Genomic DNA, 144,179 nt, shown 5'->3' with positions numbered 1-144,179 from the left:
TCCTCCCACCTAATATAACTATCCTAAGTGATCTTCACGGTCCTCGACATCAGAAGAACAAACTTGGTTGAGCCTCTGACTTTTTTTTTTTTTTTCAGAAGAACAAACTTGGGAGAGGAGCACCAACTAGACAAGACTCTATCTGACGGGTGGATCAGGAAGTGCCGTGACCGTGGGCGGGGTGGGCTCTCCATAGGGTTAGCCCAAGTCCTTGCTCCTGAAGGTCAGCAGGGCAAAACGCAAATAGGCAAATGCGAAATTTTACTAAATCTATACAGAAAGCTTTGCTCATGCCACGTACTAATACTCCTCAAAAACTGTCAAAAAAGCAAGGGTGAAGTCTCTTTTTTTTTTTTTTAAAGATTTTATTTATTAATTTGACAGAGAGAAATCACAAGTAGATGGAGAGGCAGGCAGAGAGAGAGAGAGAAGCAGGCTCCCTGCTGAGCAGAGAGCCCGATGCGGGACTCGATCCCAGGACCTTGAGATCACGACCCGAGCCGAAGGCAGCGGCTTAACCCACTGAGCCACCCAGGCGCCCAAGGGTGAAGTCTCTTTTTAAAGGCCGCGTTTGATCGTGATCATTTGAATGTCTTTCGCATCTGTCCTACACGGTTGAGGATTCTTGTCTGCCTGTGGCACCCACCACACCTGCTTTTTGACCACCTGGGAGGAGGAACAGCAAAGAGATGGCGAATGACGGTAACTCAGGTAGGTGGCAGTGGGCAGCCTGGTGGAGGGACCAGAGTGGGGGCTGGTATGTTCTCCATATGGCCCACTACGACAAGGCAAGGGTTCGTCTTTATGGCAGTACCTACGTCCTCTTCTTTTTTTTTTTTTTAAGATTTTATTTATTTGTCAGAGAGAGAGAGGGAGAGAGAGTGAGCACAGGCAGACAGAATGGCAGGCAGAGGCAGAGGGAGAAGCAGGCTCCCTGCCGAGCAAGGAGCCCAATGTGGGACTCGATCCCAGGACGCTGGGATCATGACCTGAGCCGAAGGCAGCTGCTTAACCAACTGAGCCACCCAGGCGTCCCCCCTACGTCCTCTTCTTAAGACCTCACACCACACTGAGACTGTCAAAGAAGCTCCTCATGTCCTCTAGAACCTTCACCATCTCACAAGAATGGAGGTAGCATGGTCTACTACAAATATATTTCAGGAAAACCAGGTATCTTCTTTCCTTTCATTCTCATGAAACCTCTAGGAGTAAATGGAGGCATGAAGTGGCTCTGGATCTCACTGCTAGTAATGGCTGGGGTCAGAATTTGAACCCAGCCCTGACTTGTTGGTGTGCTTCTCACTACCTCTGGCTTCTCTGTGGCATTCACGTGAGGGCAGCTGCCAGGCACTGAGAGGGTGAAGAGCTGAGGATATAAAAGGGAGCCATGTATGGTCATTTGCCCTGTTTATTTTTCCTGAAAACCTCCTCCTCCCCTTCCTCCTCCTCCTCCTCAAAAAAAAAAAAAAAAAAAATTGTGTTGGCATGTTTAAAAAAGATAAAATACAATTGAAGATGAGCTATTCACAAGGCTTTCCAGCTGTATCTTCAACAAAATAAAAAAGTTTAAATGTGATTATGAGATCCTCACAGTGAATAATTCCCTGCAACCATCCATCGAACTTTTCGTGTACTTCTCGATCTAGAACTCCCACGACTGCCTTCTTCTTATTTTTTTTTCAATGCATCATTGCCAGAAGCATCTAATCATTAGTCTCAAGAAATCAAATATTTTATGCTATCCTATTTAAAAAAAAAAATGTTTCTGGCTTCGTCACTGATCCAGGGGCTGGGGGAAGGGTAATGACTAGACCAATTTATATTTTCTGGAGCACTTACAGCCTACAACCAAAAATGCATCCTGGCAGGAAATGCTTTAATTATTAAGATCAGCATATTGTTTGCCTTGCAGCCAGGCTCTGAGAAAAGCCTTCCCTTAGAGTCAGAGTATGACCGGGGAAGGGATTCTGCTTAAGCAGCAATCCGCCAAGCATTATCTTTCAAAATATTTACAGATTAATGGAGAGAGAGGTCACAGTTTCTGTGATATCAACACCCCAACGTATTTTTGGTTAGCTTGTTTCACGGAGAGAAGACAGAAAGATTGCAGATATCAGTGATCAGTGTGGGAGGCCCCCCAAAAGACAGGTGACTGGTTTGCTGACTGAACAGAACAGGGGCACAGTGGAGAAGAACAGAAAGGAGGGCTTCGGATTACCACATAGGATGCTCTTTGCATGGCCCGAACTTGCTTCCTCGTGTCGTCATCAAGTTGGGTGCTCTCCAGAGCTATGGGAGATCCAAGGAAGGGATAAGGAATATAAAAAGCTATTCATAGGAGAGCTGCTGTCTTCAAAAGGAAGGATTGCGTAGGATAAAACAATGTCTTTTAAAACCCTAGCACGTTGATAGGAGAGGTGCGGTCCTCTATTTAGGGTGGCCACTTTTCAGTTCCTTAGTTTTAACATAACTGTACCTGATGCTTCCTGCAAGTGGCCCTGAAGACTTTAAAAGCACATTTTAGGGCCACCTGGATGGCTCAGTCCCTTAAACGTCTGCCTTTGGCTCAGGTCTTGATCCCAGGGTCCTAGGATGGAGGTCCGTGTAGGGCCTTTGTAATTGGGCTTTGTAATGGAGCAGAGAGCCTGCTTCTCCCTCTCCCTCTCCCATCCTCCCCTCTCCGCTCTGCCTATGTGTGCTCTCTCTGTCAAATAAATAAATAAAATCTTAAAAAAATAAAAATAAAAGCGGGTTTTATATGGCCAAAGGTGGGGGAGGGGAGCATTGTGCTGGGGCCTCAGGTTTCAGTTTAAGAGCTTCATCTTCATCTTTAGTTGAAGTAGTAACTATAGGCTAGCTAACTGAACATAATAAAAGAAAAGAAAAGAAAATATTGCATGATAAAAAAAAAAAAAAAGCCGAATCACAGAAAAGCCTGATGGGATCAAAATAAAATGATCTTCATGCAACTTTGACTTAATCCCATGACAAGCTGCACCACTTGTTATGTGTGATAAATTAATATTTTAATACATTCTGGAACTGTCTAGCCTTATTTTATTGCACTATTATAATTACTTGTTATTTCTTATTGCATTGTACTTCTGTATGTGCGTGTGCTTTAAAAGCTTCAGCTTCTTAAAACCAAGCATTTGAAAAAAATACCAAATACTTTTACCCTACTTTGAATGTCTCCATTAAAAGAAAACTAGACCTGGACCTTCAAAGAAGGGAAACGACTCCAGCCTTTTTTAATTTCCCAGAGGTCATATCTAAAGCCAAGTGTCTCTGTGCCAACTAACACTCAGGGAAAGACTTTGATAAGTACAATTAAAAAAAAAAAAAAAAAAAAAAGACTGGGTGCCTGGATGGCTCAGTCGTTAAGTGTCTGCCTTTGGCTCAGGTCATGATCCCAGGTTCCTGGGATCCAGTCCCATATCAACCTCCCTGCTCTGTGGGGAATCCTGATTTGCCCTCTCCCACTCCTGCTGCTTATGTTCCCTCTCTCACTGTCTCTCTCTCTGTCAAATAAATAAATAAAATCTTAAAAAAAAAAAAAAAGTCTTCCCGTTTATTTCCATTTGGAAGGTTGGAAGGAAATCGAAATGCTTACTATGAAGCAGAAAGTAGTCACAGTGAGGCATAGCTCCTGGGGCAGAAGGCACGCATGTGAATTAGGGTGCTCCTGAGTTTGTTTTAATACAAAGCCCACATGGCCCTGATGCGAGGGGTAGGGTTTTAAATTTTGCAGGACAGGAAAAGATTTTCAGGTGTTTTGTCCAGACATTGGGTCTGGGAGTCTGCAAACATGTCCCTCCCTCCTCCAGATGGCTGGGACACATGGACCCTCGAAAACATGAACACGAATCTGCTTCTGTCAATACTTATGAGGCCAAGTGCGACAATATGGCCTTTAGAAAGATCAAGACACATTGTCTCAAAAGAATTCCTCTGTATTTCGAGATCCTCTGGGATGATGAAAATGCAGCAAATAGTTTAACTACTCTTCCTGGAATGGTTTGCAAAACTAAGAGATATGAGGAGGTTACTTAAGTGTATGTGGCAAAATTATATTTGGCAAGACTTTCTCCTTCTTTCTTTCTTTCTGGGTCTTCTTCCTGAAAATTTTTTGGGGGGGTCCTTCTTATAATTATGGGATACTTAATGGACACACAAGCTTCTTTATATTATTGATGGCTTATTCTTAGCTTGGCCCCAATCGTCATAAACTGGCAAGCCCTAAGAGATGCCGTCAGCAGCGTAGAATTCCATGTGTGTTAAAAAGTGCAACAATTTAGAACAAAAACAATCAGCACATTTATAATGAACAATGATTAATTTTAAAGGAGAACTATACCAAGCATAATAATTTTATGGCAAAACTAAATTGCACATAGTATCTTTCATATTCTTAAGCTGGTTCTTTTTGAATTCTAGAGTATTAAAATCAACCATTGACCTTATTATTTCTTTTTTTAAGCCTCTGTCCCCCTCTACTTTAAATGACTACACAATTTTCTCTGTCTAAAAGTAGATGAAGTCCCTTTCTCATGAATGCTACTTTTTCCTCCCTGTGCCTTTGGTTCTTTTTGTTGGCAAGGAGTTTCAGCTTCTAGTGATCTTGTAAAAACTTGGCACCCTCAGGCAGTGGGGACAAACACATGTCTAAGTCTCCCTTTTAGGTTTGAGGCCTCCACAGGACCCGCAGGGGGCCGTCTCCGATTTGTCCCTCACCGCAGCCACATTCCAGTGGATGCCAAGTAAACATTTGTTGACCAAAGTGTCCAAACGCAAGCCATTCTTGTGAGTAAGCTTGTTATTTATTAAGCGCCCGCAGTGGGTCAGAGAGTCAATGAATTTCAGAGCTGGAAGGGATTTTAACGATGACCTGGTCCAACCCCTTCATTTTATAAACAAGGAAAGAGATCCAGAGAGAAGGGCTGTGCCCAAGGTCAAACACCTAGTACTCTGCAGAGCTGGAAATGAAACTCCCGGCCAAGGCTCCTTCTGCTTTCCATAGTCCCCTTATGCCTCATCTGACCTGATCCCTGCCTGCTAAAGATTTGTAGTTGAATGAATACCACATTTTTGAAGTTTAAGATATCTGCATAATGAGAATCATGGAATTGGGATCTACTTTTGGATTTAGGGGGAAACTGCTGAGAAGATAAAAACAGTAGAAAAATGAGCACCCCTAACAGATATTCTAAAAGTTGATTTGGCTTTATTGTTCCACCTTGTCCCCAAAAAGACGTTAAGAAGTTTTAAAAGGGACATACGATATCACAAAATAAGACAAGTAAGGACGATACTATAAAACAAGTAAGAGAAATGACAGAAAAGAAATAAAAGTTAGTAAAGTAAGTCAGGAACTAGGGTGAGATGAGGGTACAAAGTACAAGAGATAAGAAACTCACTACAAGGAGGCTACAGATTTGCTAAGCCTCCTCAGGAGAAGCCGGAACTGTTACAAGATTCATAATTCCCAGATAAAAAACAAACCCAGCCCTGGAAAAGCACAACTCTCCTTACTAATGAGGCCAGAGAGAAGGTCCTTGCGTGTGTCCTCAGATATCCTACAGTACGTCAGGCTAAACCGGAATTGGAATGACAGCCCTTCTGAGCTGTTGGTGACCAGCCAGTCAACTCCCTCCCCAAGAACCACCAGAACAGAGACTTCTCAAGGTCACTGCCTGGCATGGAGTCCACTGAATTTGGAGAAGGAAGAAAGGATCCTGAGAATTTCCCTTCCATAGTATTTTTCCTTCCTTCCCTTCCTCGGGAGAAAGACAAGAGGCATCTGGGTATAAACACAGGTGCCCTTTTACTTGAGGAATCCATTTTCCTCCTCTTTGAGTGTCCAGACGCTCCCTGAAGTTGGCTCCCCTCCCCTTCCGTCTCAAAGACTCCCTGAGGGAGTTCTCTGAGGCCCCAGAAGGGATGGCCTAGGAGATGGAAGGAAGAACCTGGGGCCAGCTTCTAAAATAGCTCTTTATCCTGAATGGCTGGAAGGATTGGTTATAAATACAGAAATTGCTGCTCTGGGTAGAAGGCAGAGGACCATTTAGAGCTCTAAATATCCAGTATATAATGGAAGGAGGCAGAATTACTTGGGGTGGGGGAGGTAGGGGAGAGGGGAGTTAACTAAAGGGACAATGGCTCCCCATTGACCATTCCCCCTTAGTGAAAACACCAAAGATGACACCTGGGTTCAAAGGCTGAGAGTAAAGCTGTATTTAGATTGCTTTGCTGTAGAGGCAGAAGGAAATCTATGTCATTCATAAAATGCTGATTTGTATTTTAGTTTTTTATTTCTCATTTTGTTTTCCAGTCTACCTAGGAAACTGCTATTGAGAACAATAAGTGAAACCTGAATCAGCTCAGATGTTGAGGATGAGATCCCAGCATGCAGGGGAAAAGGAATACATACGCAGATGGAACAAACTTTTTTTTTTTTTTTCAGTTTTAAACGTCTTTTTGATCTTGATTACCATAGTATTACATAATCATTGTGAAAAATGTAGGAAGTAAACTTTAGAGGAATAGAGACTAAAATCCACTATCACCTCATCCATGTTAAGGATCTGGTAAATTTCCTACATTTTCATTCTTATGCCTTATTTGTATACCTAATTGTGATTCTATTAGGGAATTAACTTGAAAATCAATTTCAAGCTGCAAGACAGTTCTTGGATTTGCTTCTTGTCATCATTCTCTAAGTCTGGAAGTTTGGATTTCCTTGGCAATATGTCTCTAAGTTAGGACTATAATGTTAAGATCTTGATTTATAGCAAATCTCTCAGAACTTAACTATCTAAGTGAGCAAGTCCTCTTCAAGGTGTCTTGGGAGTTGGTGACAGGCTATCACCACACATTTATTTTAATGCTGCTGACTTAGCTCACAACGTTTCTGGAATTTCTCCTGTGGAATTACTTTCTGAGTCCATGGCATTTTCTTTTGAACATTATCAGATTGATAAGTTCTCCCACTTCGAGGGTGAGTTTGATATTTAGAAACTGCCAAAAATTATCAGAGGTTGGATCTGATGAATAAGGTACATGATCTCACAAGCTGGGCAGTATTGTGTTTGGTTAAAAACATGTTGGGCGCTTGGCTCATTCAGTTGGAGGATTACGTTATTCTTGATTTTGGGATTGTGAGTTTGAGCCCCATGTTGAATATAGAAATTACTTAAATAAATAAATAAACGTAAAAATGTATTGAGTCCCAAATGTAATGAAACATTTTCTAATGTGGTGAAAAGGTTTTGAAGTGGAAGTATTTTAGGAGAAGGGAGATTTACCCTCTCTCTATGAATCTTAATGAATTCTATAATGTGGAGGGGAAAATTATCTCTGTAGGACCAGTTCATTCTGGGTTTTCTGACTTGTAATTACACTTTTGGTGGCCAACACCTATTTGTTTTACAAAACTCCATAATTCCATTCTCAGTTTCTAGCAAAGCAAAAAGTATTCCTTATTCAAACATATAGAGTCACCACGGCAAACTGTTCTTACCCAATTAATGAGCTAAAACTACACTTACCATTACTATTATCTTGAGATATAGGCTCCATGCTTTAATTATCCTATTACTCACTTAATAATGTTCTTTCTGTTCATTTCAGCCTGAACATTCTTTCTCTGGTTTCTACATCAATCTGGTAACATAAACGGGGAAATTAGATGGCCCTGTTTGTCAGTTCCGATTGTTAATATTTCTGAAGGTTATCCTGTGTAGCTTTCTGAATTCTCAAGCTTATATAATATTTTAAGTACAAAGTATAATTCTACCCAGTGTTCTTTTATCATGTTTTTTTTCTATTTGACAGCAAAAGATTGCAAATGTTTTTATAATTCAAGGATTTTAGTAAACATCTTGAAGAAGAGCCAACAATATTTCTCTTTATACTTTTTACCCTTTCAAATACTTGTTTATTCCTGAGAAGCTGAGATATAGAAATGGTGAAACCGGGGTTGGGGCTGGTGAATAGATCTATACATATTTAAAAAAAATTTTTTTTTCTGTCTTCGTTGATATTCACTAGTTTTCTTATTCCTTGAAGACTAATCTCTTCTCTTCCACCTAAAAATGCCTTTTCCCTTTTGGTTTGGTCAATTCTGTAAAAGGAAAAAAAAGTATTTTCTGTGTATTAGGCAACCATTTGACTAAAAAAAGGATGTGGGTGTATCTATGCATACATATCGCTTGTATGTGCATAGACTATTCCTGGAAATAAAAGAAAGACATGGTGACATCAGTTGTCTCCAGGAAGAGAAATAGGGCCACAATGGGTGAGGAGGGAGGGAAACTTGACCACTCATCTTTTTTGAATCTTTTGAATTTTTGGACTATGAAGAATGCCTTTACTAATTGAAAAAAAAACAAAAAACAAAAACAAAAAAACCAAAACCGACAGTTTAAAAAAAGTAGAAAAATCAAGGACAAGGGAAAAAAAATACTTTCTGTTGGGCTGAGACTGGAACTTAGAGTGAAGATTTAAAGAAAATTGTTCTCTTTCTTGCTAACTCCATCTACATGTTCAGTCCTTCTTTCACTCTGGCCAACAGCTCTTAGCTCCTATTGACTGGGTAAGAGCTTAGAACTCACAGGGAGCAACAGCATTCAGGGTCCTCAAGCTGTCCCTCAATTCTGCAGTACACAGCCTGAGCAGAGTGCCAGTGTTCCTCCACAGAAAAGAAGCCACCTCCTCTGGTTTTCTCATCATAGCCTTAGCCTGGACACATCATAAGTAAATATCTTTTAATCAATGTGTTCAAAACTATGTCCTTTTTGAAGAACTCTAGGAGTGTTTTTGTCCTTTGCCATTCATTAAGTACCCATGTTTTTCTCACCTCTGAGCATTCTAGCATGTAGCCTCTCTTTGTCTAGCTAATTCTTAGTAACATTTAAGTCTTTCTTTCTTTCAATATTTTATTTATTTATTTTAGAGAGAGAGAGAGAGAGCACACAAGCCAGGGTTGGTCTTGGAGAGGTAGAGGGAGAAACAGACTCCCTGCTGAGCAAGAAGCCTGATGCGGGGCTTGATCCTAGGATCCTGGGATCATGACCTGAGCCAAAGGCAGAGGCCCAACCAACTGAGCTGCCCAGGCACCCTTAAGGCCTTATTTCTTGAGCTCAATGAGACCTAGTGGCTGATTAGTACAGGCTACCTCCTTCTTAAGTAGAAGGTGATTGCCTTTGACCTCCCTGCTTGCATTTCCTCTGCCACCTACTTCCACAGCCCAATTTAGAACTCTCTGCTTTTGCTCCTTGATGTCTGACACAGCAAATACCTATACAATAAATACATGAATAAATGAATGAATGAAAATCGAGTACGCTTGCCCTAACTTTACCTCCTAGCCACTGTATCAGAGGATCTCTGTCTCTCTTGTGTTTCAGAGGTGGGGGAGGATTTTCCCAAGCCTTAGCAGTACAGTCCATATATGCTTGATCTCCATAAACTGAGTGTCCATCCAATTGAAGAATGCTGGCATCCTCTTGCCCCATGATGGGTAGACACTATCTAAATTGAGTTTTCAGTCGGGAACTTATGTGAAAAATAAAAATCTCAAGTCCCACCTCTCAGAAATGTTATTTCTTGTCCAGTACCATTGGGCTTATCTCTGTCTTTTGGGCTTATTTTCAATTGTTTGTTTATGAATAGCTATAACAGAGGCAAAGCTTTAGGTAAACAGTAATCTTTGAGAGCTAAACCATAAAAAAACTTATTGTTCTATGAAAAGTTGACTTACATAACATGCATATACTATAAAGTTGGAAGGACTGATGACAAAAATGATCCAAAAAGTTTTTGAAACATTGAAAAAAGTTGAAACTAAAAAAGATGAAGTTTGACAAGATTAAATTAAAGCTCTGCATTTAGGTTAAAAAAAATCAATGCACAAGCAGAGGGTGGGAAAAAGCAGGCTTGGAAACTGCTCATATGGAGAAAGTCAATTATAACTGACTTAAATGTTCAGCCAATGGTATGATGATGTTACTTTAAAGATTAATGCATTGAGATTCCCTTAAAGACACTGAGGGTTGGACTCAGGAACTAGAAGCCCTTTTTGCTCACTCAAATCAGTCTGCTATATCAAGGCACCACCTTCTCAGAATATCTACAGACCAGAGCACATGTGTAATAGTGATTTTCAAACTGTGGGTTGCCACCTATAAGTGAGTATCAAATCCACTTAGTGGACAGCAGCCAGCCTTTCAAAAAGTAAAAAGAACACAATAGATTACTGTTTTCTGGAACTTTGGCTTCACTTATGTCATGTATATAAGTCCTGATGATATATAAATTGGATTTCTTTCTGTGGGGCGTAGTCAACAGAGTTCCAGAAACACTGATGGAAGGAAAGATGTCCAGATGGTGTGAGGGATGGACACCTGGTTATTTAAGAAACAGTTGCAACAATCAGGAATGTTTAGCTTGAAAGGGAGAAGACTACAGGATGACATAAAAGCTGTCTTCCAATTGCGGAAGGTCTGTCATGAAGAGGAGAGAATGGCTTTGTTCTCTGCTATTTCAGGAGACAGGGGTTCAAGGGAGGGAGTTTTGAGATCATTACCCAGATAAACTATCTGACAATCAGAGCTGTCTATCAATGGAACTGCAAAATAACACATTCTGAAAATGCTTAAGCCTGAGACAGGGGACCATCTGTCACCGTTACTGTGGCGGAGAATCTTACATTGGGAGAGAGGTTGAATCAGACATCTCTGAATGTCCCCTTCAACTCAAAGATTTGACCATTCTATTTTCTCTTGTGGGTGTGTCTGAATTTCACAGGTTATGTGCTTTTGATCAGGTGATTGATTGAGCCGATACTTGAAACCAATACTTATATGCTTATCATATTCTGTGTCACATCATTTAAGTTTTAGTCATGACATAGCTATTATTTTACAGATGACATTCCTAAGGTCACTTGGATACTTGGGGCGAAGTGAGAAGGGACCGAGGCCTCCTGAATTCTAGGCTTTCCACTTACCTGTGGTGGCCTCTCCCCCCTGAATATCAGCACCGAAGCTGTTTGGGTTGTGACTCTGCGGGCTTCCCACCTCAGGATCTCTTCTCATCTCGCTTGTAAGAGAACGTTCAGTTTTTACCTGGCCTTGACTACCTGCTGTAAACACCATTGTCTTCCAAGCTCCCTTGCAGCTAGATATGGTTAACTGAACTCAGTTATGTCCAAGGAATATGCATGGAAGGCAGTTTCTGGAAAAGTTGCCAAAAAGACAGCTGCTATGTGCCCTTGGCTCCTCAATCTCTTCCTTCTTCCCCTCCTCCTTCCCACTGTGGGGGATCTCAAACGGCCATCTTGAACTGGGAGGCAGAACCCAGGTCTCAAGGATGACAGAGCCTGGGTCCCTATAACCATGTAATTGCCATATTTTGCTATAATTGCCATAATTACCTTGAGTGGTTCTTTTATAGGATGAAAGAGAAGGAAACTTCTGTCTTCTTTAAGCCAATGTTATTTGTTTGTTATATGCAGTTGAAGCCAATCTCAAGTGATAAGCAGTGTCTTTCTTTCAGATGTGCACATTGGGTGTCCCGCCTTTATTTGCTATAAACCTGGCAGGTTACCAGATCTTCTGAAGTCAGAACTTGGGCATCTTAACATCTTTCACAATAGATGAACACCTAAAAATGGGCCAGTTTTGGTCTAGGTATTCCCAGGGTTAAAATGGGGGTACATTTCCAAGCAAGTTGCTCTTTTAGTATTTTAGAGTATACTTAATGTATTTAGTAAATAATTAGTATATTTAATATATTATATATTAATATTCGCATATTTAGTATAGTATACTTAGTATATTAAATGCTTCCTTCCTTAGTAGCCCCAGTAAATGAGACATCCAAAGCTTCCTGACTCAGGCATTCAGAGAATTGGACCCACCCATCGCCCTTCTCCCCTTCAGACAATTTTTGCAATAACAATAGTCCCCTCCCTCTTTTTCTAGTCTCGATTCATCCTTGCAACCATACTCGACCTTGGTTTATCATCCTTTTCTCACCACTTAACTGCTATAAAATGGGACTTTAGGTGACTTGGATTCTGGGCAGGGCCCAGATTTTAAAGAACACAGGAAACTTGCACAACCCTTTCCATTCTCTCAGGAAAAGGGGAATTTGAGATGCTCCTTTCATGGTCATGCAAACAGCAAGATTCTGTCAGAGTCCTTGTGCAAAGAACAGAGAATGATGTGTGGGACCCGAAGATGGAACTTTTCCATTTCTACTGCTATTGTCTCTTTTCAGATTTACAGCAACAAGTTGAATCTGCTGGATCTTCCCGTCAATTCTATTCTATTCTGTTGATTCTATTCTATTGTAACTTTCTCTCATAACTTGGATTGACTGTGATGTTTGCAGATAATAGTAGACTTCTTGATTCCTGCCTCAGAGCTCTACCCATAGTGGTATTCAGTAGTCCCTTTGTACTTTGGAATAAATTTGATATACTAGAAGTAGATGTCTCACACACACGTCCTTCATAAGTGTATACCGTTAGAACTGAGAAAAAGTAATAGAAAGGCATGTCATTGTTTTGGGGCTATGATTCGCCTAGCAGCCAGAGTTCTGATGATGCCATGAATCTGAAGGATTTATGGCATTATAGAGCCTTGATCTAAAATCTGAGGTCCTGCCAAGATTTCTTTAAAAAGCACATTTTCCTTAAGAGTAAAAAAAAAAAACAAAAAAAAAAACCCCACATATTTAAATGATATTCTATGCATATACCATAGGAGAAAAAGAATTATAATCTGCTGAATAGCATAGCTAAAAATGTTTGTTCCAAAGACAATCCAGAGTCTCTATAAGAAAGTTCCAAATTGGACTAAGAGTAGAATAAACATGGCTTTTGCAAAAAGCATCTGGCGTGGTCCAACAGAGCCAATGGTCCAACGGAATCAACAGTGCTGCTCGAAGCAATCTCCGTAGCCACCTCGCACTTCTATTTTCTCTGATACCTCAACAATATATTTAAAAATCATGTTTAGAAGACTCATTCATAGTGAGGCATTAAAGAAATATTAGACCTCTAGAATTGACTTTGTAACACATACTGTCATCCTTACCCTCTTCTCTCTTCCCCAAACTCCCCCTTTAAAGAGAACTACCAGGCTATCATGCTCATAAGAAAAAGAAAGGGAGAAACCCACTAAAGCAGAGGCACTTTACTTTTCAGATCAAATCCTTTTGAAGGATTTTTCTTTCTTCTTCTTTTTTAAAAGATTTTTATTTATTTATTTGCCAGAGAAAGTGAGAGAGAAAGAGAGAACACAAGCAGGGGTAGTGGCAGGCAGAGGAAGGAAGCAGACTCCCCACTGAGCAAGGAGCCCAATGAGGGGCTTGATCCCGGGACCCTAAGATCATGACCTGAGCTGAAGACAGACGCTTAACCAACTGAGCCACCCAAGGATTTTTCTTTTTTTGGTGAATACCTTTAACAGGAGAGAGAGATGAGAAATCCACAATAACTAAACATCCATAAAAGATGAAGTGTGTCCCGCGGTTAGGACAGGAATCCTTTGGCTCCTCTTTGGCATCCCCTTGCCACTTTGGGCCACTCAGGTTTCATACTGGCTCAGCTCCGCCAACTCTAAAGGAGAAAGTGATACCTGCTTCTCAAAGACAGAAGTGCATTATTGTCTTGATTTAAAGGAAGTCCCTCCTCACTGCCACAAATGTGAGAATGAGAATCATTTCGAGCCTGAACAGCTCAGTTATTTTTTTTTTAAGATTTTATTTATTTATTTGGCAGACAGAGATCATAAGTAGGCAGAGAGGCAGGCAGAGAGAGAGAGAGGGAGAAGCAGGCATCCCGCTGAGCAGAGAGCCCGATGTGGGGCTTGATCCCAGGACTCTGGGATCGTGACCTGAGCCGAAGGCAGAGGTTTAACCCACTGAGCCACCCAGGGACCCCAACAGCTCAGTTATTTTAATACAACAAAATCCTGGGGCGCCTGGGTGGCTCAGTGGGTTAAGCCACTGCCTTCGGCTCAGGTCATGATCTCAGGGTCCTGGGATCGAGTCCCACATCGGGCTCTCTGCTCAGCAGGGGGCCTGCTTCCTCCTCTCTCTCTCTGCCTGCCTCTCTGCCTACTTGTGATTTCTCTCTGTCAAATAAATAAAATCTTCAAAAAAAAAAATACAACAAAATCCTAATGGAACAGAATACACTGATGCTCACGGAAATAAAGTTTACTTCTGTTTAGTCTGCATGAAATCATCACAAGGCCCAAATCTCGTTGAAATCGGATGCCTCTGAAATTCCTCAGCTTGAAAAACTTCCCTTCCAGGAGTGTGCTGACAGAGCGACATTTCTCTCCTGCCCCTACAGAAGCCTCCATTACTCATTCTTAGCCTTGTCCCTCCCCAGGTGACTCCACCCAACACGATCACCAAGTAAGGCAATCCTGCCAAGTGAGTTTTCCTTCTATTTACTGGAATTACTTAGTGAACAGGAGGATTTTTAAAGGAATAGACAGTTCTCTTTCCTTTTTGACACTCTTGATTCATCAGCCAGGGAGAGGTTTGGAAGCCTATAGAATAGTGTTCTCAAACTTGTTGCACAGCAAAATTGCTCAGGGAAATTAAAAAAATACTGATGACTGATTGATGGGGCTGGGCATTGGGATTTGTTAAGGTTCCTCAGGTGCTTCTAATGTGTGTGTATTTTGCGCTGGGGGAGTTGTTGAGAACCACTACTAGCTCTTAAAATTTGTGCTCCTTTCCTGCGAGAAGCCACAGTCGATCGTAAAATTAGCTGTCACTAAATTGAGCACTCCCCAGGCCAAGCACTCTGGTAAGTGCTTCACAAGTGTGATGTCATTGTATCCTCCCCACAACCGTGTGTCAGGCCCTAGTGATAATCTTCACCATCAGTCTAATGTAGCAAATATTTATTGAACACCTCTGTTGTTCTAGGCACCACTGTGAAAACATAGATGAGTAAGACATGGTTCGTGTCCTTGAAAAGTTAATGATAACAGAGATTCATGACAACCATAATATCACCCAGAATACTTTTCATGAGAGAGGTCAAATTACCAACAAGGTTCAGAGGAGGGCGTGCATACTACAGAATGGGGGGACCAAGAAAGGTGATACCACAGGTTCAGTGGAGCCTTCTCCTTCTGGTCTCTGAGAACTGATAGGGAGATGTTCAGAAATTTTGTGAGTCAGTTGAAGTCAAGGTGGTCGCTTGAAATTGGCCTTGGTGGGAGTATTGACACTACGAAAACTGGCAAAACGCTACAAATCCAGGCTCTTTCTGTTCACAGAGCTGGTTGTTTAGTATTTACTGGCACACCACTGATGGATCTTAAAAGGTGTGTAGGATTTCGTCCTGAAGAGGGGGGCCGGTGGCAGGTAGAAAGAAGAGTGTGACTGAAGACAAAGAATTGGGAGAGAATTCGAGCTTGCTCAAGTAAGAAAGAATAGTCTAGTTTGCTTGGAGTAAGAGACATATGGGAGATTCATTGGAATTACAGCTGAAAAGCTGAGGGAGGACTGTATCTATCAAGTCTAAAGCTCCCGTAACTCTAATAGACTCTAATAGAGTCTGACACATATAGTAGGTGCTTAGAAAAAGTGAACACCTTTTTCTCCCCTTTTCTTTCTCAAAGAAAGTTCAAACTTTTGACATCTAAGGCCTTCTGGAAAAACCTTATGTGGGAGGTATTTTTTTTAAATGATGAGACGAAAAATTAAATGATGAGATGAAGAAACTGGGCAAGACCCACAATTAATCACTGAGTCTTCAGGCAGCAGAGTGAGGTGGATAATCACGCTGAGATGGTGACTGGGAAGAGGGAAGTACCATCTGCAGAAATGGGGAGTAGAGAATGAGGGGAGACCTGGCAGCGAAAGTGGAATTTGGGAGAGAAGTAGGGGCCAGAGGTATGGTTGGAAGATCACTACCCAGGGCAAACAGGAGCCTCTCTTGGTAAAGAGAGGAAAAGCCTTGGTAAAGCCTCTCTTGGTAAACAGGAGCCTCTCTTCCATTTCTTTCTCTCTTTCCTTCTGTTATTTATTTATTTTAGATAGAGAGAGCGAGCAAGCATGTGTGTAGGAGTATGAGTGGGGGGAGGGGCAGAGAGACACTCCGCAAGCTGACTCCCTGCTAAGTGTGGAGCCTGAAGCGGGGCTTGATCTCACAACCCTGAGATTACGACCTGAGCTGAGATCAAGAGTTGAACACTTAATCGACTAAGTCACCCCAGATGCCTCCCTGCCAACTTCTTAGGATTTATTGGGTATGGAGGGCCCCTGGTTTCTCTCATTCTCATTTCTTTCATGGAGACTGAGAGGCCCTTCACTTTAATCTGTAGCAATATTAGAGATCATAGATCAACAGTAGCCCCCCAAAAGTACTAAGGATTCTGGGGACTGCACATAATGTCCCCAGGGGTTTAGGCTCTGGAAGCTAGGATGCTTCTTCAAAGTATCAAACCATACCAGGCTCTTGAGTTTTCAGACATGACTTCAGTTGGCTTCAGGGTGGAAAAACTCTGAACCAAGTGTTTCTGCCTCTCAAAACCAGGAGAACCTGACCTTTAGCTCAGACAATGTGGCAGATTTCTTGAATCTGTCCCAATTGGGCCTGACCAGCTGATGAGGGCTATCTGAAAGGAGAAAAAAACGTGTCCTTCACCTCAGTGTAACTGGTCCATGGTGGACAGTCCACCCCAGCAGAACTCCATTAGTTGAACTTAAGGAATGGGTTTGAGGGTCAGAGTAGACTTTTTTAGAAGTAGCTAATCTGTTCACATCTCAGCACTGGTGGAAGGCCCAACCTGAGGATTCTCCTGCTACACCTTTTTTCCCCCAATTTTTAAAAAAATATTTATTTATTTATTGGAGAGAGAGAGAGAGAAAGGGAGAGAGCATGAGAGGGGTAAGGGTCAGAGGGAGAAGCAGACTCCCCTGCTGAGCAGGGAGCCCGATGTGGGACTCGATCCCTGGACGCCAGGATCATGACCTGAGCCAAAGGCAGATGCTCAACCAACTGAGCCACCCAGGTGCCCCCCCCAATTGTTTTAAAGTAGACTCCACACCCAACATGGGGCTCGAACTCACAACCCCAAGATCAAGAGTTGCATGCTCTACTGACTGAGCCAGATGCTCCTTCCCATGCTGCACCTTGAACAAACTCCTGAAGTACAAAGACTCTCCAGGTGTGGAGAGCCCTGCCTCCTTCTAAAACCGTGCACACTGTGAGAAACATCTTTTAATCCTAGATTGCCTTAAAAATTTCTGGGTACAGATTGTTCCAATTAAATTCTTAAATGTCAAAAGTTTCTTAAAATAAAACTCCTTAAAATAAACTAAATCAGCCGTTCTGGATTCCAGCCAACATAAATCAAAGTACCTAACCAGATGGGGATTCTGTAAACTAAAGGTAATAACTGTTGTTCATAGCTCAGGACCTGCTGAAAAGAGCAAAAGCCATGGGATAGGTCATTTTTTTCTTTTCCACTTGTTTTTCAAAACATGGGGTTACATCCTAATAAACAAATGAATCGTGCTTCCTGTAGCACTTGTTCACAGAAACCCCAAAACATGCCTGTGACATTCTGGAAAAAGCTGTAGTCCAGTGAGCAAAACAAGTGAACATATTGAGAATGAGAGAGAAATCCAGCATCTGCTCGTCTAACCTGGGGAGGAGCATGTGGGATCTGTCACTCCAGTCGCCGCCAGCCTGAACGAGGGCTGCAGCCAGATGCACCCTGACCGGAGCCAGCAAGCATGGTCCCGCTCACCACGCCACCGACACCTAGCAGGGTGCTTGCCACCAACAAGACGCAGCTGTGCTAGAAATGGTTTCTTGCACAACCACTGACCATACCACAAACAGAAACCCTGCACCAAACCCCAAGGGCTTGTCCTGAGAGCAAAACACAACTGTTGGAAAGAAGTGCTTTCTAATAACCTAAGGAAAGTGATGCCATCACATGTCTTGCTACCCCAGTGGGTGGGGATACTGTGAGCTGTTAGAGCGAAGTGGGGTGGGAAATGACCCAGGCCAAGGTTGGACACAGACAAGAACAGAGGCAAGTGTCCAAGCCTGGGCTGTGGAACTGCCAGCACCACAGGGCATTGCGCAAGGTCAGTGTGGAAGCAACAGCCGGAGTTGCCAAGTGGGGACTGGGGTACTTGGTTGGCGGACAGAAAGGGTAAAGAGGCCAACCAGGGAACAGCGGGACCCCTCTTCTTTCTTTGCCTGGGTTACCCACTGGGTGTCCTTTGGGCCTGGGCTCAGACCTCATTTTCTCAAGGCAGTTCCCCGGGCAGGGTCAAGTACCCTCATTCACTCTCCGATCACCCTGTGAGTCTCCTACAGAGCACTCATAATTGAAATGATTTATTAATGATTAATTATGCAGTCCTCCCTGTTAGAAAACTCGACAAGGTGGGCCTGGGTTACATCTGTCTTCTTTACGGCTGCATCTCCAATATCCAGCGCGGTGAGTGGCCCATTGTCAGCCCTCTGGACATCATTTTGGGAGGAAGAAAAGATTAATAAAGGGCACACAGGAGAACAGAGGGCTGGAGGGAGGTACACACAGAACCTGGACCCCTTGAGGATCTCTTTTCTGAAAGCTGTGGGCAGACTCGCCAGCGTGCGTGGGCGTGGCTGACCCAGGCCAGTAGCTGACCCCTGTGGTCCACAGTCAAGGGCAGATGGTTGAGAAACCTGAAACGTGAATCTCTCTGTTTTATTTCTTGGTGTTTCATCCCTTGACGAGGTTTTTCTTTCTCCAGTGTTCTGAGATGAAAACATGTTGTAACTTGAACTATAGATCCTTCTCAAGGGTGACGGTATGTTGAAAGAATGTAGTTAAAATGCTCGTTAGGGATCATCTACGGTTGTGAGGAACAGACTCCCTCACTCCTTGAATTTACCCAACAAGATTTTACCAAAACAGAATGAGACTCTGGGAAAAAAAATTATAATAATAAGCATTTATTATACCATTCAGACAAAATCTAATAAAAGATACCTAAAGGATAAAGGCAAAGAAACAGCTTTAAGAAGGCTGCATGTGACAGGCAGAGATGTTTAACAATAGCTTTGATACCCATAGAATTATTGTCGTTGGCTATCAGATCAGTGGCAGATGGAAATCCCAGAGTGGAAAGGTGACTAGGACAATGGATTTGGGACTATTAGCCACCGGGGCAGGGGGTTGGGGAGGAATCAGGGCTCCTTAAACTTTAATGTTCTCATAATTTACCAGGTTGAGTAGGTCTGGGGTGGGAGGCTGGATTCTGTTTTTTTTTTTTTAACCCTCTCCCAAGCAATGTCCCTGCAGGTGGGTTTTGGACCACACCTTGAGCAGCAAGGCTGTAAGTGGATGTGTTGCTGGTGAGAAAAAAAACACGGGGGAAAACAGTGAACTCCTCGAGCAGAGACACCATCTCTGGGGATTGTGCCTTTCCTTGTAGCCTCTTGTGCACATCAAGCTCATGTCTTTCTGTTCTACTTAGATTCTTCGGGCTGCAAGAAATAAAAGGTCACTCAACCTCGTCTGAGGGCTGAGGTTGGTGGTGAAGAAACAGCAAAGCAGTGAGGATGATGGAGACTTCTGGAACACAGGATCTGTGGACCAGCCAGGCCTTGAAGAGATGGGAACCCGATATCGTGAGGAATCCGGGGCAGCTGGAAGAACCTCAGGGGCAAGGATTTGTGGAATTCATCACTCTCTTGCTATTCCTCAAAGGGCTTTCCTCTATCTCACAGCTTTGCTCCCCTGTGTTTCCTCTTGACTTCTGTTTGTTCACAGCCTCCCCAGTACTGCCTCTGACCCACACAGCTCTTGTCAGCTTTCTTTCAGTATTTCTTCCGCTGAGGGCCCCTCTCGTTCCTCCTTCAGGCTCCTGGAGCAAAGACAGGACTCGATGACCTCGTGTCAGGCAGAACTGGTGGCTTGGTTTCTCTTCCCTGGGGTCAGGTGTGCCCCAGGGAGAGGACAGAGATGGAGATGGCCAGGAGTTCTGCCATGGCTGCTGGGGGCACCTGCATGTGTTCCAGGAAGGGTGTGTGTGTGTGTGTGTGCGCGCTGGGTGTGCGGAGAGCATGGTATTTGCCTCCTCCAGGAAACCCAGGGCTGGATTTCCAGATTTTGTGGTCCCTGGAGAGTTCCTTGCTCATGGTTGCTCTCTGAGGCAAAAAATATCTTTCTTCAGAAAAGCATTAGGAGACTTGCTATTTGGAAAGTTCTGGTCTGCTCTCCTGAAAGTGGGGGAGGGGTTGTTCATTTTGCAGTCTTTAAAGAGTTGATGGTTTTCTGAAGCCTTCTTTGAGGCTAAACCCCAGATCCTTTCCCACCCCTCTTATCTGTGGGCTATGTTTGGCTTGGGGTCAGTAGGTCAACTGCTCCTCATGATGGGTTACAGGATACGCACCCAGGCATATGCCTACAAGCATCTTCTAGCCAGTCCTTCTATGAGTAGTTATTGATCCCTCAAGGTGCCAGACACTAAAGTCAGGGCTAGGGATTCAGCAGTGAACAAAAAAGAACATCTCTGTCCTTATAGAGCTTATGTTGTGGTGGGGAGGCAATGGATGAATACCACAAAAACATAAATTCTACATTATGTTAAAAGGTGATGTGTACTTTGGGGGGAAAGTTACCACAGAGTTTAGGGGTTAGGGAGTACTGGTGAGTGGGAAAGATGGGTTGAGATTTTTAGTAGTGTTGGGAGGAAAGGTGTCATTAAGACGATGACATCTGAGCCAAGCCTAGGAGAAGATGAGGGAAGTCTTGAGGATTTTGCAATATCCCTCAGGACAAGACGCTAGAGGCACCTTGGAGTCTTGTGAAACCAATCCTAAAAACACAGGGAATAAACAACAGAGGAGTTAAGAGCATGACACGTTGGGAATATTCCATGGCCGTGCACCAAGAAGGGTCCAACGCAAATATTTTAAGGGTAGTGGCAGTGAGAAGATTTGAGAAAGAAGGGTCACAGCAATAATACATGAAATAGAGGCAAAATTGAGGTTTACTTCAGTGTATTATTCTTTCCACTTTTTTGGCAGTTTTGGAAAATTCAAAATGGTTGCAAAGGGTCTCAGCTGACACAATGGTATTGTGGTGTCAGAGGAGAATGGCCTTACTATTAGGAGGTGAAGAATTTAGGGGTAATATGTCACGATGTCTGCAACTTTCTATCAAATGGTACTTAAAAATATCTTACAGAGACAGAGATAAGCAAATATGGCCCCATGTTGCCAATTTCGAATGGAGCTAAAGAATGTACTATAATGTGCCATTCTTGCAACCTTTCTATAGATTTGAAAATTTTCAAATAGAAGGTTAGATTTCACTCTTAGGTATTTACTCAAGAGAAATGAAAATATAGGACTATACATAGATTTGTAGGTAAATGTTTATAGCAACATTATTCATTATAGTTCTGAACTGGAACCATTCCAAATGTCCATGGATTGTTAAGGGTTAAACAAATTTGTGGCACATCTATGCTGTAGAATACAACTCAGCAACAAAGAAGAAACTACTAGTAGATATGCTATTGGGAGGACCAACCTCAGAAACATTATGTTATGGGAAGGAAGCTAGAAGCCAATGTCTACATAATAGGTAATTTCAATTATGTGGACCATTCAGAAAGGGAAAGGGGAATACAGATCAGAGGTTGCTTAGGGCTGAGTTGAAAATGAGGATTGATTGCAAACGAGTATGAGCGAACTTTCTGAGGTGATGGAAATGTTCTAAAACTGGTTTGTGGTGAAGACTGTGCAACTCTATACATTTACTAAAAATTCTCACATTGAAAGCTGATAGTGGGTAAATTTCGTGGCATGTAAGTTATGCCTTTATAAAGGTGTTGAAAACAAAGTTGAGAAAAACCTCAAAGTTCCTTTCTCTACCTGGGAATCTGATGGTCAGACTTTATTCATTCAAGAGATTATTATTATTATTTTTTTAATCCTACTATGTGCCAGATGCTGTGTGCTAAACCCTGGGAGTACGGTATTGAGGTCTGGTAAGTTTTATGAGCTATTTGTTGGGCCTGTTTTCTATGAGATGTGCCTGGACATAGAGGTATGGACTACATTGCTGCTTGCTTTGTCTGAGTCCCACCAAAAGCAAAGCCTGAGATGAATGTGAGTAATTTATTTGGCAGGTATAGTGGGTAAAATGGCGGCCTCAAAATAATATGTTGAGGGGTGCCTGGGTGGCTCAGTGGGTTAAAGCCTCTGCCTTCAGCTCAGGTCATGATCCCAGGGTTCTGGGATCGAGCCCCGCATCGGGCTCTCTGCTCAGCAGGGAGCCTGCTTCCTCCTCTCTCTGTCTGCCTCTCTGCCTACTTGTGATCTCTATCTGTCAAATAAATAAAATCTTTAAAAAAAAATAATATGTTGGCATCCTAGGCCTCACAACCTGTGCGTGTGACATTTGGAAAAAGAATTTGCAGATTTGATTAACTTAAAGATCTCAAGATGTAAAATCGTCCTGGATTACTTGGATGAGTCTTAATCCAATGACCAATGTCCTTGAAAGAGATAGAAGAGGAGAAGACATGGACAGAGGAGGAGAAAGCCACCTGGAGACAGGGACAGAGATCGGAGGGATGCAGCCAGATGCCAAGGAACACCTGAAGCTGCTAGAAGCTGGAAGAAGCAAAGGAGGGTTCTTCTAAAACTTCAGAGGGAGAGCAGCTACCACCCTGACTGTGGACCTGTGGTCTAGAACAGGGAGACGTGAATTTCTGTCATTTTAAGCCCCTGAGTATGTTGTGATTTGTTCTGTCAGCCTAGTAAATGAATCCAGCAGGTGACTGTAGGTGAGGGAGTTAGGAGGTGAGACACAGTAGGGAGCCAATCCAGCCAAGGGAACAGGGAACATCTCTGCCCTGGGGACCCTTCTGGGGAAGAAGGGGTAAGAAGGCTTGGGCATCCACCAGCCCACTCCTTGCTGGTTAAAGGTAGCTCAGTTTTATTATTTTTTTAAAAAAAGATTTTATTTATTTATTTGACAGTGACACAGCGAGAGAGGGAGTATAAGCAGGGAGAGCTGAGCAGGGAAAGAGAGGAAACAGACTTTCCACTGAGCAGGGAGCCTAATGCGGGGATCGATCCAGGGACCCTGAGCTGAAGGCAGATGCTTAACGACTGAGCCATCCAGGCGCCCCTAGTAACTCAGTATTATTAATATCACTTATTACTAGTTAATGGAAGGTTCTCATGTTCCCATACATTTGTCTCAAGTGTGAGCTCTACAATCCTACACTCAATCAACCATCTCCTTGCACACATGCCAGAAATGATGCCAGATGTTACGTGGGGAGCCCGGAGCCCCTGACTTCAGCCTTGGTGGCATCCAGCTCAGGGTAGAGACACAGCGGGTGAACCGCTGGGGTTCTTGCTCCCCCCCCCACCCCCGTCTGTCCCTCCTCCTGCCTCCTGGTCCCAGTTGTAGTCACTGCCAAGCAGTGCTTCCCGCAGCTTTCGTTTTTGCCTGCCTGTTCTTTGTTGCTCCCAGACAGCAATGTTCTTTTTTTTTTCCATTTCTTTTCTTCTCATTTCTCTCGGTGGAAGCCTGCAGTGCTTTCAGCCAAGACTGGGTGGGGAGCTCTCAGGGCCTGTCTGTATCATTTGATAAAGATCCCAGCATCAGACTCAGTATTTCAGATCTAGCTTCGCTGATCGGTGGCCTGGTCACACCCCCCTTCCCACGGGAGGATTCCCGGGGACCATTTAGTACAGAATACATACGCATATCTGAATGAAAAACAAAAATGCATCTGGTCATATTAAAACTCAGCTCCCCCTTCCAGGGTTGGGGAAGCTCCAGGAAATGGCATGTCTTTGCTAGTGGGTTCTCACCCAAGCCTCCCGGGTATGATCCCGGAGGTGCCCTTCCTCTCTGCTTGGCTGTCTACCTCACCTATGAGTTGAAACCAGAATGGAAGAGCACCAAGAGGACTAAGGTACTTCAGTTACTAGCCATCTTTGGCTTGAATCCTCCTGGCACCCTCTGCCAAGCCGAAATAGCATCTGCACTGATGGCTTTATCTTAGCTGGAAGAAGTGATTTTTTTCAAACGCTCTAATAATAATAGCTCCTCTCCACTGAGTGTTTGCCACACGCTACGCTCTGTGATAATTGTTTCTCTGTCAATGTTAATCCTCACAACACCCTCCTAAAGTCATTCCTTTATCATCCTCACTTCACAGGTGAGGAAACTGAGACGCGGGGAGTTCAAGCCGGTGTCTGGAGCTGCGTGGGGGGAGGAGCTAAAATTCGAGCCGAGGGCTGCCTGACTTCAGGACACGTGTGTCGAACCTTCCAGGTGTGTGGCCTTAGATCACAAAACCCCTCGTCTTTTGATCCTTTTCACAGAGAGTTAAATGGAGACATTGAGAAAGCAACTGCTTCTGAAAGTGTCCTTAGAAAACCCTGGTGTCGGGAACCAGGACCATCAGAGTGAGTGGAAATAAAGCAAGGGGATGCTGGCCAGCGGGAGAGTGGGCTTTTGCTGTTTAGGAAGACAGTATTGCCTTTAAATGGAGATTTGTTGCAACGGGCACTGGAAGGAGAGAGTGAACGTTTTGGACCATGGAGATGGAGGGGGATCGAGGCCTGAGTGCTAGAAGGAGTATTCAGGGTAGCAAATGAGAATAAAGCTTGAAGCATAGGAGCCTGGTATTCTTGGGGGCGTGAAAAGAGATGGGCAGACTGATGGCCTTCAAGGCCCCATGACATGGGATCCCTGGTGCACGTGTTGTCAATGAAATAGTGAAACTGACCCCTTATCTGGTCAGATGGGAAGGCTTCCACTGTGAGAATTCTGGCCCAGCAAGTTTTCTGCCTGAAGTGTGGCCTGGCCTCCTGTCTCTCCTGGATGTCTGGCTTTTATCAATAGGAACAGAGGAGAAAAATAAATTGGGTATATGGATAACATTTAAGTGACTCTGAAAAGTTTTGTGGCAACATGGACCTGTTTCAAGAATTATTTTTAACTGCAGACATTTGGTCCCAGCGGGAAATAAAACTTAAAAGGACAGTTATAATTAGGTCACATTTTGAGAAACTTATTACATTTTGCTGTATGTCCCAGGAGTAGTGTATCTTAAATGATTTTAGTATTTAGATTCAATCATGGTTCAGAATTCCATTTTTCTATGTGAAAATGGGAAGCATTCAAGAGAAACTATGATAGCAGTATTAGATGAAAGCAAAGGCTGGAATACATTTAATGTGGGAGAGAAGAGAGAGAAGTATCATATAATTTGTCTCCTTACTCCCCTCTCTGTCGTTCCTCCCTGCCTGCATCCTAAAATAGTGTCTACGGAGGGAGCCTGGATCATTCCATCTGTATTCCCCATTCAATGCCCCTTTATTTCTGCTCAGGGTGAAACTGTGACCAAAGATGACCCTGTCATTTCTCAAGTTCAGTACAGTGAAGCAATTTAGTGGAAGAAAGGCTGGTATCTCATCGGAAGCAAGAAAATAAACATCCACTGTGGCTGTAATAATGTTTCTATAATCTCTGTACAGGTTTCAGAACAAGGGCCCATGGGAGACTGTTTATAGGACCCTTGGGAGCGAGGCTGGTGGGAAAGAGGAAGAAAAGTTGAAGGTGGGGTAAGGACATGACAGTGGCAAAAATAGGGGTCATACTGCCCTTCTGTGAAAAATGTCCCAAGAGAGAAACTACTACAGTGGAGACTGGCAGCACTCAAGGGCTCTTTGCTCTGTGTTCTATAGACAAATGATGAGGTCTAACCCATCTCTTTTCTCCCAAATCATTCCATGCACCTGTGAAATTTAAAAAAGGAACACTAAAATTTATCTAGCAGTGAACTAAAATGGGCCAGAGATGTTTTCTTCTGCTGGCAAATATGTAATATATTCTTACAGCTAAGTATCCACCCACAGAAAAGATTTTACTAGATTCTCCTTAGCCCTTTTTAATATAAAAGGGTTCATAAAATCTCTATTCTTTAGCCATTGTTTGGGATTAAGTCATGATTTGCCTTGGATGAGGGGGCGTGTGGCTATTTACCAGGTTAAATAGGTAGGATTGTGCAGAGCAATCAGAGCTACAGGCACCAAGACTCCTTGCATTTGTTTAGGAAAAAATGGCACAGTGGGTCCTCTCCCTGACTGAGGAAAGTGTGAAGAGTCAGCAGCCTTGGTAACCAGCTATAGGAGGGTAAGTGGCCGCCATTTGTGATGCAATGGCCATGGTGACAGATAGCTCATACGGGGTGTCCTCTCATCTTGGTAGATCAACATGTCTGTTGCTCCCTGCCTCATCTGCCCTCCAGCTTGTACCTATTCTTCTATATAGAAGTCAGAAAGTGTATTTTGCTGCCACAGAATCTTCCATGTCCAATAGTCCCACTGACCTAGTGTCCAGTTCACTCCAGCCCACTCTTTTCTGTGCCATTCTAAGTGAGAGTCTTTCCCCTCTAGATTTTCGTATCTGACAGATTGTCCTGTGATCTGGTAGACTATTCTGTTATTCATTAGTGATGGATGTGTAACAACCTCCGGAGTATACACCACTGGAGTATACACCACCGGAGTATACACCTTAACCCAGGCATCATTAACTCCAGGGCTTAAAGGAGCCAAGCAAGTAATATTAGCAGGGAGGGTTCAGTAGGGACCAACTGAACTGTAGAAAAGATGCCATCTCATAATATGGGGATATAGGTCCAGTGTTGCCAGAATTTCCAATTTTTTTAAGGGAGAGTTTGGGAATCTGAATTTTTATATGATCTTCTAATATTCAAATGTTGGGTAATCAATTCAAAATGAAATAACTCTTGTAGTCTAAATAAACAGAACAAGCACGTGCATGCGTGCATGCACACACACACACACACACACACGTTCTAGACTCCATGGTAGAAAATATCTTGGCACACCAAATTGTCAGTGGTTACCTTTGGGAACAGGAATGGGAATATATGGGGACTTCTACATTTTTCTCAGTATACTTTTATAGTGTTTGGAATTTTGACAATGAGAACACATTTATATATTGCTTATGCAGTTATTTAAAAAAGTCAACAGTCTGAAAAAACACATGAGAGACTAGATTTAGGAGTTGGAAGACTCCAACATTTGAGAATGACTAGAGACTTATGTTTAACATGGCAGATTGATTGCATGAAAGACAGAAACCAAATGAGAAAAAGGAAACCAAATGAGAGAAAAATGAGAAGGAAGTAGGAAAAAAGTTGGGAAGCAGAAATAATCAAAAGCATTGTCAAATTATGAAAAAGACTAGGATCCTATAAAAATCAGGGAAGAAGAAAGAGCATCTAGAAATTAAAAGTGCAATGATGAGGGGCACCTGGTGGTTCAGTTGGTTGAGTGTCTGATTCTTGGTTTTGGTTTAGGTCATGATTTCAGGGTCATGAGATCAAGCCCTGTGCCAGGCTCCATACCAAGTATGAAGCCTGCCTAAGATTCTCTCTCTCCTTCTCTCTCTGCCCCTCTGCTGGTTTGTATGCTCAGTCTCTCTCAAAAATAAAAAATAAAAAAAAATAAATAAAAGTTCAGTGATGGAATAACATGCAATAGAAAGCTTAGTAGATGAAATTAATGAACTCTCATAGAAATAAAATGGAAGACACAGATTTGGAAAGTAAGAGAGAAATAATACAAAATAGAGAGTATTGATTCAAGAGTCCCAAATTCAACTTACAGCTTATTCAGAAAGAGACAACAGGGAAAACTGAGGAAAGAAAATCACCAAAGAAATAATTCAAGAAATACCATGGAGTGCCCAAACACAAAAAAATAATTGTAAAATAAAACCTCACATCGAGGCATATTATCAAGAAATTTCAGGACACCAGGAATTAAGATTCCAGAGAGGTTTCCTGAGAGAAGAAATAAACCACAGCAAAGGACTAGAAACAGCATGACATCAGACTTCTTAACAGCAACAGTGGATGCTGGAAGGAAATGGAACATTTGGAAAAAGTATTTCTGAACTGATGTATAAAGCTAAACTAATGCCAAATGTGAAGGTATAATGAAAACATTTTCAGGCATACAGGACATCAGATTTTTTCTATGTACTCTTTCTTAAGGATCTACTAGAGAATTTAACTAAAATAAGTGACCAAATCTAGGAGACTTGGGATCCAGACGCCATGATGAACGGATCCAACATACAAGATAAAGTGAGCAAAGGAAAGTCTCAGGGTGATAGTAAAGACAGGTCATAAGATGGCTGCTCTGCAGCAGGACTAGAGGGAAACAAGTGAATACAGCAAAAGAATGAAGGGGAAAATTCTAGGGAAAAAAAGGAATTGATAAAGGATCTCAGATTTATGACACATGGAATATTTGGGGGATATATTGTTGATAAATACACTAAAAATGGTCAAATGAAAATGAAATGGTCAAATGAAAAACAAGGCAGTTATTAACTGAAAAAAATTAAAATGGCCAAGAAAGGGGTGCCCAGGTGTCTCAGTCGATTGGGCAGCTGACTCTATTTCAGCTTAGGTCATGATCTTAGCGTCCTGGGATCAAGCCTTGTTGGGCTCCATGCTCAGCAAGGATTCTGAGGATTCTCTCTCTCCCTCTCCCTCTGCCCCTTCCCCTTACTCATGCTCTTTCTCAAATGAATAAATCTTTCAAAAATAAAATGTTCAAGAAAGGAATTTTAATGATTCTATACCTATGTCTCAACTGTAAGCAATAATTGCATAGTCATAATACTCAAATATTAATTATGAATTTAATAAAAAATTGTAATATACTATTTGGGAAAAATGAAGGTGAATACTGACTATCTCTGTGTGTGCATAAGGGGTGGAAGATATAATAGAGCTAAATACTTCCCTTCTCTAGTAGAAAATCAGTAGATTATGCTTAAATTAAAAATGGAGAAATAATATAAACACCTTAAAAGAGACATACACAGGTAAATATCTGAAAAATCAATTAAATGATTTTAAAGCTTCTGGTAATTGAGAATTGGGGATGGGGTTAGGGTGGAGCATGGGATAGATTTTTTTTAAGTAAACTTTTGATTTTTTTTTGACACTAGTCACTGAGGATGTTTCTAATGTTCTACTAATACCAACAAGACTGAAGTGAATACCTTTATACGTATGTTATTTCATTTGTGTGCACATAAGCTGTGGGATAACTTTCCAGAGGTCAGAGGGCAAATACATTTGTACTATTGATAAATGTTGCCTAATTGCTCTCCAAAGGGTTTGTAGCATCTTATTCTCCCACCAAAATTTTGTGAAAGTGGTTATTTTCCCACAATGTTGCCAAACTTTTGCGTTTTTCTTTCAATTTAATGTCTGCCAGTCTGTTCTCATTATGAGTAAGGTTAAGAATCTTTTAAATGTTCCAGAGTAATTTAGAATTCTTTTTTTATGAATGCTCTAATTATGTTCTTTGCCCACATTCCAATTTTTTTTTTTTTTTGTATCTTTTTCTTCTTGATTTCTAGGAGTTCTTTACCTTTTTGGGAAATTAATCCTTTGCATTGCAATTTTATTTTTCAGTTTGTCATTTGTCTTTGCTATTATTTTCTGCTAAGTTTCTGACTGATATGTAGTCATATTTAGAAATATTTTCTTTGATAGATTCTGGGTAATGAGTCATAATTAGCAGGGTCCTCTGCGTGGAAAGATTACAAAGTAATTTAACTATGTTCTCTCCTAGTCAAAGTTTAAGGTTTTCTTTTTATTTTTTAGATTCTTTGATCCATTTAGAATTTATCCTATATATTGATCCAGCTTCATCTTTTCCAGATGGCTACCCAGTTGTTCCAACTCTATTCACCATTTGACTCTCACATTTAAATACATATATTACCCTGATTAAAAAAAAAAAGTAATCAAAAAAAGAGAAGGCAGGGGGCAGAGAAGTCCTCCTGATGGGCTGAACTGAAAAGGGAAAGGGAGGAAGTGGGAAGGTCACATCCTCTTTCCTGGCCTCTGTGTCCCCACACTGTCATTTGGATGGCCATCTATACAGTGATGTCCCACCCTGTGACTGTTTTTTTCAGAGGCGATACTTGACTGCAATGAGGGGCTCATTGCCGGGAGGCTGGCCAAGTCAGACTCTGGAAGGATGAGTTGGATTTCAGACCCTGGGAGGGATGATAGCAGAGCCACTCCAGGAAATTCCCTGTGACAGGATGACTCAGCTATAACTGCCTTCCTGCATGAAGACATTTAGGGTTCCAATCCCTGGGAGAGAGAATCTGGTGGACCCAATTTGGTCACTTGTCCATCTCTGTACATGTCCTGGGGTTAGCTGCTCACCATCACCAAGTGTGTGGGGGTGGGATGGGGCAGCAACTCCAAAGGACACCAAACTGAGCCCCCACAGTGGCTGTCCACAACATTTGTAAAAATAGTAACAAAAATAGCAGCTATTTGAAGACTACTTTGAAGACTGCTTGTAGAGGCTGGGAACCATGTTAGGTATTTTCTCACTTATCTCTCACTTGCTGTGTGAGGTTGACAGGTGAGTGTAACCGGGCTAAGGGACTTCCCTGACACAGTAAGTGACATCACCAGGACACAAACTTAGGTATATCCACCCCCACCCAGCCCCTGACTTTTAACCCTTCAGGGACTGCCCTCTGAGTAAGAATAAATGTTCTCTTTGGTATAAGTCAACCTCTGCACCCTATGCCCCTGTCAGCCTCCAAGGGGTTTGGACATGGTTACAGATGATTGTTCTGACACCCAGGGTCTCCTTCATGTTCTCCTCAGTTATCCTGGTGCCTGTTGCCTGCTCTCATGGTAAGTGCCCTGTGTCTACAGCTTCTCTAGGGGCAGAGCTTTCTCATTCATTCTTTCCTTACAACCATCTTTGGGCAAGGTCATCTGGGTGGGACAGATGACCCTGTCAGGGAACCATCTCTTGCTACATGTGCATGTCTCCCTCAGACCCTGAAGCCCTGTCTGGGCTCTCTTGTGCATCTCACCCTCTCTCTTCCCTTTGGATATGGTCCCTCTTCATGGAGATTAAGGGGCAGCCCATGTTCCAGTGGAAAAATCATCACACTCTTTAGATCACAACTGCCCCTTGAGGATTCACATGTCTCTGTGAAAATACCCCCCACCCTTCTGCCAGCCCTGGGGCTCCTCTAGCCAGTCTGGATGGCTAAATTAGAACTGGGCACCCCCATAGAATCCTCTGGCACCCAGTCTACACACTGCTTCCTCTCTGGCTCCACCAGGCCAAGGCACCCTGTTGGCAAGGGTGAGAGATTCTACACAGCCAGTAGTGTGCTGACCTCCTTTTGGCCACATGTAAGCGTGGAATGTCTTCCTCTTCCTGCTTTCTCCCTCCAGGATTCTGAAAACTTCAAAGTTCTGCCATTCCCTGGGCTGGGCGGCTTTCACTGGGTGTGGTCTTCACCTTACCTTCTGTTGTAGAAACACCACAATCCATCAAGCACTAAAAGTACACATTCAGCATAGCAAAGGTACTATTCCTCTGAATGGGATCTCTTCAGGACTGAGTGGCACACCTGTCTTTCCCCCTTGGGCTCAGTGTCATCTGTAGCTTATCTCAGGATGGCATAGATGCTTCCCCTGAACAATATGGAGGTCACCTGCAGCTGGGGACGGCCACAAGAACACCTTCTCCTAAGTGACCTAGGGTAAGGAAATGCTGGCAGTTTTCATGGGCTGCAGAGAAACCCTTCTCCCAATCCTTGTAGCCATGAGGGAACATGGTGATAACTGCCAGGATTCACATGGCTTCTGTCATCATATGGTGGACAATGAGGCCAGGCACAACATGGTCCCGTTCTCTATCCAAATCCCTGCCTGCCCCACTCTCTCTTCATAGTGAAGACAAGCCTGATGACTCTATTCAGACTATACTCTGACTCTGGGATTCTGGAGCACTCTTCCCCTATCCTTTTTTTGCCAGACTCTTGAAATTGGCAACACACTACATAATGTCCTTGTTATGCCGGTTGTTTCTTTTTTTTTCTCTCTCTCTTCCACTAGAATTTAATTTGACAAGGGCAGGCAGGGACGTTGGTCTGTTTTGTCCTGGATGCATTCTTATCTTCTAGAACAGTGTGGGCATATAGTAGGTACTCAATAAACACTTGTCAAATGAATGAATGATTTACTCTGTCTGTGGCAGCTTTAAAATGTGTTCTGAGTATCTGCCCATTTCTAAGGTTGGGGAACATACTGCATCTCACTGCTTGCTTCAAAAGTTGAGCTAATTCCCTCCCCAACTGAGAGACTGACTCCTTTCCAGTGAATAAGATGTGACTTCTAAGGCTGAGTCACAGGAAGGACAGCATTCCCCTCGCTCTCTCATGGGTCACTCATGCTGGGGAAGGTCAGTGGCCTTGGTGTGAGGACATTCAAATAGGCTGAGGGGTCCAGGTGGGGAGAAAATGAGGCCTCCATCTTAGAAGAAGGCTCTCCAGGAGACGGCAGCCGCCTGCCAACATCGTGGCTCTAACCTCAGGAGAGACCCTCTCCCTCCCAGTCAGAACTGCCCAGCTAAGTAAGTCACAGCTGAATTCCTGACCCACAGATATTGTGAGGATAATAAATATTTACTATTGTGTTATCCCCTATGGCTTGGGGATAATTTCCTATGGAGCAATAGAGAACTAACACAATTTCAAGGTCACCTAGTATATTCGAAATATGACTTGCTTTATAAAAACCCCATCCAGTGAACCATGAGAGACTATGGACTCTGAAAAACAATCTGAGGGGTTTAAAGTGGCAGGGGGGGGTGGGAGGTTGGGGTACCAGGTGGTGGGTATTCTAGAAGGCACGGCTTGCATGGAGCACTGGGTGTGGTGAAAAAATAATGAATACTGTTTTTCTGAAAATAAATAAATTGGAAAAAAAAAAAAAAAACACCCATCCAGCCCCAACTTGATAAGTAAGCAACGCTGGATAAGGTGAGGAACGCTGATACCTAAATGGAGGTTGTGGAGGTTTGATGGTGAGGCAACAGGCCTGGGGACATAAAATATATATATATAAAAAACTGTCCGATGGTCTCCAATCTGGCTCTTATCCTGGGAAAATCATTTCAAGGCAGCGAGTCCCCTGGAGAAGCAAGTGTTGGCCAGGAAGCTGGTACAAAACCTGGAGCCCTAACCCTGTGGCGTGTGCTGGGGGAAAACACTTGCGGGCTGATTGCAGAGCCCATGGTCCTGTCATTGGTATTTGCGGTGTCAGGATGGGGAAGTGCAGGGTGGGGGGATGGGGGTGAGGAAGTGGGCCTGGGTGTGGGGGTGGGAAGGTTCCCAGGGGTTCCCAATCTGGACTGCACAAAGGCTGCCTCTGTTGTTGCTGCCTTTCCGAAACTTCAGAGTGATCTTAAATTATATCCCCGAGTGGTGGGACAACCAGCATAGTCCACCACTGAAGATTCTCATTAGCCCCGCAGGATACACATGATAGAAAAGAACCACTCAGAGAGCTGCCTGGTCCCAAATTCTCACTGGCTCAGCCAGAGCCACCTGCCAGCACTCCATAGCACATGTCTTTTTAGTCTCCCAATGGTGCCAGATGAGAGGCTCTGGGGGATTCCTGCCTCCCGCCCTTTTGCCACCAGGGACCGACCACTAGCTGTGGCCTGATGACTTGATCTGACAGAGGAGTTTGGTCCCCTGGAGCCCACTGTGGCCCAAAGGGGCAGATCCAGCTGGGCTGGGTGGCCAATCAAATCATACAGGAAAGTTGGCCCTTACAAGAATGATTGACTTTTGGCAGAATTACTGGAAGTTCTTCTTTGGCTGAAATTCTCTCATCTGGGAGTTTCACCAGATTATGGGGGAAAAGATTGAGAGGGCTTTAGTCACTGACTGTTCAGACTACTCCTTCAATCAGTCTTATTTAACAGATGGGAGGAAAAACCCACGAAGGGTGGGTGTCTCTGAATGTTGCAATAGGGATGTCAGACTTTCTTGGAGACCTTGCTTGCTACTGGTAATGATAATGGAAGTAGATAATGTCTATTGAACATTCACTATCTGCCCAGTGCTATGGTATACACTTTACTTTCCTACTGGAGACTCATGACTCCCCTCTCATGTAGGTACTATTTTTACCTTCATTGAACCGATGAAGAAACTGAGGTTCAGTACAGTACTTTGCTCAAGATTACATGGATCTCAGGTCTGCTTATTAATGAATCTATGTCCCTAAGTAGCATGTGGTCACTGTCCTGAGCATTGATATTTTCTGAGTATCTGCCCATTTCTAAGGTTGGGGAACATACTGCATCTCAAATCTGTCATATCCAGACAATGTCCGACATCAAGGAAGGAGAAGACTGAAAAATCAAAAAGTAGGCCCAGATCTGAGCCCACACTGCAATGGATGTTCATAGTGATTACCCTGGCTTATAGCAAAAAAGTTAAATCATGTCCTTTGCCTTAAAAAGTAGAGAGGGGAATGGTATGTTTTTGAGTGTTTTTCTTCCAAATGATTAATATTTTGGGAAAAGTATTGGTTCTCAAATGGGAAACTCTAGTTATCTGGAGTATGCAAAAGACTGCATTCTCAATACTAATGGTTAAATGAGATCTCTTTGTATTAATAAGACTGATGTACTTTGAGATGATATAATTTTCTCATTTTGCAAGATTCCATAGGTGGGCCAAGAGAAGAAGAAACAATTCTGGTGTGCTATCATTGGCTCCTCCCCCCTCTACTTAGAACTCATCACACTTCTCCAGGCTTAGTTCTCTGGTTTACATAAATAGATATATCGGTATTTTTACATTGGAGAAACGATTGAGGAGAGTCTGTCTTGACACTACAGCTATGCACTGATTATAATAATGATGTTCCCATACTCCAAAAACAAATGATTCAATTAAAAAAATAGGCAGAAGACATGAACAGACATTTCTTCAAGGAAGACATCCAGATAGCCAACAGATACATGAAGATTCTCAACATCACTCATCATCAGGGAAATGCAAATCAAAACTACAATGAGATATCACCTCATACCTATTAGAATGGCTAAAATCAACAATGCAGGAAACAATAAGTGTGGGTGAGGAAGTAGAGAAAATGGAAACCCTCTTGTATTGTTGGTGGGAATGCAAACTGGTGGGATGCCATTGGGGGAAACAATAGGGAGCCTCCTCAAAAAGTTAAAAAAGAGAACAACCCCATGATCCAGCTATCACATCACTGGGTATATACCCAAAGAATACCAAAACATGAATTCAAAAGGATACATGTACCCCCTATGTTTATAGCAGCATTATCTACAATAGCCAAGATATGGAAGAAACCTAAGTGTCCACTGATGAGTGGACAAAGAAGATGTGTATGTATGTGTGTATGTATGTGTATATATATATATATATGAATTCGTATCTATATGAATATATATGAATATATATGAATATATATATGAATATATATGTATATATACATATATTCATATACATATGAATTCATATATCCTTTTGAATATATATATATATATATAATTATTTAATTCAGTCATAAAAAAAATGAAATCTTGCCATTTGCAACAACATGGATGGAGCCAGAGAATATAATGCTAAGTGAAATAAGTCAGCCAGAGAAAAACAAATACCATATGATTCCACTCGTAGAATTTAGGAAACCAAACTAATGAACGAAGGGGGAAAAAAAGATAGAGAGGCAAACCAAGAAACAGACTTAACCACAGAGAACAAACTGATGGTTACCAGTGGGGAAGTGGGTGGGGGGGATGGGTGAAATAGTTGGTGGGGATTAAGGAATGCCCTTGTTGTGATGAGCACCAGGTAATGCATGGAATTGTTGAATCACTATATTGTACACCTGAACCTAACATAACACTATACGTTAACTAACTGGAATTAAAATAAAAACTTAAGAAATAATGTTTGCACTAATAACAGTAACCATTTATGGAGTGTCTGCTCTGGGTCAAGGCACTGTGATAGGCACTTCCATATGTTAGTTCCTTTGATCCTCTCAATTACTCCACTGGGGTAAGTACTATTATATTCGTTATATAGATAAGAAAACTGAAGTGCAGTGAGCTCAAGTTACTTGCTTAAGATTACAAAAAGAGTAAGTAGTTAAGGTACAGATTTGCACACCAATCTTTTTCCCAAGGTCCCTGTCTTTTTTAGACAATCTCATTGCTTTAGGTCATGATAGGCAAGAAAGAGTACCCTGGACAGCTGGGGACTTTATATGTAGAGAGAGAACTGAGAACAACATCTATAAATATAACGTCAGATTGATTAAACACACACACTTACATATACACATGATCTCAGGGTGCGAACCATCCTTTAAAATAGTCATCCTGGAAGACTATTACTTCTTTCAACACCATCTAAAATGCATGCAATTCCTCTTTGAAAATTGTACTCACAACTAGCTTACATTCCCCTCTAGTCCTGGTTTCTTTCAGTTACAACCAGTTTTTACCAAATGGTGGTGTTTCCAGCCTTGATCACATACCTTGGTCACCAGATTACTTACGAATGACTTCAATTGTTTCCAAATCATCAAACCTACTCATGGAAGAAGATTTGAGGCCAGAGAGAATTTTTCATAAAATCTGCAGTAAGCTCTAGGGATAATTTAAAAATATCATGAGCCATGGGCAGCATGGTTGAAAAAAACTACTATTTGGAAATGTAAGCTCTGATTTATTTGTTAAAGTAATAAATAAAGGCATATTATTTGCAGTCACCCAGCTTATTACACTAAACCTTTCTGGGCTCTGCCTTCTTTCCTTATACTTTGCTGGCTCCTTGTGAATTTCTCTGTTGAGATGGAATTTGGAAGTGCACCAATGAGACTACATCTCACTTGGTACAACCATAATTGCAAAGGACAGGATTTCATGATAACCTAGTGCTTTGATTCTCCTGTGAAGGTAAAGCTTCCTTCAACATTTATGGGATCACTTTTCACCCAAGGGACTCTTCATGGGTTTCTGATTTGAATCTAGGAAAATTGGCATGGGGGATGGGTGAGAGAAACATGGGCTTAAAGGAGAAGTGCTGTTACGGGTTTAAGTTTTTCTTAGATTAGGTCAACATAAAAGCATAATGGGAAGGGAAGAGGTAAAAGTGGCCAAGAGAACAGATGGTGTGATAAATGTTTGAGGTATTCTCTTTTGTTCTCCTTTAGGTTCCCCCATCCTGTGTTTCAATTATATCTGGGTGGTATAAGGCTAGCATGTTGGGAAGTTAGTTGTCCTTGCTGTGCCCCCTGTTTCAACCAAGGCTAAGCCCTGATTGTGTCACTCACTGTCCATGGTAGTTTGCACTATCCCTCACATGTGGAATGGAGCCAAGAAACATCTAGTACCATGGCTCTGAAACAACTCAAGTTGGTCTTAATTTGATGCCACTGAAAGAAAGGATTATTCAACTGGTTATTGGGATAAAGTATCAATGTAATTATTAAGGAACATTTACTGAGATACCAATAAGCACATAAAATTTTACCACTTGTGAGGCATTAAGAAACCATTAATGTACCATATATTCTGAATTTCTAAACTAGAGGTCCTCAGACTTCAACACAACTAATCACCTGGAGAACTTACCCAAAATGCACATAACCATTCTTTGAAATTCAGGTGCTAGATGGGTCTGAGCATCTGTCTTTTAAAAAAATATATTTATTTATTTATTCATTCATTCACTTATTTTTTATTATTTATTTATAATATTATTTATTCATTCATTCACTTACTTATTTTTAGAGAGAGCACATGCATGAGCAGTGGGGAGGGGGAGAGAGAGAGAGAGAGAGAAGCAGACTCCCCACTGAGCACAGAGCCAATGTGGGGCTCGATCTTACAACCCTGAAATCATGACCTGAGCCCAAATCATGACGCTTAGCCAACTGAGTCACCCATATACCCCGAACACCTGCATTTTTAAGGATTTTGTGGTTGACCATTCTTCATACACAGGACTGAGAACCAGTGTCTTTGTGGAATACTGGGAGTCCATGGAGAAAACTCAAGAACTCTGAAAAAGACATGATAATTTAAAAAACATGAGAATGGAATAACCTAGGGGGAGAACTAACATTTGTTGGGAGGATGAAGTGCACTAAGCACATCACATGCTGTATCAGTCAAAATGCCATAAGGAAAACAGAAATTATGACAGCTACCTTAACCAGAGAATATTTAATAGATTGAATGGATTTCAAATGTGTTAGAAACATCCAAAAGAAACCAGTGAGGTTAGTAAATACAGGGAAGCAACTTAAGGCTGGGGGTAGCAAAGGAAAGAGGAATAACCAGAACTTGGGAATGCAGAGGAAGAGCCACCATCTTGGTTGCTGGGCTGCTGTAGGACCATCATGTACCTCGCACTGAGACTGCTAAGAGGGCCCTGTGTGGCTGGTGATGGGGCCTCTAGAAAGTGACAGGACACTGGTGTAGGGTCAAAAATTGACACAGTTGTAGCCATCTGGAGGAAGGTGCAAAGAAGAAGAAAGTCCCTTCCTCTCTCTTTCAGCCTCCCAATCTCCCAGTTGTACCTTCCACTTGCAGACCCTAACTGGAAGTCAGCTAGCAAGGGAATCTGGGAAATCTGATTTCCAGACTTCAAGCCCGCAGCATTACAAATCAAAGTATAAGTGGAGTCCATGGAACTGGAGGTAATCAACAAGCACACATTAATCAATTCACTTACTACTCTACAAAACTATAAATAAATAGAAGAACCAAAGTTCAAACCAGGGTCTAATACTTGGATCCTTGCTCTTATTGTAAGGTTTTTAAATGTTTAAAAAATTTTTTAAAATGTATTAATTATTTGAGAGAGAGTGAATGAGAGAGAGAAGGAGAGAGAGTATGAGTAGCAGAGAGGGCCAGAGGGAGAAGCAGACTCCTTACCAAGCAGGGAGCCCGAAGTAGGGCTCAATCCAGGAACTCCGGGATCATGACCTGAGCCTAAGGCAGATGCTCAAACAACTGAGCCACCCAGGCACCCCAGTAAGTTTTAACTCAGTTTAAATTTATACTTTGCCCTTGACTTTTTTTTTCATCTTAGCATTTACTTAGTAGTGGCTGTGTGTTGGGTGCTGTGCTAAATGCTTAGGCTATGATTATTCTATTTATTTACTTATTTTAAAAACAGTTATTTATTTATTTTAAAGAGAGATAAAACATGAGCAAGGAAAGGGAAAGAGGAAGGGGAAAAGGAAGAGAATTTTTTTTTTTTAAAGATTTTATTTATTTATTTGACAGAAAGAGATCACAAGTAGGCAGAGAGGCAGGCAGAGAGAGAAAGGAGGAAGCAGGCTCCCTGCTGAGCAGAGAGCCTGATGTGGGACTCGATCCCGGGAACTCGAGATCATGACCTGAGCCGAAGGCAGAGGCTTAACCCACTGAGCCACCCAGGTGCCCCAGGAAGAGAATTTTTAATCAGACTCCCTACTGAACAGTGACACACTCCACCCAGCCCCAGAATCATGACCAGAGCTGAAGGCAGACGCTTAACCAACTGAGCTACCGAGGTGCCTTGGGATTAAACTTTTTAGATATGTGTCTATCTGTAAATATGTATTTATTTATATAAAATTATGGGTATATGTATATATATATAATTATACATATATGTAATTTTATATATGTATATATAAAATTATGCAGACCACTTAGGTGAAAAAATACCATAATTAAAGGAAAATAAAAATATTGTCCCAAATTGTTCAGGATATCATTCTAACTAAATTCAATTCAGTTCAGAGCATAACTATTAAATGTATATGTGTGCTCAGCACTGAGCTAAAGATCATGGAGGATATAAGAAAAATATACGATAGGGACTCTGTTCTCAAGAAATGTACTGTTTAGTTCTAAAATTTAGCCTTAGCTACATGGAACATGATGTATAATGAAAACATAAAGGTCAAGGAATACCTTGGAAAGTCATTAAGGGCTGGGATTGTTGGGAAGGTTGTTAGGAAGGAAGAGACGAGGTCGGAGGAGACATTGAAGGCAATATGGGTGTGGAGAAGTGGATGGAACCTTCCACATTAGGAAAGAGCATGAATAAAGGGTCATAGGTAGGGCATGAACCCTTGTTGAATGACAGTAAAGGGACCGGGATATGAGTGGAAGAAGGAACACTAGTTAGACAGTGGAGCTGAGTCCTAATTGTTCTTCTCAGTATTCATTCTCCTTTTTTTCTAGTGATGGAAGGTTAAGCTGGGCACATGGCCAGCCTTCTTTGTAGCAAGGTGTGACAGAGCAACAAGACTCTGGCTAAGAGGATATTGACAGTAGTGATGTGTGAAATTTCCAGGTCATGTTCCTAAAAGGAAATGGCTTTGTCCTCCATGGCTCCTATTTTCTCTTTTCTGCAGGCTGGAGTGTGGATGTGCTGTTGTGCCATTTTGGACAGTGCAGATAAGGACAGCATCCTGAAGCTCGCATATATAATCTAGAAAGAGTCCAAACTCCCAATGTGACAAACTGCCATCCCAACCCTGGAATGTCTACAGTGATTGAATGAGATGGAGGATTCCAACTGAGAGGCCCAGGGGAGTCTTTTGCTTTCGGAGCATCCACAGTGCTGGCTAGGGCATCTGGTGTGTGTTCATCTGATGTAGCAGGAGTTCCTCCAAATGTAACCTTACCTTGTCTGCACATTTGCGCAATGGCTACCAGGAGTATCTTTTGGGAAGACTTTTTAAAGAACTGGTACATCAGCGAGAGGAGTGATTTTCTCTCCATATGTTCAACAGGGACGCCCAACGTTCTGGCCAACCGTGTTCTGAAGGAATATGGGGTTCGCTGTTAATCCAGAAAGCTGCTGTAAGAACTTACAGTTGGTGTGGGGGAGGTATTAAAAAACACTAATATTTCTGGAATGGAAGCTTTAATTGAATGCAAAAAAACCGGATATCATAACCAAGAACAAGTTGCTTTTGAAATACATCTTGTGCAGACAATAAGACCTGCATTTTTAGTTGGCTCTTTTCAAAAGAATCCCCAGTCAGGATTCTCTCATGTTGGAAGGTTGTCATTTAAAAAAAAAAAAAAAAAAAAATCGAGGTGAAATTCACAAAACAAAAAACTAACCATTTTAAGACAAATAATTCAATGGCATCTGTACATTCGCTCCGTTGTGCAGCTATCTGGTTGCAACATATTTGCATCATCCCAAAGGAAACTAGGTACCTGGTAAGCAGTTACTCTTCATTCTCCCTTCTTTTCACCCCTGGCAGCCACCAGTCTGCTTTTTCTCTCTGTGGAAAGACCTGTTCTAGATGTTTTACATACATGGGGCCATATAGTACATGAGCTGTGATGTCTGGCTTCTTTGATTTACCATGTTTTCGAGTTTCATCCAAGTTGTAGTACGGGCCAGGGCTTCATTCATTTTCATGGCTGAATCATACTCTGTTAAATGTATGGACCATAATTTGTTTACTCATTCGTCTGCTGATGGTCATTTGAGTTGTTCCCCACTTTGCCTACAGAGAACAGTGCTGCTATGAACGTAGTACTGACTCGCATACCATTTTAACGAATTCTAACGAATTGACATTTCAATGAATTTTTTTTTTTTTAGATTTTATTTATTTGTCAGAGAAAGAGGACAGGCAGGGGGACTGGCAGAGAGAGAAGGAGAAGCAGGCTTTCCACTGAGCAGGGAGCCCCATGAGGGACTCAATCCCAGGACCCTGGAATCATGACCTGAGCAGAAGGTGGTTGCTTAGCAGACTGAGCCACCCAGGTGCCCCCCATTTTAATGAATTTAAAACTCAGGACTCAGGTAGGGAGGAATTGGGAGCATCTGAAAGTCCAAGTTCTCATTCTTCTTTGGCATGTCAGTGCAACAGGCTGCAGGGAACGGGCTGCCCCGCCACCCTAGGTGGGTGCAAATGGGCCCCAGAGGAGCGCAGTGGTTCTAGGTGTGAAGGCGTCTGTGGGAGTCACGGACCCTAACATCCCTCTTCACTGTTACCACTTGAAAGTCCAGGCAGGCACACTGTTGAGTCAGACTGAAGGGCCCGTTTCCCCTCCCCATCGCATGCTATCTGCCACATTGTTCTCTTGGTTGCCATTTGTCCTCACGTGTTCTGAAAGATGCCTTCCTGGCCCGATCAGAGAAACAGAACTTTCCAGGTTAGACCAGAAGGGGTCCCAGGCCTCCTGATGAGAGACAGAGGATGACTAAGCAAAGGGACCAGCTCCGTAAACATATTAATAGCTGCTATTTACAAAGGGTTGAACATCTGATCCATCCAACAGCCCTTGGAGGAAGGCACTGGCGTCCGCATTTCAGAGAGGAGGAAATGAAAGCTCATGCAGGTATAACTGAGGCTGATGCAAATGCAGGTGCATCTCAGAGAGGCTGTGGGTCTGGTTCCAGACCCCTGCAGTAAAGCAAAGCTCACAATAAGGAGTCCAATGAAAGTTTCGGTTTCCCAGGGCACATCAAAGCTGTGTTTACACTACGCTGTAAGTTCTAGTAAGTGTGCACTGGAATTAGGTCCAAAACACAATGCTCATACCTTAATTAAATGCTTAATTGAAAAATGCTTTATTGTTCAAAGATGCTAACCACTTCTGAGCTTCTAGCAAGCTGTCATTGCTTGGATAGCAAGCTGTCCACAGAATTTCTTCTCTCTCTCACTTCCCTCTCACCGTGGTCTCCCTCCAGGACCTGCAGAGTCTAGCCCAGAGAAAAGCTAGCTTTTAGCATGGACCTGGAGAGCTCATGTACATCCCCATAACACATGTAACAATGAGAAAGAAGTTTGAAATCCTGTTACGACTTATCAAAATGTGACCTGGCGCCAAAAGTGAACAAACGCGGTTGAGAAACAGCACAGATGCCTTTGCTCAATGCGGGGCTGCCACCTGACCTTCGCTTTGTGACCAATGCAGTCTCTGTGAATTATAATAAAATGAGGTATGTTCGAAGTAAATACTCTCCTGGGTTTACTCAGCTAGGAAACAGTGAGGTCAGGGATCGGATTCAGGCAGGGTGACTCCCTGCTTGGACTTTTCAACCCAACTCCCACAAGGGACTTATGGCTAGGCAGGCCAGGGAAGGAAAGGTGTTGACTGGAAATGGGTTCTGGGGTACCAGTTGAATGGTTCTGGCAGGGGACCAGGATAATCAAGATGATCTCATCTCTGGATCCTCAATTTATATATACCCCAGAAGACCCCCTTCCACATAAGGTCATATTCTCAGGTTCCAGGGATTAGGGCACGGGTGTATCTTTTCTGGGGCACCATTCAACCTACTACCCAGAGCCTGAAGCCCCAGCAGAGAGAGAGAAACTCCTGGTTCCAGGGTGGCTGAACTTCTTCCTCTCACATCCTCTCACGTGCTATGCTGTCACATAGCACAACGCTGCTGGGTCCCAGAATTCTCCCTTGCAACCACAGGTAGACTGGAGGCCTGAGAGGTTATCACAGGGCACCCCAGGAATTAAGAAAAGGAAGTCCAAATTTTCTGGCATGCTCGCTGGGTCCTCACAAGAGTCTGAACTGAACAAAGTTCAAAGTCTGGCTGAACAAAGCCATGATAAGCTGTCTTGGCTCATTTTCGGAGCTCAGTAGAAATTCCTTGGAGGAAATCCTGGAGGTAGGACCAGTAGCAAAGCTACTTTAGGGAACAGGGGGTGGCAGGGAGAGAGGTGGACAGGGGATTAATAAGGCTGGGCTTGGTTTTCCCCAACCTCCTTCTGTTTGGTCATGCTGAAGCCATATTTTCCTTTCTCTTCTCCCAGCACCGCCTTGTTCTTTAGCAGAGTCTCCAACTCCTGGACCACTGACCCCATTGGCTCCTAAGATCCAGGCTATGGTCCTAGGAACATGTGATGGTTTTTATGTGTCAGCTTCTGCCAAGGTAACCAGGTATTTGGCCTAACATTGTAGATGTGTCCATGGGATGTTCTTAGGTGAACTTTATACTTACATCAGTGGACTTTTGAATAAAGCAGATTGCTCTTCATATGGGGGTGGGCCTCATGCAGTCAGATGGAGGCCTGAAGAGAACAAAAGGTTGACCTCCCCTGAGCAAGAATACATTCTGTGGCAGATGGCCTTTGGACTGGAACCACAACATTGACTCACCCCTATGTCTCCAGCCTGCTGGCCCATCCTACAGATTCTGGACTTGCCAAGTATCCATAATGATGTGAGCTAATTTTTTAAAATAAATCTCTTTCCCTACATGTGCAGATTTTACTGGTTCTGTTTCTCTAGAGAGTCCTGACTCATACAGAGTGGCCTCCACTGTCCCAGGATAGACAGCAGTCTTCTCAAGGGTGGGGGCAGAGTCTTTTCTATGCCCTTGCTCAGCCTCATGCTCCTTCCCTCTCCCTGTGGTTTCCCTCCAGGACCTGCAGAGTCTAGCCCAGAGAAAAGCTAGCTTTTAGCATGGACCTGGAGAGCTCATGTTGGGTCTGTAGTATGGCCCTCTTTGTTTTAAACTGCTGATTATAAGTTTACCCCAGCCAGGGCCATCCCATCCACCAGCTCAGGATGGTTCATGGAGAGGAAACATTTGAGTATGAAAAACATCAGGCATGGAATGATGGTCCCGGCCCAGCTAGAGGCCCAGAGGGGGCTACCAGGCTGAGTTTAACTGAGAAGGGCAGTCCCCATGCAAGAGAATAGAGACTATGACCCAGGTGGCAGCTAACCAAGTTCTCCTTGGCCAGTTAATGAGTTAAATAAAATCTTTGACTGGTGATCATTTAAGATCTGTATGAGAATCATGATTTTTACCTTTCTTGTTTAGAAAACTGTCTTTAACAGAAGTCTAAACTCTTTCAATTTGCCTCCAAATGAGATGACATCATACCAAATCTATTAACATGTATTAATATTATATTATGGAGTTTTAATATATCCACAGAATGGGACTAAAACCTACAAACAAGTAGGAACATTTTCAAAATTGCCTACCCTCCTTTCCTTTTTATTGTGCATGGGTTTATTGATGTTATGCTAAATTTAAAAATCAAATTAAGAAGATCAGCATACTCTTGATATAAGAGAGGAAAATAACATCGTGTCATCTTGTCAGAAAATATGGTATGTTTTCCTATTTGTTGGGGTGTTCTGCTGTGTCCTCTTGGAATATCTTATTGAGATATAGTTGACATATAGCATTATATTAGTTTCAGGTGTACAACATAATGATTCAATATTTGCATACATTGCACAACGATCACCACAGTAAGTCTAGTTAAAATCTATCACTGCACAGAGTTACAGACTTTTTTTTCTTATGACGAGAACATTTAAGTTTTGCTCTCCTTCCCTATGACCCTGCAATTGCACTCCTGGGTATTTACCCCAAAGACACAGATGTCGTGAAAAGAAGGGCCATCTGTACCCCAATGTTTATAGCAGCAATGGCCACGGTCGCCAAACTATGGAAAGAACCAAGATGCCCTTCAACGGATGAATGGATAAGGAAGATGTGGTCCATATACACTATGGAGTATTATGCCTCCATCAGAAAGGATGAATACCTAACTTTTGTAGCAACATGGACGGGACTGGAAGAGATTATGCTGAGTGAAATAAGTCAAGCAGAGAGAGTCAATTATCATATGGTTTCACTTATTTGTGGAGCATAACAAATAGCATGAAGGACAAGGGGCGTTAGAGAGGAGAAGGGAATTTGGGTAAATTGGAAGGGGAGGTGAACCATGAGAGACTATGGACTCTGAAAAACAGTCTGAGGGGTTTGAAGTGGCAGGGGGGTGGGAGGTTGGGGTACCAGGTGGTGGGTATTATAGAGGGCACGGCTTGCATGGAGCACTGGGTGTGGTGAAAAAATAATGAATACTGTTTTTCTGAAAATAAATAAATTGAAAAAAAAAAGAAAATTAGTATTAAAAACAAAAAAGATTTGCTCTCTTTGCAACTTTTAATAGCCAAGGCAGCGTTATTAACTAGAGTCGCCATGCTGGATGGATCCCTCTCTTTTTCTTCAAGATGGAATACTTAGAAGGACTAACCATATGCATCATACACTTGCCTTTTCCCCTTCATTCAGTCTACCTCAATAGTTCTCAACCTTGATGTTCGTAAGAACTGTCCAAAAAGTTGTTCTTAGGACTGTGAATACTGTTTATGAGAGCAATTTAAAGGGCTTATTATATTTTAAGAAACACCTACGGTAATCATAACAGTATGTAGATTTTTGTCCATGAATGAATCTGAAGCTACCAGACCATCTCCTTCTCCCCATAAAATATGACCACCCCATAACTGCATTCAGTGTCAAGGGATCTGGGCTTAAGATCTCTCAGTAGCTTTTATTTTGTATTGTATGTCCCTAGGAAGGCAGGTCTCAGGCGACTAAGGCTTTAGCTTTTAAATATTTTATTTATTTATTTGACAGAGAGAGAGAAATCACAAGTAGGCAGAGAGGCAGGCAGAGAGAGAGGGGGAAGCAGGCTCCCTGCTGAGCAGAGAGCCTGATGCAGGGCTCGATCCCAGGACCCTGAGATCATGACCTGAGCCGAACGCAGAGGCTTAACCCACTAAGCCACCCAGGTACCCCAGGCTTTAGCTTTTAAAAAAATTATTTTTGAGGTAAATTTCACGTATCATAAATTTTTAATACAGTTCAATGACATTTAGTACATTCACAACGTGGTGCCAATACGACCTCTATAAAGTTCCCAAATATGTCCATCCCCCCAGAAGGAACCCTGTACCCATTAGCAGCCACTCTCCATGGCCCTCTCCTTCCAGTCCCTGGCTACCACCAACCTACTTCCTGTCTCCCTGCATTTACCTGTTTTGTGTGGTACATATAAATGGAATTCTACCACACAACTCAGCAATTCCACTCCTAGAAATATACCCAAAACAACTGAAAACAGTGCTCAAACCGGTATGTGTACACAAATGCTAGTCTTCCCTGGGCATTCGCTGCCAGTTTCCTCGTGGTTCTGCAGGGAAACATCTCTTCATCTGAGCAAAAGCGTAAGTGAGAACAGGAGCCACAGAGAGACAAAAGCTGTATCCATTTACCCCCACTGGGGCTCTGCTTCCCAGGCACGACAAGCCATTATGATGGGTGACTGCTACCCACCAGGGTTCTGGACAATAAATCAAACAGTTCCAGAGAAGAGAGGCTTGGTGGACAGGGTCAGGTAGTTCACGAAATTCCCAGGAAGCAGGGAGTTCCCCCCATGGAAGCTACAGAAATGAGAATAATCCAGAGTCCCTTCCTCTTAGAGATGAGTGTTGCCTGGGAGCCTTGTTATATAGGTGAGCTGGATTTCCAGCCTACGGGGAAAATGTGCAGGCAAGCCTGCCTCAGGGTAAGGCGCCGTCCTTGTGGTCATCACGGTCATTGCCAACTAGGTGCCTGGAGCTGGCAGACACACTGGTAAAGCCGGCCTGTTTCTAAATCTGTTCCCTCCTCCTGAATTGTGGTGCATTTTTATTCTAGCCCCTTAGGGACTCAGGGGCTTGATCGCTGCTCGTTTGCCAAGGAAGAAACTGATGCTGTGGCCTTTTCCAGCATTTTCTTCCCTGTGCTCAGTTCTGGCAATTATTATAAAGTACACTAATTATCCTTACAATGGCCTGGAGATTAAAGCTTAATTTGATCTGTTATTTCTGTGGCTTTGCCTAATAGTATTTGTACCTGTACCAGCCCCACTAGGCTGTGAAGCCAACACCTGCTTAAATCACTAGAGGATGCCGTTTGTGTTCTCATCGTGGCTCCTGGTCTGGCCAGAGGCAGTCTTCCTAACATTTTAATGGGTCACCAGGGTTTTCTATGGGGATATCTGTCTCTGTAACAGGCAAAATAGGATTCTCTTAAGAGGAAGGCTGGCCTGCAGAAAACAAATGGTCAGGTTTGACTTCTAACATGCAGTGGTTGAATAGATGGTACCCTTTGCTGATGGCAAGTGTCCTTAGGTGAGGTCCCGCAGTGCTTGGGGAGGAAAGGAGATGGATCTGGGTTCAAATCATAGCTCTGCCACTGTTCCATGTGTCCTTGACCTCCCTGAGCCTCAATGTGCCCAACTGTGAAGTGGGGTGACAGAACTAGAGTTGTTGTATAATCGAATAAAATGATTTCAGGAAGTACGGGACAAATAATCAGTGCGCACGCATAACAGCGTTGCCTTAGCACTGTGAGCTCCCTCTAATCGGAGTGGACCAAAAATAATCAGACCTGTGGGGACCTTTTCCTCCTACAAGCTGTGGCTTGCATGATGTTAGATACAATAGAGCTCTCCTGACTTCAACATGGCGGAGGTCTGGGGCTCTCACCAGCAAAACTGGCCCCTCCGGCCATCCAGATATGTGTCTTACTTAATCATTTTGGAGCTTAGCTAAGTTAAGGCAGCATGTTTAAGTCCACAATTTCTGGGGGGTGTGGGGTGGGGAACAAGGTCCAGAGAAGCCAGTAGAAGGGTAGAGTAGGATAGAAGGGTGGGTAAAGAACAATCTGGTTTTTCTGTACGACATTCAAAGCTCTTTTTTTTTTTTTTTAAAGAGGTGGGGGTCAGAGGGAGAGGGAGAGAGAGAGACTTTTAAGCAGGCTCAATCCCCAGTGTGGAGCCCAGCACAGGGCTCAATCTCACAACCATGAGATCATGACCTGAGCCAAAAACAAGAGTCAGCTATTAAACCAACTGAGCCCCCCAAACGCCCCCCCAAGCTCTTTTGGTTCTATGAGTTAATCTAGGTACTTTTCTGTATATTGGACATTCCACAGATGTTAACTGAGCACCTGTTCTGTGACTGGCTGATATTCCAGTCCCTGCTCACACCTGTTCCTACCTCCTTTCTGTCTGCTCTTTGAAAGGTCATTATTAAGTACTACAGTGTTTTCTCCCAAAGATGGGGCAAGGGTATGTGAGCTAGCTGGAGGATGGTGTGACAAAGAGGGCGTCTGAGAGCAGGAAGGCAGACAGATTCAGAAAGGAGATGGGGTAGTAGAGAGGGCTGGCAACTGTTTAACAGTTCACCTGTGGCCACGGGGCACCCCCCCCCCGCCCCCGCCAAGCCCCTTGGGCTAAAAATCAGCCCTGAGGTAGCACTGCCTTTCAGACAAAGGTGATGGGGTGTAGCTGAACACTTTGGTTAGAACTTCCCATGGGATTTGAAAATTTCATGCTTGGTTGTATGTGTGCCTGTGTGTGTGTGTGTGTGTGCACGTGTGTGTATGAATATTTCTTCATTCTATGATAGAAGAAATACTCCCATTTACCCATGCACATTCAGGCTTCCTTTCTGCCAACACCACCTCGGTCAGACTCAGGAGACTGGGGAGGCATGACCCTGCCAAGAAGAGCACTGTGGAGACTGTGGGAGTGGAAGGAAAGGACCCATTGAGAAAAAGGGGAGTCAGTGCCTTCCCACTGGGCTTGCTGATTGTTGCAGCTTTGGTGCGGGAGGGAGTAAGAGGGGGGCGGTGGAGATGTGTGCAACCTGTTCTGCCATGGCCAGCTGAAGCCATGCCTGCCCTATTCCTCTCTTCTCTCATGTCAGCATCCCTCTCCATGAGTTTCCCAACAGCCCAAGACAAACTCCAAGTACCAGCAGTGCCCTCATATTCCCATTTTCCCAGTGAGACAAGTGTTGCTGATACCTTCTGGGTAATTTGTTTAATTAAAGCTCAAGACATATGTTGGTTCTTGGTATATGTGGAGAGATGGAAAGAAAATGAGAGGTCAAGTAAATCAATTACCGATGGCCAGATCTGCAAGATCTGTTTTTCACATTGCTGATGAGCCAAAGAAAGGAGCAAGATGGAGAGGTATGGCTAGGGTTTAGTTCTGTTCAGGTGCACACATGCAACCCAAAAGCTAGGAATTAATTATGGCATGCAATGTTAAGAAAAATGTATTTAGGTATCTTTTCATATGTTGGATCTCTGCTTGATTAAAATGACAGTTTAATTCACACTGCATTTGTTGTTTTTGCCACTTAAGAAGACCAGGTATCCAAGTGCACCAGCCCCTAGAAAACAGGCTTCCTAGACTCTGAAAGCCAGTCCTGCTGTGATGATGGTTAATTTTATACCATCAACCATCTGAAAGAAAAGGATTGGGGATCTAGTTGAATACAGTATTGAGTATTGTGATATGTTTAATATTCTTCAACTGTGTCTTCACACATACAAGGGAAATCACTGTGCGATACAAAACAATATGCCCTGTGTGATCCTTTCCCCTGCCCCCAGGAAAACCTGGAATCCACCTGTCTTTAAATTTCTGTATATCCAGTAAATCCACCTGATAGGTTTTCTTTTTTAATTTCAAGATTTGACTTTTTAAATGAATATAATCTAGTTGTAGGACTATACTGTATTTATAAATACACGTTTTAAAGGCTTCATCATTTCCTCATTAAACGTATATTGAGCATTCGCTATATGCAGGTCTTGGTACTGCCATTGGCGCAGGAGATGCAAAGTTACTTCACTCTGGGTGACTCACATCTCCTCTTCATTAGCCAGTCTACCTCCTGGTAACATCCTGCACCCTGATATTCAATCACAGATACCTGGTGGAAAACCACTTTGTGGTTTCATGTACCAACCCATCAACCTCATGAAAACATACCATCTCCTCCTCTCTGATGGGTCCAGCAAAGCTAAGGTGTGCTCCTTATCGACTGGCCCAGCGTGGGTCACGTGACCACACCTGAACCAGGCCCTATGGTTGAGGGTGGCGGGCTCTGATTGGACAGCCTGGTTAAATGGAGAGGAGGTCAGTTCCTCCCAACCCCATGGCTTCCCAAAAGGGTACTTTCCCCAAAACAAGATGGGTAGGGTGGGCCAGAAAACAAGCCAATGGCTATGATAACAGCTGAAACTTCCCTCATAACTGGCAGAGCTGGATTATTTAATGGCGTTCTCAACATCCCCACTTGGGTGTCTCACATACACTTCTAAGTTACCCCACTGAAAACTCTTCAGTAGCACACATGCTGGAGGACTCACCATCCGTCCACATAGATTTACACCTTTCCTGATGTACCTCATCTTCGTGAAGCATATCACAGCCTAACCAACCACCCAAACTGGGATTTGGCCACTAGACTTCCAGGCCTAATGGCCAACCTGTCATGGATTCTAAAATATTTCTTTCTTTTTTTTTAAGGATTTTTTCTAAAGATTTTATTTATTTATTTGATAGACAGAGATCGCAAGTGGGCAGAGAAGCAGGCAGAGACAGAGGAGGAAGCAGGCTCCCCGCTGAGCAGAGAGCCCGATGTGGGGCTCGATCCCAGGACCCTGGGATCATGACCTGAGCCGAAGGCAGAGGCTTTAACCCACTGAGCCACCCAGGTGCCCCTCTAAAATATTTATCTCTGTCCTTCTTCTCTAGCTCTCCTGACATTTCTTTGGTTTAGATCATCATCACCTTACCCAGATGCTCTCCTAACTGGCTTTTTCCTCTCTAGCCTTGCTCTTCTCCAGTCCAGTTTCATCCTTCCAATACTAAAATATGACCCTATCGCACACCTATTTAAATCCCTCAATGACTATCCCATGCCTTCAGGATCAAATGCAGACTTTTAAAGTCCGGCATATAGAGCTCTATCTTTTACACAAAACCTCCTCATCTGGCTTGGGGACCATTCCTTTGGGTTACAGCCCCATGCCACACTGATAACACTGGAACATCTGTTTGCTTGTCTGCCTCTCTCCCCGAGTCGGAGCTCTTTAAGAGCCAGGATATTGTAATTTGGCTCACTCAACACTCATTGCAAACCCGTCATAGCCTATTTTCCTGTTTGAGTTGGAAAGCATTTACAGGACTCCCTGGCAGCTGGGATCTAGGAAGGTAATAGAAGGTCCATTGAGTAGGTATACCTGTATGAGTCTTTAAATAGAAGCAAAGAATAGAGTGGATCTTCTGGCAAACTTGGTGCTGATATCTGATTCTTTGGGGGCAGGTACAGTTGAGTTTCTAGGATCCAACCGCAAGCACAAGGTGGCTGTGGTCTATGGTGTCTCCCCTAGAACATGGCCTTGGTGTAATTGGTCTTAATCTGCACAGTTCCAGGCTGCATTCCTGCTGCCGGTATAGACATTAAGCCTAGCCCTGGCCCTTCCCATGATTCTGCCAGCTACTCAACAAATAAATAAAACAAACCCCTTTCGGTTTAAACTAGTTCGAGGAGATGCTTTTGTTGACAATTAATCACCCTGATTAATAGAGTTAGTATCTCATGCCTCTTTGGGTCTGGATTGTCCAGCCCTGTGCCTGACCCATGAGAAATACCATGTGCCTGTTATTGAATGAAGGAGATAGAATGGATAATCATCTCTGTTCCTAGAGTGCTCACCATATGATAGAAGAGCATACATGAACACAAATATTTCAAGACAACGGGTTATAAGAGAGTTACAAAAGTTAAAAGAATGCTAAGATGGGAGCAATGGGACCATCTCAAGGAAGGTAATATTTGAGATGTGCCTTAAGAATGAGTAGCAAGTCACTCATTAGACAAGGAGACAAAAGTTAGGATTTCTGGCACTTTCTAGACACCAGATACCAAATTATGTCACATATACGCATTATCTCATGTATTCCTCATTGATGCTTTCAGTCTCATTTTACAGGCTGACTAACCCAAGGTCAGAGGGTTGCAAGGGGCAAAACTCAAATTCCAATTGAGCTCCCTCTGACTAATATGCTAAAGAGTGTAATTTTATCCTCCGATTAATAAGAACCAGTGAAGGTGGGACAATAATAGGAGGATACGGTATTACAAAAGGACGGAAGAAGGGGAGCTTGACTAGTTAGGAGCCCAAAGGAGAGATAAAAGCCGCCAGTCAGGAGTAGTGAGAATGGAGAGGACTGACTATACCTGAGAAGTATTTTTAGAAGCTCCGGAGACACACTTGGAGACCACCGCCATGTTGCAGAAAGAGGAGACCACAGGAGTTAAGGGTGAACTGAGACCTGGGCTCAGGCAGCTGGGTGCTTGGCGGCACCGTTTGTGAAAACAGAGAAAACAGGTGAAGGAGTTGGTTGGGGGGGATTAATTCATGATTTTGGTTTAAGCTATATTAATATATGATTCCTGCAGGACAACAGCTTGGAGATCATCAAGATATCCATTCATCCAAATCTGTCATGCCCATGACTCTGGAGTCAGCCTAATGCCGGGGGTGTCTTGGCAGCTCTACAAGCATGACTGGAATCTGGCTCAGCGTTAGGCCGAGGGAGCACAGAGCCTTGAGTCGCTGCATATTTAAACTGACGTGTCAGGCAATGGAGCTCCAGAGAAGAAAGGTTCTGCCTGAGGAAGGCAAACACGCGCCCCACTCAGTAATTCAGCACAGAGCCGGTCTTGGCTGCTGAGTTACCATCACAAGGAGCGTTTTTAAAGTCAAACCCGATTTCTGTGCTAAGTCATGCCTGAGCAAGTTGGAGAGTTGCCAGAAGACAAGAGAAGACTCCAGGCCTCTTTATAAACAGGCCCCGGGAGATCTGGGTACTGCGTGATAAAGCTGTCAGTCTGGTCTCAGCAGCACAGGCCTGGGACTTATTTGCATATGTCACTGCCTCCAGCACAGCCGAGCCCACAGGCTCCTGACTCCAAATCCTGTGGACAAATAAAGCTGTCCAGGATGACCTCTTATTATCAAATTCCGGCTCTATTATGCCGGGGGGCCTGGCCACCCATCCCTTATCCCTTCGCTGCTCCGGACCAACTCACAGCCCCACTGATGGCATGGAACTCTTCTAAGGGAGGAGCATCCCAGAGGATAGCACAGGCACAGCACTTTGTGAGGTCGGGGAGTGGAGCAGAACTGCTGAAGGGCTGCTGACATCCTGCCACCAGCAGCCAACTTCCAAACTCTGGAAGGACAGGTCCATTCAGCTTTCGCAGCATGTTGCTCCCAGCCATAGGGGACAAGCTCTGGGTAGAGGCTCCTGTCTCTTTGCTTCTCTCAGGCTCTGCTTCCATGCCTCCTTGAAGCCCCGTGGCACCCATACTTGGGGATCAATTATGAAGCAGGTGACTGTGAGGAACCCTTCATCTGGCACGTGCACTCCCACCCAAGGTACCATGTTGATGCTTGATTGGTTAGTTGTCCAGTTAGGATTGGATTCAGGGGGTCATCCCTTTTTATTTTGATTTGGGCACTGGGTAGGTTGCTCCCGTCAGGAGGGATCTGGCATGGGTGCTCCAGGGTACTGTCTTAGCCTGCCCAGCCTCTGTCCCCAAGGACCAAAGGCATCCATAATCCAATGGGTCTGTAACCTACTAGCAGAGCCAGAAGCTGGTGGAAACTAGAAATAACAACAACAACAAAAAAAAATGTGTCCTTTCCTACAGGCTGGCTCATCCCTGAGCCAGGGTGCCAGGCTTGGTAGACAGGACACAGGCTGGATCTCAGCCCCCCCCCACACACACACTCCTTATGCCAGGTTCTCTGGGCTGGCCATTAGCTGCACAGCTCTGGTGGATGCTGTGAGAGGCCAATCAGCAAATTGTGCCTTAGAAATTCTGAATTCCCATCCCCATAATGTAATTCAAAATACAATTTAAAAGAAAAACAATGCCAACTCTTAAAACACAACTTATATAAGTGTTGGAATTATAATGACTTGACTTGGGATATTTTGATGGCAAAATTTTTGTTCACTGAAGCTGAATCTTTTTTAGTTTTGTAGTAAGTACCTGCTGGACTGCGTCTCTGAGCTCATGTTTAGGGAGCCCGCTGGACAGTCCAGCCCTGAGCCTGGGGCTGGGGTTCTCCTCCTCATTCCTCTCATCTCTCAGGCTCTGCTCCATCCCTCTGATCCTTTCATCCTGTATAAAGAGAAAGCTCAGACCTTGGCTAACAATGCTCACACGTGGCTTCTACATCCCCCCTTAAATTAAAATTAAATTAAAATTGTCTCTCCATCCCAGGAGAGACAATTTTGACTGTACTCTTATATTTTGACTCCTAACCTTTCCCATCTGTGTCTGAACCCCAATTCCAGTCTTGTCAATTGGGCCTCCTCACGCTATTATCACTGGATCCATGATAATCCATCTCATTTTGGGGATCAGGACAATGGAGCAGTTCAGGAAGTCTGGCTTCCTTCCTGCCCTTTTGGTGGTTTGAAACTAAGTCCATAAGTGACTTCCGGAGGTGGAGCTTAATTCTCCCACCCCCCTCCACCCTGCCCCCGACCTAGAACATGGGCTGAGCTTAGTAAGTTGCTTCTTATAGTCAGGATGTAGTTTCCTCCTTTCTCTTTCTCTGGGATTATTTACTCTGCGGGAAGCTGGCCGCCATGCTGTGAGGACAGCATGGACTACCCCATGGAGAGGATGGCATGGTAAGGAACTAAGGCCTCCTGCCAACAACGCAGTAGATAGTTTAGCGTCTACTTCTGCATGTTTTGACAAGGCAGTCATACTTCATGTCCTTTCCAAGTTCTTTGTCCTTTGTCCTTGGGTCCCTTCTGGAAGCACAGCCCGGTGAACAGATGTGCCCAGGCCTGGTGCCCCATCAGGCCCTTATGTCTTGCTCAGGTCTGCTCTCCATACCTGTTTTAGAGATGCTTCCTCACTCAGCTGTACCCTCCCCTGGGCCTCACATTGCTCTGCTTTCTACAGGGTCTCCCACTCACCCCCACTTCCTGACTTGCACTGCTTTATCATTGTTTGCAGTGTTTATCAGCCTGGGTCTCCCCTTAGTTCACTAGGCTCTGGAGGGAGAGTCTCACAGTTTCTGGTTGTCAATCTTCTCCGTCCCCACTTGCTCTTTCTAATGAGAAGGTGCCACAGGCCTTGAGAAGGTTAAAAGGAATTTACCAGGAGGACAAAGGGGAAATTTCATTCCAGGAAGAGGAAAAAGCCAATACAAAGGCCCCAAGGAAGAAAACCAAGTGAAAGTGGGATAGCTAGACACCTGGTGTGACCCAAGTTGGGTGGGGGAGGGCATGGGGAGTGGGAATGGAAGGCTTTGCCTTGTCAAGAATTTTATGGGAAATCATCAAATCATCTTGGAGCAAGAGAGTTATTGATTAGCTCTGTGTTTCTATTCACTGTTCCTCATATTACAAAGGGCTAGTGTCCTTGATAAATAAAGAACTTGAAATTAATAAGAAAGTTGTTTTTAAAAATTAATAAACTCACTTTTAAAAATAGCCAATAACTTCTGAGAAGGTGCAAAAGATATGATTAGATAGTTCACAGAAAAGGAAATACAAATGACCTTTTAACATGTAGAAGATGCTTGACCTCACTCATAGTAAGAGAAATGCAAATTAATTCTCTACTTAGATCCCACTTTCATGCATTATGCAGGCAAAAATCCCAGACACATTCTGTTAGCAATTTCAGCCACCACTGGTAGAAGGGTAAATGAGCACAGCTTGGTGGAGGGCGATTTGCCAATATATATCCAATAGTAACTGCTTAGACTAATTCTAGGATTTGACCATAGAGATATACTGTATACATGTGAAATAATGTGTATTTAGGATTATTAATTATGGGATTGTTATAATGGTGAAGCATAGGAAGCGGCTAAGTGCCCATCAGTAGGGGACCATTCCACAGATGGTGATGGTAGGCTTTGTACAATGGGATATCATGCAACAGTGAAAGAGAATGAGACGTGCTCATGACAGAGAAGGACTCCAAGATATCCAAGACAGTTATAAGAAATATAAGAAAAAGGTAGACCAGGGCATATGGCTGGTGCCTTTTGTGTATGACAAGGGGAAGGAGAAATGAGCCTATATATTTGCTTTCTCTTTTGTAAACGCCTAAAAGAATTTGGGTGAGGTACAAAATGATTGTCCAAGTAGAAGTGAGAGAGGTTTGGGAACCAGGCAGATAGGAGGTAGGTGTGAGGAGAAAACTTCTCACTGAAAAACCTTTCTATATTTTTTGAATTCTGAATCATGTGAATATGTACCCTATTCAAAATGTTATAGTTAAAAGATATTAGTTTCCTATTTCCATAGTCTTTCAGAATACTGGTGTAGCCTGGCTGTCAGAAGGATCCAGCACCTGTTCTTATGATTCATACCACCTCCAGTGAGCACTCATTGTTAAGAAATATACCCCCCCAAATTCATATATGTCTTTAGAAGGCAGCTGTATTGCATCATCCAGCTGTTATTAGAACCCCCTCGAGGTTGAAATACCCTTTGTCCATCTGGGGGCTCTGTTTCAGGTCTTCACAATTTCCCATATGCTTCCTTCACCCTGAACTGGTCATTTTCAGATAGTATTTCTACTGCATAAACCAGTGTCTGCCCTTTATTCCAATGGTCTTCTTTCTCCGGAATTCCCTCCCCTAGATGACCTTGCTGAGAAGTTCTTGGTGCTTTGTGATTGCTTGTCCAGACTCTGTACTTTATGCATATCAAATGTGGTTGCCCAATTTGAACACCTTTTAAAAACACTTAAAAATCATTCAGTGAAAATCCTTCAAACAAGGAACAGCTGTTCTGGAGAAAGAGCCAGCTGGTTGTTCACCATTTTCTCAGAAGTATGGTGGGAAGCACAGTGTTCCAGACTTCCGGGAGGTGAATGGCAAAAATTAACCTACACGAGCCCTTTGGTTGGGACATGATTGCCTGAGAAAATGGCCCTCTCTTTGCCCAGCTGTGTTCACAAGATTTCCCTCTTCAGAAGGCACAGTCAGACGTTCTCCTGGGAGGGGTTTGGGTCTCAGCTTCCCTGTTCTTGGCTTCATTGCTCTGTGACTGTGACACCTGTCATTCAGGTCTAAGCTAAGTTATCACACACAAATATGCTGCAGATATTGATGAAGCATTTATAAGCTCAAGTCCAACCAGGTCGACCTACTCCTCTGCTCCTCTTGCCTAAAGCTGGCCTTTTGTAAGAGTTTTGTTCACTCCTGGATAGCTAGTTTCATTCCAAAGATGGAAAAGTTCCATCAGTTTGATTACACGTATATAATCCCAATCAGTTACAAACTGCTGGGATGCAGGGGCCACCTGTTTTTCGTCTTTGTTCCCCCCACAGTTGCTACCACATGGCTGACCCTCCATAAATACTTGTTGATAAACAAATGAATGAGCAGTCACATGGACGTCTAACACTTGCTATGTATTTAGATCAGCTCTGTCCAATAGAAATTCTGTGATGATGGAGTATATAGTGGAGCTGTCCAATATTGTACTCACATGTAGCTACTGAGTGCTTCAAATGTGGCTAGTGTAACTGGGGACTGAATTCTAAATTTTAATTAATTTTATTTTAACTTGTCATGGGTAGCCAATGGCTACCATATTGAATGTGAAGGTTCAGGTGATGGGCTTTATAGTTTGATCACCTACACTGAGAAACTGTAGTGCCTTCTCCAGTTTTTTTTTTTTTTTTTTTTGCTTAACATGACCCAGAAACTTTCAACAACAGTTTGGAAGCAGTGAAAACGCGTATCAGCATGTCTTATGGTACTTGTCATCATCACCATGGGCAAACAGAAGCCAGAAGGAGGGAGAGTGACTAGAAATTAGTTCCGCCTGCCTTTTTCTGAGTAAGTCTTGGGTCCCCCATGAGTGCAAATGGTCAGCCTCTTGGTCTGTGACTCACCCAAGAGCCATCCTCTATGACTGCTCCAAGCCCCCGCCAGCAGGCTGGGCACCAAGTCTGAGCTGAGTTGGAGGGAAACATGCCATGTGGTGAATCATCTGTACCATTCTCAGAGCAGGTGTTCTTTGGGGAGCCTCCTCCAAGGTGACCCCACCCAACCTGCCTTTCCCTGCAAGGGTGACTATAGCTCCAGGATGGGCATGACGTTCATTCTTGGTCAGGAACGTCTGGGGTGGTATGGAGTTAGCAGGGACTTGTACCCAGAGACCCTGCAGGAGTCTAGATCTCGGAGTGAGTTTTGTGCTCTGACTGACCTGGCAGAGGCTGAAGTCCCCTACATGAGTACCAGCAGCAACTGCAGCAACTTTAATGCCACACCAGGACCCTTTCTTCAGCCCTTGGTCCATCTGGTTCCAGCCATTGTTGCCCATGGTAGAAAGCACAGTGGGGTTTCACCAGGGTGCTGGAAAGTCCGGGGCTCCTCAGTCACAGCCAGAGGCATGGTGGCAGGGTAGGCCTTCATGTGCATCCACATGTGTGCCTATGTGTTCGTGTGTGATCCCCTAGGTGCCACTGTCCTCTAACACATGAGACAGAATGGAATCTCTACACCCAAGGTGAGTGGCACTCACCTCTCCTGCTGAACGGAGGTAGTTCCCCTTGCTTTCTGGTCTAGGAAATGTGTATAGAACAAGTCATGCAAGTGTGCCCATGACACCAGGTCACTAAACCAGAGCTCCCAGAGCTGCTGGCATCTTCTACTCTCATCCCTCAGGATGAGAGTACATACCATCTAGCATTCCCCAGTGTCATGCCACACTGTCCCTCCCTGGGCTGCCTGTCACCATTCATTTGGAAGACAGAAAAGAAAAGAAAAAAGAAAAAAGTAAAGGAAAAAAAGGACAAGCCAAGACTGCAGCCCCCGGTTCCTGACGCAGCAGAACCCCGGAGATGCCTTAGGCCAGGGCAGCGCCTGGGTACAGTATTCCATTGGTGGTGAGCCATCCTTTGGAGCCCAGAGTTGTTTCAACATATCTGACACACCCTGCAGGCCCAGCAGGCAGGGTGGGGGGGAGCCCATACTGTACATGAGCAGCTCTGGTTACCGGTTGCACAAACACCACCTCAGTCAGGGCTCAGGGAAGCATTGAGGTAACTTGTCAACCTCACTCATGTACCTCACCCTCTCCTTGCTCTGCTTCTCCTCCCAGCCTCATCTTTAAAGTCTTTGGGGACTAGGGCAAGCCTAGGCTTGGGGAACAATTGGTAGCTGAAGACCCAACCATGGCAAAAATCATGGACTGATGGCATGGTTGTCTACTGCCACTTTGTCATTCTAGCCTTTGCTTCTTGAAATTTGCTCCAGCTGCATTGAAATATCTTGTGGTTTCCATCCCTGTCCTCCTTTTTTTTTACAGCCACTCATCCTTGCAGATGGTATGGTTCTTTCTGGGTCAAGTGTGACTGCAAAGACTGGTGTGAGTGGAGCACCCTGGCCATTCTGGAAAGCTCTTTAGGTTTCCTGGGAAAGTATTCCATTCCATCCTACTGTTTGTGACTTGGTGCATTTCTTCTGATGCAGAAGATTGATACACAGAAATGATTCCCTCAATAAAGAATGCTTCTTTGAGGACAGGCCTATCTCTGTGCAGCATAGCCACAAATTTTTAGACTTTAAGAACTAGTATGGAGCCTAGGGATCACAGCTTGATTTTCAGGGCGAGAATACAATACCAAAGAGGTCAAGCAATTTGGACAAAGTCACTGCAGTTTATAGACAGACTTACCAGAACCTTGAATAGACAAGACAATGTAGAAATCCATGAGTTGGGGGTTGATGTCAGATGGAAACAGGGGGCTTACTCTGGACCCCTCACATAGAAAAAGAAATAGGGAATCATAATGATTTTGAATGATTTCCCTCTTTTTTTACAGTATCAGATACTCTAAGTGTTATCATATATTAAGCGGGATGATAAATGTGTTCTCTCTTTTACCATAAAGTATTTTGCTACTTTTCTCCCCCAAAATTGCACCAGCTGGATTTGTGTAATTTGGGATTCACTTGAATGAATGAATCTGGTCATAGGGAAAGACCCAAAGGAAAGTCTTGTTCCCAAAAGGGCAAGTAATGTTAGCATAGAACCATCTTTACATCTCCAGGGCTCTGGCTGGTGCCATGTGTCTAGAGATGCTGAGATCTTCTAGGAGGATGACCTCCAAGGTAGACCTGGGGACTCAACTTGCTCTTCCCTTTCTCCCTGGTAATATGCCTATCAATTATCAGATGAATCAGGACTGGTAGAGTACTGGGATGAGAATGGAAGGTGCTGATACTTTCTTTTTTTTTTTAATCTTTTAAAAATATTTTATTTATTAGAGAGAGAGAGTGCAGGAGGAGGGGCAGAGTGAGAGGGAGAAGCAGACTCCCTGCGGAGTAGGAAGCCAGATGTAGAGCCTGATCCCAGGACCTTGGAGCATGACCTGAGCCGAAGGCAGATGTTTAACTGACTGAGCCACCCGGGTGCTCCCTGATACATTCTTATGACTTAAGCAAGCTTTGGGCAAATGAACCACTCTGACAGAAGTGAGTGACATTCAAAGCCTTATTGCCACAGAACAGGATAGACACAAAATAAGTCAGGCTTCTGCTTTTTCTCTGAGCCACATGGGACTTTCTCCATCTTACAGTGAAAATGAAGGGGCCAGAGAGTCTCAGAGTAGGATCTGGTAAAAGGATCAGTTCATGTTTTCCACAAGGTTCTTTATAGAAGGTTTTTTACTTGTCCTTCTAGAGGTCATTCCAGTTCTGTTTATACAATAGTTGCTAGTTATGTATCTGGCAGTCATCCATCCTCTATGTTGGGCCAGGTTTGTGGTGGGAATCCTGTTTTCCAGGAGATGTCAGGGTTATACACTAGTTCTTGGGTTCATGGCTCATGTCTGCTACTGTCCATGTACCCTAGCACCATATTTATACTATTTTGTATTAGTCCCTCAACAAGATTTTAGATTCCTTGAGCCAGATAATAGAGCTTTTGGTTTAATTCCCTATCCTGCCCATAGCCTGAACACATTATACATGCTGATAAGCAACTGACTTGAGTTTTTAAAGGTTTAAATTAGGCAGGAACATGCATTTATAGCAAAATATATATGTATTGTACACAGAGTAAAAAAATTTAAAGTGAAAAATATGGGGTTACTTATTCAAGTTGTCAATGAGGAACATATTTTTTTTTAATAAAAAAATTATCTTGGCTAAAAAAGACCTCAAAAGTCCAAAGGTTTTCAACAAGGTCCCTTAAGAAATGTGATGGAAATGTTGCAGAGGGTAGTAAGTCAACTTGGAAGGTGCAAACTCTGCATTCACATATGTGAGGAAGTCAGACAACACCTATGATAACTTAGAACCAGAGGTTGAGAAATGTAACAGATATTGAACATGTCCCCAAGAGTAGATGGTTTATCACCCTAGTATATGTCGTGAGGACAGATAGGGCACAAGTGTCAGGGACTTGGATAGATAAGGGGAAAGCACATTTCGAGGCTATCCTCCCAGAGCTGGGGAGCCATGGCTCCTATGGGACCAAGAGCCACCAGGCTGCATCATTTCAAGGGGTTTTCATGTACCTGAGTCTTAACACCTGGGGAAACTTATTCCTTCGGAGATGCCTGCCTCCTGAGTGCCCCTGGGAAATTAAAGAAAGCGTCAGGATCCTCTTCTTTCAGCTGAGTCAAAAGGCAGAGTGGTGTCTGGCCATTTAATTTTAGATTTTAACTTGAGGGGCTTATACAGTCCCTGTTACACTGATGTGAGCTACAAGACCCACAGCTGCTAGGGCAGAAGGCACGAGATGGGACTCTGGCTCTTGTAGCTCTGTACTGGGAGATAATAAGCTAGAATAGCTAGCATTTTTTAAGTCCAAATTGTTGAGCCTTGGAAGGTTCTGTGAGGGGAGAAATCTGAGGAAGTTTGAAAGGAGGGATTGTTCTGCTGTCTTGGGTGCTGAGAGCAGATTAAATATCAGCCCTGACACGTGCACTTGAATCGTTCTGTTGGGTTGGAGAAGTTTTAGCCCAAGGTCACTTATTTCCAGTTCTGAGTAAAATTATCTAAGTTGTCTGAAAATTTTCAAATGCCTTTTTTGAGCTGGATTTTGGCCAAGCTGTCAGGCAAGCATTTAGGGAAATGTTGTTAGCTGTGGAAATTGTGCCTTCTGCTAGGACCCTCATGGCCTGGAGGAATTAACTTATCTCCCCTGGTTTCCTCTTTGGCCCAGAGACCTCTGTGCCCCTCTGACTTGTTCTGTCCTGGTTTCTGGTTGAAGCCCACAAAGTCCTCCACCTTTGCTTTTCCAGAGGACTCTCCCAAGTCCTGGAAAAATAACAAAGAAAACTCAACCAATTGAACACACACACACAAGGTATAATATCTGGTTTTGGATGTTGCTTTCAGGAAATAATGTATGTTCCTTCAAAATGTGTCATTGACTTCCATTTTCAGTGGTCACGGCCAAATATGACATGAGAAGATCTGATCTTAGAAATAAGTGCTGTGACAGCCTCAGCCTAGGAGTGATGAGGACAAGCCAGAGGAATGCATGCTCGTGGCCATGACAGCCCAGTTCCCCATCCATCCCATAGGAAGAGACTTCCCTCCTTTTTCCATAGGAGACTCCATAAGCAAGTTGGGGGTGATAACACTTGAGTCCCCTAAAACTCTTCCCCCTCTCCTGGGTGAGACAGTCCTGGATGCAAGTCTTGCTTCATCGCCAAGTCAGGCAGTGTATGCTCACTGTGAGTCTCAAGTTGAGCTGAGCTCGGTAAGGTCAAAAGCAAAAGGGGCTTTGTTCTTGCCCTTGATTCCAGGCTGAGAAAGGCCCAACCGAGTACCTGTGTCTTTCCGAGGCCTCTCTTACCAGGCTCAAACATCTGGTGGATGCTGGACCAGTACTCACTCCAAGAGTGATCCTGAGAATGTCCTTTTTGGGCCCAGGAAAAAAATGAACTTCCAAGATATAGGTGTTTCATGTTTAACATCAGGTGGGAGAAAGCCCTGATTTTGTATCATTTGCCAATCTCCGTGGTGTAAATGCTCCCAAGCTAACAACATGATGATAACTGGCTTGCAAAATTTCTGAATATTAATGATGGTCTCTTGCAAGTAAAAGCCAGCCCTAGCTCACCATTGACACTAGCCCACCACACTGTCATTGCGACTGACCTGAAGATCCAGAGCCCTGCCTTCAGAGCCAGACAGACATGGTGGGGTCATGGGCGTGGGGCGGGGGAGGTCTTCTAGCTCTAGCACTGGGCAGGCTTGTGGCTCAGGCACATTACCTAACCTTTTTGAGCTTTAGGATACTCTATCCAGAAAACCAGGGTGAACAGAAATCCGTGCAGTCTCTGGGGCCAGATTGATGGAGGACCATGATGGGTAGCCTTTGCCCTTCCGTGCGGTGTAGTCTAAGTTAACACTGCTCATTAGAAGAGGATGCCATTCTGAGCAGGTGCTAGCCCGCATGGCCTCCTCAGGGGTCACATGCTGATCTTGAGGGTTTGCTGTGAGTCGGGAATAAGATAATGAATGGGAAGGGCTGTCCTGCACTAGATATTTGTTGTTAGTCCCCAACTCATCACCTTTCCTTATTCCTCTTGTGTTCTCCTGCTAAAGTCCTAATGAAACTCTGCCACACAGACTCCAGGCCTCTGACTGGGGTCAGGCACACCCACCCATTTGTTAGAAACAGCCCTGCCCACCTTACCTCCTGTTCCTGCAGGACTAACCAGACCAGACCACACAGAATCAAGAGGCACAAAGAGCTGGCCTTAGCGCCTACCTACCACATTTTTCAGTACCTGTATCTTTGATCTCTCTAGCCACTGATTTATATCCTGGGTCCTGTCCCTAAAGGGCTTTGCTCTCAGTCATTACAAGCCACAGCCCCTCATTGCAGTCACATCTCCTAGAGGGAAGAAGGTGTAGAATACTTGACCAGTCGCCCCACCACATCTCTTGGCTCTTAGAAGCCCACGCACACCACTCCAGCTGTCACCTGCCAGCATCAGCGTCTTGCTGCCTGGGGACTTCCCCTCTCCACTGAAGCACCGTCTGTAACTGCTAACTAATGGCAGGTTGAGAGTGGCCCCCAGGGGTGGGGGGTGTGCAGGGAGCATCCCGCAACCAATGACTGATGAGCACCACTGAAGAATACCCCGGCCCCCGCCCTCTCCAGGTGAGCTGAACACAGTTTGACCGGGAGCCCCAGATTTTCCCTGACAGGAGTAAGCCCCTGTCACCCACCTGGGTAGCTGGCTAGGTCACTGACCCCTCAGTCATTAGCTCTGCCTTCGCTTTCTTAGCTCTCTCCGCATTTCCTCTGGTTTTCTCAGCACCTCCCCAATACACTATTTTCACGTGAATTCTTGTCTCAGTGTCTCGGCTTTAGAAGGAACCCAAATGATCCAAGGGGATGTATGAACCACCAGATGAATGATTCTTTGAGAGTGGAATTCCAAACTCTGCTTTCCAAACCGGAAATAGCACAGTCTGACACATACACGTGAATGGACAGGAACAATGGGACAGAATACCTAAAATGGAAATTATCCAGCAAAATGAGAGAGGTGTGGCTGCCAACCTGCTAACACTTAATGGGAGGAGAGATGCTGCTCTAGGCGTCTCAGGCTAAAGGAAGTATGTGGCTTCCTGTCATTAAGCTAAGGTCATACAGAGGAGGACAACTTTAAGACTTGGGTTTAGGCCCCTCCGTACTGTCGGTATGGTTCTGACAGGGCGCCTGGAATACATTCTGACTCTTTATCCGTGTCTCACCATCTGTATGTGGGGGCCATGGGCATGGAGGCCAGACTCCCTCTGCTGAGGATATGTGGCTATTTCTGGGTCCACTGGAAGGGAGCGCTGCAGACCGGAATTCCGCCACACGTGCCTTTGTTGAGCCCCTGGGTATCAGAGCCCGTGCTGGGAGCTCTGTGGCCTGCCCTCACGGAGCTCCCAGTCTGAGGGGACAGACAGGCAGGACACCCGCTAACTGCAGAACAGAGCCACGTGAAAATCATCCCGGAATATTTGTTTAACGAAGTGCTGATGGAACGACCTATTTCCATGCGTGGGATTGAAAGAGTCATTCTGTATTGGATGAATGGAAGTAAACCTGCCAGCAGAAAGTCGGGGCATACTAGGAGCCCCATAAACCTTGGTTCACATCTAGCGTCCTTTCAACCCAGAGAATTCTGTGTCTAAGGACTAGTGCACAGAGACAGTCTTGTAGATGAGTTATAGCTCCAGTTATCTGCAAAAGGAAAGGCAAAAAGCCAAGGGTCTATTTGTAGCTCAATTACCAAAGCCAGTATTATCTGGCTCAGCTGTCCTTGAGGCCGGAGAACGGCGTACAGTTCCCTACTGGCCATCTGTCTCACTTGGCTCTGGCAGCTGGGGCATCACAGTTCCAGATACTGGGTGACCAGGGGCCTGCCATAAAGGAGATGACCTATCTGGGAAGGATCCAGAATACCAGTGGCAGCCACAGTGTCAGCAACTCCCATGGATTATGGGATCCCAGATCCAGGAGCAACATGCGAAGCCGAAGCCGTGCAAACAAGCCGGTGTGAGCCGTCTTCATTTTGAGATTCAGGGGAGCGCTTGCAGCCTGCGCCCTGGGGATCCTCCCCAGCCCTCCCACACGGCAGGCAGCCGGAACAAAGCAAAGCGTGTTTGCTGCCTGTCTGATGTCTGCGAGGAGGCTCCAGCTCTAACCCAACAGCCCTGCCAGAACAGGGAGCTGTGGAGGGGTGCGCGGGGGTGGGGACAGGCAGGGAGGGCCTTGAGCCCTCCTAATGGGCAGGGGGGCAGCTGTTTGAGGACAGAGAGGCAGAGGGGGAGGGTGACGGAGTTAAAGCAAAGGTCACTGTGAGCGGCTCTAGCTAGCTAGCTTGCTCTGAGGAGGCCAGAAGACAGGATCTGTAAGCTCTGGAGGGTGTGTGTGTGTGTGTGTGTGTGTGTGTGAAACAGACAGACAGACAGAGACAGAGAGAGGGAGGGAAAGATGTCATGACAAAGTACTAGGAAATTTAGGAAAATAGGCACTACTTAGCTCTAGTCACTTTTCACTCATCAAAAGTAATTTAATTCATTTCATAAATGTGAAGTGTGATTTACTTACAAATTAGATGGCTTAGGTTGGGGGGGGTGGTTGGTTTGTTTACAAGATGTGAGGGAATGAAAACATTTGCTGGGACAATCATGCCTTCCCCTCTATTCTCCACCAAAGAGAGAGAGGAGAAAAAAAAAAAAACAAAACCCTTCAAGAAAAATGAGATTTGCTCCTCCCTTCCTGCTCGTCCCACTACCAGTCACTACTGCCACCGCTTTCTCTCCTGCCCTGCTCTCCTCCTCGTGCCAACGGACTCTGCTCAGTCAGACTCAGTCAGCCAGCCAGTCAGGTGGTCAGTCAACAAACATATACACCTGGCATCAGTGTCTGTGGGTGGAAGCTATTCAACACGCAGATTATAGTTTTCATTCAGTCTAAGGAAGAGTGAATTCTCTCCTAAAAGGAGTCCACGCTCCATCAGAGAAAATGTCTGACTGTTTGAGCCAGCAACAGCCAGCCACGATGCTTCTGGAGGGTTCTTACATCATGCAGGGCTTGGCTAAGATGACATCCAAGATGTCCCCCAGGGCTGACATCCCATGATTTTGTTGTGATCATTTTTCATGGAGTTGAATAGACACCAAAGAAAAGACCGTGGTCCCTGAATGGGATCCCTCCCCACCCCCACAACCTTCGCCTCCAAAGTGATCAATCCCAGCACAGTAAATGTTCGCACTGATTTCAGCCTTCTTTCTAGTATTTGATGACTTGAAAGCTGTCTAGACAGAGCTGAAGGGCTGAGGAAAAGGGCCACGTGAATTCTCCAGCGTGGAGACAGCAAGGGGAGGAGTCAGGACCTGTGATGATGCCCAGCGTGCTATGTTTAGCCTGGTCTATATTTACCCCCCAAAAAAGGCACGTGTTCTCCTCACTCAGAACCAAAGGTAACAATTGAAAATGAAGGACCAGATGAAAAGATAGGAAACTGAAGACAAGCAACTTTCCAACTGGAGATGGGGCAGCCTGTCCAAATCACACTGGGCTGAGCGAAGCAGGGCGATGCTTCTGGTCAACCTGATGGGCTCGCCCAGACACGTTTCTGGCGTTCCTGCTACGTGAGTCCACACTTCAGGGACCGGGGAATGAGGACCAGGCCTCCTCCCTGATCAAATGAACCTTCGGCTTGCTTGCCCTGAATCCCCCAGCCGTGCAGGAGGGCCCACAGCCCGGCCTGGGAGGCTGTCTTCCGGAGCCTTCCCTGCGACTGGTTACCGTTCTCATACAAAAGAATTCTTGCCTTAAATCTCGATGATTCACATGAGGAATAAGCTCTGACTTTAATAATCCTTCCAAAGACGAAGACATTCTCAGCAGAACCCATCCTCCTCTTGACGCTGTTCACGAATTAAGTATAAATCTGCCTCCCTTCCTTTCCGTCCCTGTCAGAGTGCTGTTCTATGAAACCGCTGTTAATCTGGGAGAATTGGCAATGGAAGTGTCTGTCAGAGAGACCGTTCTTACCATCAAGAGCTGCCTGTTGTAGGAGATGAGGTCATTTCTCCTGAAGCTTCTGGTATCCAAGGAGGAAAAGAACAACAAAACAAGGTCTGCTAATAAAGGTGTGAGAGTCTCTGGGTATTTTCTGTTGCTGAACAGACCTCAAGGAAGGTTACTTCTGGGCTGAAAGCAAACCTTTGTCAAGGATTTCATTTTAGAAGGTTCAAAAGACACCAGAGAGAGAGTGAGAACAAGAGACAGGATGAGGCATGCACAGAAAGAGAGGAAGAGATGAAGGGCAGGAGAAGGCAGGAGAGCCAGGCCTTGCTGAGATGTCACAGGAGAGAGTCATAGACAGAGGCTCCAGCGGTTTGATCACTGGAAAAATGTCTGTTAAGGGCTGAGGCAATGGAAGAGAGAAATTTCTGGATTTTTTTTTTTTTTTTAAAGATATGCCTTTGCTTCTGCTTCTTTGTTCACCTGGAAGGACCTTTTTTTCTATCCATCTCTAGGCCCTCTATTCTAAAGGGGGCTCAGTTAAAGCCCCCCCCCCAAAGACATCTTTGGTATCTCTTGTTATGTACCTAATTGCTTCATCTTTTGCAAGTCAATAGCAACTTTTTCCATTAAAACTTTTTTTATATATTTAGTCAGAGTAAAATACACATATTTTACCAACTTAGACATTTTTTTTAAGAGTACACTTCAAAAGCGTTAGGTGTTTTCACATTGTTGCGCAGTCTCCAGAACTTTTTTCTTTTTTTTTTTTTTCCAGAACTTTTTCATCTTGCAAAACTGAAACTCTATGCCCATTAAGCAACACCTCACCATTCTACCGGCAACCACCATCTACTTTCTGTCTTGATGAATCTAACTACTTTAGGCACCTCCTATAAGTGAAACCATACAGTACTTATCTTTTTGTAATTGGCATACTTCACTTACAATAATGTCCTCAAGTTATTACATAAATCAGAATTTTCTTCCTTTTTTTTTTTTTTTTTTAAAAAGTAGACTCCACACCAAGCATGGAGCCCAATGCAAGGCTTGAACTCATAACCCTGAGATTAAGACCTGAATTAAGGGGCGCCTGGGTGGCTCAGTGGGTTAAGCCGCTGCCTTTGGCTCGGGTCATGATCTCGGGGTCCTGGGATCGAGTCCCGCATCGGGCTCTCTGCTCAGCAGGGAGCCTGCTTCCTCCTCTCTCTCTGCCTGCCTCTCTGCCTACCTGTGATCTCTCTCTGTCAAATGAATAAATAAAATCTTTAAAAAAAAAAAAAAAAAAAAGACCTGAAGTGAAATCAAGAATTGGACATTCAACTGACTGAGCCACCCAGGCACTCTGGAATTTCCTTCCTTTTTTAGGAATACTAACTTGATTCTGTTTTTCAAAAGGGAATGTATAACATGCAGTCTTATTTTTAAGTGACATATGCACATTATATCTCTTCTATAGAATTTTAGATCTTTTGAGGACAGGGTCTGAGTCTCCACACAGTTGAGTCCCACTGTACCTATCGGCTCTGTGCTTGGCAGAGAATTTGGGCTAACTGAATGTTTGTTGAGAAGATCAAAGGACAAATGCTGACATATTGCCTTAGGTGGGCTCTTCTAGACCTCCTGGTTTCTCCATAACCACACCCCCCCAAAAGACTCAACAGTTGTTTAAACCAATCCACATTATCAAGTTGAGGTGAGCAGAAACGGATTGGCATCAGCCATTTTGAGATGATCTTACCCCACAGCCTTGAATCAGTCCTGTGTCTTCTCCTGGCTTGAGTCTTCTACTTCCTTCTGGGAGACATCTCCTTTGGGACAGGAAATTGTGTCCAATCTTAAAAGAACAGAAAGATGGCATAAGAAGGAGTAAGGAGAGCAGGGGATGGGTTCACATAAGAATAGAAGCTGATAATTAGATTGAGATTTTCCATCCTGTTTGCTCTCTCATTGTGTTATCACTTTTAATATGTATCTTCTGATAAAGATGGGGTGGTAACGGGGGACAGGGGGCTATGGAGGTCTTGTTATTACTCATACTAAACATTTTTTCCCACCCTTTGCCCCAGGTTGTCCCTATGGAAGACTGCTTTTTTGCAGCTCAGAAACAGTAAGAGAAGCCTTGCTACAATTCGATTTGGGAACTTGGGAGATCCAAATGCAACTTCATGTTTGGTCTATAATAGCTATTTTTTGAGTCACTTTAGTTAGCTTGTCTTATAGTCCTGCCTTTCCCTTTGTCTTTCCACAATCATTTGTAAGAGGAGATCATGGAACAAACATAGGCATTGAGTCAAGCTGTCTTGTGCTCTCCTGTTGGTATAACCTGGGGGAAGCCAACTCACGTCACTGAATCTGTTTCCTTATCTGTAAAGTCGGGAAAATACCCTCTACCTCTGCAGGCTTTCTTGATGATTCAATAATGTCATGGCTATTAGCTGCTCAGTCTGGCACATAGCCATTGGATGATAATACATGCAAATTTCCTTCCCTTTCCCTAAGTTGACCTGATGTCTCTCTACTCAAGCTGATTTGGCTCCATTTGGACCCTTGACTCCACAGAAGGCACATTTGCTGCCCTGGCTTTGTCTCTTCCTTAGCAGCCCATGACCCCCATGGAAAACCTATGGCAGTTCATCCTTTTGAGATGCCTGGACTCATCACAGAAGAGCATTTTGGTATGGGATAAGGCTCTGCTCAGGCCTAACAGAAACATGTTGGGAGACGGGATTTTCAAACTTATGAGAGAAGTCATAGATAGAAGAACAAACCACCACAGTTCAATTTATTTCCCAAATGACTTACTTCCATGGTAGGCAGAAGGCTGTGTGTTTGTACATTGCTTTTGGAGCTATAGGAGCATACCTACAGAAGACCCCCCCCTTTTTTTTTGACCCACATCTTTTTTATTAGCAAAGCCTAGTCCTAAGGGTCAGCAAATGGGTAGGTGCTCTCCCAGCCCAGAACAAGCAGAAATATGAAAGCAGTTTCTGTAGTAGTCTAATAGAGCTGGTGCCCTCATTGATCCAGAATGCCAAAACCAATAGCCTATTTTTTAGAATATATTTTATTTATATATTTGACAGAGAGCACAAGTAGGCAGAGAGGCAGGCAGGGGTGGGGGGAGGCAGGCTCCCTGCTGAGCAGAGAGCCCGAGTGGAACTCGATCCCAGGACCCTGGGATCATGACCTGAGATGAAGGCAGGGGCTTTAACCCACTGAGCCACCCAGGTGCCCCACAATAGCCCATTTTTGAGAAAAAGCACATGGAATGTATTTGAGTTACCTTCTTCCTTCTCATTTAAGTGTCATTGCATTTATCTTGAGCACCACAGAGCTGTCCTTAATCACTTCCCCCCATCAAACCCTTCTCTCAGACCTCAGAGAAGAAAACAACTACTTCGTACAAGGCAGCAGTTAACCAAGACTTCATGAAAGTACCATTTGAGTCTGCTCGCAAGATGGGTAGGATTGGAAAATGTAAAGATTTGGAAGCAGGCATTTCTGGCAGAAGGAATGGAAGCAATAAAACTTGTAGTGGTGGGGCACCTGGGTGGCTCAGTGGGTTAAAGCCTCTGCCTTCAGCTCAGGTCATGATCCCAGGGTCCTGGGATCAAGCCCCACATTGTGCTCTCTGCTCGGCAGGGAGCCTGCTTCCTCTTCTCTCTCTGCCTGACTCTCTGCCTACTTGTGATCTCTATCTGTCAAATAAATAAATAAAATCTTTTTTTAAAAATCGTAAAAAAAAAACTTGTAGTGGTATCACTGGAGAATTATTTGGAGAATAAAAGGAATAATAAAATGGGCAATGTTAAACAGTGTAGTAGGCATTCTCTAGGATGATTGTCAGTGAACTCTGCTTCCTGATCTTCATGCTCTATGTAACTCCTCCCCTTGAGTATGGATTGGATCTATTGACCTCGTGAATAGAATGAGGAGAATATATCTGGAGTGATGGGGTCCCCTTCTGAGATTAGATTATACAAAGACTGTGCCTTCTTTCTTGGGTACTTTCTCTCTTGCTGTTGTTCTTTCTTGGATCGCGTGCCCTGAAGAAAACCAGCTGCCGTGTCATGAGGCAGCCCTGTGTAGAGGACCACATGGTGAGGGACTGAGACCTTCCAACACCCATGTTGGTGAGCCCAGATGTGTCCCTTCTGCACAAGAGCCGAGCCTGTGGATGAGACCTCTTTGCCAATCGCTTGACTACAATCTCTCGAGAAGTTCTGAGGCAGAAGTGTCCAGCTAAACTGTGCCCAGATCCCTGACTCACAGAAGCCGTGGATAGTAAATGTTTGTTGTTTTAAGTCACGAAGTCTGAGGGTAATTTGCTATGCAGCAACAGATAACCAATACGACCACTCTAACATACTAGACATTGTGATAAGATATGTGACTTCCTATATCTGATGTCATTTAATCAACATTAGGTGGGTGTTCTTGTCCCAATTTTTCAGTTGAGAAAACCAAAGTTTAGACATCTGCCCAATCCCTTTACATCTCTAGTAAGTGCAGGAGCTGAGATTCAACACAGGTCGCATTCCTGGGCCTGGGCTTTTAACTTAGACACTTTATGTTCTATAATTTGGTTCATTCCTACCACCCCTGTCTCTCTGCTCCATGTCGCCTGAGGTCTGTTGGCAACTTAGTCCTCTTATCTAAGAAGAGCCTAAAAGGAAACTTGGGAGTTTCTCTTAAGATTTTTGAACCGAATCTCACTCTCTAAGCTCAGTTGTCCCTGCCAGGCTGTGCCATCTCCTCATCTCCATCTGCTCTGTGAGCAGTGGCCCGTGACCCCCAGACCTCAACCTCTTCTTCTTTATCTTCTAACCACTCCTCACCCTGGGTACCCCCTGTGGTTTGGGGAGTTAAGGTTTGTGGGGCTACCCTTGAGTGGAGTAATGACTCCCTTCCTGTTGCCCTGTGTTGGAGGTTGTTTCCTGGGAGACCATATCATATCCTCCAGGACCCGACAAATACAACTTTTCCACTTACTTCTATCACAGCGCCAGGAGAGCCCAGAGAGTCCTGCTCCAACTCCAGGAGATGGAGAACCCCAGTCCTGTGGGCCCTTTCCCAATCTCTGATAAAACAGGAGAATCTCAGACTTGCTCAGCTTCCACCACAGTTTCATGAGAAGTCAGCTTATTCCAGGGTATTCCTAGGAGATTTATACCTGACACTGCTTGTCAGTCACCTGTGATAGTCTCTCCTTGGGCCTTTGCAGGGAGGCGGGGGTACAGATGTGTGGGTGGCCACACGCTGGGCCCTGAGGGCCCCTGGTATTCCTTCTCATCACAGTATCTATTGCCAATTCAGTGAGATCTTGGACACATTGGCTGAGTCTCAAGAGGTCTAGAGATGAATGGTTATCTTTGGCTAATATTGAAAACAAACTAATCAAACAGAAACTTGAGAGTTAGAAATTACCTTTCATGACTGATAAGATGGTCTTCCCTGTTGAACTAATGCTACATTTGCTATACTGTGCATGTAAGCTCATAAGCTCAGAGGAAGTCACTGCTCAGAAAATTAGCTCCAACCCCCTGGACTTCATACCTCAGTTCCCTGTTAATCCTTGACAGAAATGAGCAGGGCGCTATGCTTCAGAAGAACTTACAATGGGTAACTAAGGTCCAAAGGCAACCTCTCCCTGGTGGCAAAACTGAGCTCTTGTCCCAGCTTGGCCACCCACTCTCCAGGTGATCCTGGGTGGTTCAACTCACCTCTGTGAACCTGTTTCCTTGTATGTTACACCAGGAGGGTGGGGCAGGCCTCCGCTGAGAACTCGAGGCTTGACTCTAGTTTTATGGGCTTTGGCATTGTTTCTAGGGCTGGCCTGTGAACAGGGCTCCCCCCCCACCTGTGTTTCTTCTGCCTCTGCTCATATGGGCTTCCCAGTCCTGCTGGTTCTTGGAATACTGGTTTGTCTGAAACAGGGTTTCACATAAAAGCATTCTGTGGGTCCAAGACTGAAGGCCTCTAGCTAGGTCCAGCCCCTGTTGAGGAACGGAACAATCTTCAGGCTTCCTGGATAATTCTTAACAAACCAGGAATTGCCTTTGAGAAACGTACTGCATGGTCTCCAAGCACCTGCGACAGCCCATTCCACACTTATTGGAAGGTGAAGAAGGGTGGGGGAACAGTGACTAACGAACAGCCTCTCCTTCGTTCCAAGAACGGGGCACCAGGCTGGAGACCCACAGAGCCCTGGGATGAGGCTCCATTTTATTGGAAAATCAGCAAATGCTAGAATAGAGACTTAAAGTCAAGTACATGACAGAGGAGACATTAATGAATCCAGAAATATTTATTAGAGTGAAAGGGTCCCCAACAGGTCCTCCGAGTTCGCTTTGAAGCAGTTTATCAAGCAGAGAAGTGAAATGATTTACCCAAAGTCATATAGTTAGAGAATGCATTTGATTCGCATTATGCATTCAGACACCTTTCTTTTATAAGAGGGACTCAGAACCCGTTTAAAAGAAGTTCAAGGACACATCAGCAGGAGGCAGTCAGTGGCTCTGCCTTCCCTCTTGTTTTCAAGTAGGACTTCCTTGCTTTTCCAAAGGATGTTCTTTGGCCTGTACACCAAACAGACCCACCCAATATCGAAGGGCCCTGTGTAAACACCCTTTCTTCTATCTTATCAAAATCCCTCCTACCTGGGTTTATCAGAGGTGACTCACTCCCTGGAGCCCTTTGCAGGGAGCTGGACTGGGATTGCAGGGCTGAGGGGTACCAGTTTCTCTACACGCTTGAGAAAAGGGCCTCTTAAACCTCCGGTCATCTCCATCTCCCCGAGCAGAAAGCCCCACCATCAGGATTTAGGGGAGTCTGGCCCCAGAATTCGTTCCTGCCCTTTCCCACAAGACCCTTGTGTGTTGGTGGCCTTTAGGGGCACGTTATCCTTAGAAATCAGACAACTGGGTGACATAGGAACCAGGCCTGGTGGTTGCAGGAAAGAAAGCAAACGCTCTGAAATGTGAGCCAAATGGTGGGGGCGGGGGGGGGCACTCAAGAAACACTTCTTTCATGCTGGAAGTGTTAGCTGCTCTTACCTTCAAGAAACACATTTTTGAGAGGAAGACAAGTGATCATTTGGTTTGAGGAGCCCAAGTCCCCAGTCATAGTAGTTTCACCATCATAGCCTGTGGTGCGAGGGGGGAACAAGAGGTCGGGAGAAATGTCACATTGGTTTCTGCCTCCCAGTCCGGGGAGGCGGGGGGCAGGTGTGGGAGGGGAGGGGGAGAGCTGCATCAGCTGTCTACCCAAGCTGTCCCTCCCTCTCTCTCTGTTGAGTGACAGTCATCTGCCAGACACTGTGCAAGAGGCAGGGAATCCAATGGGAGCAGAGACAAAGGCCTGGCCCTCCCCTCCGGGCCCTTCCAGTCGGGTGCGAGGGAGACACATCAAATCAAGGCATGGCAGCTGTGAGGAACGCTGCAAAGAAGAGCTTCGTGGGGGCCTCCGGGGGTGCAGTGACCGATCCATGAGGCTAATAGGGGTGTTCCCGAGGAAGTGATGTTTGGGTGGAGGATATCCAAAAGGGCATAAGCGGGGAGGGAGTGAGGGCAGGGCCCTGTGAGAAAGCTTCGGGGGAATGGAAGGTGGCCAGGGAGGCCCAGGGCAGAGGGTGGAGGGGACCAAGGTAGGAGTCAGGACTGGAGAGGATGGCTATGTCAGCCACTTTCAGAGTTGTATCTTTATGCTGGGGGTGACTGGAAGTCTGTCAAGGGACTGGAGAAGGGAGTAAACTTTGGGGGATACTGGATCTATATTTGGGCCCCCAGCCCCGTGCAAGCCGTGGGCCCAGAGGCCTCTTCACCCTCCCTGTCAAGCACTGCCAGTGGGTATGGGATCTCCAGGCTCAAGAACCAGGAAATGGTGGAGTTGGAGGCAGACAGGGACAGATGCCCGGAGAGTGGGCCCTCCGTATTCCCTTCCCAATCCCCGCCAAGTGAAGTTCAGGTCCCTCAGGCCTGCCTTCTCCAGATGCTGCTCACCACCCCTTCCCCCTTGGATCCCACTAAGCACCCCAGCCCGAGAGGGAGGCTTCCGTGTACCGCCCCTTCCCCGCTCACACCCCAGGCGCAGTGAGTCACCCACCTGCGTGGTGAGTCAGGGAAAGAGGTGAGAACGTGAATGCCGGGGAGGCTGGCAAGGCAGGTGGGCGCTTGGCAGGCAGGGGTGTGCTCCTGGGGGAGCAGCCCTGCCCCCAAGGCCCCCCCCACTCGCACCCTCCATGCCAAGTGAGCTTCGAGGAACCCTTCTGTCCCATCCCCTGCAGAAGGCTTCTTCCCAGTTCCCTCTCCCCCATGCCTGCCTCCCTCCACTGTGGGCAGACCGCCACCATCACCATGGTTACCGGGCTCCTGCTGCAGCTCTGGAGATCAGCAGGAGTCAGGGCTGGGGGAGGGTAGCTGGTCTCATTAGTCTTCCTATGAACTGGCTTCTTTTAAAATCAGCTCAAGGCTGCACACTGCAGATTCAAGGCCTGCTTACCTGAAAGGTTCACCTCAAACACACACAAGATGAGAACAACCGAATGGACCACATATCCTGCGGGACCTTATTTGTACCGCCAAAGGATGCCTTTTAATCACGGATGCATAAGAGTATGTCAGTCAGGACCGAGACCCAAGATGTAAGGGCCACTCACGGGGCCACCTGAGGTAGGCTTGTAAGGCTTTGATTATTGGAGGCAATCTGGGGCCAGACAGACCTGGATTCAAATCCTGACCCTGCCACTTATCAAAGGAATGAACTGGGACAAGCTTTTGAAACCGGTTGGGCCTCAGTTTCCTCTTATGTTGGGTGTAGATAATCACATTCACCTTGTAGGTTGTGGTGAGGGTTAAAGGTAATTTATGCAAAGTGTTTGGCACATCGTAGGTGTTAAAAATGGCCGTTGTTTGCTGCTGTTATTAGAGTTCTAAGCCCATGGAGAGGCGACACACGGGTCTGGTGATTTAAGGGTTACGCAAAAGGCAGGTTTCCCCAGTGACTTATATGGGCTGCAGAGACCATCAGTTTCAAGCCAGTGGGTAGAGCAATTTCCAGTCCGTCCTCAGAAGTCTCTTACATGTTGGGAGACATAATGTAACCCCAAATCACAATGTATCAAGATAGTAGAAAAGCGAAGGAATAATCAGGAAGGAGGAAAGTCCAAACTGAGTGCCTTGGGAGCAGGGTAGCAAACAACAAAGGGGACTAAGTTGCTAATGGCCCAGAGAACCAAGGCAATCCTGTAGAAGGGGATGGTGTGGGCCCTGAAAAGAGACATTGTTTTTATTGTATTTATAAGAGGCAGATAGACTTGCAGGTCCCAACCCCAGTCCCCTTCCTGCAGGGGACAGGAGAGTTATTTTCTAGAAAAACTCAATATGAGAGACTGTGCTACTGACTTCAGCTACAGAGGGAGGCTGGGGTTCCCTGAAAGTTTGCACTGTAAGTGAGCCCTTCTCCTTTGCCTCATCCTGTCCTCCTCCTAGCCTAAGATCAACAGGGGCAGAAGGGTGAAAGATTCTTTTCCGTAGGAACTGACCCAATCCAGGACAAAGACCAACACAAACTGACATTTAGAGGCTCCAGGCAAAAAAGCCATTGTTGATGTGATCACCCTAGAATAGATCCCATCCATGTACACAGAACTTCCATCAGCTCTTTAAGACCATAACCTTAAATCGGAGTGGCAGTTAACAATCACCAGAGAAGAAAATATCCAACAGGACAGAGAATAAAATAATCAAACAGGAAAGCAAAAGGATCTATGAAAGAAGCAGAAATGATGAATGAGCAGCAGAAACTGAAAATAAAGTGTATTTGATATCTTTGAAGGCATAAGAGAAAACCCTGCATCCCCAGGATATGAAGAAAAAGGGATACTCAAAGAAAGAAAGAGTTTTTGAAAATCAAATATATGAAGTGAAAATTTCAAAAATTCTGTATCAGCGTTGGATGATACAGTGACAGAAATTTCCCTGAAAGCAAACAAAGAGAAGAGGAATAGGAATAAAAAAGAAAATTAGAGGAGTAATTCAGGAGGTTCAACATGCAATAAGGAGTTTCAGAAGAAGAGAGAAAAATGATGATAAGGAAGTTATCAAAGAAATAATACAAAAAGATGCTCTAGAACTGAAGGACACAAATCTTGGCCAACATGCCCAGCACAGTAGCTGAAAATGGACCTAGACCAAGATACCCCATTGCGACACTAGAACTCTAGGGATAAAGAAAAAGTCTTAAGAGTTTTCAAAGAGAAAACTCAGAAGTTACATATAAAAGATCAAAAATTAGAATGGCATTGGATTTCTCAAAAGTAGCACTGGACGTTCGAAGACTTTGGAAAAATGCTTTCATTATCCCCAGGGAAAATTATTTGCAGCCTAGATTTCTATTCCTGGCCACACTACTGAAGAAGTATGAGGACAAAATAAAGGCATTTTCTAACATGTAAAATACAAAAAAGTTTACATTTGATATGCCCTTTCTTGGGAAGCCACCGGAGGATGCTCCATGATGAGGGCATAACCAAGAAAGAGGAAGAAGGCTTGGGATCCAAAAATGCATCGGGGCAAAGGGAATTTCCAAGATGGGGGTGAAGGAAAGTCCCAGAATAAATGCTATGGGACAGGCCTAGGAACCCACCAATTGGAGTTAGAAAAGAGCATTGAGGCTCCAAGAAGAATTTCTCTAGGAAATTCTGATGATTGAATCAGTTTGCAGAGTTACTGGGAATAGGGAAAGATGTAGATATTTAAGGAAAACAAAGCAAATGCAAGATATAAAGGAATTATTAACTCCAGAAGGAAGAAAGCACTGAGGAAAAAATAAAATAAAATCTCAACTCACTACTTGCTGAGGTAGCGAGCAATGTTTATTTTATATAATCATCATAATGAAAATACTGTGTGTGGATTGAACCAAAAACTGATAAACAATTATGTTGGAAGGCTAGAAAGCACAGGAAGGGGTGGGATGAATGATTTAAAATATTTGCTTACTCTAGTGGAAAATATTTAAAATAAGTGACTTGAGAGGGTATAGGCCTATCATCTAAAAATATGAATGCAAATACCAAAAAAGAAAAATAAAGCTGTGAGTGTTGTGAGTAGTTTTGCCTCTGGGAAAGAAAGAAAGATGAGATAGGAAGGAAGTCAAGGGACTTTCACAGATGGTATATTTTGATACAATAAAAATTAATTAAAAATCCAATAAAGGAAAAAAGGCTGGACCTATGTTGGTCAATGATGGCTTTACAAACACAAACCAAGGCTGCTTTTCAAATCCTTCAATGATAAAGTCAGCAAAAACAAAATGGCAGATACATGCATAGCATTACGAGAATTTCTGGAATTGGGACCATTATTCCCATTAATATGAAAACACCAACAGTAACAACTAACAAGAGTTTCCATAGGCTTTCAAGACATTTGCTACCATGTTATCCCATTCTTTCAAGGAAAACACAGGATTTAATGGAAGTCTTTAATTTAGTAAGTAGCAGAGGTGGGATGTAAAGCCAAGTCCTCTGTGATAGATTATATTTTCAAAGATGGACTAATCCCTCATGCTCTTCTTCCCCTTCTCCATCAAAAGATGGAGTCTTTTGGGTGCCTGGGTGACTCAGTGGGTTAAACCTCTGCCTTCAGCTCAGGTTATCATCTCAGGGTCCTGGGATTGAGTCCTGCATTGAGCTCTCTGCTCAGTGGAGAGCCTGCTTCCACCTCTGTCTCTGCCTACTTGTGATTTCTCTCTCTGTATCACATAAATAAATAAAGCCTTTAAAAAAAAAAAAAAGATGGAGTCTATTTCTCTACCCATTGAGTCTGGGCAGGTCTTGTGTCAGCTTTGACCAATATAACACTATGTGGGTGATTTTTGGTGACTTTCAAGACTTAGGTCATTAGAAGCCCTGCAGCATTTGCTTTGGTCTTTTGGGATATTCCCTCTGGCACACTCTCTCTTGGAAAGAAGCATTCTCTTGGGAGATGCCTAAGCCACATGTAAAAGCACTTTATTTTATTTTATTTTATTTTTTAAAATTTTTTAATTTTTTATAAACATATATTTTTATCCCCAGGGGTACAGGTCTGTGAGTCGCCAGGTTTACACACTTCACAGCACTCACCAAATGTCCTCCCTACCCTCCCCAATGTCCATAACCCCACACCCCTTCTCCCAACCCCCCTCCCCCAGCAACCCTCAGTTTGTTTTGTGAGATTAAGAGTCACTTATGGTTTGTCTCCCTCCCAATCCCATCTTGTTTCATTGATTCTTCTCCTACCCACTTAAGCCCCCATGTAGCATCACCACTTCCTCATATCAGGGAGATCGTATGATAGTTGTCTTTCTCCGCTTGACTTATTTCGCTAAGCATGATATGCTCTAGTTCCATCCATGTTGTCGCAAATGGCAAGATTTCATTTCTTTTGATGGCTGTATAGTATTCCATTGTGTATATATACCACATCTTCTTTATCCATTCATCTGTTGATGGACATCTAGGTTCTTTCCATAGTTTGGCTACTGTAGACATTGCTGCTATAAACATTTGGGTACATGTGCCTCTTCGGATCACTACGTTTGTATCTTCAGGGTAAATACCCAGTAGTGCAATTGCTGGGTCATAGGGCAGTTCAATTTTCAACATTTTGAGGAACCTCCATGCTGTTTTCCAGAGTGGCCGCACCAGCTTCCGTTCCCACCAACAGTTTAGGAGGGGCCCCCTTTCTCCGCATCCTCGCCAGCATCTGTCATTTCCTGACTTGTTAATTTTAGCCATTTTGATTGGTGTGAGGTGGTATCTCATTGTGGTTTTGATTTGTATTTCCCTGATGCCGAGTGATGTGGAGCACTTTTTCATGTTTCTGCTGGCCAACTGGATGTCTTCTTTGCAAAGATGTCTGTTCATGTCTTCTGCCCATTTCCTGATTGGATTATCTGTTCTTTGGGTGTTGAGTCTGCTAAGTTCTTTATAGATTTTGGACATTAGCCCTTTATCTGATATGTCATTTGCAAATATCTTCTCCCATTCTGTCAGTTGTCTTTTGGTTTTGTTAACTGTTTCCTTTGCTGTGCAAAAGCTTTTGATCTTGATGAAATCCCAATAGTTCATTTTTGCCCTTGCTTCCCTTGCCTTTGGCGATGTTCCTAGGAAGATGTTGCTGCGGCTGAGGTCGAAGAGGTTGCTGCCTGTGTTCTCCTCAAGGATTTTGATGGATTCCTTTCTCACATTGAGGTCCTTCATCCATTTTGAGTCTATTTTTGTGTGAGAGCCTGCTTCCGCCTCTGTCTCTGCCTACATGTGCCTCTTCGGATCACTACGTTTGTATCTTCAGGGTAAATACCCAGTAGTGCAATTGCTGGGTCATAGGGCAGTTCAATTTTCAACATTTTGAGGAACCTCCATGCTGTTTTCCAGAGTGGCCGCACCAGGAAATGGTCCAATTTCATTTTTCTGCATGTGGCTGTCCAATTTTCCCAGCACCATTTATTGAAGAGGCTGTCTTTTTTCCATTGGACATTCTTTCCTGCTTTGTCGAAGATTAGTTGACCATAGAGTTGAGGGTCTATTTCTGGGCTCTCTATTCTGTTCCATTGATCTATGTGTCTGTTTTTGTGCCAATACCATGCTGTCTTGATGATGACAGCTTTGTAATAGAGCTTGAAGTCCGGAATTGTGATGCCACCAACTTTGGCTTTCTTTTTCAATATTCCTTTGGCTATTCGAGGTCTTTTCTGGTTCCATATAAATTTTAGGATTATTTGTTCCATTTCTTTGAAAAAGATGGATGGTACTTTGATAGGAATTGCATTAAATGTGTAGATTGCTTTAGGTATCATAGACATTTTCACAATATTTATTTTTCCAATCCAGGAGCATGGAACATTTTTCCATTTCTTTGTGTCTTCCTCAATTTCTTTCATGAGTACTTTATAGTTTTCTGAGTACAGATTCTGTGCCTCTTTGGTTAGGTTTATTCCTAGGTATCTTATGGTTTTGGGTGCAATTGTAAATGGGATTGACTCCTTAATTTCTCTTTCTTCTGTCTTGTTGTTGGTGTAGAGAAATGCAACTGATTTCTGTGCATTGATTTTATATCCTGACACTTTACTGAATTCCTGTACAAGTTCTAGCAGTTTTGGAGTGGAGTCTTTTGGGTTTTCCACATATGGTATCATATCATCTGTGAAGAGTGATATTTTGACTTCTTCTTTGCCGATTTGGATGCCTTTAATTTCCTTTTGTTGTCTGATTGCTGAGGCTAGGACTTCTAGTACTATGTTGAATAGCAGTGGTGATAATGGACATCCCTGCTGTGTTCCTGACCTTAGCGGAAAAGCTTTCAGTTTTTCTCCATTGAGAATGATATTTGCGGTGGGTTTTTCATAGATGGCTTTGATGATATTGAGGTATGTGCCCTCTATCCCTACACTTTGAAGAGTTTTGATCAGGAAGGGATGCTATACTTTGTCAAATGCTTTTTCAGCATCTATTGAGAGTATCATATGGTTCTTGTTCTTTCTTTTATTGATGTGTTGTATCACATTGACTGATTTGCGGATGTTGAACCAACCTTGCAGCCCTGGGATAAATCCCACTTGGTCGTGGTGAATAATCCTTTTAATCTACTGTTGAATCCTATTGGCTAGTATTTTGGTGAGAATTTTCGCATCTGTGTTCATCAAGGATATTGGCCTATAGCTCTCTTTTTTGATGGGATCCTTGTCTGGTTTTGGGATCAAGGTGATGTTGGCCTCATAAAGTGAGTTTGGAAGTTTTCCTTCCATTTCTATTTTTTGGAACAGTTTCAGGAGAATAGGAATTAGTTCTTTAAATGTTTGGTAGAATTCCCCCGGGAAGCCGTCTGGCCCTGGGCTTTTGTTTGTTTGGAGATTTTTAATGACTGTTTCAATCTCCTTACTGGTTATGGGTCTGTTCAGGCTTTCTATTTCTTCCTGGTTCAGTTGTGGTAGTTTATATGTTTCTAGGAATGCATCCATTTCTTCCAAATTGTCAAATTTGTTGGCGTACAGTTGCTCATAGTATGTTCTTATAATAGTTTGTATTTCTTTGGTGTTAGTTGTGATCTCTCCTCTTTCATTCATGATTTTATTTATTTGGGTCCTTTCTCTTTTCTTTTTGATAAGTCTGGCCAGGGGTTTATCAATTTTATTAATTCTTTCAAAGAACCAGCTCCTACTTTCATTGATTTGTTCTATTGTTTTTTTGGTTTCTATTTCATTGATTTCTGCTCTGATCTTTATGATTTCTCTTCTCTTGCTGGGCAAAAAATATGGAACGCTTCACGAATTTGTGTGTCATCCTTGCGCAGGGGCCGTGCTAAACTTCTCTGTATCGTTCCAATTTTAGTATATGTGCTGCCGAAGCGAGCACAAGCACTTCAGTCAATATCCAGTTTAACTAGCATCAACTGCCTACCATGTAAGTGAGCCCACCATCTTGGACTCCAGATGAGCCTTCAGTAGACTCCAGCCCTGGTCACTATCTGACTACAGCTACATGAGAGATGTCAAGTGAAACCACCCAGATGATATGTCAACTCACAGAACTGTAAGAGAGAATAATAAGATTATTATTTGAAGTCCATTTAAGTTTTAGGGTGTTCTTTTTACACGGCAATAGGTAATTGAGACATCACCTGGCACCAAGGTCCAAGGTCCATAGTCTTTCCTTGACACCATCCTATGAGTATTTCTCAGCAGAGACACTATTGAAATTTGGGTGGGAGAATTTTTATTATGTAAGCTTTCCCTGCACACTGTGGGATCCTTAGCACCCTGGCCTTTGCCTGTGAATCTGATATCCCTCCTCCAATTTCATGGTGATAACTAAGAATACCTTCACAGTTTCCCAAATGACTCCTAAGAATTAACATCCCCAAGTGAGATCTCCAGGTAGACGAAACCATTTTGAAGTAGTTTAAAACTGAACTCCGCATGAATGGAAAAGAGAGGGCAGTTCTGTGAGTGGGAAAGGAGAGGAAGGGAGAGTAAGCGGGATATTGTTATCAAGTCCAAATGCAAAGGGTCTCCACAGTCCTACCTCTACACTGAGGGTGCTAGGTTTTTGGCCTTGAGCTCCCTAAGCCTTGCAAACTGTTTGGTGGTAACCATGCCCATGGGGGAAAGGGTGTGGGAGCTGCAGAACCATCAAGCATTGATCAGCAAGGGAACAGGAGAGCTCATTTATGCAACACACTTACTTTGTTGTCTACTGAAGCCAGAATGGCAATGTGCACCAGGACTATACCCCAGGCCCTTCCACCTAAGCCACATATGCTTTCTACCACTCAAGCAAGGAAACACTTGTGACTGAGTTTATTTAGATGGAAAAATGGGTAAATTTACTTTGGGCATGCAAAATACACTGTCCAAGTTAGCCTAACATGCTTGCTGGTTGTATTAGTTTGCCAGGGCTGCTGTAACCAAGAACCACAAACTGACTGACTTAACAGAAAAGGATTGTTTCACTGTTCTGGAAGCTAAAAGTTCATGATCAAGGTGTTAACAGGGTTGGTTGTTTCTGAGGGATGCAAAAGAAACTCCGTGCCATGTTCTCCTTTAGCTTCTGGGGGCTTGCTGGCTATCTTTTGCATTCCTCTGTCTTCACTTTCATATGGTGCTCTACCTGTGTGCATCTGGGTCCAAATCGCTCCTTTTTATAAAGACACCCACCTTATTGGGTTAGAGCCCACCCTGCATCAATGTAACCTCAACTTACTTCTGAAAGAACCCCATTTCCAAGGATAGTCACATTCAAGGGTTAGGTCTTCAACATAAGGATTCTGGGGAGATACAACTCAACCCATACAAGAGTCATTCCATTAACTCATATGCTTTCTGTTTCCCACATGAAATGTTACTTTGATTTCCTGTGTTCACATCCTACTTTGATTCTTGCCTTCAAACTCTCCAATGTAGTGGATTGACTTGAATAATTAACCAACATTAACCCAGACGAGCCCGGGGATCTGTCTCTTTTCCTGAGATGGCATGTTGTAGCCTGAGATCTGCTTTGGCAACTACAGAAAGTTTTTGATGGGGCCTCTAATCTGCTTCTGTGGGCACGCCTGTGAGGGCTGTGACCTAGGTGTGAGTCACATTTTGCCTTCAGAAGGATCTCAAAGAATGACATTAGCTGACTGAAGACACCTTTGAAATGCAGTCACCTGGGGGATGGGAAGCCTTCCAGCTTTAGAAGCACAACGTCTTTAAGACACACAATGGGATGAGGGAGAATATGGGAAAAGCCTGATGTCCTTGGGAGTCCGGGAGAAGTCCTCAGCCGTTTATTTATTCAGACATTCCTTCAACTTGTTCTCAGTGAGTGAGCACCCGGTATGAGCCAGGCATGGTAAAATTTAAAATCTAGTGGGGAAGAAAAGTAAACATATAAGTAATTTCTGATTGTGATAAATGATAGGAAAAAAAAAAACAGGGTGAAGTAATAAGAAAGAGCAAGGATACTGACATTTAAAGGTAGTCAAAGAGCCCCCTTAAGAGGGGTAACAATTGGGGCCTAGAGGATTCAGGCAAAGGCGCTCTGGGTGGCAGGAAGAGTCTGTGCAAAGGCCCTGAGAGGTTGGTAGACTCAGTGTGTTTAAGGAACTGAGAAGACATGGATATACAGGAGCAGAGGCAAGAGATGAGGCTGGAGAGGGGGATGTGGGGCAGGACAAGGAGATCAGATTTCACAGCAACGCTAAGCAAAGCCACTGAGGAGTTTTTAAGCAAGAGAATGGATAAGATTTGATTTCTGCGTTCCGTTTTTTTAAATCATTTTCTGTGTCCCAGATTGGCAAAGATTCAAGTTTGAAAACACATGGTGTTGGTAAAGGTGTGGGAAACAGACCATCTCCTGTCTTGCTGGTAGAGTTTTAAATTTGTATAAACCCTAAAGGGAGTGATTCGGCAATATTCATCAGAATCAAAAATGCACTACTTTGACTCGGCAACTTTGCTTCCATGAATTTACCCCTTACATATATGCTTCAAAATCAACATATACTAGATTATTTGCTGTGGCATTGTAGGGTTGCGAAAGATTGAAAAAGGCCCTAAATTTCAATAAGTGACTAAATCATAACATTAACACAGAAGGGCTTTGATGAGTGAATGTTGGTCACCCACACAATAGACTGCTTGGCAATCACAGGGACAAGGGAGCTCTTTACATACTGATGGGGGCCAGTCTCTGAGATAAACATACATTCAATTTTAAAAGGCAAAGATCATACAGTTTGAACTGATAGAACATTGTGTGTCAATTATACATCAATAACAATCATTAAAAAAAAAACATGGTATAAAGTATACATCATTTAAGAACAAGGTGTGTACAGGTGCGTTTGGGTCCTCCAGGAAAGGAAGAATTAGAACCCTAAAGAAGCAAAAGATTTGCGGCCATGGGAGAATGGAGCCAGATGGAAGCAGGGAAGGGTTCAGAAGCCACCTGGGTGCCCCCGCTGGAGGCACCGGCATGGACACTGGGGGGCGCTACATGGAGATGGGGAGAAGTCGAGTGGACAAAAGAGCAGTGGGAAAGCGGGACTGGCTCTCCAGGTGTGAAGAGGGAACCGAGAACTAGGGACAGCTAGCCAGATTTCTTGCTTGAATTCCTGATGGAGGTGCTATTTACCTAGGGGGGGCACACTTGGGGTGGAGTGTGGGAAAGAATGGAGGAAGTGGTCTGGGGCATACTGAGTCTGAAGTGCCAGGGACCCTCTAAGTGGAGGTGTTACACGGGAGCCAAGGTTGTGAGTTTCGGGTTTTGACTTCCTGCTTGATCATTCCACCCCCCACCCCCCACCCCCGCAGAATGCTGCCACTATCTGTAAAGGACAGCTGGCTGTTTTCAGGTGACAAGAGGAGGCAAGAGCATTCCTGGGAAGGGAGCAGGGAAGAAGCTCTCCAGGTGGTAACGTAAAGGACAGATCAGAGGGAGGTAAGATGGAGCCAACCAGCAAGTTACTGCTGGAATAAAGGAGCTGAACAAACTTAGGGCCGATGGGGATGGAGAAGAGGGGACAACTTGGATGTGGATGGGATGTGGGGGTGGGGAGGGAGATGAGCAGAGAAGAACTCCCAGCCTTCTGGCTCGATTAGGGGACTGCAGGAGTGGTAGGGCCATTTCCTGAAAGCAAATGTGGGAGGAGGCAGGGGGAGGCGATCCTTAATTAACCTGAGCTTGACTCGGTTCCCAGAGACCCAGCTGTGTGCAGAGAGGACTTTTCTCACAGCCTGTGTCTTGCCACACCACCCAGCAGCCCTGTCCCGGGAGCTTCCGGAAGTTCTTACTCTAGCACCACTAACTTTGATTCCTTCTTCCCATGGCTCCCACATCAGATCCAACAACGAAACCTAAAAATCCTGCCATCGAACCATCTCACCACTGTCCTCACCTTTCTATTCCCACTGGGGCTTCAAGTGGCGGGAGGTGGCCAGAGCCTCTCTGGAGCTCTGAGACCTGTTTCTCGCTCACAGGAGGCATCTCGCTGCAGTTGAGGGTGCTGAGCAGAAGATGGTTCTGGAACAACCTGCAGGTTGAATCGGTAACCGTTATTGAGAACTTTCCCCAGAATAATATGGCCATGAGCCACCATCTCATAGATGATGCTAGCTAAGTCCAAGGTTAGAATTCAGTAGAATTTCCTCTGAAGCTTTGGAACTGGGAAAGTCCTTTGACAAGTGGCTGACCAACGTGCAGAGGGCCGTCCACCCCAGCAAAAGCCTGACTACCACTGATTTTATTTATTTATTTGTCAGAGACAGAGGGAGAGAAAGCGAGCGAGCACAGGCAGACAAAGAGGCAGGCAGAGGCAGAGGGAGAAGCAGGCTCCCTGCCGAGCAAGGAGCCCGATGTGGGACTCGATCCCAGGACCCTGGGATCATGACCCGAGCCGAAGGCAGCTGCTTAACCACACAGAAAGTACAACATGGTGAGGCCTTGGCTCTGGAGGGCCTGCTGCCCTCTGTGGGTCACAGCCAGCCAACAGGTGCTGTACCTTCTGGCCCCCGCCCCCGCCAGAAGTTAGGGATTGTGTGAGATCTGCACCAAGTTGACCAGGTACATATCAGGAGGCCAGTGAGGAGAAGCGAGGGGGGTGTGTGGGAGGAACACCCACATACTGTGTGGTCCAGCGGGGATAACTCAGGAAGGGAACAGAGCACTTGTTTGGGAGTTTGGAGTCCGTTGGACCCAGTTTCCTGTTATGGCTGGGCCACTTAAGAGTTGTGTGTCTGTGGAAAGGTCACACTACTTCTCCCCAAGTGCCACGTTTCTGAGCTGTCAAATGACAACTGGGACCAGATGCTTCAGATGCTTTCTAGTAAAAAAAGAGTTAGAAGAACCAAACCTCCAGAGTCTCAGTGATCCAAGGCTATACTCCGACCACTAAACATTTTTCGGGGATCCTAGGCCACATGGAAGTAGAAACACTCTCCCTGGGATGGAGGTCACGTTTTGGTGACCTGAGGCTTGAGGGGGAAATCTTTTCCCTTCCAGCTCACCCTGTCTGGGTCCACTTGCCTCCCTCATATAGTTACAAAGTAGAAGGTGCAAGTGTGTGTTGCGGGGGTGGGCAAGGGGGGTGTGGGGGGGTGGGAGGGCATGCTCATGTGTGGTGGCAGTGTAGGGGGCAGTCAGGGAGAGAAGCTCCTTCACCCCCCACCCTAGGAGACAGAGATGGGAATGATGAAGTTCTAGAGCCTAGGTGAGGTTCGATGGGGTGAGATCCGGAGCCGATGACCAAGAAAGAATTCTTGAGACATCTTTGGTGCAAAATGGTGGTTTATTAAAGCATGGGGACAGGACCCAGTGGGCAGAAAGAGCTACTGCCCCGGGTTGTGAGGAATGGCAGGCTTTGTACCCTGCAGTTGGGGGAAGGTGAGGGAAAGGGAGGTTTCAATGGAGCTTTCATATGCTAAAGGAAGCCTACAAGGTGCGGGGACACCGAGGCCCTGCGGCTTGATCAATGTTGTCTTTTGGCAAGCCATTAACATCAAGACAGTTGGGAGACTCCTGTCTTGCAGGATTGTGATCTCTGCAAATTAACTATTTGTTTCTCGTTTATGGCGGTCAGGGGTGCCTGAGGAATGTCACACATATTACGAGGGGAGCGGTGGAGAGGGGGGTGCAAGGTGCCAGCTTTTGCTTTGTCCTCAGTCAGCCTCCTGCTCCCTGGTCAGGAAGGCAGCTCATCCCCCAGGGGTGGGGCCCTGGGGGTGGCCTGGGCGCAGTGCCCTTCCCACTCCTCCAGCCTACTCTCTGCCTTCATCTCTGACTTTCAACCAGTGGAGGAGCGACTCAGGAAAGGACCGGATGAGCAAGGAATATCTGCCTGTCTGGGGCCACAGGCAGCTTCTGCAGCAGCCACGGGACTCTGGCCAGTCATCAGTGAGTTTCCGACCCCCTACTGCACCCATCAGGGTCATCTATGAGATTCACCCCGGTCTAGACCCCCAGGGTTGCAGACCATACTGGCTGACCTCATTCCGGCACAGCCATGGGCCCAGCCTAGGCTCACTCCCCTTGTTTCTTCAGATTCAACACCTGCCTGTCACCCGTGCAACTTTTTCAGTGGCAATACTTGATTTTGGTACCCACAGACTCGGTCTTTCTAACTAACCATTCTGGTTCCTTGATTTCATCCCCTCACAGACACCGAAACTTCCCCTCGTTAAGAATCGCAGAGCCGGGGCGCCTGGGAGGCTCAGTGGGTTAAACCTCTGCCTTGGGCTCAGGTCATGATCTCAGCGTCCTGGGATGGAGCGGGCATCGGGCTCTTTGCTCAGCGGGGAGCCTGCTTCTCCCTCTCCCTCTGCCTGCCTCTCTGCCTACCTGTGATCTCTCTCTCCGTCAAATAAATAAATAAAATCTTAAAAAAAAGGAAAAAAAAGAATCGCAGAGCCTCTTCTACCTCTTCTTCGACCTCCTCCTCACTTCGCGCCTTTGCTCATTTCTTCCAGAACCACAATGCCCACCTCTGCTCAACCGAACCAGGACCCAGAGTCACTGATCTTACTGCCTTCCAAGTGGCCCTCACCATCCTCAACTTCTCCAGTTCCCGCATCTCTAGCCCAGGTTCCGTGGCCAGTCACAACTCCGTGTTGTCACACACACACCTGTGCCCTCCCTCTTCTCTTGCGCTGCGGTCCTCACACAATGGCCGTCCCGGTGGGACTCAGCCTTCTGTCAACTCCCCACCTGTCCCACCCCCAGACCCCCTCCAACAACATTGAACATGAACAGCAAAAAAGATTGTAAGTCGGCTGATTGGTGTCACTTCAAATGTGAGGGAGTCTTTAGTGCTCCCTGAAAACGCAGCCTTGTCCCTCAGTGCAGGCGTTCCCTCATGCTCCAGTACCCAGCATCTCCATCTCAGTTAGTGACATTGCTTTGGAGATCACTTGGGAAATAGTGAAATTAGAAAAGAATTTTAAGAGACTCCCATCATCGTATCTCTCTTAGTTTGCTACCACAACAAGATACCGCAGACTGGGGGCCTTAAAGAATGGACGTTTCTTTTTCCCACAGTTGTGGAGGCTGCAAGTCTGAGATCAAGGTGTTGGCAGGTTTGGTTTCTCCTGAGGCTTTTCTCCTTGGCTTGTAGACAGCCGCCTTCTCATTGCATCCTTACACCGTCTTCTCTGTGTGCACCCACTCCCGGGGTCTCTTCCTCTTCTTGTAGGGACATCAGTCACACTGGATTAGGGCCCACTCAAGTGGGGCAGAGCCCACCCCCTTCTGGGCACACAGGCTTAGCAGCCTGAGCTCCTCCCAGGATGCCTTAAGCCCCCCAGGAAAGGTTTTAGGGCCCGAGCAAACCCTCCCTCACCCCTGGCAGTAGGGCTCATACTTGAAAACAGATCTGGCGTTTCAGTCACTTCCCGAAATGCCAGCGAAGCACAAAGAAACAATGGGATTCCAGAAAGGTCAAATGGTTTGCGATCCAATGTTTCCTTTGTGTTTGGCGGTGGAGGGGCTGTGGCCATCCCTTCCCCCAGGGTCTTCCTGAGGTGGGTCTGGGAGGTGGCTGGTGTGCTTGTCTCTCCACCAGGTCTCCGCCCGCAGCTTCTGTTCCACAGGCCTGGCCAGGAAGGCGGCACCCCAACACGTTAGGCCCAAACAGGACAGGAGAACGGGGACTACCACAGAAATGCACTGATAATCGCTTTAGGCACGTTACGTCAAACTAAGTCCAAGTAACACAGAGCTCTTAAACTGGGGAGAGCAATGGGTCTAGAGAAGAAAACAACTTCTATGGACTCTTCTATAAATTTTTCTAAACTTCCCCTGGTTTTCGACTTCGTGCTGGTGTTTGGAGAGGAGGGGAGGGGGAGCGACAGAGGACTAGAGGATGGGGGCGTATTTTATTTCCTAAAGATTTTATTTCCCGTCTTCTTAAGGAGGGAAGGAGTCTAGGAGGAAGTTTGTTCCTCAGACTTAGAGACACGCCCTGCTCCTGATCAAATCACCTTGAAGCCCTAACCGAGAAGAGTGATGATCAATTAAAATGCAGAGAAACAGCGGCAGTGACTGGCATGTTTGAAAATTAAGGGGACACAGATTGTCAAAGAGCATTTTCTTTTGGGCCTGAGGTTGCTTCTCGTCCTTCAGGAAGCCTCGAAGAATCAATCACTTCTGTTTTTCTGAAGAGACAGGGATTCCAGATTTTTCTTACTGACTCATTCTTCATTATGATGAAGGTGTTTCTCTTCACCCAGAAAATCTCTCCAGCTGCAGCTCCGTGTCAACATAAATTTGCTTTAGACAGTTTTCTGTCTCCTGGGTTAGCCTTTCTTAGTTAGATTTTGATTATTTTCCTTTTGTTTTCTCTACTTGTTTATCATCATAATGCTTTCTTCACATCATTTCTCTTAGCCCTCTCTTCTTCTTCCTCCTGTTTTCTGTTTCTGACTTCGTAGTCAGAGCACCAGATGCAGTGGGTATTAAATAAATGTTTCATGTTAATAAATGTTACATCACTTGCTGTGCACTAACAGCTCACAGTTTCTGAGCATTTACCACAGGCCAGCTCTGGACCAAGCTCCTAGAGGCCTGTCCTGCTGAATTCTCAGATTTCCCCTGAAAAAAAAAAAGGGGACTAGGACAAGTGGGAGGCAAGCCAGATCCTAGGGCACAAAACTTAAGGAGGCGCTCACTCTTGGGGTCCTGGAAGTGCAGGACAGCCCCTGCCCCAGCCCATCTCGACCTTAACATAGAAGGAAATGGGCAGAGGGTAGGGCAGTTACCCAAGGTCACCAAGCTAGAGAATAAAGAAAATTTGAACACAGGTCTACCTAAATCCTTTTTTTTAAAGATTTTATTGATTTGTCAGAGAGAGAGCATGTGCACAAACAGGGGGACCAGCAGGCAGAGGGAGAAGCAGGCTCCCCATTGAACAAGGAGACCCTTATGGGACTCGATCCCAGGACCATGGGATCATGACCTGAGCTGAAGGCAGACGCTTAACAACTGAGCCACCCAGGTGTCCCTAGAACCCCAGCTCTTAAGAATTACCATTAATATGTACCCAGAGCATCCAGGTAGCTTTAAATGTCACCTTTCTTTGTATGTGTGTGTTTTAAATTTAAAAATTTTACTTTTCAGTTTGAAATAATTTATACTTGCTAAAGGTCACCATTCTTCAATATGAAGAGATAGCCAAGCATCTTCAGACTTTTGAGGAAAGCCTGTCACCCAAATACCAGAGATCTAATGAAGCAAACAGATAAACAAATGCAGAAAATCCCAAAGCCAAAACAATGCAGAAAGCAGAAGGTAGCTTCAAACTGAAATTTATAAACTTGAAGAGTGAGAAGATGTTGCATCTGTGAATTGGGAACGGGGTAAAAAAGAAACTGAGACCAGGAAAACACTTGTAGAAATTAAGACGTTTATAGCAGAAATGAATGTTTCAATAGAACTGAATAGTAAGGTTAAAGAAGTCTCCTAGCAAATAGAGCAAGACAAAGAAAGGAGAGAAAACCAGAGAATCAACGCAAGAAGTCCAACACCAAGTTTATAGGCATTCCAGAAAGAATGAAGAACAAAAAATGGAGAGGAGGAACTTATTTAAAAAGACACAAGAAAATGTGGACCAAGTGCCCAGAGCACTGAGTAAAAAATAGACCAATTATGGTAAAATCTGACAACACCAGGGATAAAGAGATGATCATAAAAACTTCCAGAGGAAATAGAAAAACTTAGAAATCAGAATGGCATTCAGATTTCTTGCCAATACTGTTGGAAACCAGAAGTCCATGGAGCAATGTTTTTATAATGCTGAAGGAAAATGAATTCCAAGCTGTCAGTTGAATGTAAGGATAATCCAGGGACATTTTTTCAGATTGGCAAAATCTCAATGATTCCATAGACCATTTTTCGAGAATCTACTAAAGGATGTACTTCAGCAAAACACAGGAGTAAACCAACAAAAGATGTCCAAGGAAACTTCTAGTCCATGCTATCACGTAGAAGGTAATACAGGTCAGAAGGTCTGGAGAGCTCTCAGCTCAGAGAGGTGCCACATGATGGAGGATACTGGACACAAGCATTCCTGTCATAACAAGAACAAATTACCTGATGGCCTTTTCATGTGCTGGCCTACCCGGCGAAGAGTTTAACAAGAAGTCAGAGGACTTAGTGAAAGGCTCCTGAAAATCTGAGCAAATGTACCAAGATGATTAACTCCAGGAAAAACAAAATATTGCACATGAAAGGAAATGTAATTAGAGCAGACTCTGAGGCTTAGCTAGGAACAGCAGTTAACAGTACTTACTGAGGCATATCAACATAAATTCTGAGTAGGAATGAATCCAAAAGAGGTGAAATGCCATGTTGGAGAAAGGTTGTGAATGTGTGCAAGTATGTATAAAATGTAAAAATTAAATTCTTTTCAGCTATTGTAGGAAGTTAATATATGTCTAAAATGGTGGTGGGTAGAGGAGGAGTCAAGAAACATATTTCTTGGGGCGCCTGGGTGGCTCAGTGGGTTAAGCCTCTGCCTTTGGCTCGGGTCATGATCTCAGGATCCTGGGATCAAGCCGCATCGGGCTCTCTGCTCAGCTGGGAGCCTGCTTCCCCCTCTCTCTCTGCCTGCCTCTCTGCCTGCTTGTGATCTCTGTCAAATAAATGAAGAAAAAGAAAAAGAAAAAAGAAACATATTTCTTAAAACCATGAAGGAAGGGATACCTGGGTGGCTCAGTTGGTTAAGCTGCTGCCTTCGGCTCAGGTCATGATCCTAGGGTCCTGGGATCGAGTCCCGCATCGGGCTCCTTGCTCGGCAGGGAGCCTTCTTCTCTCACTGCCTCTGCCTGTCTCTCTGCCTGCTTGTGTGTACTCTCTCTCTCTCTGGCAAATAAATAAAATCTTTAAAAAGAAAAAAAAAAAAAAAACCATGGAGGAAAATAACAGAAAATGTCTAAAAGAGTTGAAAATGCCTGTCTCTGAGAAGTGGGACTTGCAGGGAGCAGGCAGCAACAGGATGGAGTAAGGGAGACTCTGCTGATTATTATAAGCCTCGGGATGCCTTTGATGCTTCAATAAGGTATGTTTATTACCTTGACCGAAATTAACATTAGAAAGTAATTTTAGTATCAGCTTATTTACTTGCCTTTCCTTCTTCCTGTTAAAACTAGAAACAGAGTGGGAAAAAATATTGCCTCTTTGGGCCTTTTTGCTCTTTGAACAGAATATACTGTCTCACTCCTTCCTCTTCTCTCTTATTATGAAACAGAGCAGCAGTTTTAATCACCCCAAAGAGCACATAATCCTCAACCCAATATTTGACTTTGAAATTAATTTCACAGCTCTATTTGACTACACGGAGGTCATAAATTACATTCTGGGAAGCGAGCTTGTGAGGTATGTAAAAGCTGTCTACCTTTGCCACCGGCCCTTCCTCTGGAGTAGAGGTCTGCCTCACGGCCTGTCTGATGGCAAGTCCCCATTACAGGACCCCAGTCCCTCCGACTCACGGTGCCATCACTGGCGTTCCCACTCCTCGCCTGGAACTGACTCTCAAAGTACGAGATCTGAGCTTTCCAAACATTAGTGGATCACTAACTCAATCGGTGTTTCTTAAGTATTTCAAGATGCTCAGTGCTGTCTTAGCCCTCTGGGGGAGAAGCAATACCAGAAGTGGTCCTTGCCCCAAGGAACTTAAAATCCAGTTGAGAGAGGGGACCCCAAGACAAAAAAAACCATCGTGAACAAAGCAGTGTTAAGAGTATCCATGAGATGCAAGAGGACATGCTGTGTGTGTCCCCAGCAGGAGAGACCAGAGACGGTGGGAATGGCCAGAGCAGGCTCTGGGGGTGGGAGGTGGAACTTGGCCTGTGTGCTCAGAGGTCACGACTTGCTCCTGGACGCCCGGGACTCGGCACCTCTCCCCCCAAAACTGAATCACGCTTTCCTCTGGCCAACGCTGGATCATGGCTCTGCTTCTGGTATTGCAATCATCCCTCGGCTAGACAACTTGTAACTAATTGTCTACCCCAGGAAGCTGGGAGTTCCACCAGCTCAGGGCTGTGTACTTGGGCAGCCAAACCCCCAAGGGCTCAAGGCCCAGGGGCTCAAAAATATCGTCGGAAAGAGTAAATATGCTTCGCTGCAGGAAGAAGAATGATCACTAGGGCACAGTGTGTGACGTTGCTAGTATTTCTCCCCAGCCCCCTCCATGGTCTCCCTTTCCTGTCCTGTCTGCACGTGGGGACGTGAGAAGGCTGGTGGGGGAGGGTCAGAGAGCCAGAGGCCACGCGGAGTTCTGCAGGGAGCTCCGGCTGTGTCTGGCCCCGCGAGGACTCCCAGGGAATTCGCACGCCATCCCTCCCAGGCCCAGCAACTTCAGATCCACCCCGTGAAGGCCCAGGAGGTTGAAGTTTCTCCCTCGATTTCTCAAGAACGCAAAGCAAACCGGCAGGCAAGCGGCTCTGTGGGAGGCCAGGGTTGACTGATGGCCCTAGATCTGCAGGTCTGGGGTCACCTGAGTCCCTGTTGTGAGCCTGCAGACAGCAGGGAGAAGAGACAGAAGGGGCGAGTGGGGCAGAGGTAGCTGGCAGCCCCCGGACCCCCCGGGAGACCCCACCAGGCAGAGCCTGGCTCCAGGCTGCCTTAGACTCTTGTATCAGTGAACTTCAGCCCCTTTATTTGTCATGGGGCCCTAATAATGCCTCCTTCACGGGCTGTCCCCCAGGCTGGGCGGAGACCATGCACAAACGTAGACAACGCTGTTGTCCCACTGCTCGCTGGACTGCCGGCTCTCCCAGGTGGGAGACGCAGAGCACAGCAGCAGCCTGAAAAATGACTGGAGTTCGAACCATGACTTGCATTTTTTAAGAATTCTCTTTTTCTCTTGACCCAATTAAAAAAAAAAAAAAAGGCTCTTTGCTCCTTTTCCTCTTGGGCCCGGGGGCTGTGCTAGTTGGCCCAGCTGCAGGTAGACTGTGTCCGTCAGAGTGTGCAGGAGGCGCCCTCTGAGCAGTCCCAGGGGGCAGTGCTATGCCAAGGTCAGGGCAAAAGTCAGACTTCCTGGCCTGTGCCCAGCGGGCCTCTCAGGTCACTGGTGCAGAGAGGGAGGGACAGAGCCCACCCGGATGGACAGCCCTTCCCCTTCATTTGCTTCAGGTGCCCTTCCTGAACAACCTTGGCCATCCTGCAACCTGAGATGCTCTTAGAAGGTGTTCATGCCCAGATCTCACCTCTCCCCAGGATTCTGACTCCACTCCTCTGAGATGGGGGCCAGTCATTGGTATCGTTATAAAGTTTCCCTCCTGATAGTACAGCACGGCCAGGGTTGAGATGCTCCGGCTTAATGGGACTTGGCTGCTGAGTTCACCCCTTCTGGAAAAGTCATCCTTGGACAAGTCATTCTGTACCCAAGAGGAACGTGTGCTCGGGAGGCAGGTGACCCAGGTTTACATCCTAATTCTGCCACTCCTGGCTGTGTGTGACCTTGGGCACGTCATCTAGCATGCCCGGACCTTGGACCTCAGTTTCTTCATCTGTACAATGGAAGAGCCAATGATGGTCCCTCTCTCCCTGTACTGGAGTGAGTGCTGTGAGGTCAGGCCAGGAAGTGGTTGGCATAGTCTTTGATGAGTCAGTACTGGTAATTACAATTAATGCTAATTATTATTTCTTGGAGAAAAGACTCCTATCATCCACCCAGTCTTGCAAGTGGAGAAAGCCCTGGGATTATTCGAGGCCTTCATCTAATGGAGTCTGTGGGTCACAGTGCTGCCCAGGGCCATCTCCTTCCTCCCCATTCCACCCTAAAGTCCCAGGGCCATCACCCCAGATCTTTTTGTCAACGAGGGTGGGAATATAGTTCTCTAACACACTGTTGCCAAAGCAGTTTGCAGGTGCTATCTCATTTAACCCCGCCCCTCCCTCACCATAGTTCCATAGCTCCTGCTCTGCCTGAGCCATAGCCAGAGCCATGTTGCCAGGCACAGTGGGGGCAGACAAGCCACAAATGTAGGCAAGAGGGGTCCCAGCTCTGGCCTTGTGAGGCATCAGTCTCAGACGTGGGCAGGTGCTGCCCAGTCTCTCCTCCAACCCTGAGCCCCCATGCTGCCAATGGGCTTAGTGAAGCAGCTCTCGTTTTCTCTCCAGAGCAGGGTACTGTGCCCCCTGCCACCTGTCCTCCTCCCCAGTGGGGGGTAACAGGGGACAGGAAGCACTGAGGATCTAGGTGTAGGCGCGGGGGAGGTAAGCCGGTGTCTGGGCTGGCGGGCTGTGCACAAGTCCTGTCATTACTCCAAAGACAAAGGGAAGCCACTGAGGACGCTGGCCGTAGGGATCCGTGACCAGATTTATGTTTTGTGCTGGCTTCATTCCATCTTCTAATCCTTTTATTCTTTCCAAGAAAAGTTCCGCCAAGCATCAAAGGCCAGTGTTTGCTTACTCTGTGCCAGGTTGTGTTCTAAGTACTCTAATGAATCAGCTCCCTATTCCACAGGGCCCCATGGCACATCCTGCAGGATGTCAGGGCCCGATTTTGTCCCTGGCCCATTCCACGTTCCCTCCTGCCCCCTGACATAGAGTGAGCAGCTATGACAGCCCGCTGGGTGTTAGAGTGCAGGAGCCAGACCCCACCCCTCTGACCTCACGCGTCCCACACATGGCATTAGAGCTTCTCAGAAGCAGGGCACCCGACGTTTGATACTCTCACCTGTTGCTTGACCCTGTCTCTCTAAAAGCCATTCCTAGGTGTCAGCACACCAACAGAAATCATTCCTCTGGATTGAGTGCTTAGATGTCGAAGCTACAAGAGGTTCCCCAATCCTTCCTACCCTAAGTGAACTGCCCCCCAAATGGCAGGCCTCACTCCCCTTGTAGAGTCTGAGGCTGCCTGGACAGTGACGTCAAGGGTGTGTGTTTCTAAAATGAGGGCCCAGGGTGCACAAACTCATCCATTCATCAAGCCACCACCCCCACTTTACAGAGCGGGAAGAAAGGGTGCCTTTACTCCTTCATAAAATCCAGAAGCACCTAGGTGGGAATGAGGAATAGCTGGTATATGGTGCCCCTTAAAAACCACCATCTGTTGAGAAACTACCAAGCACCTGGCATTTGATAGACACTGTCCCCATTCTAATGACAGTCATTTCATAGATAAGGAAACTGAGGTTCAGAGTGGTTCTCTGGCCCAGTCACAGGCCTCTTAAGTGGCTGAGCTGGGGTTTGAACCTGGAGTGGCCCAGGCTGGTGTCGTGGCTTCCAGAGGCGTGGAGGGGCCTGAGCCTCTCAGTGAGCAGGAGCCTGAAAGAGGCATGGTTTCTAGTGTTCATACTAATCGGCTCTGCAGTCTCACAGTTCAGTCCCAGCCAGCTAAACATGTTCCAGCAGCTGATTGCTGAGGCAGAACTATGGGGTGATGGAATGAGTGTTCAGAAGCATTCCCTTTCCTCCTTGGACCCAAGTAAAAATTGTAGTAGAAACCCCAAGTCCTCCTGAGCCAGGTCAGAGAAGCCTCGCGATACCAGGCTACAGGTAACACAGGACCCCCTGCGTTGCAGGCAGTCATGAAAATGACCAAAATTCTTTATGACTTTGAAAATATGATCCTGAAATGGATCACGCAAAGTAGTGAGCTGCCCGTTATTTGAAGGTATCCAAAAGGGGCACTTGGGTGGCTTCATTGGTTACATGTCTGCCTTTGGCTCAGGTCATGATCCCAGAGTCCTGGGATCTAGCCTCATGATGAGCAGGAAGTCTGCTTCCCCCTCTCCCCTGCCCCACTCCACCCCGCTCAAGCTCTTTCACTCTCAAATAAGTAAATAAAATCTTAAAAAAAAGAAGAAAAGTATCCAATAGATCCTGGATATTACTGGGGAAGTGGGAGTGGTGCTTCCTGTATATCTGTATATACCTGAGATCTGTATATCCAGGTAGGGCAGACATCTCAGCGTAAGTATACACAGTCTCAACAAAAGCAACATAGGAATTGGTGTGTGCACATGTATGGACTTGTGTGTGCATGTGTGTAGGCAGGCACACGTGTGCAAGTGTGTGCATGTGTATGCATGCGCGCACATGTGCACATGTGGTGTATATGCACACGTGTGTGCATGTGTGTGTATATGTGCACTGCGTGTGTTTGCACATACAGGCATGTGCATATGTGCGTGTGTGTGTTGCACTGGAGGAAGGGATGGGGAGCCGGGGTATCTGTGAGGGTCTCTCGATGTCCCTCCTAACTTCACCCATTACTCTTCAGCTTTAATTTATTATATATTGGAGGCCTTATACCCAAAAGAGTTTGAAAATCACTGCTAGAAGGGAATGGTGAGTTAATGAAGAACTTTGAGCAGAGAGGTGACATAGTAAGATGTGCATTTTAGAAATATCACTTTGCTTGTAGGCAGGAGGATGGGTTGCAGAGAAGTGAGAGCAGAGGTGCTAGGTCAATGGGGCGGGGACTGTAGCACTGACCACAGCAGGAACTAGGCAGTATGGGACAGAAGGGGTGGAATCGAGAGGTATTTTAGAGGCAAAATCAGAGGGCTTGGCAGATCCTGGAATATGCAAGATGAGAAAAAGGAGGCATCCTGCCTAGTCTGCTGGTTCTGGTCTGGGAGGAAGGAAGTGGCCATTGCAGAGTCGGAGCACCACAGAGAGCGGAGAGGGGATGGGTTGAATAGGGGGCATGTGGGTAGGACAGCTCCGTGCCATGTTCAGAACCCAGCCAGTCACCCGGCAGCTGCGTCCTCAAATCCAGAGCTCCCTGGAGAACTCTGGGCTCTAGGCATAATCCTGGGCTTTCAACATAGAAATGTTGGGCATGTCATCCAGGAATGTCACCTCCCCCTTTATCAGGCAACCCAGGGGGAAGGTGGGGAGAGGGTAGCTGGGAAAAGGAAAAGGACCCAGCAATGAGCAGAAGGGGCAGAGAAATGAGAGCTGGTGAAAGAAATGACAAAACGAGGATATGTGAGTGGGCCGCTGGATTTAAGTGTCTGAGGCTCAAGAGATAGCACTAGGTTCAGATTCATAAGCACCTAGGATGTCATCGACATGGCGGAGAGGATGGAGTGAGGACAGTGAGGCTTGGGAACATCTATGTGTCAGGGAGAGGAACGAGGAGGAGTCCTTAGAGGAGGTGGTACAGACTCACTAGAAAAGTATGAATGAGGACTGGGTAGAGTCTCAAAAGCTGGCTCAGTGAGGGTACTTCTGGATGCAAGTAATAGAATCACTTCCTAAATATAAACAGCTGACTAATTAGGTAATAGGAACATAGATTCTCTTACAAGACGACCATAGGGAGGCAATTCCAAGGTTGGTTCAACCGCTAAGTCAGGCCTCTTTGGGCTTTTCCTTGTGTTTGAGAGATGGTGGTAGCAACTCCAAACATCATTTTTTTCTCCAATCATGTGGCTTTCTCTTTGGGTCCCTCTTCTCCCTCCATGAGAAAGTGAGTGTTCCTAGGAAGCCTTCCCAGGTAGACTCTCCCTCAGGTCAAGTGAGCCAGTCCCAGCAGCAGGGTGGCTGGCTAGTGAGGAACTAGCATTTCAGCCTCATGGTGGAAACTAAGCTCTCACTGCAAGAAGGTTGGAGAAAGTCTGGCCATCAGGAGAGTGGCCCACAGTGGCTTCCTCTGGAGCCCACAGAGCAGAGGCTTTCAGAAGCCAGGAGTGGTAGTTTCCACCAGAGCAGAGGAGCCCTGTGCTAGGAACGCAAGGGAAGTAACGATACAGGGTATAGGGGTGTTTACGAAAACAGTTTCAGTAGGTTGGGGGAGAAATAGAAACTGAATTACAGGTGAATTGAGAAGTGAATGGGGAGAAGGAAGTGGAATAGGTAGACCAGTGGTCCCCCACAGGGATCAGGGCGGGGCAGATTCTGTCTTCTAGGGGATGTGGGGTAGGTCTGGAGATACTTCTGGTTGTCACAACTGGTGGAGGTTGTAATGACAGTCACTGGGCTCTTTTGGCATCTTCCCAAACTGAAAGGAAGGCGCGTCTTATGGGTAGAGGCAGTGACATGGCTAAGCCTCCCACCGTGTTGTGTAGACTGAATGTTTGTGTCCCCCCAGATTCTCGTGTTGAAGCTCTGCCCCCCAGCATGATAGAATTGGGAGAGGAGGCACTTGGGAGGCAGTTAGGGTTGGATGAGATCAGGAGGGTCGGGCATTCACGATGGGATTAGACACCACAGAGCTGGTAGCCCCTCTCCAAGCACTCAGAGGAAGGGCTGCGTGAGGACACGGTGAGGGACGGCCATCTGTAGGCCAGGGGGAGAGCCCTCACTGGAAACCGAGCTCTGCCAGACCTCTATCTTGGCCTCCCTACCTCCAGGACTGGGCGGGATAAATCTGTGTCTGAGCCACCCAGTCTCCATATTGTGTCATGGCAGCCCACGCAAACAAAGGCAAACACACAGGACTGTCCCCACCAGAGTGATCTGGTCCATGGCATCAGTAGTGCTGAGGTTGACAAGCCCAGGTGTAGACTACCCCTCATGAAGTTAGCTCAGATGGGGAAGAAGAGTAAAAAAGGCAGGGGTAAGGAAGGTGGGAGACACAGCAGCACATTCCTGGGCTAGGGACATGGGTCTAGAGAAAGGGGCTAGAAATTTAGAAGAGATGTTGGGTGGCTGGTGGGGGGTGGGGTGGGCACGGAGCCAGGAGGGTGGGTCAAGAGTCCACTGAGGGGAGGCCTCAAGTAGGAAGAAAAGAACGTGCAGCCCAATGACTGAGAGGCACAGAGGGCGCTGGGGGCGGGCAGAAGGAGGGGGCCTGGAACCTGGAACTCGGGGTTATTCCTTCCCCAGGACCATGAGATTTTGGAATAATATAAGATGAAGTCATCCACTGAGTGGGAGGGGATAAGAAAAGGAGGGAAGGGACAGTCTGGAAGCGTTTTTAAGGAGAACATAAAGAGGGCAGGCCAAGCACAGGAAAGGAGCATACAGAGAGCTTGGCTGAGCTTGGAGGCTGAGTTGGTCCTGGGCACAGTCCCCATAGCTGCATGACTTCCTCCAAAATGCTCGGCACCCGGGGCCAGCCAGGACTAACTGGTGGGTCAGGGGTGCCGGGAGTGAAAGGATGAGGAGCTTAGAGAAGTGATAGGAAATGTTTCAGGTGATCAGTCCTGTGGCCCAGGCCCTGGCAAATCATATAAACCGTCAAGACCTCAGTTTCCTCATCTATAAAATGGGCTTTGCCCATTACCACATGGGGTCCAGTGACAGCTGATGAGAGAGGCTTTGTGCAGTGACTCCTTCCTGAAATACTTGTAATTAGCATTAGTCCTTGCAGAACGACGGTTCCCAGCAACTTCATGGGCATCTTCGTTCAGTTACTATTCCCCCCAGTGCCCTTCCCCACTCCTGTGTGTTCAGACCTGGGGACTTCTGTCCTGGCATGACAGACCCACCCATAAATGAAGGACAGAGACACCCGCTGACCTTCCCTCTCTGGTGTCAGGGATCCTCCCACTGCCCCGCCTCTCCAGGGCCCCCCGATCCCAGGGCCCAGGCCCCTTGGAATCCCATGTCCCAGGCTTGTTGGCAGGAGACTTTAATGAGCACGTGGAAAGAGAGGATACCTTCACCGCCACCGCCACTGGTGAATCTGGCTCAGCTGGAGCGAGAGGGACCCAGCCAGGGAACCGGAAGAAAGGGAAATGTGAGAATAAAAGGGGTGGGGAGTAAAGAGCAGCTGGAGATCCAAGTTGGCCAAGAGTTGGAACTAGACAAATGGGGGAAACTGGGAAAGGTGGGCGTCCCAGGAGCTTTTTCCACCCTGTCCTGCAGACTGGACAGCAGACAGGTGGCGGGAAGTGGGAGCCCAGGCCAGGGCACAGGCGGGAGAGGGGAGGGCCAGGACACCCCAGAAAGACAGACATTGGGGGAAAAGGATGGGGATAGGTGGCTAGGGAGAGGGTGGGCTGTGACCGCAGGGCCTGGGACACCACACATCGTGTCCCCAGAGCAGAAACCAGTTTGGGAAGGAAAGACAGGTCAGTGACGGTTACAGACTTACGTTCTATAGCTGTAATTTGTATAATAACAATAACAGCTCCCAGTGAGTGAGCATCCACTCTGTATGGGGCAGACTAGAGACAGTCGCTTGTTTAGCCATAAACCATGAGACAGTTACCGGTAACCCCACCGACACAGGTGGAGGCTGGGGCTGGTAGAGGCCATGAACTTGGCCAGGGCCATGGGGCTGGGAGGAGGTGTAGCCAATCCCCCAACTCCCCTGCTCCTTTCTCCTCATACACTCGGTTCCTCTCTCCCCAGTCTGTAGGCCTCACCCAGACGTCCTAGGAGCTACCCTGCTGGGCCAAAAACTGCCATCACCCCAATTTCTTATGTCCAGTTTTTGAAGATAATCACAGGCTAATACTCAAAGGTATGCATTTTGATGGCTGTGAAACAGAGGAAGTTATTTTGAACAGGGGGCTATTTTGTCATTCTTTCTACAAGCCATTAACTGATCATCTCATTCATTCCTTCACTTCTTCATTCATCCATTATTTATTCACCAAGAGTCACTGTAGTATGAGGGTTAGGGACATAGGCTCTGGCCTCTGAATGCCTGAATTCGAATCCTGACTCCCCATCCATGAGTTTTAGGAACCTAATTCTTCTATCCATTTGCCCATCTGGAAAAGGGGAAGGACACCGCCTCGGGTCAAAGCGTACCTGAACAGTACCTGGCTCTGGTCTGTGCTAACCAGGAGATGCTAAGTTCAGGGGGCCTGGCTTCCGCCCTGGAGATGCTCAGGTCCTGGGATGTGGCTGCTCTGTCCACCCCACCTATTGGCCAAGATAAGGACAGGGTGAGGCCAGATGATCCTCGCCTCTCAGTGACTTTTCTTTCAGGGGCAGATGCTGTAGCCTCATGCCAGAGCCCAGAGGGGGCACGAGGCTCCCTTCGAGCTGGGTAACCTGCACCACAGTGCCTGCCTCTTCGAGGCCATGCAGCAGAGTGCATTCCTTTGATGGCTTTCTTCTTCCCTGACCCTGGAAACATCTGCCTGGTGGAGGCAGGAGAGGCTTTTCGGATGCTAGGGGCTGGCTCTAACAAGGGCTCATCTCTCTAGGGAGGCTAGCTGATCAAGATCAGGTCCCACAGCCCAGAATGCTGACCCCAGGTGCCTCACAGCAGAAGGCACAGCCCAAGAAGGGAAGTCACAGCTGTAAGTAGGGCAGTGGCCTGGGCTTTGTCGCCAGCTAAAGACATCCGCTGCCCCCAGTGTTTTGTGTGCACCCCGGCTGCTGCTCCCTCCGGGCGACAGCTTCTGATCTTTTTCTTTTGCTGGCACTCTGGCAGAACAAGGCCCGCGTCTCATTTGTCTGGCTGAGGTAGAGGCTTTCAGAGTCAGGTGGCTTGGAAAAATGAGGCGACAGAAGAGGCCGGCCAGCAATTAGGTAATGCCAGCTTGCTTGCTGGGCTGCCCCTGCACGGGAGCACAGGGGAGAGCGGGCACGTGGATTCTGGGCTTGCATGAGAGGAATGGCCACAGTGTGTTGGCACCAAGGGACCCTGGGAAGTAGCTGGTGACCTAAGGCCTCTGAGCCTCACGCGTATCCTGGGGTAGAGAGGGACTCCCTCACTGAGAGGTACGAGGTCCTAACCTAATCACTCTGTGGTCACAGGTGACAGGACAGTTGGCCAGGCCGGATTCCTTCCTTCTCTAGTGTGACCTCAGGGAAGCGGCGTGCACATAGGTGAGCTAACGCCAGACCATCAGCCCCCCGGCCTAGGGCTGGGTGGTGGGGATCCTCCAATCACTTAACCTCTCTGAACCTCAAGTCCCTCATTAAATAGTTTCTATTATTGTGTCAGCAGCTCTTCAGAATAGCCTTACAAAAAAGGAATTATTAGTAAGTCCTATTTTACAAATGAAGAAACAAAAGCTTTGAGAAGCTCCCTTAACTGTATCCCTGGGACACACAGCTAGTGACAGAACCTTGGCTTGAGTTTGGATCCCCTACTTTCGGTATGGAATCAGGAGAGGTAAGGATCTTTTTCCTCTTTACTTCTCGAAGCTGTTGCAGAGGGCAAAGGACATCTTCCATTCAGCTGTTTAATGGACTTTCTTTGAGGGTCACAACGTGCCAGCCTCCAGGCTTCGTGAATACTGGTTACCTCCCTTCCTCTTCCCCAGCTGCTACCCACATTTGGACCTTTTTTTCAGTTTATTCACAAGAATTAAAACTCAGATTAGTTCTCCCTATGGACAGCACTGTTCAGAAGCTGGAGGGACTTTGGGAATGGGCAGGGAGCAGCTGGAGTCTGGGATTGGCTGGTCTTCTTCACGCTGGAGCGCTCTGGCCACAGAACGCCAAGCGAAAGCAGACGGTCTGCTCTGAGCCACAGGTGTTCTCCCAGCTCGCTGGGCACCGGAGCATCCTTTGCGGGATGTCCTTGGAGGGAGGTTTGAGAAGCAAGGATTAAGAGCTGCCTTTAGAGCTGGTTGGCCAAGAGCCAGCCAGAAAAAACAGCTTTCCCAAGATTTTGTGGGCCAGAGGCAGTGTTTCCCCTGCACTGCCCTAACAAAATATCATAGACTTGGGGACTTCAACAGCAGAGACTTCTTTTCTTACAGTTCTGGAGGCTGCTGGAAGCCCAAGTTCAAGGTGCCCGCAGGGTCAGTGGCTGGCGAGAACCCTCTTCCTGCCTTAGGGATGGCAGACTTGAGCTTTCTCACATGGCCGAGAGAGGGAGAGCGAGTCAGCTCTCTGGTCCCTTCCCAGGAGGACACTATCTCTCCTAACCATAACTATTTCCCGAAGGCCCCACCTCCAAATACCAAATCACAGGGGTGTGGGATTCAGGTCCAACACAGGACCTTGGTGTGGGGGAGGGGCAGAGTTCAGTCCACAGCATTTGTGTCCTTCTCATGTGCAAAACATATCCATCCTACCCCAGTGGCTCACCAGCCTTGCCTCATTCTAGCCGCAACACTAAAGTCTCACCGACATACCATCTAAACTGATCGGGTAACTCAAGATGCGATTGACTCTGAGGCAATACTCTTCACCTGTGAGCCTCTGAAACCGTGTGGGTTATGGACTCCCACTATACACCCGTAGGACAGACACGGTAGGCCTTCCTGTTCTGAAGGTGAGAAGCAGGAAGGGACCAGGGGGTAATGGGACCCCAAGCAAGCCGGGAAGTTCGCAAGGCAATTGCCACTAGATCTTAAAGCTCAAGAGTAATCCTCTTAGGTTCAACGCTCTGCCTTTCAGACCCATGGAGGCAGGGGTCCCACCTCTGCGGCTGTGCCAAGTGGGGGTAGGAGACTTCTGGCAAGGTGATGGCCCAGTCATCTCTGAACGGCCTAGAGGGTCCTTCTTCCTTTTCCTTGAAGGACAGTGCACCCTGCAGCCAAAAAGCCCTAGGCTCTGGTCCTGCAGCATATGGGAAGTATGATGTGTCTCCTGCATTCTGTCCTGCTTTCTCTTGTTCCCTCGGTGCCTTTGCTGGTGTAACCCCATCACTTGCCCAACTGCCACTGAGCTAACTGATTGGATCTGTGCTCACACCTGTGTTCTTAAACGGTAATGCCATTTTACTTAAGAGTTCCTTCTTTAATTCATGTCACTCTTTTTGCATTCTACTGTAAGGACTCAGGAGATACCCAGGGGCTCTCTCAACATTCTGCTTGGAGATCTCAGCAGCTAAGTATTTCATTTCAAGCTCACAATGTTCACCTTTCACAAACACCCGACCACAGCTCCTCTGAGCTCTTTGCCACCTTATAACAAGGATCACCTTTTCTCTGGTTTCCCATAACACGATCATTGTTTACATCTGAGACCTTAAGAGGATTGCGCATGAGGCCCGTAGTCCTAGCACGTGCCTCAAAATTCGGTGTGAGAAGAGTGACCACACATGAGATCATCAGAGCCAGGCTGCCATGCGGGAGGCCAGCTGGGGCAGGGAGGCTGAGCCTGAAAACCATTTTCCTGCATTTGGTGCACAGCCAGTCCCTGGGCAGGGAGCCACATTCAGTGTCCATCCCTTGAAGCCTGTCTGCAGGTCACTAGGGCACTCGATGCTAGCATGTATTGAAGTCTTTTCCAAAGCCCCTCTAAGCTGCCCTCTATAAACACCACTTTCCAAAGGCCCAGCAGAGTGGCAAGCTTTCTGGTAGAAGGAGACTTTGCACCCACAAGCCCACAAGCGGGGTGCTGATGGGAAGGAAGAATTTCAGCCTTGCTGTGTTGGTGGATCAGGAGAGTGGGGAGACCCCTCCCGTCTTCAGTAATACTGGTAACTGGACAACACAAACCAGGCATCTGGTGCCCAGGCCTGGAAGCCCGAAGGCGGCCCCTGCGTTCAGGTCTTGCCCCCTTGCGGGCAGTGGGACCTCCTTATCTCTGTTTCAATTTCTCCCTCTGAGACAGGGAGATGATGATAATTCCCATCTCGTGGAAGGGTGGTAAGAAGTTCATTCATTTAAGTAAAGTGTTGACACTAGTTTATGGCCCATAGTAACAGCTCAGAAAAAAAGTCAGCCATGATGGTGTGCTCTGTGAACATGCGCAGTTACTGTCTGACAGCCAGTCACGAGCCAGGAGGCAATGAACAGGTGTGGTCAAGAGGGAGAGAAGACACATCCAGATGGAGCGACCATGGTTTCTAGCCTCTCTGAGCCTCAGTTTCCTCAGTTGTAAAATGAAAATTACTTAAGATAACACTTGCAAATCTTTTATCCAGAAGCACTAAGTATAAAATAAATATGCACAACTACATTTTTCAGATAAGGAAATTGGAGGCACACAGAAGTCAGAAACTTGCCCAAGGTTACCAGCTAATAAGTGGGAAAGCTGAGATGTGAGCCAAGGTCATCTGCCTTCATTGTAGAAAATAGAATTTGTTTATTCTTTTTTTTTTTTTTTTTCATTTGGGTCTGTTAACAGGATAACGTTTGCCGCCCAAAGGAATAAATTTATTCCTAAACTAAATTTTCAGTAATTTTTTTCTCCATCTTTTTGTGATAGAAGATAAGTCTTCAATGTAGATATGATCTAAAAATCCATTTGAGGAGAACTCCATCTAGACATGACAGAATCTTCTGGGGGTTAATGCCCAGAGTGGCTGATTAGGCTTAAGCTACAGCATGCCCAAATCCATAAACCAAACTAGATGGTCCTCCTGTTCAAACTCAGAGTGTAAAAGTGCCAGCTGACACTTTATTTCAGGTGGCATTCAAGACCACAAAAGCAGAAAAGGGCTTGAGAAGCTCTCTGGGAATCCCTGAAGGTAGATTTGACCTTGGCTTAAAAAGTCAAGCTTGGGGACCTGGTGACCCTGGCATGACTCCCACCTCTGCCAACGCACGCTGGGTTGTATCTCCCCAGGCAAACTCAACTTTATTACTCAGCAACACCCATCTGTGGTTAACACATCTATGTTAAGGGGAACTTCTACAAAATCAGCGATTCTCAAGTGCAGACTACCAGCCGCATGCTTCAGAAACATTTAGGGTACTTGTTAAAATGCAGATTCCGGGCTTTACCCCAGTTCTACTCATCTCATCCTCTGAGAACAAGGCTGGGGAGGGTGTATTTCCCGCAAGTCCTCCAGATGACTCCAGGCGAACGCACTCAGCCTGGACCCCACATCCCAGGCAGGTGTGGAGACATGGAGGAACCTTTCTGAACCATGACGCTACAGATCTGCTGAGCAGATCATGATCCCCCTAGAAGTGGCATCCTCAGGGGCAGGCTCCTGCTCAGGGCTGTGTGAGTGCGGGGGTGGGGGTGGGGGTGACCTTGGTTCCGGACTTGGACTTGCAGCCCGGGGAGTGAAGGGCTTTGTGGAAGAGAAGCCCCTTCGCTGCCTTTAGTCCCTTGCATCGCATAAGAGAAGCCAGCTTCAGGAAAGGGACGCGTTCTTCCGGGAGGGGGCCGCGTGGCCACACAGCCAGCAGTCCGCGGTGACTCAGCTGCGGCAGGCTGGCGCCCGGGCCCGGGGCTGTGCCGCACGGGAAACAAAGAGCCGCTCCAACGCGCCCTCCCCGGGCCGCGCCGCACCTGCCGGCCCGCCGCGCCCCACCCCCGGAGACCGCCTCGGCAGGCGGCTATGTGGCCCGGCCGCCTGGGCTTTCCGCAGAGGCCCGCGGGCTCTCCCGGCCGCACCCCGTCCCCCGCCCTCCGAGTCGCCCCCTCCCAGCCGGAGAGGAGCGGGAGCCACCGCCCGGGCCCGCGCCTCAAGGCTCTGCGCCTGCGCGTGCTGCTCCCCGCGCCTCGCTCCCCCCGCGCTGGGCGCCCCGCGCGGCTGGGGACCCCGCGAACTCACCCACCCGAAGCGTTTTCCAGGCGTCCGGAGAGTCGGGGTTCCTGAGGAGTTCCTCTGCCCCCGCGTCTTTGTGCAGCCAGTGTCTGTCCAGCCGCAGGCACCCAGACTGTCACTGTCCGGGCAGCGGGTCTCCCGGCCTCCCTGATGCTGGTCTCTCCACGCGCCCTGCGTGGCCCTGCTTTGGGAGGGAATGGCAGGTCGCTGGTGGCTTCTACCTGACCCAGCCTCTGGCTTTCCCCTTCCTCCTGCCAGTGGCTCTCAAAGGTTGCTGACCCTTAGAGTCACCTAGGGAGCTAAAAACAAATGGACAACCCCCCGTGATACCCAATCCGAACCCCAGGTGTGGGACCCGGTTTGCCAAGTTCCCCCAGGTGATTCCAGTGCTCAGCCAGGGCTGCGGACCGCGGCCCACGGACCAGGGCTTCTTAAACTTTAATAGGCTTTGAAATTACCTGGGATCTTATTAAAATGCAGGTTTCGATTCAGTAGGTCTGCGGTGGGGCCTGAGAGCCCCCATTTCTAACCAGTTCCCTGGTGTTGCTGAGGCCACGGGTCTGGGGGTACATCTGGGGCTATAAGACACTTACGTAGACAATCCTTATCCCTTTACCTTTCTCTTGTGTTGTAATAGAGACGATGTGGGCTGCAGAGCAGGTGGGCAGGGGCTGGAATCCCACCTTTGCCTCTCTCTAGCTTGGGGAAGTGGTGTTTAAGTGCGAAAGGGGAGTATGATGGTTACCTTGCCAGTTTCTGGCAAGCTTGACATGAGATAACGTCTGGAAGGCCTCTGGCACTCAGTGAGCTCTCAGGGAAGACCAGCTCTGTGAGGATGGTTAAGCTCTCCATTGACCATCACGGCAGAATGAGCTAGGAAATGACAAGTAGAGGAAGAAGTTTTCTAGGCTCGCTCTTCCTTGCTCTCTGCCGTTCTAGCAGGACTGCTGGGCTGAAGCCAAAACGCAAAATTGTCCTGGAGTATGGGTGGGGAGCAGAGGGAGGGGGTTGGTTTAGAGGAATGGAGTACATTGACAGTCCCCATGGGAGCCCTGAGGGGGGTAGTGGGTTGCTGGGAGTCCTGAGTCCCCGGGGAACTGCTGGAGACACTGGGGGTAGCAGGAAGAATGACCTGAGCAGCTGGTGAGAGTCACAGAGGCTAGAGAGCAGGGGCCACCAAGTGTCAGGATCCCAGGAGACAGAGACACCGGGAAGGGGACAGACCCAGGAGAGAAGATGATTATACATGGGGAGCTTCCCTTCTTCTCATTGCCCTTCAGAAATGGTGTAGCAGAATAAAGGGTGCAGGCTTTCCCCAGAAGCTGCCCAAGGCTGTAGCCTGTTACTAGTCATGTGACCTTGGGCACATTGACTTAAGCTCTCAGCCTCCATTTCTTCATCTGTAAAATGGAGTTATAATCACTTACTCCAAGAATTGTCATGAGAAAAAGCAAGACATGCCTGTAGAGTCCTCTGATCAGTGGCTGACACATGGCAAGCCCTCTGAGGTGGTTGGGTATTGTGATTTTTTTTCTCATTGGATAGATGAGTAAACTGAGGCTTGCAGAGTAAAGTTACACCCAGGTCTGTGCTTCCCTCCCTCCATCACATAGGGAGAAAAAAATCACACAGGAGTTTTCGAAGCTCCCCAGATGGTTCTAAGGGGCAGCAACCTTTGAGAAGCACTGGTAGAAGGGGAAGGAGGGGAGGAAGCTGAAGGCTGTGGAAGGTAGAAGCCACCCACGACTTTCCGTTCCCTCCCAAACTTCTTGAGTTCCCATTAGATCAAACACCCTTTTAAAACCAACTTTATGACTTGGTAAAGGGCCCACCACGCTTGCTTGTGGTGGGCTCCAGCCCGAATATGTCTCCTATGGTAGCCCAGCAAAGGGGTTGGAAGTCAGAGGCTCTGGATGAAAGCTTCGGGCCTCCTTTGGGATGTGTGGTGGTGGCCCCGTGCAGTGACATTGTCCTTGTCCCAAGATGTGTGAATGCTTTCCTAGGACCTGCCCGAATGCAAGGCACACTTAGGATGTCCTCTTCTTAACTCACCGGATGTTGAAAGACTGCACTTTCTTTTAAAGCACCGGGCTCTGATGTAGCTCCAATGGGTAGCTCAGTAGGCAGGATCTTTGAAAACAAGCTTTCTTCTCTACAGAGCCCATAGGCTTCAAGCAGGCAAGGAGCCCGGAGCTGAGAAGTGGGGCGCCTACGGTCCGCTCTGAGCACTGCTGGCACTGTGTTCCCTGCATTGTTCTGTGATCATTGCTTTTCACGGCCTCTCCTAGACAGTCAGCTCTGTGAAGGCCAAGAACTGTGTCCCACTCCACCTCAAGCTTCTATCACCAGCAAAAGGCCTGCCACCTAACCAGTGCTTGCTAAGCGCTCATTACCAATACAAGAATAACTGAGCTGCAGGAACTGGGGCGGGCACCTCACTTCTGTTTTCTCCTGGACCTCCATTATTTCATGCATAAAATGGGGTTGGGTCTCTTGGGTTCCCTCTGGCTCTAATAGTCACTAAGCTTGAAGTATTCTTCATCTAGTCATAATCTACTTCATTTTTCCTTCCTGGGTGCATATTTCTACATTGGACCTTGAATTTTTTGTTTGCTCCTTACTCAGTTGAGTGGATGAGCTTTATAAAATGTGTGCAAATGTCCTGCTAGTTAAGGCCAGAAATTCCTTTATTTTCTCACTAAATTCTTCTTGGTGAGGCTGGCCATCTGTTTTTGTGAGAGGCACACTGGGCTGATCATTCTGGGCTGATGGAGGTGGTTTTCTCCTCTCTGATCGTCTTGGCAGCTTCTACACCATTTTTGGACACATCGGTTCTGTGGCCTTGGGAGGGCAAACACCCCCGATCACCTTGCCTTAGCTGGGATTCCCTCTTGGCAAAGAGATTACGCAGCCTGGCCCAGATTACAGGAGGTGCCACTGAAGGGTGATGTGGGCAGTGGACTCAGCTGGTCACACAGGCCCACAGAACACCATCCCCCATGGAAACAGATGAGGGACATCACCCCCATTCCCTTTAAAATTTCTTCAAAGTTTACCTCTTCTGGCTGAAAGAGTCAACAGAGAACGTAGATTCTAGAGGGAAACTTTTCCCTTCCAGGAAAGCGGCCAGGGTGAGGTTTTCTCTGATATTGGTCTAACCCTTGTATATCTGCCACTGGCAAGTAACCGTGAGTGGTACAGCTACTGCTCATTTCATCAAGAGGTAGAGTTAAGGGCGCCTGGGTGGCTCAGTGGGTTAAGCCGCTGCCTTCGGCTCAGGTCATGATCTCAGGGTCCTGGGATCGAGTCCCACATCGGGCTCCCTGCTCAGCAGGGAGCCTGCTTCCTCCTCTCTCTCTCTGCCTGCCTCTCTGCCTATTTGTGATCTCTCTCTGTCAAATAAATAATAAATAAAAATATTTAAAAAAAAAAAAAAAAAGAGGTAGAGTTAATTCCCTTCCCCCTTGAATCTGTGTGGGCACCGGGACTGGCTTTGACCAACGGAAGGAGACAGAAGGGATGCTGTTCTGGTTCTGGGCCCGAAGCCTGGTGTTCTCTGAGCCTGAGTCATGAGGTAGTGTCCAGGCTATCCTACTGGGCAGGGAGCCAGCAGCCAGCCTTGAGGCCCCGAGGGCATCCGGTCGACCAGACTGACACCACACGGAACAGTCTTGACACAGCACAGCAGAGCTCCGCCTGAAGTCCTGGCCCGTGGAATTGGGCACAATAAAATAGTGCTATGGCTTAAGCTGCTCGGTTTTAGGGTGGTTTTTCACATAACAATAGGTAACTGAGACATCATACCAATTTCTTCACGTGCAAAATGGTGGGTCTGCTCCACCTTTGAGGCTAAGTCAATGCCTCCGTAACTAGTATCCAGACTCTCTCGCTGTAAATAAGGCTTTTGCTATCTGGTGTCCAAACAAGGGTTTGGAATCAGAAAAAGTGCCCCTGAGTCCTAGAGACCACCAGCACTGATGCAACTGACACTCATGAAGGAAAACAGAGGAAGGTACCATCTAAGAGCATTGGTTTCAGAGTGGGGCTCCCTGGCTTTGAATTCCAGTTCTGCCACTTTCTGGCCATCCCATGTGGGACAAGTTTCTTTCCCCAAGTCTCAGTCTCCTCATCTGTGAAATGGGGATAAGGACAATGCCTACTTATAGGATTAATGGGAGGATTGGCTACAATATTGTCCACCTGTCGCTTAACATGATGCCTGGAATGTACCGAATGAATACCATGACTGCCAAGAAGTTATTCAATAAACGGTAGCGTTCCCTTTGTTGGCTTCTATAGTATTTTTGGCTTTTCTATCTGTCCACAGAGGGAGGGTAAACTAACCAAAACATGATAACCTAAACTTGCCCCAGCCAATAGGAAAATAAATTTACACATTACCAGGGGCACTCCTAGCATTGCTGCCTATTTTCTTTGTAGGTTAAAAGAGAATTCAAATGATTTCTTCTGCATTAAAGAAAAAAAAAATACAGACTGCAGAGGAAAGGCAGAGGGAAAAAGCTGAACAATGATTTGCCTCCATTTTTAAAAAGATATTTATGATCAGAGGAAGGATGGACAAAAAGGAGTAAAAAATTAATTTGTGGCTTTGTCAAAACCAAGCACAAGAAAGCGGCACATTGGTTAACACATTTTTAGAGAAAAACAAAGTGGAACAAGGGAAATCAAAACCTAACCTTCTACCATCTGCCACAGATGATTTTGAGCTCCCTACCAGAATCTCATTAGCATCTTCTAAGAGGCTGGTTGTGCCGCCAGCAAAGCAGTGGTGGAGAAAGGGCCACTCCCCCACAGGGCTCACCGTCCACCTGAGCCTGCTCTGCTCTGGCTACGACTCTGGCTCCCACTGCGGCAGGGAGGTGGCCAGGCAGAAACTCCGACCTCTCTCCCAACTCCCTTCTTCTTGCTCAGGAATTCCCTAGGCAGACAAAAGCTCTGTTTCAGCAAGGAGAGAGTTACCCTTTAAAAACTCAGCTCCAGGCAGCAAGAACAAGGAGGAGGAGTGATTGGCCTAGCGAAGACAAGAATAACACTAAAAACCCACATTTGCTTCTAGTTCTGGGCCTCCTGGGTCTCCTCTCTCCTGGCTACAATTTCAAGTGCTACATTTTCTGGAGCTTTTAAAACCTAGGCCTGCCAACCCCCTCCTTCATTCTTCCAACTCCTTCCAACTCCTTATTCTTCCTACCTTGCTTCCCAAAGGAAAGCAAGACAATATAAGACTTGTTCTCAAGTGGCTTTCACCAACTCAGGACCTGTGAAAAGAATTTAGAACTTCGAGATGAAAATCTCGCAGGAGGAAAGGGGGCCAAATCCAGATGATTCCTTAAGAGGTTTTAAGGAATTCTGATATTTTCTGCCATTTCTTTAAATCTTCCTTTCTGGAGAAATGGGGGGAGGATGGAGCCTGTGTGAATGTGTGTGTGTGTGTGTGTGTACATACATATATACACAGATACACATGAGCACACACACATATATATATATATACATATGAATGAAGCAAAAATATCACCCAGTGATCTACTCTCTTCAGGAAGACTGGAAACCAGAAGATTCTGGAAATCTGCTAAATCTTTCAGGGACCCATAAGTTACCTGGACCTTTAACTGAGGCAAGAACTGTAGAAACCCAAGTCCAAAAGGCTGCTTTGTTTCCGTCCAGTAGGATTTCAATCCGGAGTCACCTGACTCCTTTGCCCCAGTCTCCTTGTCTAGAGATGTCCTAGGTCCTTAACCAAAGCATTGCCTGTTAGGGCTCCTCTTGTCCCCAAACACTCTGCCCACAGGAGCGGAGGGCTCCTTTCTTATGGGGATCCCCCAAGGACTCCAGAGTTCAGGGTAGGTTTATAGGGCAGGTGATAAACTAAAAATAGACCACATACACTCTAAGTCACTAGTCAGTGTGTTTAATGCCATAAGGCCTCGGACTAGAACTTTCAAACTTCTAGGTTCACCATTCATGAAAGTAAATGACAACACTGAATTACTTTAGGAGAGTCTCAACCAAGGCTGTGAAACTTAGCATGAGTGGAACATAACAGGAATTAGTCCTTTATGATTGTGAGGAATTCCAAATAGCTTAAGCAAACAGAGGGAATGTATTGACTCCCCCGCCCGAGCCAGGGAGAAAGCTGCAAAAGCTGTCTCTCTATGGGTTTTGTTCTCTCCTAAGGGCTGATGGGCCAAGGGAGGTCTGTAGGCAGACAGCTCCGTGCTTATGTCGTCGCCACTCAGCATCTCCTGAGGAAAGAAAGTCGATCCTCCCAATATCTGTAAAGCCACAGGACATTTTTCCGGTTGGTATGTCTGGAATCAGGCATCTACCCTTTTGGCAACCACTGAGGACAGGGGCATGGAATCTACGGATGACACGGGATGAGGGAAGGGACAGGAACTTCAAGGAAGGAAGGGCGGTCATTACCAAGAGCAAGGGGGCAAGGGACACTGTGCTTACACACAAAAACACAAGTGTTTGTCCCACGTGCATAAAATACATTCAATAGTCACTCCATCTTTCTCTTCTCTTGCCTTCAGACTCAGCTTTTTAGAGCCTAGGTGCTAACTGGAGGAATCCTGAGTCATGGCTCTGATGCATGTTTTCCCACACGACCAAGCAATTCTCTGATTCTCGGCGGACCCTGAGTGGGTGCCTACAATTCAGCTCAGTTTCTGACACTACCCAGAGATAGCATCAGCTCCCACAGGTGAAAGGCTCCCTCCCACAAGACTGCCCCCTCTTCAGATGTCACCTGCTAGTTCAGTTTGTCCCCTGTACTCCTCACCGGCTATAAATTGGGGGTTCCCACAAAGCCCTCTTCGGGTTTGATTAATCTGCCCCAGTGGCTCAAGGACTCAGAGAAACATTTATGTCCGTTTACCAGTTAATTATAAAGGACATAAATGAACAGCTAGCTGAGAGGTCTATAGGGTGATGTCTGGAAGGGTCTGGAGCACGGGAGCTTCTGTCCCCATGGAACCAGGGTGCACCACCCTCCCGGCACACAGACGTGTTTACCAACCAGAAGCTCATCAAGAGTCCTGTCATTCAAGAGCCCGTACGGAGTTTAATCTGCCGTCACTCACACCCACCTCCCTCTCTTTCCCACAGGTCATGAGTGAGCCTGAAAATTCCAGCATCTAATCCCTGGGCCTTACTGATGACCAGCCTCCTCCTGAGGAAATCTAGTAGCCCCAAGCTAAGTCACCTCATTAGCATAAACTCAGGTACCCTCCAAAGGGGCCCACTATGAATGCCAAAAGATATTCCTGTCACTCAGGAAATTCCAAGAGTTTTAAGATCTTTATGCCAGCAACTGAGGACAAAGACCAAATAGATTTTTTTGGTCCAGACATGGTTAGACATCAAAGAGCAGAACATTAAGCAGGGGTCCTGCATATCCTTCTGTACATTTTGGGAGCTCAGGAGTCCCTGTGACCTCTGCCTGCCCTCCCAGTGTCCGTGGCTGACCTGATCCCCAGGTGACGCAGCTCACTTGCACCAGGGAGGGGACGCAAGTTCAAGGGCCCCTTGGGCCTATTGTGGGAACAATAGGGAGGAGGCTGACCTACCCTCCTCAGACCCAGCCTGATATGCCCCTGGCGGTGGCTCGGGGAGCCAGCTCCCTTGGCCATGCAGATTTGGAACTTTGAACCTGTTCTGGCCTCTGAGGCCTGCTTGTGCTTAGCCTGTGGCTCATGGAATGATGTGAGCTAACATCACTGTGTGCCAACCGTTGTTCTAAGCACTTTTGTTATATTCTTTTATCTGATATTCACACTGCCCTATGTGGTATGCATACGGTTGTCCCCCCCCTTACAGATGAGGTAACAGGGCCACTGAGAGGCTAAATAATTCCCTTTAGGTCACAAGGCATCCAAGTAGCAGAATTGAAAAGCCACAGGTATTAAAGGGGCGTGGCTACGCACGCCGAGTCTGAAATGAGACGGGCTTTATCATACCTTGTGCCTTGGGCAATTTGCTTAGCTTTTCTGAGCCTCAGTTTCCTCGTGGTAAAATGGAACTTGAAATTCTCAGTATATTCCGAGACTTTTCCTCAGTCCCCTTCTTGGCTTGTACTCTCGTCCTAGGTGCTCTCGTTCAGACTTGGACCTTCTATGTGCTGACGATTGCCAAAGTTAGATCTTCAGGCTCGTGATTTCCCCCCGAACTCCTGCCTCTTGAACATTTCCACTTGAATTTTTGCATCTCACATTTAGCAAAATGGCACTCTTGCTTTTCCTCTCCAATTCTCCGCTGCTGCCCCCCACCCCACCCCACCCCGCCACCACCACCACCACAAGCCCAGCCCTCCTGGTCTCAGTGTATGGTACCTCCCTCTACTCAGCAGCTCAGGCTAAGACCGTAGAATCTAAATTGCATTCTTCTTTTTGCTCACCCCACAATCAATCTTTCATTAAGTCCTATTGGCTCAACCTCCAAAATATACCCTGAATTCTGGTCATTTTCCCAGTTTCCACGGTCACAGATGGAGTTTCGGCCCAGAACCTCAGCCTGGATCAAACGGCCTTCTATCTAACGAATCTCCCTTAGTCCATCCCTGTGAATTAGATCATTTTCACGTCCCTGCTGACAGCCCACCCACGATTTCCCACTGCTGCAGGATAAGCGTCTAGACTCATTTCCGTGGTCTATCCAGTCCTACTTAACCTGGGCCCTGCTTCCACCTCCAGACCGTACTACCTGCTCTTTCCTCCTGGTTCTGTGACAGCAGGTCGTTCACCTATTTTGGTCACATCCTCCATTTCCAGGGCCTAGAACAGTGCAACATAAAAGCAGCTTAATATGTATTTACTTGTTGGATGAATGAATGAACTGCTTGGGGGGCCTCATGCGCCTTCTCTCACTCCCTCAAACCCACCATGCTTTTTCCTGTCTCAGGGCAGTTGTATTTGCTCTTCCTTCTCTGCTTCCAGCACTCAAGCTCTGCATGGCCACACCCACCCCATCTTTCAGATGCGGACTGAGATGCAGCTCCTCAAAGAGACTTTTCCTGATAGTACAGCAGAAGCAGCTCCTACTCCCTAGGGCGCTATCCTTTACCCTATTTTCCAAGCCCATGAAGTAACCTTGTTTATTTCAGTCATATTGCCTGACTCTACCCTCCCCCTTTCCGCCCAACTCCCAGAAGGAGTCTTGAGGACTGAGGCCTTGTCTATTCTTTGCTATATCCCAGCTTCTAGAACAGTACTTGGCACATAGTAGGGGCTCAGTAAGCGTGGTGAGCTGACCGATGAACACTTAGGGTTATGAGGAATAAACACATTAAGACCACTTCTTCGGAAAGCTGAAAGTTTCTAATAAAGTGAAGCACCCCCTTAGAAGGACCAGCAATCCTACCCCTAGCTATAGACTCCAGAGAAATGAGCACCTACATCCAGAGACTGCCTTGGACAAAAATGCTCAGAGCAGCTTTATTCTTCGTAGTCAAAACCCGGAAATAACCCAAATGTCCATCAAGAAGGGAACTGACAAATTGTGGCCTATTTATACAATGGAATAAGAAGGGCTTAACATAACTGAATCTCACAGACGACGTGTTGCTCAAAAGAAGCCACACACAAAAAGGACATACTGTGTGATTCTATTTATACGAAATTCAAGAATAGAGAACACTAATCCTGGCTGTGCCCGGTGACCCCTTTCCAGGGCTACTCGTGGGCTGAGCGGTGAGCACAGCCTTTGTGCTAAGGCGGAAGTGAGACAAACCCCTTCGGAGGGGAAGGATTTGCATTAACAAATGGCGGAGGGGTCAGTGCGGATACTGTGGGTGGAAAGAATGTCGATGGCCTGGGTAATTTTGGAAAGCTATGTGCTAGGCTGCCCTGGTCCACAAAGGTTTGTGGAACAGCTGCAAAAACACAGAACTTTCAAAGAACACCAAAGAGGATGCTGTGGCTTCACGCAGGAATCGGATCTCAAAATGTAAAGCGCACGGAGAGTGCGACCCTACCGGCGGCGGTCGCCCCGGCGGCGGCGGCAGGCAGGTGGGAGGGACCTGGAGGCTGGGGGGAGGGGAGCAGCGGATCTTCTTCCTGTTCCCTGGGCCCTTGCCTCCAGGGCTGCCCGGGTGAAGGTGTTCTTCCATCTAGTGGGGGAGCAAAGCCCCTTTGGGGGGCCCCTTTCACTTCATCTGAAACTACGCAAAGCGCGAACAAAACAGGAAGAGAATGGTTTTGTAATCCGCAACTACTTAATACGCAGGGAGGTATCTACTTAATAACCAAGAAATCAAGCTTTCCTTTATAAGAACAGCCCCCAGAGGCAGCGCACACAATGGCAGAGGCACTCCGCCCCCCCCCCCCGCCCACCCCCGCACCCCTGCATCCACATTGCAGCCACGTCCCCATCGTCCATCTGTCCTTTTTGCAGCAATGCCTTCCTTGGGCTGGGAAACAGCCATCGAAATGAACAGCTCAGCGTGTCACCCAGAACCTTGTGAAACCTGAAGGACAGCTGAATTCAGAAAACGTGACAGGTAGGGCCGCGGAGATCAAGCACAGCCTCGGGAACCCTTGGGAATGCAGACAGCCCCTCCCCCCACAACCCGCCGGGGCTGTTTGGTTATGTTGGTAATTACGTTAATTATGCACAGGTATTTAGTGTGGTTTCTCTCTTCATATACACTTTACCTAAACTGATTGAAAAAATTCTCCACCTTCTGGAAGGAACATTGGGAATGTGTTTTCCTGTTCTCAGTGATGTCCAGTTTAAAAAAGGGAATTTGGTGAGAGCTACTCAGAACAAGGGCATAAGGGCAAGAGAGGCTCCCATGTGTCCTTCTCATCATCTGTCGGTTCAAAAACACGTGCCTTCCCACGGAGAGCTCCTCAGCCCCAAGACAAGCAAGTAAAGGAGGTGAGAGGTCAAATTTGGAGGCCACGGAAACTTGGATTTCAGTTTGAATCGGAATTTTGCATAGTCAGTAGCTACAGGTGTGAGTTCAAGAGCGTAACCTATGAGCTCAGTATCTGTGGGCGTGACAAGAGTCTGTGAATAAGCAGCGACCAGGCAGCCAAGAGACAGGCCAGGCATCATCCCAGCCAAGCAATAACCTGTCACTTACAGTGGCTCAGAGACCTGAAGGAAAGACCCCATCAAGCCCGGATCTTATCCAGTAGGGAAAATGGCTGAAGCAAAACATGCTGAATTTTATCAATTCTATGAATTCTATCAAACCAGATAAAGCATAACTAGTTTTAGGTCATTAGATGAGATATAAGGTTTTTTCCCCTGTTCAGTCCTCTTAGACCTCTGAGGGACTTGATCGCTTTCATCCCAAGGGTTTCGGTGTATTGTCAATCAAGATTCTTCGTCATTGGGGTGACTTGGTACCCCAGCCCTCCACAGCAGGTGGGTGATCAGAATAATGTTGAGCAGGGGACAGACCCAAGCAGGACAGATCCATTGACATGCAGATGCTGAAAGAAAGAAGCTTTGTTAATGACTTATTTTTCCTACTGAGATTATTATGGGTGCATAGACATCTGATGGGGGGGTGGGTAGGGCTTCCTGTAGGATGGGACCAGGCAGAGAGGAGCAATGATGAGAGTCCGATAAAGAGAGGTCTACGCAGTGGTTCTCAGCGTGGGCTGCACGCTGGAGTCACCCAAGAAGCCTGACACCACCGAGGGCTGGGGCCAGCCCCAGGAACCTGTATGGAGTCTGTCTGGGTGGAGCAGAAAGACTTTTAAATGCCCTCCCGGTGATTCTCAGGGACAGCCACAGGCTGTGAACTGCTTTCTGGAAAAACCACCTCCCACCCTTGGGGCCTCGATTCAACATCTATCTCCTCCTGGTCCTGGAACCCATCTCGTGCCCTCCGCTATCTGTAACTTTTCCTTTTTTGCTTAATTTAGTTGGAACTGAATTTCTGCCACTAGTGACCCAAAACACTAAACAGAAATGAAACTAAACAAAAACAAAAACTACACAGACTAATCATTGCTAACACCTACTCAGCATGAGGGACGTGCTAGGCAGTTTGAAATGCTTTTCTTCCGTTAACTCATTTAATTTCATCCCTACGTCCCTGGAGTTAGAAAAACCATGATTATCCCTATTTTACAGAGAAGGAAAAGAGACTTCAAATGATGACGTGACCTGCCTGTCCCAGCCTGTAAAAGCAGAGCTGGAATGTGAGCCCAGAAACTTCCTTAACTACCATGCCTCAAGGAAAGGCCAAGAAAGGAGGTACATGCTTTGCCCAAAGCCCAGAAGTGGGGTCTCGAAGCAACCAGAATAGGAATACTTTTTTTTTTTTTAAAGATGTATGTATGTATTTATTTATTTGAGAGAAAGCCAGACAGAAAGAGTGCGCATGTGCGTGCAGGAGCAGGGGGGAGGGGCAGAGAGAGAAGCAGACTTCTCTCTGAGCCAGAGCCCTTCTGGGCTCCTGGGGCTCCTGGGGCTCCTGGGTCTTGATCGCAGGACCTGGGGATCATGACCTGAGCTGAAGGCAGAGGCTTAACTATCAAGCCACCCAGGCACCCCAAGAATAGGCATATTTTTGTGAGAAAGAAGCTTTTTGGTCGTAACAGAAAACTCAGCTTTCACAATTACTTAACATATCAAAGAATGGAGCCAGAGCAGTTCCAAGCTTGGCATTCACGGGCTCACTTTATGTCATCTCAGGTATCCCCTGTCACTCCACCTTTCCTCTCTGTTCTCCTCCGTGCACTGGCCCCTTCCTCAGGCCGGCTGTCCTCAAACTAGCCTGTGGTGCAGTCCCCCAGACAGCACCTCTTCACAGGGTGATCCCAGGCAGAGAGATCTACTGTTAAGGCACTGTTGTTTCTTTTTATTGGGTAGAAACACCTTGTGCCAAGGGTCTCCTGTAGGATTCCTCTCAGGCTTCATCCCAGGAAAGGGGAATGAGGACATCAGGGTTTGCTTGGATCTGCGGTTCTCAGCGGGGGTTGGTGAAGCCCTTTGGAGGAGCCCATCTTCAGTGGTGATTCAGAGCTCTGCCCTGTCACACCTGGAGATCTCAAGGCCAGCGCCGGTGAACACCCCGCGGTGCATGGGACTGTCCATTCTTGCGAGCAGCATGATTTTTGAGCATCTCACGGAATGTTTTCACAGATGAGGACACTGTTCAGAATGACCTGAGCTAAAAGCTACTTCTCTTTTATCTGTAAACCCAAAGCATTTAAACAATACATTGTATTTTCCAGGAAAGCGACTACTGAGTATATCAACGGAATGAATACCCTGCTTGGTTTTGTTCAGAACTTTTGGAAAAGTCGTTCACCATTGTAGAAAATGACACGAGCAATGCCCACACCACTCACGGAATCCGAGTCTCCACACGGCAAAGCTGTGTGGCCCTGCCCTGGGGGCCCCCAGATTCACAAAGTCTCTGGGTCTGCACTCTCCCTCCTGGAACGTCCTTACTTATTTCTTCCAAATATGGTCCTGCTGAGTGCTTGCCTGTTGAAATACACCTTATTTTATTGTAAGTTATTTTCCTTTTGAATTCTACTTTGCATCTCTGCTCTGGTGGTTGCTTATCCACAAGAGAAATTGATTTCTCCTAGTTCTGGAGGCTAGAAATCCAAGATCAGTGTGCCAGCAGATCAGGTTCTGATGAGGGTGTTGGGACAAAGTGGAGTTCTGGGACTGGCAAAGTGGGGGAGAGGGGTGGGGACCACTGCCAGGCACTGTCTCCTCCTGGGCCCTTTCTGGATAACCAGTGGCTTCCCAGCTTCTGCTGGCTGTGCACCCTGTGGGCTAACGAAATGTCATACAAGGCCCGGGGCAGTGCCAATTAAAGGGGAGCTGGTCTTTTTGGTGGCTGGGAATGGGAGGCCCAGAGGTAGCTACCCACCTTTCCACCAGTCCCTCTGTTGTGGGGCTCCCCTGAATATCTGCAGGCCTCTGACGCTGAGTCTCCGAGTGCTATCACTGCCTCAGCCACATCTCTTCCCTCTGGCTCCTCCCTGGGAATCAACCCCATAGAAGCTCCTACTCGGGGACTGGGTCCCCCTTGCCCTACCCCCAGGGGTGCACGCAGGGAAGACTGCTTTATTCACCCAAAAGATAGGAAGGCCCAGGAGTTTGTGTCCTGCTGTGGGCACGACTTTCAGCTTAGGTTCCTTCCAAATCATTCTGCTTTTGCAGCTTAAAAGTGAGGGAGGGGGGTGCCTGGGTGGCTCAGTTGTTAAGTGTCTACCTTCGGCTCAGGTCATGATCCCAGGGTCCTAGGATCGAGCCCCATATCAGGCTCCCTGCTCTTCAAGAGGCATGCTTCTCCCTCTCCCACTCCCCCTGCATGTGTTCCCTCTCTCACTGTGTCTCTCTGTCAAATAATAAATACAATCTTAAAAAAAAAAAGTGAGGGAGAGCTAGGTGAAGTCACAGTTAAAGAGGCAGAGCATTTAAAACAACAAGCACCCAAATAGGAAAACCTGTCAAAATATTAAAAGCATTAATATTCAGATTAATTTTAATAAATAGTTTATAATATTATATTATTTTTATTTATAATATATAAATAATGATAATTTATAAAATTTAATTTTATATTATAGAAATACAAATACATTTAAAATATATCAGTAATTAATTAACATTGATTATTAATTAATGAATATAGATATAAATTTATATTTATAAAATATAAGCGATTTATTAATTATTTAGTAATTTAATAAAATATTTATATTAATATTAATTAATATTGAAACCATTAAAAATTTTATAAAACCAAGCCATAGGCAGATAAGGCCATCAGCCTTCCACTCTTTATGGCAAAACACATGGGTGTTTTGTTTCCATTCCTATAGGGTGTGGGGTTCAGCATCCCTGCCTGGAGGACTCCAGAAAACCAAGACTCTTTTTAGCTCAGAGGTGGTTTATGTTTCCCGCAGAGCCAGGGGCATAGGACCATTCCAGCTACAGAAGAGGCGTGGTGGCCACAGACCCAGGGTTTCTGGCGGTACTGAAAACAGAGATGTGGTCCTAGCTCCCATGGGCTACAGCAGCCAGCACTATAAGTCCTGGAGGTGTGGGTGAGGGGGCTCAGGACCAGGGCAGGGCCTTCCCTCAGCCTCCTGAGCCCCTGAGGCATAGAGACCATAGTACTTGCTTATGACCATCCATTTGACAAATATTTATTATTTTCTATTCTGTGTCAAACACTATTCCAAGTGCTCAAGATAGGTATAGCTGAGATCCACCTGGGGTAGGATGGACCTCAGCAAATACCTCTTATAGATGCAGTACTTTTTTTCTTTATGCTTTTCTATATATAAAAGGGGCTTGTTGCTTTAAAAATTAGGGAAAAGCCTACTAAAGTAAGTTATTAGAAACTGTTTTGGAATAAATGTCCATGAAGAAAGTAAAAATGTGGAAAGGAAATACCAGGTAATTTCACATCTGTAATAACCATGGACTTTGGACTCCAAAGAGGCCTGAGGAGGTGTGGTCAGGAAATCAACACCAGATGGTTCTAGAGAATTGCTTCTGAGCTATTACTATCAAAGAATTCCCAAGAGAAGAACCTTTGCTGTTGGTCAGTCTGGTCAGATTTCATTCACTGACTTGATTATTCATTCAAGAAACCTTTTTTATACTAGATTCTAGGCATACAGAGATGAATGGGCCGACATCCTGTCCTTGAGAATGCCACCTTCCTGTTGCATGCAGCTTTGCCAGCAGTCATGTTAAAGGTGCCAAAGGAGAATCAGGCAAAAAGGTACAGAAAGGACCACAGAGTAAGGCAGGCGCTGTGTCCATTGGGCAGCCATCTTATCTTGTCCTGGAGCACACAGCCTGTTAGGTAGTAGGCATTCAACATACTACTGAACAAATAGTTGTTGGGCAAAGCGTCTTGGATATGGCGACCTGGTCACCTGCGCCTTGAGAGATGTCTTTGCTTATTGCCACAGTTCCACTTGTATTCATTTCTCCCTTGGCAGCATGAGTAACTTAGGTGCCCTCTGACCCACTCCTAACTTCTCTTCACATTTGCTAGATGTCCTTGCATTTTCATTTTTCCCACAACGGTCCTTGATTTAATTTCATCCTCCTTTCATTTATACCTGCTCTTCCCACATCCTTTTTTGCTATAAAAGACCATGTCTTGTTGTGTCCTCACAAAGATGCAAAACAGTCTTCTAAAATCCTCTTCTGGTTCATGCAGTACGTTGTTTTCAGAAGTACGTTCTTCTGCTAGATTTCAGGAGGACAGTGCTTGTCCTTTATCTGAAGTATTCTAGAACTTATCCTGCAATGAAAGGAGATCTGTCCAGATCTACTGGCTGCCAGAAGATACAGTGGGCCTTTCTCTTGACACACTTCACTGTCCATTTGGATGTTGGTGGATTCCTTTTCTCAGGTATTCAACTGGAAGGGAGTATAATGTGCACAGCTTGGGAGCAATCTCTAATACCCAGAAAGCATTTACTCCTTTAGTTCAGCTCAACAGGATTGAGTCAGAATTTTCTCTTACATCTAGTATCTGGCTTGTTGATGTTCTGAATAGGTGAAATGTGCATACACACACACACACACACACACACCCCTATATTCCACAGAATATACTGTTACCAGAACTCTTCCTGTATCTGTCATCCCCAAAGGCATCCTCCGTATTGGAACTATACTTCCTCCGGTGCACAACTATCATCAGAAATAGGCCTAAGCACCCTCTGCCATCATGCACACATGCACACATGCACACAACTTCCTGTCTATTGTTTTCTGGAAACGTATTTATTAAACTAGGACTTGCAGTTTCTAAATAAATGCAGAAAGTGAGAGCTCACTGTTAGTAAGCTTGAGAAGAAGAGAATGGAGTTCTGCCTTGCAACGAAGAATCTGAGTACTTGAGAATGGATTACCGACATTTGGTGGCAATCCAGACCCTCTAAGCCACAGAACAAAAATCTAGAGAGAGATAAAATGTCTAGCTTCCTTCTTTGGCATTATGGGCCTACTTCCTTTGAGGTCATGGGGCATGTATTACCTGACTTAGAGTCTCAAGTCAGCCATCGAATACTTAGAATTACCTTAGAGTCCTTTAAATTCAGGCAGTGGATTTTCCAATCATTTTAACTTATGGTGGGATTACGAGTTTGTACTGTTTTGTGCATCCTGAATAGGTATTTTAGTAGAAAGTTGAGAGGTTGTATTAGGTATTAATAATTCTGTTTATAATTCCATTTAAAACCAAATTTCATTTAAAACCAGAAACCCTGAGGTATTACATCTGTATTCATTCATTGACTCATTCAACTGCTATTGATTGTTTACAAATCATGTGCCAGGCACTATGGTAGATGCTGATAGTGAAAACCCAGCCCCTGTCCTCTCGAAGGTTATAGTCTAGAAGATTTTTCAGACTCCAAGGAATTATAATACAATATGATAAATTCTTCATGATGTGATACAAGGATCCTCTTCTCTACCCTTCACGCTGGTCCATGAACCAGACACAGTGGGAGAAAACACTGGAGTGAGAGGTTTGGGCTCCGTACTGAAGGGTCTTGAATATTGTGTTAATAAGTTTAGACTTTGTGTAAACCTGGCGATTCACAGACCTGTACCTTTGGGGCTAATAATACATTACATGTTAATAAAAAATTTTTAAAAATTAAAAAAAAATAACTTTAGACTTTAATGGGAGCCACTGAGGAATGTGGTATAAGGGAGTGAGTGGCCTAATTGAAGCTGTGATTTAGGACATTACTCCAGTAGCCAAGTAAAGGGTAGACTGAAAATGGAAGGGGAATGGAGAAAATGGTCACTCAAAGAGGCTGGTCCAGTTGTCCAGTGCAAATGTGCAATGCTGAGCACTTGAATTGAATGTGAGAGCATTGGAAATAGATAGGAACAAAGTGAGTCCAAGAATCTGGTGATCAGGGCGCCTGGGTGGCTCAGTGGGTTAAGCCTCTGCCTTCGGTTCAGGTCATGATCTCAGGGTCCTAGGATCGAGTCCCGCATTGGGCTCTCTGCTCAGCAGGGATCCTGCTTCCCCTGCCACCACCCCCTGCCCCACCTGCCTCTCTGCCTGCTTGTGATCTCTGTCTGTCAAATAAATTTAAAAATCTTTAAAAAAAAAAAATCTGGTGCTCAGCTACATGTGGCTATGAGGAGTGGGAACACCAGAAATAACACAAAGGTTCTAGATTCCCGAAGATGGTGGTGTCAGCACCCAGGCAGGAAAGCCAAGAGCACAGGCCAGACCAGGAGGAGATGGATAACATGGCTTTGGATGTGAAGGGAATAACACCATCCTGTCTACTCCTTCCTTCACACATTTATTCACACCATATTAACTCCATTCTGAGATTCTGACACATGAGGTGAGGAAAGTTTTACAAAGAAAAGCCCAAATAAGCCACTTGAAGAAGATATTGAGGCAGAATCAATATAATTGTGCCAATTCATGATTTAATTTCATATGCCCTGGGGTCAGAGGCAGCTAAGCTGGTGCTTTTCAGCATCAAAAAGTACCCCACTCCAAATGAAGCAATTAACTTTCTTTGTGCTCCCAAAAGGTACGTATAAGTTGTAATTTTCCATGGGGAGCCAGTTGGGGCAGAAATGTAGGGGCGTTTGCCAAAATCACGAAGAGAGTCAACTGTCAAGAAACAATGCTCCAGAAATCTGATCATTTCAACTTACAATTTAGAAACCAGTCATTAATTTGAAAGGGTAGGATAAGAACGAACTTGACTCTGCTTTAGATTTATCATAATCTGGTTCTAGTCCCCAGTATTTGGGTTCCTGATAAAATTCCACTGTGGTTTGCCCATCCCTTAGGTATTTGGGTATAATAAAAGAGAAGTCATGGAGGAATTCTGATTAATTTCTATCATGAGAGTCAACTCCTGATTTCCAGGGAGAGATAGGGAAGGAACGGCATGGGTAATTAAAATCCACGGATACCACAAACATCCCATTTAACCAGCAATTTCAAATCCTCCTCCACTGATTTTTTTTTTTTTTCACTAGAGGTGCCAAGTAGGAAGGCTCAGCCCACCTTCCGGGGCTCGGTCTAACAAAATGTGAACTCATCAGAAGACAAGTAGGTAGGCACTAGAAGAACAATGAGAAGTTGGAGATTGCTGGCCTTTCTGAAAGAGAAAATCGGCCACTCTTTCTCGCTCTGTTGGCTTTATTTAGAAGAATCACATATCAGCACTGTTGGTTTCAACTGGGGGTTGCCAGGCTGAATTCTTAGAAAGGCCAGCTCGATATTCGCCGCTGAATGCCGCTCACGGACAGAGCATGGAAAATGGGCCTTTAGTGACTATAGGCAGTATGAAGGGACAGAGCAGGAGCTCACCTCCCATAGCTTCTGCTATGACACAGACCCAACCCAGGCTGCAGCCACCTGCATTTTCGACCTCTTGAGACCCGGCTCTTGCTGAAGGCCTTCCTACAGCCTCTCATTCGCTTCCATTCAAGGCTGCACGTTATCCAACAGAATCAGACCTTACTTCTCACTGTTCTCCAAGTCACATGCATCAACCTCTTCCCAGATTTATAAGCTGGTGCTGGAACATGCCTGTCCTTCTCACCAGCTTGCCTTTTGTCCTATCATTCCTTAAACCCCCAAATTAGGTATTTTTCAAGGTCTAGCCCTTTCATGGGAGCGTCCCTGTTTCCCCCAGCTCGAAGTGAGCAGCCGTGTTTTCATGTCTCTTATGACACTTAACCACATTATGCTTTCATTATATCACAGTAGCTTATGTTCCCTATGACTTTAATGTTCTCAGAAATGTGGATCATGACCCACAAGTGAGTTTTGAAATCCCTGCAGTGGGTCATGACCTGAATTTTTAAAAATTAAATAGAAAAAATAGAACATTTTAGAGTGCATTACACATAAACATATTTCTCACTTTGGTTTATGATCAAGAAGCTAGAAAGTCACTGCCTCACATAGTAATGATGTTCTCAGCTTCTATGTAACAGAAGGCCTTGATTCAACCAGCTTAAATAACAAAGGATGCATTATCTTATATGATGAGAAGTCAAAAAGTGGAGGCAGCTCTGGGTTGCTTTATCATCAACTTACCAATATCAAGGACCCAGCTTTTTGCCATTTCTATCATCCTTCTGGCTACGTCCCCTCATTACAATACTGGAGTTCCTTGCATCATAACAATATCCAGAGTTCAAAAAAAGCAACTACTTATTCTCTGGATCTCTTTTCATCAGGAAAGAGATCTTTCCCAGAACTCCCCATCCCTCCCAACTCCCAGCAGAGCACCTTTCATTTCTCATTGAAATAAACTGAAATAAAATGAATGATATGTCCATCCAGGAGTGGCAAGGAAAACCAAAATTAGTTTAGATGAGGATAAGAGCACCTTCCCTGAGCACTTATCTGGTCAGGAAGAAGAGGGAGATCAATGGATCTGATGTGGGCAAGCAGAAGTATCGGCCAGCTCCCCACAAAGTGCACTGGGGTAGGGCCAAAGTCTCTTTCTCTTCATATGCTCTGCAACGCATACCACGGAGCCAGTCTAGACAGTCACCTCAATTTTCAGTGATAAATTAAATCAATCACTGTGCCTCAAAGTATAAATATTCATGGGACGCATAGATCAAATATCCAATCTGACATCCTGGAAGCATTCTGCAGACATGATTTGCCAATCTGTAACTCACCAGAGGCTAGGATTCTCTTCTGTTTTAATTTTTCTATTGAATTTTTCAATGCAAAGGGCTAGATTAGCCACACTGTACATTGTAATACCATTTAAATAATAAAATACATATTTGTCACAATGCAGATGGCAAGTGAAGATCCCACAGATGGAAATGTGGCTCCCAAGAGGAGATGGTAAATGTGTGGTGGTGGGTGTGGAGAGATGGCTGTATCGGGCTGGAGAGACATTACGTCATCCCAGATATGGGCTTTTTTTGGGAACCTGGCAGGATTACTGCTGAATCATTCAGCTAGGCAAATTATTGGCATGTTAGTTGGACACAGGTCCCTGTAATTAAGCCCTGGTACCACCACACTCCTTGGCATCCTTCTGCTTCTGTGGCCATTTAAGGCCAGACTTGAAAACATGTGTACACACCCGTATCTGCAAGGGTCCATGGCTTTACAGTATGGCCAGCACTTTCTCCTCTCTTCCTCTACACAGCACACGCACGCGCCCACGCACACCCCTTATCAGAGAAACCACAGGTTCAGAAACACTCGAACTGCAGAAAAACTTTTGCCTCTGAGATTCCTAGAATCCTTGTCTTTGCTGCTGATACACATGCAAGATCCTCCCACCTGTCCAGGAGGAAAGGGAAAATGAGGGTTGTAACTGTCTTGAAATTCCCCGAAAGACGGCATTGATTCTGGAGTCACAGGGCTAAACTCTTCTCAGCTGCTAGAGCCCAGGATGCTGCAGGTGAATCTGGTTGTCCTCCTGGAGCAGGAGACCTGCCTCTCCTCTTGCCTCTGCTGCTAATTTATGACCCAGTTGTGAGGTTGTATTGGACGTGCAGGTCTCGGGTACAGTCCACCCTCTGCCAAAGCTTGCCTGAAGTTCCATGTTCAGTTTCAAGGGCCTCATTTGAAGAAAGTCTTTGGCAAACCAGATGGTGTGCTTGCTGCCAGAACACGAGGTGTCCAAAGACTATGGGGAAATGATCCAGAAACAATACAGTGGTAGTCACTACCACTTTGTGGGGCTTTTACATATATTTCCACACTTGGCTTCTTTTCTCTACCAACCTAAGCTATTTACACACATTTTAAAGAGATTCTAGAGACCACAGACCAGAGAGATTGACATTCGTGCCCAGGAACACTCAGAAGTGGGTTATTTAACAGATGGCTTAGAAACTTGGAAAAGGAAGTGGCAATTACAGAGGGTCACATGGCCTCACCCTCATTTCCTTTCTGCAGTGTGACCCATAATTGATAATAAGAGCTAAAGCATATTGAATGTTTCCTATCTGCCTGGCATTAGGCTAAGTATTCTGATGCATTTAAACCTCTCAAAAGCCATGTGGCGGGTGCTGTTATTATTTCCATTTACTGATGAGGAAACTAAGCCTGAGGGAGAGAAGTAACTTTTCTCTGTTGGTGGCTGTTTCTTGTTTTCCCTCTTATGCTTCAAAGGGCTCACTCATTCCCACTGGATTCACTCATGCTCCCAGCAAGGATTTCCCCACCCACACGTCTCCTGAAGTAGTCCACATCCACCTGCAGGTCATCTGTCACAATCCCCCCTTGCTCGTTTCCTTCTAAGAACATCATAGAACATCATTCTAAGAACATGTTTACTTACTGATTTGCTCATTTATCATCAGTCTTTACCATTCAGATACAAGCTTGCAAGGCAGGGACTCTGTCCCTCCCAGTTGTCCTATGGCAATGTCGAGCATGGTGCCTGGAAAAGGTACTCAATACAAACTTGAACGAATGAATGAGTGACATGTCTGAATGAATGAGTTTAATTAGTCAATGGGATTTGGACATGAGTTTGTCTAATGCCAGAGACCAAGTTTTCAGCCCCTGCTCACATGTTTACTCACTCCTCCTCTCTATACATTCATTAAGTTATCAACAGGTGCTGGAGAATCAAATGAGGAGGACACAGTCTCTGCCCTTGAAAATCTCATGTATAAAGGGTGGTGGCAGTAGTTTGGAGGGGTGACAAAGTGGTGACAAAGCTCTTATAAAAAGCACAAATAAAAATATAATTAGATATGTCTTATAGCAGACTTAAGTACAAAGTGACACAGCAAGAAAAAGAAGAGACCACTTAAATGCCCCTGCCAAGGTTGGAAGAGCTCTGCAGAGCGAGTGACTTTGAGCCTCACCTTGAAAGAGGACTCCGGACTATGAGAGAGAAAAGAATGTGTGTAGAAGCAAGGAGGGGAGAATTCAGAACAGCATAGAACTTGTCCCCTAACCTACACTGCTGAGTCATATTTTAATCATGGCGCCCAGTTGTTAAGAGGGTCCCTGACCAATTGACCCCTTGGTAAAGACATTGAGGAGGGAAATCCTGCCTGGAGTGGTGGTGGGAGGGTGCCAGGAGGTGTGTCTGAGTGGTCTCAAAGGTGTCCTCTGACTCTAAGAGTGACATTACCTGGAGGACTGTTTCTCAGAGGAAGGCACCAAAAGGCAGAACAAGAAACAGCTGCATTCCTGCCCCAAATAAGGAAATTTCCTACCAAGAGGGCTAACTATAACCACTGCATACATATTGGCTTGTAGTTTTCAAAACCTCTCCTCAAAAATTACCTCATTTGATCCTCCAAAATCCTGCTAGATATGTTCTGAAGCTTAGTGAGACCATTATTATTTATTGGATCAACCTTTATTGAGCACCAAGGCCCAGACAGACCTGGGCGATGCAAGTGGGAACCCCACAGCCTCTGGCTCCAAAGCACCCGTGTGCAAAGACACACTGAGAACACATTGTAAAGAGTTGTGACTCTGATCAGCATGGAGGGAAAAGAGTTAGCCTCGGGGACACAAGAGCAGAGAGCACTGAAGCGATAATTAGCAGCTGGGCTCCCACCTTGGGCAGTCCTGAGCTCCAACCCTAGCCCTACACCCACTTACTTGTGTATTAGAGTTAGAGTATAGTCTGACTGCTAAAACGATGACTCTTAAAAAACAGTCACTTAAACAAAATGGAAATTGATTTCTCTTTCACACAGATATCCAGTCAGGGACTGTGGCTCAGCTCCAGGAAGTCACCCATCCCAGGCTCTTTCTACCTAGTTGCTCTGCGCATTCAAGGAGATCAACCTCATCCATCTGGTCCAAGATGGCTCCTCATCACAAGTCATGCTGTGTTGAGATGCAGCTTAATAGAGGAGCTAACACAGTATCACAAGGACCTGGTCCTCTCCTGGCATGGCTCCCTTCTCCTCTAGATGTGGGTTGTATTCTCCCATCCAGGGCACAGGATGGTTTGGGCAGCTGCAGACTTCATGGGCTGATAGCTTTATGCTCACCCTCTGCGTTCCAAATGTCGACTGGAAGTCCTGGACATGACCCTCAGTAACCTGCACCAATCCTGGTGACCAAGGGGGTAGGAGAAGTTGGTTAGCCAAGACTAATTAGGGTTCTCTCACAATGGCATGGCTAGGAATGGGGGAGGGATCATCCCATACACAAAGTTCTCCCTACTATTTTACCAGGAGAAGGATGGATGGATGCAAGGTGGTGAGGGGAAAAAAAAACCTCATTCTTTCCTTTAATCAATCTTATGTATTTCTAGGGTACTATAATCCATAGCAGTCGTCTTTAAATTCTATCCCAAAAGTCCCAATTTTGGTTATGCCTCTAACAAGTACATTTATTTGTTTTTCTAAGTATACACATGTGCTGGTGGCACCCCACTGTCCTTCCTTCCTTCCTTAGTATAGCGTTCCCTAATAGGCACATGGCATCCCAGAGCAGACTACATTTCCCAGGATCCTTTACAGTGAGGTGAAGTCATATGACTAAGCGCCAGTTAAATGCCAAATGTGCACAGTGCAATTTCTAGGAAGTGTCCTCATGGGAGGGCCATGTAATTCTTCCTTTCTTTCTCCTTGCTGCCTAGAATGTGAACAGGATGGCTTGATCATGAACAACAACCTTGGATTAGAAATATTTATATACATTATATAGTTATAAACATTATAAGACATATACCAAAATAGATATAAAAAAATAGAGATAGAATAACTCGAAACAGAAGTTCTGTATTTTGTACCCCACTGGTAGAGTGTCACACACTTTGGGCCTGCAGCCCTGCCCCTCTTCCTTTTAGAGACTGCTGGTCTCCTTGGTCCTTGCCCTGTGGTGCTCCATAAGGTCATGTTTGCGAAGCTGTTTGCTTCTTCTCCCTGAATACACTTTGCTCGTGAAGGCAGGGGTCATGAACTGAGTCCTCGGAACCAGCCTAGTACAGCTGGGGCAGAATCCCTCCCACGTCCTAACCTCTGCTGCCTGCTGACTCTTCCGGGTCTGCATCTACCATCTGGACTTTGCTTTTGCAATGGGAAAAGCAAAACAGACCAGAAAATTCTGATGGAATCGACGAGATCAGAGAAGTAGGCAATTGTGGTTGTCAGGGAAACAATGACATGCACTTCTCGCCCCTGCTCTGCTGCGAAGGGGCACCCACCCCCTGACCAACCTCTGGGAGCTTGGACTCCTGCTCCTGGTTCTGTAGGGAAGGAGCGGGAGGAGGAGAGGTGGAGGAGAGGCAGAGAGCTTTGTTTCTCCAGCTCTCAGACCTGCTCTTCCCTGGAAGGCAGTGCCTAGGGGCAAGCACTATCATACTACATCAGAGACGGGCAGAGCTCGCCCACTTCCAGGACTCCAAATCTAGGGTCTGCAGCCCCCCGCAAGGCTGCGGCTGGGAAACCAGACCCTGCCTGGTCTCTCCAGGATCTGGGCGAGCCTATGGTCCCTGCCTCCACCACTCCCTTGAGGCATCAGTGTCCTGATTGTATCACGGCTTCAAAATTCCCTGACTCATGCCATCCTCCGATATTTAAAAAGAGCTTATTCAAGTGGTGTAGGCTGCATGCTCCACCCCTTCCCACTCAACCCTGCTATTTAATCACAGCATCCGTGCGTGTGTGTGTGTGTGTGTGTGTGTGAGAGAGAGAGAGAGAGAGAGAGAGAGAGAGAGAGGTCAGGGAAAGGCAGGGTTGGAGAGGGGCAGAGGGGCTCCCAAACCAGAAGGAGAAGCCCTTGAGGATCTCATTAGGAAAGCAATGTCCTGCGCTCAAACAATGCTGGCCCTTAAGCCCAGAGCCCAGCAGGTCAGAAATGCAGACCTCTGGGACCACGAGGATCTGCCCAGGAGAAGCCTCCAAGCTGGGGGAGGGATGCTTTCCCCCATCGCTTCTGATCCCACTGTTCTCCCACACTGCTAGGTAGCCAGGCTGTCATGTGATTTGCTAGTAACCATGGCAACGAACCGGGTCGGTGAAGTGTGTGGAGAGGAATCTCACAGAGCAATGCAGGACAGGGTGCGGTACCCAAGGGCGCTGGCTACCCGCTCCAGCGCCACCGGGGCTGTGCTTGGCTGTCCTTGTCCTTGGGGAAAGAGTGACTTGCTCTCTTCTGGGCTGGAGACACTGGTTGTGTTAGTTCTCCTTCTGAGACTTGTCTCCTTTATTTGGGAACACAGTTTCTGAAGATGAAAGACAAAAATAGCTCTCTCCGAAGGAGAGGATGCTAAGGCACGCTGTGCTTTCAGAGATGGGCTTCTCGCTGTCAAACGTGCACCTGCAGGAAGTGGAGGCTTAGGGCCTGGTCCTGTTGTGTCCCGCCCCCACCACCACCACCACAGAGAAAGCCCCGAGGAAGGGGAGGGGGCGAACACTGGCGGGTAGCCCCAGAGCCAGTCTGTGTCTCCAAAGCCTGGACAGCAGAGCACCGGGCTCTGGCCAGCCCCAGCGCCGGCACCCGCCGCTCCCCTGCTTGCTTGCAGAGCCTGGGGCAGTGGCTCAGATCTTCTTTGCTGCGAACAAGGACATCATTACAATTTGGGGAAACACATATTGTGAAGTGATCCAGCATGCCAGAGCGCGAAGGCCGCTGTAGGGTAATGTGGGAGGGCGGCGGTCCCCGGGGCTGGAGCGCGGACCTGCTGGGCGGAGACCAGCCCTTTGGTGCTGCCTCCTCTGTGGGCTGCCCCTGGCTCAGCTGGTTCCTCCGTGGGTGACCCAGAGCAAGTCATTTGGTATCTTCAGGTGTCAGTTTCTTCATCTTTGCAAGAGTCAGGGTCATATCTGCGCCGCCATTGCCACTGGACTTTTGTAACAGTCATGTTTGATAAGCCAAGGGAAAGTACTTCAAAACCGTATATCCCTGCCAGAGAGCATCGTCCTTTTTCTTGGCTGCAGAAGTGTCTGTTCTTAAAGGGTTCTGAGAGTTGGAAAGGGCAAGCAATCAGGTCAAAGTTCTGGTAGGGCAAAGCTGCAGCTCGCCATGCTGGGGTGAGAGATAACACGTAATGGGTACAAAGCAAATCGCATGTTGCCTCGAATCCTAATGCTCCTCCTCCTGATGGTCATTTCCATTTGACAAATGAGGCCCAAATTCACGGAGCTTGTGGTAGAGTCAAGATTCCTATCCTGGTCAGGCTGATTCTGAAGATGGATCCTAACTGCCAGGGGGGCCTGTGCTAGGGCGGGTTCGTGGACACAGTCTCCATGGGTGGAGCTATGGGAGCAGGTGGTTTCCTGGGGGGTTCACGGAGCGCGGTAGGGTTGTGTGTGTATCCATAGAGCAGCATGGGGGGGGTGTGTGGGTTCACAGAGCATGGGGGGCGTGAGTGTGTGTGTGTGTGTGTGTTCATAGAGAAGCTTGGAGGGGTGTGTAGGTTCACAGAGCGTGTGTGTGTGTGTGTGTGTGTGTATGTGTTCACAGAGCAGCATGGGTGTGTGTTCAGAGTAGCATGGGGTGTGTGTGCGTGTGTGTTCATATAGATTGGGCCACCTTCCTTCCTTATCTGGGAGTTCCCCATTTGTTCCGTGCTGTCACGGCCATCTCATAGGGTCCTCACGGAAACTTCGAGGCAGCCGGGAGCAAAGCAGTCTGCCCTGGTTTCAGCGATGGGACTGGAAGCTGGAATGGTGGGCGTATGAGGCCGGGGAGATGGAGGCAGGTGACTGGGTGGTCAGGCAGAGGTGCAGAGTACACATGTCAAAAGCCTGAGCACTGGCACGTGTGTGGGGGTGGGAGGGTATGGGGGGGTGTGGAGGGCTCTCCTAGTGCTGTCTAACCTAGCTACGGTCACTGGTCTCTCCTGACTCTTCATCCAGTCCACGGCCTGGGAGGCCTTCAGCTCTGGGGACCAGCACCCCTACCCCCCCACCCCCCAGGCAGAAGGAAAATGTGGCCAGGCTCCCTCCCTCCTGGGTTGCTGTGCCTGGACTGCTCCTCTTATCTCTTGGGTGGGAGGGGTGGAATAAGGATTTTTCCACCATTCCTAGCCCTGGGTTACTACACTAGTCCCTAGTGACTTCCTTAAACCTGTGCACCCTTCTATTAAATTCCTTTTATTAAACTCTCCTTAGTTACACAGCTGGAGTATGTTAGTGCGTCCCTTCTGGGACCCTTCCTGATGTGGTAGGAGAAGGGTATTTCCCTCCCAGGACCGTTAGGGGAAGCAAATGAGCCAGCACATGTGCCAAACCAGGAGAGCAGGTGCAGGAGAGTGAGTTCCCTTCCCCAGGGCATTTGCAATCACCTACCTGCTCCCTCCCTCCCTTCCAGGGCTATAGTAAGGCATGGGGGGGGGGGAGGCGGGGCAGTGGTGGACCAGCAGGGACCAGCCTGGCAGGGGTGCTTTGTCCAGCAGCCCAGCCTCCATCCTTTCCAAGCCTTGGCTGGTTTGCAACAGGAAACAATGCATGCTAAATAATTTGAAGCCTGTGATTTTTTTTTAATGGGAAAAGGAAACCAAATATTAAGTTCTTTGAAATCACAAGTGATAAGCATATATAACAGTTAGTTGTTTATCCTAAAAGTATCAATTAAGTCCTGGCTATATGCAAAAGATTTAGCAATGAATAATATAGATCTGCCTCATTTTCTCCAATATCTCCCTCTCCAGTAGAGGAAACAGTGTTAAGCCAAGGGCACTAGGCCTTCTTTTCCCTTTCACTTAAAATTGTGGTAGGAGGATAATGGTGGTGAGGGAAGTGACTTTTAATTGACCACTTAACGGGGCGTCACAGGGCACCAGGCACTGTGCTAGGCATTTCATTCATATTATCCCACTTAATCTCACAACATGGGACAGGCAGACTTTTTGCACGAGAAAGCTGAAACCCAGAGACGTCACAGGACTTACCCGGGTCAATGACCATTCAAAAAAAAAAATTTATTGAGCACCTACTACCTGTCCCTGCTTTTTAAGACTGTACAGATAGTAGGAGAGGTAGGTACATGAACAGAGACTTTTCCAGCAGTGCATTGTGTGCAGTGAGAGTGATATGTTCAAGGCATTACGGGAGCACTCAGGAGGGATCTGCAATCCCACATGAAATGTCAGGAAAGGGTGCCTGGGTGGCTCAGTGGGTTAAGCCCGCTGCCTTTGGCTTGGCTCATGATCTCAGGGTCCTGGGATAGAGTCCCGCATTGGCTCTCTGCTCAGCAGGGAGCCTGCTTCCCTCTCTCTCTCTGCGTACCTCTCTGCCTACTCGTGATCTCTCTCTGTCAAATAAATAAATAAAAATCTTTAAAAATATAATAAATTACTTATAAAAAAAAGAAAAAGAAATGTCAGGAAAGACTTGGGGAGGGCAGCTGGGAGGAGACAGAGGCCTCCACTGATTTTTTTTTGCAGATAAATTGGTAATGGTCAGGTTCGGTAGGGTAGTAGGGGAGAAGAAGGTCTCTCAGGCAAAGGGAGTGCCATAGGCAAAAACAAATGAACAAACAAAAGATGCTACAGAGAAGGGAGTATGGACTAGGGGTTGTAGGTAGAGACCAGGTCCTGGCAGAATTCTATTTGGTCTCAAGAAATGTGGACTACAAATCCCATAGCTTACCCTCTAGGTAAAGAGCCCAAACAAGGGAGTAATATGGTTAGATCTGCATTTACATAGGTCACTCTGGATGTTATATGGAGGAAAAATTAGAAGCAGACAAGAGTGGAAAAAGAGACTTTTTAGGAGCCCATCAGTAATCATCAAGGCAAGAAATAATAAGGCTGCAAAGGAGGTCAGAGGTCCAAGTGATGGAAAGAAGGCAACTGTTTGGGGAGCTACTTTTTTAAAAAAATCTCAGAATTTAATGAATGATTAGTTTTGAGATACCTGAGTTAAGGAAGAGGGAATGAGAGAGAAAGAGAGAGACAGACTCCCTCCTAGTCCAAGAAAAACAAATTTGGGGGACATGGTGGCTATTGTCTTGTCTGGGACCTTTGTATCTCTCGTTCCACTTTGTTCTGATCACAGACGCCAAGGAGTGGAGCCACAATCCAAATTGGGTGGGTCAGATTTGCTCCCAGGAACTGAAATCTGTGCAGTGGTCTTGTTCTTGTTACCAGACACCAGGTTGCCCCTTGATTCTCTTGATTCTAGGAACTGTCTTGTAACCCTCCAATTAGTTTCTTCCATGCACAGGCAAGTCCAGGTCAGTCACTGTTGCTTGCAACCAAAGAGCCCTATTGAAGAGAGGAATTCAGCCCCCAACCTGGTGGGTCTCAGGCCCATGTGATATCCATGGGAGGACGAGCACCTCCAGGAGATAGGAATCAGAGGGGAAAGGTTCGGACTGGAGTTTCTGGCATGTAGATTGGGTAAATATGGCCAGAACTAAGAATGAATCAGTGCTGAGAGGGGGTAGGAGAGAGAACGCCAGTGAGCCCTGGGCAGTGTACGGGAGAACAAGCAAAGTCTGGCAAGAGGGAGATACCAGAACATAAATGTTCAGAGAGAGCTCAGGACAACTAGGAGAGGCTTGATTTCATAGGCAGAGTAAGAGTTTGAAGACTCAACAATAGAAGATTTCACGTATAGCCGAGGGACTGAGTAAACTGGGCACTAGCCCTCGGACTTGCCGTGGAGATTGTTGATGAGCCACAGGGTAGAATCCCTAGAGGGCAGGGCAGGAGTAGGAAGCCAGGCGACCTAGGAGAAGGGAGGAAGACAAGGCAGTGGCTCTGAGAGTTTTAGGGGAGATTAGATATGAGCGAGGACAGAGTGGTGGGTGGGGGCAAGGTCAAGGCAGGGTTTATTTCCAAGGTTCCAATGCTCCTCTCAGTCAAAATCTGCTCCCCTGTGCCTGAGAGAATGGGGCTTCAGTTGGTGGAGGTAACCTCTACAGAGTATTCTTTGCAGGTGTGGTTTTGCCAGAGGTCCGTGCATCACTGGGGCAGAGGAATGTTTGGAAACCTGACCACATACATAGCTGGTGGATATCTTGTACTTGCTTCCTGCCTGATTTCGCTCTAGACAGGTCCAAAGCCAATACAACAACTAAGGGGAAAAAAGAGGAAAACCTCAATCTGCTCTTCTGTATTCAAATTAAAAATCTCCCTGCTCACCACCCCGAAATTTGGGGGGTGGAGAGAATGCTCAAACCATGTCTGAGAAATTAGTATTAGAAGGAGAGTAACTACCCTTGTGTTTGTTGAAGAGTGTGTTCCTACAAAGAAGGCATGGCTTGGCAGGTACCTTATGTTGACTAATGCTTCAGATATATTTTTCTTTAGATATTAACTGGCCAAGGATGAAAGGAATAGAGTCAACAAGATGTTTTAAAAAATCATTAAAAAGTTCCCTGAAATGGTAAAATTTATGTTCACTGAAGAAGGTTTGGAAAATCCAGAAAGACCTAAAATAGCCTGGAGTCCCACCATAGTAGTACTATCTTGGAAGATTTCTTTCTAGTCTTTTATTTCTAGTAGCGGGTCTAATTTGGGTAGTTGTTTTTATGGCCAATCTGCTAATGTCTGTTGCAAGGCTGACCGCAAGAGCCCCCGTACAACAGCAGGATCCTCTCTACAGTGTGAGAGAGGAAGGGGGCACGATGAAAGGTGCAGGGAAGAAAAGACCACCTCCTGGTCTAGTTGAAACTTCTATGGCATAAAACAGCCATAAAAGAAAGACTGAGTACGTCCCAGAGTTGGATCTGGAACCCAGATCTCCCGACTGGAGTATAAGAACTCTGCCTCAGACAGAGGTCTGTCATAGCACAAGTGTGCCTGGGTGTAAGAAACCCAACACCCTACTTCTAATTTCCACGTTGGGGTATCACTTTCACTGTAGTTGCTGTGGCAGATTGAGTTATTGTTCCCTAGTCTTTGTTCCTCCCATTATGTGACCCTTCCAGTGCCTTTTGGTAGAGTTGGAGGATATGTCCATGCCTCCATTGTCTTTGGACATGGCCACATGACTTGCTTTGGCTAACAGGGATTAGTGGAAGTGAGGCAAACAGGAATCTTAAAAATGCTTCTGTGGCTTGGCTTAGTCTTTTGTATTTCTGTCACCTGCCACCAGATGAGTTGGCCTGGACAGCCTCTCCTCCCAGAATGAGGAGACACTTGGAACAGACCTGAACACAACTGGCAGCTTGGAGCCACACATACATATCTCACTCCTGCTACCCGAGAGAGTCCAAGCCTCCTGCACACCCATAAGCAGTAAGCAAATGCTGACTCTTGAAATGTGTTTAACCTGGCATTGTTACACAGCATTTTCATAGCAGACACCTGACTACTGTAATTGCTTGAATGTCATTGACACTTCAGTCATTTTTGACATCTGCATGTCCTTTATCCTCAGAGCTATTCCTTGTCAAGCCCTCTTTACCTCCTTTGAATGATCTTCCATATCTTTTCCCCAACTCCCTTTCCACCACTGACATCCTTTAATGCTTAGTACCCGGATCCCCGCAATGGTTTCCTAATGAACACTTATCTCTTTTCCATCCAATCTCCTGCACAGCAGTGTTAGATTCGAGTGCCTTACAAAACCCCTGCACAACGGGAAACTTCTGCTCAAAAGGAGGCAAAGGCTTCTCTTTTATTCAGAACCAAAGCTGCCCAGCAACTCAGAACTAAATTTTGTGCACAGTTTTAATAACCAGCCCTGGCCTAGCATTCTGATACAGTTCTGTCCTCTGCCTTCCCATAGCTCCTGTCTTTTACAGTTGACCCTTGAACAATGTGGGAGTTAGGTGTGTCGATCACCCTGCACAGTTGAAACTCTGTGTGTAACTTTTGCCTCCCTAAAAACATAACTATGAATGGCCTATTGTTGGCCAGACGAGTTGCTTATCACATAAACATTTGGTTAGCACCTATTTTGTATGTTATACATGTTATCTACTGTATTCTTACAATAAAGTAACCTAGAGAAAAGAAAATATTGTTAGGAAAATCATAAGGAAGAGAAAATACATTTGCAGTTCTGTACTGTCTTTATTGAAAAAAAAAATCCACATACAAGGGGACCTGTGTACTTCAAACCTGTGTAGTTCAAGGGTCAACTGTAATTGAGCCTCACCTCACCCATGATTTATACATATATATTTATATACATATATACATATACATATACATATATATTTTTATATATTTTAATAATAATAATAATACTTATCCAACCCTTATTCAATTGCTTACTATATGCCAGACATCACTTTAAGTGTTTTTCATGTTGAACAGGTTAAGATTAGATTCAACCATGACTAATAAAGCTCCCCCCAGATAGTTTACCCAAGACAGTTGTTCGTCACATACAAGTACAGAAGTAGGTGACCAATGACTGGTATAGTGACTTTGCTCATGAAGCCTTCAGAAACACCGGCTCCATCCAGCTCACACCTCCACTATCTTTAAGAGTGTGGGCCTCATTCTCATGTCCAGCATGGCAGCCAGAATGCCAGACATCACACCCACCATTCCAGGCAGCAGATTGGAAAAAGGGACAAAAGAGGAAAAGGGATCAAAGAGTACATACCAGCTGGCCTTTCCAGGTAGCAGACACATAATATCTGCTTATATCTCATTGGCCATAGTTACATGGCCATATACAGCCGCAAGGAAGGCTAGAAAGTATAGTCTTTATTCTGGGAGGCCATGTGTCTAGGTAGAAATTGGGATTCATGACCTTGGAAAAAGAGGAAAAAAGAATATGGTGGGTCAACAGTCTCTGTTTCAGATACATATTCTTACTGAATCCTCATGACAATCCTATGAGATGGAGAATGATCTGCTCATGTTACAGAGAGGAAAACTGAGGCATAGAAAGGATAACTGCCTTGGCCAAGGTCACATAGCTAGGGTGAACTCAGGTGACCTGAGCTCTTCACCCCCATGGCTTCCGTGGGAGTGAGGCCGGCATAGCTGACTTGTGTATTCCCTCAGCTAAGCTCCCTTCTGTGCCCTCCAGGTCTCTCCAGGGCCCAGGATCAGGCTCTGCTTGTTCCCCTTCTTCCCGATCTCCTCCTGGAAATTGTCCCCCCTGTAGGGGGGACAGCTCTGTCCTGGCTTCCAATGCCCAAGGGGCAGAGAAACAGTCTACACAGCTTCAGAGTACATTTTCCAACCAAGCAGTTCAACACAGTGATTACGAACTTGGGCTCTGGAGTCCAACCGAGTGAGGTTTGAATCCTGTGTGACCTTGCTCAAGTCACTTGACCTTTCTGATCCTTCTTCTATAAATGGGAAGTAGAGAGAACCAGCCACATAGGACCCTTACAAGGGACAAATGAGATCA

The 144,179-nt window shown here is 45.9% G+C and overlaps 1 long non-coding RNA gene and 1 other non-coding gene across 2 annotated transcripts; both read right to left on the bottom strand.

Annotated features, from left to right (window-relative positions):
• Positions 1–37,958: 37,958 nt before the first annotated feature.
• Positions 37,959–110,040, bottom strand: LOC122905538. The gene is made up of 3 exons (XR_006384348.1): positions 109,984–110,040; positions 69,926–70,021; positions 37,959–38,036 (listed from the first exon to the last, which is right to left on the bottom strand). It is a non-coding gene; the product is annotated as an uncharacterized LOC122905538 (long non-coding RNA).
• LOC122905701 lies at positions 83,478–83,584 on the bottom strand. Its single transcript, XR_006384395.1, has one exon. It is a non-coding gene; the product is annotated as a U6 spliceosomal RNA (small nuclear RNA).
• Positions 110,041–144,179: the final 34,139 nt, after the last annotated feature.

This window comes from Neovison vison, chromosome 4 (genome assembly GCF_020171115.1).
Source record: "Neovison vison isolate M4711 chromosome 4, ASM_NN_V1, whole genome shotgun sequence".
Classification (NCBI taxonomy): domain Eukaryota; kingdom Metazoa; phylum Chordata; class Mammalia; order Carnivora; family Mustelidae; genus Neogale; species Neogale vison.
The sequence above is the reverse complement of the archived record's forward strand: the minus strand, read 5'-3'. Positions and strand labels throughout refer to the sequence as shown.